We start from the raw sequence: 144179 nt of genomic DNA on the forward strand, positions 1-144179 counted from the left end.
ACCACAGGGCTATACTAATTTGGATTTCCCTAATTCACAATTTGAGGCTAGTTGATACAGATAACAAAGTTTACAATGACAGCAAGCAAACTGATAAAATGGACCATGCTTAAGGGAGTAAGTTTCTGGGCTTCTGCCTCTTACACTTCAAATCACACATTGCTGCAGTGTGGGCCACTTAGATTTGCTAGCTTAAAAGTACGGAGAAGAGTTAAGAGCAGGACACTCAGAAAGTGTCAGGACATTAAGTAAAATTGAGCAAAAGGTCCTCAGAATGGTGGGTGACTAGTCCTAATGACTTGAACGCAACACACACAGAAAAGGAGGAAGGGCCATTTTCGTAGCGTAACAGTGAGGGTACACATAGATAGGGCTAGGTGTCTGGGCAGGAGTGACAGCTTAATGAGCAAGGGGGCAAGAGTCCTCCCCCCAAAAGGCCCTACCAAGCTTAGAATGCATGGAAAAAAATCTTTTAGGAACACGTGTATCTATACACCCACAGCAACATTCTCACACGGTTTTCAGTGCTTTTATACTAAGTCTGCTCATGGAGTTCAAATGTGCTAATATATAAGGAACTGTAGGCAGTGTTAACATTGCTTCATTTTTCCCCCCAGTTTGCCACTTCATGAAGATATTTTAACTACTTGTCATTGATCATGATTACACACAAGTGAGTACTCCTCATTAAAAACCTGGCACTAATACACAAATAATTATTGACACAATTAAGCTTTGACACCGTGCCCGCCAAATTCCTTTTGTCCTCACTATGCATCAGTCCCACACTTTTCTTTTTTAAAAAGAAGAAAATTATCTGTTTTAATCAGAGCTAAACTCTCTCAAGTTTGTTCACAGTATAAATATAAGGAAATGCTGAATTACTAAAAATAGCCAGTGCTCTATCCAGTATATTATTAGCATTCATAAAGGGGAAATGAAAAAGCAATGTTCAGACAATGAAGGACAGACATCTAACACAATAAAAAAGAATAATTCAGTATGAGAGTCCCCAAATAAGAGAAGTCTGTCATTGCCAATGACTGCAAAGGCAGTGTGGTGACGGTTATTTAAACAGGCTATACGACTGTATGAACGTATAACCGAATATATTATCCACAACCTGTTTAATTTAATTTCCCAACTTCTTAAAGTTGACAGAGTTACATGTTTGCTAATATAGTCAGTGCATAATTACTCTGGTCAGAATGAATATTTAACAAGTGTTGCAAAAGAATGATAACCATTTTTCTTTCTAAAATAAAAAAAATGGTGAAAAAATTGTAAAGCCCTACACAATCATTCCCATCAGGAAACATAATACCATCTCCTCTCTTCCAAATATTGTTTAGGCCACATCTGCTTCGAGAGAGCTTGAAATATTATCATAGAAATGTTTGGATAATTAGCAATTAATTTCCGTTGACTGATATACAATAAAAATAGAGCTGTGTATGCATGAAGCAAATCGCAGCGTGTGGTTTCCCTTCCCTCCTGATCACATTTCCACATGGGAAGAATCTGGTAGATACAAATTCTAAAGCCAGTCTGAGTCAACCGAATGGAAAAAATCTACCAACTACATTACACTGAAACTGAAGGAGGCAGAAAACAAAATAGATGTCCTGATATAAATATGGAAGAGGGTACTGCTGCCAAGCTCTACACCCCAGTCCTGCCCTGATGCACTCTGCAATCCACCTGGTTTTAATGGCAGGCAGAGAATAAAGCTTTAACGCTGATTTAAGTGTTTGTCTTTATTCTGCATTAAGCCATTGATAACAAGCATTTTAAAAGAATCCCTATTGCCCATATGTATACTGATCCCATCTGGTGTCACTCTGCCCTTCAGTCACCTGATACCTAAAGAATCAGAGGGCGCCTGGCTGACAAATCAGAAGGCAGAGCCGGAGACACTCAATGTGATTTACAAGCGCCCAACAGCAGTTCTGTCAGCACGCATATCACATACCCCACGCTATGTAAGATTCCATAAAAAGGGATTTTTTTTATTACAAAGCTCCTTAATATTCTCCAATTAATACTATCTGGCATTTATGTCTCAGGCAAAATCTGAGTATTTATTAATATGAAATATTTAGTGCCAGCTTCTAAGAACATAAAACTACCTGAGGTAACCATGGTGGTGAGGGGCAGGTATTAGCTATGGAGTGAAGACAGCAAATAAAGAATGAATTAAGAGTAATCAGATATTGTGTAAAGTAGTGTGTGTCAAATGTCAAAGCAGCATTGGAATTAGCATTGTATTCAATTTAGAATTTTGCCACTTTTTAGCTGAGAAACTTGGGGCAAGCCATTCAACCTTTATAAAAATAAGTCTCATCACCTGCGAAAAAGAGTGAAATCCTTTTTATGATGTTAGTGTGGTAATGAAATGTAAAAATATATGTTAAAGTGACAAGCATCTTTCTTTCTAACCAATAATAAAGCTGTGCAGAACCAAGTGTCATGAAAGCAATTAATGGCATTTCTGAGATCATTACCATCTCTGGTTTTGACTTTTCAGTCTTATTTACATTTCTCTCATCCAGAACCTTTTTTTTTTCATATCTGTATCTTCTGTTGCGTACGTTCAATATGTCAGTTTCATGAAATCTTTTATAGTTTATGTAAAGGACAGACAAATTGTACATAAAGAATTACATTGGGCATTGTAATAAAGTTTTCTGTATGACAAAATAATTTACTAACATTAGCTGGTGATTGACTTCACTCAGGGAAAAGTGTTTCTCATATAAAACTATATATGTCAGAAAGCCTCCTAAAATTTATTTTACCAAGATCATTACAGATAAATAAAGAAGAGCTTACGTCCAGAAGTTTATGAATTTGTTTGAAGTTCAGTGCTTTATGCCCTAAACTCTTTTTGACATTTGGTTATACACCCAAGATGCAAATCTATATAGCATACAATTTGAAGGTTTACAGATCACAGAAAAATAGATGTTCCTTCTTTCAAAACAACTACCATATAGGAAAACTATTTTAATTCTTATTGTCTTCCTCTTTGTATCGGCTGTGGAAATGTTGACACTTAAAGGCAGATCACATAAAGCAGAAGTGATAAAAGGAAAATAGATGTGCACAATAGATCACAGCAACTTGGCCATACAAGTACAGTCATAGATGAAAAAACTGAGGCTCAGCCAGGTTCAATGCCTTGCCCAAAATCAGAGTTTCCAAGTGGCAGATGCAATTTATAAGACATTGGTCTACTACTACCTCAAGGTTCTTGCAACCAACCAAGTTGTCCCCTACATAAACATCAAATCATTTATGGGAAGTCGCTGAACTCCCTGTCCCTCATGCCAGCCCTGGGTCACAGCGGAGCTTCATTAAGAAATGTGTTCTGAGTCAATTAAAAAAAAAAAAAAAGATTTTTTTTTCATTATCTTTCAAGTACTATATCTTGCTCTTAGAAACACAAGATATGCCATTTTACCTACAGCCAGATGCCTCTTTGATTCTTTTTTAGGTAAACATTTCTTTGATTCTTTTCTAAATCTTTGGAAGCAAACATTAGAGATTCGAGCAGACAGTAATGAGGCTGATTCTGCTGCTGCTTCCCTATGTCTAACTTTCAAGCAACATTGGCTAAATCACTTTATAATATTACTCTTGAAGTAGTTATTTCAGAATTGATAATATAAATATTTTAAGCTATTAATATGAATAGACTTTTATTTTCTTGATTCTTAGTCTTAGAAAATGGATTAGATGAATTTTCTGGTCAGTTTGCTACCCCATCAAGAATGCAATGGCATCAAATTTTGAAATGTGAAAATGGCTGATTGGTCTTTAATGAAAGACTCTAATTTATACCAGTTTCTTTGAAAACACATGACTAGTTTCTGTTAATAGCCTAAATGATCACAGTTCCACCAATTAAACTTAACAAGCCAGTAGTCATTACAGCTCATATCAAGAAACAAATATATATTACTCACAACTATAAATATGGACTCAGAAAGGAAAAGTGATGGAATTAATATGAATCACAATTCTTCATCTCCCTTACTCTAGATAAGTTCTAAACTAGATTAGGGTCTCTTGTATAGTCATACAGAAATCTCATGGCTTGAGTCAACTATCAAGCTGTAACAGTAACCAAACATCTGGGACACCTGGGGCAATTCCTAAATTTAGAACCTGCACATGTTTTATTTATTCACTAGTGTTCTTCAAGTACAGGATGTAATAGGGTTCATATCTTTTTTTTTCTGCATAGTTTTATACTTATGAATTCACTTTTTACTTATGACAAATGATACTGATCTACTTATGGTACTAGCATAAAGTTTCCTTTTAAAAAGATTTTAAATAAAAAGAAATGAGCCCAATTTTAGTAAAAACATTAAGTAACGTTGAAAAGGAGGGAAGGAGATGGGGTACTTGGGTGGCTCGGTTGGTTAAGCATCCGACTTCGGCTCGGGTCATGATTTTGTGGTTCGTGAGTTCGAGGCCCAGATCGGGCTCTCTGCTGACAGCTCAGAGCCTGGAGTCTGCTTCGGATTCTGTATCTCCCTCTCTATCTGCCTCTCTTCCACGGTGTGCTCTCCCTCTCTCTCTCTCTCTCTCTCTCTCTCAAAAATAAACAAAAAAATAAAAAGAAATAAAAAAAAAGAAAAGGGTGAAGGAGAGATCAAAGAAAATAGAGGAGGTCTGTTGGTGCTATAGACTGAATTGTGTTCCCCTCCCCAAATTCATATGTTAAAGTCCCAATCTCCAATGCGATGGTATTTGGGGGCAAACCTTTAACAGGTAATTAGGGTTAGATGAGATCATGAGGGTAGCACCCTCATGATGGAATGGGTGCCTTTATAAGTAGAGGAAGAGAAAGATCCTTTTTGTCTACTATATTTGGGCACAAGTGAGAAGGTGGGAAGGCAGAAAGAGGACCCTCACCAAGAGCCAAATAACCTAGCACCTTGATCTTGCAGTTTCCAGCCTCCAAAACTGTCAGAAGTATTTGCTGCTTAACCTACTCCATCTGTAGTATTTTGTCATAGCAGCCTGACAAGACTAATACAGTCAGAGAATTTAGAGAAATATATGGAATAGAAACACGACCAACACTCTGGGATGAAGGACACAATATGAGGAAGAGAATTGCCCACCATGAGGCTGGGATGAGCCACAAATTCAAATGAAATCAAATAGAAGGACTCCCCGAGGCTGCACTGAGCATGTACCACTTTTGGCCATCTTAGTAACAGGACCTATCCCCTTTACAGTGTGAAAAAAATAACATAGGAAGGAAGAAAAATAGAAGTGGCACAACACGCTATCTTAATTAGCTCCATCCCAAAGGTAGGTCTGGAGAAATCTGGACAGGTATAAGCAAAAACAAAAGCAAAACAATGAGCTTAACATGGCTACATTCCCAAGAGTTTCTGAACCATCGTGTTCCCCTGTTATTTCATCCACTGGTTTATTCACAACCAGTACTAAGAAACCAACCTAGTGACACTTCTATTGCTTTTCATCCATTCTATTAGTGTCAATACCTAGGAGGGAATTGGGGCTCGCTCTCCTGAGGACCAAGGCTGCGGACTGGAGCAATGACAGCAGTGTGTTGATTAGTTCAACCAGAAAGAGTCAGACCACAGTGAGGAGGAATGAGATAAACCACACGTCAAATAATAAAAGCTCAGTTGGACTGATACGCAGATATGGGAAATATTTAAAGCAATACCTTAAGGGACTAAATTTAGAAAATATTGGTTTAATGGCAACCTTTTAAAACATAAAATATAATAAATACATTTAAAAGTTAATCACCTTCTTTCATCAAATATAGAGGTCAGAAGTTGTCCATATTTGTGTAATATGTTAATAAGTGGGGTGGGACATGAAGTTGGAAGCTACTTTGTAACCTGTCTCATTAAAAATTGAAAATCCGTGGGGCACCTAGCTAACTCAATTGGTAGAGCATGCTACTCTTGATCTCAGGGTTGTAAGTTTGAGCCCCACATTAGGTGTAGAGATTACTTAAAAATATTTTTTTTTAAAAAAGGAAAATCATTATGTACTAACATAATACTAGAAATAAAATTAATTTTTCCTTTTTTTTACTTTATGCTTTATACTACTCTCAATGAACCAGGATAAATAACCAAGTTCATTATATACTTCTGTAAGAACTGTGAAAATACATGCCATTTGTTTATCTTTTAAGAACCAAGGATATAAGGATTTACCTAACGGAAGGAAGGAAGGAAGGAAGGAAGGAAGGAAGGCAGGCAGGCAGGCAGGCAGGCAGAAAACTTTGATACATAAGACAGAATGAAATTTTCTATTTATTGGCAAACATTTGCTCTCAGTGGACCTATAACTCTAAGCCAAATTTAAGGAAGTCTGTTAATAGCTTAAAAGTGTATGAGGGTTCTACTACTCACTTAAAGGTGAAGTGTAGTACTTAAATTATTTGATGAAATAAATTCATATATTGTTCCTGTTTTGAAAGTGTTACAAAACCAGGATCAGTTGTGACAGTCATAGAATGAGATTAATAAATAACAACAATAATAAAAACCAAGCTCTAAACCCCAGAAAACCAATTTTGAAACAATTACAGACAACTATTATGGGGTGCCTCTAAACAGTTTTTGCTAAATTCCCTCAGCACAGCTCTGATGACAATAATGTGCACTGTGTATGCAATTCACTGCACACACTTGAAAATGTACTCTGCTGTATTTTGTATTAATGAATAAAGCTACCAACTTAATATACCATCGTTAACAATAGAATCGTTCACGAGTGTGAGGGTACAATAATGTTTTTCCTTTGTGACTTCACATCCAGGAGAGAGGTAATTTTTTGTGTGGGTGTTTTAAAGTCATTACTGAGGCCTCTGTGGCTACTGGAGTTACACCATTATGCTTAAATTCAAGCTACCAAAAGCCTAGAATCGGGAGGGGAAATATGTACTTAGAAGATAGTACTTTCTATATCCAAGATGGTAATGGTCCTTGGCAATGAAATCTGTGTTTGGCTACTAAAACAGTAAGAAAGGGGTCAGAGACAGGTGAATAATGGTAGGTCTCTAACGTTTAAGTCAAAGAAATACTCAGCCTCAGTCAGGTCAGGCTCAGAATCTAATTCTGCTTTGACAGGCATTTTGTAAACTCTCCACTTGCTGAATGAAATCAACATTCGCGACAGAGTCCTCAGAAAAATAAAACAAGAAGTAGAATGTAACAAGTATAAGTTGTAAAATATCTACTGCTAATAATGAATGCTAGGAACAGTCACCTAGTTAGAGAAGGCATTCACCTTCACTAATTTTTATCATTTCTCCTTTCAATGTTTCATTGGATTTTGTACACATATGCCAAAAAAATCAAAATTCATTAGACAAAGTGATGTCACCAAGATAATAGTTAGTGAAAAAGCTGTCCAATATCTGTCTATTAATGAGTCTTTGACCACATCAACTGACAGTTTCTTTTTAAGTTTCATATTAAAATGTTTCTGCTGTTAAAGCAATTATTTTTTTCCAAATCAATAACCATTTCTTCTCTTGACTTTCAAGAATCCCAGCTTTGCTGTTATTGTTTATTTTCAAACATGTTATTTAAAATAGCAAAGTTGTCACTATATTTTGTTAAATAGCACTATTATATTTGATAACTATTCGATGGATAAATATTCTGCAAACCACATTTCTGTAGAGGATCATGGCTTTCTATCTCTATGGTCTTGTAGTAAACATCCCTCAGAGGTTTGGAAGCTCTCAAGTGGATATCACGATTTAAAACTTCTGAAATTAAAAAAGCAAAAAAAAAAAAAAAGATCTTTGGTTTTAATTTAGTCTTAACTTTTACTGGTTTTGTGGCCTTGGGAAAATTACTTAATTTCTGGGCCTTCATTTCTTTTTCTGGAAAATGTGAATAATAGCATGGCTTCCACTGATTATTAGGGAAATTAAATGAAACAACCTATATGTTGAGACTACAGGTGGGGGGGGAGGTCTTTTGGAGGTGACAGGGAAGATAAAACTGAAGTCCTACAAACCAAATACAACAGAAAAGCTGAAGTGGCTAGCCAGCCAGGTTTATTTTTTGTTTTTATCTCCTTTGTTTTTCCATTTGAGTGCCTTTAAACAATGCACCCACCTTCAAGTTTACACAATCCCTTGCATTTGCAATAAATAATAACTGGCAGGCTTACCATAATTCTGTCTGCCTTGCCTCCACAGGCATTTGAGTTTTAACTTTGGGCAGCAAGTCCTGCTTGAAAGGATCAGGATTCTCATCCCTTCTCTTCTATGGAGTGGTCAGATATGATCACCAGGTATACATAGGCTAAGCTGCCAGGTAACAAGAGTGAGCACCACCTTTCTGCAAACAAAATCCCATGCAGCATACCTCAGTCAGAAGGCACCCCTGGCAGAGCTGGGCAGGGCTGTGTGGCATGGCTCCCTGGATCACAACAGCAGGAGACAGACAAGGATGCATGTGTCTGCCTCAGCTCTGACCTTCAAGTCCTTCTCCCTCCCTTGTTACCTTAGCCATTCACTGTCTTCAGACTTTATGTTCTCTCTCTCATCCTTCCTTTTCCTTCCCTCTTTCCTGGCCAGTGTTCAGCTTACCCACTTGGGGCTGTGCTGTGTATCTGCCTCCTGAACCACATGATTCTCTGATGACTATCTCTCCCTAATGCTGAATCCCTCTCTTCCCTGCATTTCAATCTGCTAGCATTACCAAGTTCATGCCAGTGCTTTGCTAAAGGTTTCACACTCAGTGTCCTAGGAGAGCTTCCAGACTGTTTCCACTGAAGTTACCCTAGGCAAAGGAATGAACATATACCCCTGGGGGACCTGAGGGCTTAGCCCAAAGCAGCCCAAAGCAAGCCTAAAAGAGCTTTAAAGTATTATGTTTTGTTTTAAAAATTCATGTGAATTTTATATTCTGTTCCATAAATATCTCCATATTTGTGTTACTATTAAAATAATACATCTCCCCAATTTGTTGAGTAAAACTGACGCTCCTGGAAGATGTGTCATGTTAATCCTACGATATTTTGTACATATTGTTATAGCATCATCTACCCTCTAGAGATTTACATATCCAAGTAGGGGTGGACTTCTTCAGTCTTGGTATTTCTTTCCACATGAAGGGTGATCTATTAACATTATTTCCCTGGCAACTCTGAGTATACCTCCCTCCCCCAGTATCTTCCAACGGGAGGCCAGAAGACTTAGTCTGCTTGGTAAATTTGAAAGGAAGAACTACTCAGCCATCACCCAGTCCCTTTCTCTCTCTTCTATTCGCTGTCTCTGTCTCTCTCCTTCCCTCCCTCCTTCTCCTCCTCTCTCTTTCCTCCTCCATAGGAAGCTTCTCACAAGATACACAATGATACTTTCTCTAGACTTTTTTTTTTTTTTTTAGCGTTACTTATTTTTCGAGAGACAGAGCGCAAGTGAGAGAGGGGCAGAGAGAGAAGGAGTCACAGAATCTGAAGTAGGCTCCAGGATGTGAGTTGTCAGCACAGATCCCAACGTGGAGCTCGAACTCATGAACTATGATATCATGACCTGAGCCGAAGTTGGACACTTAACCAACTGAGCCACCCAGGCACTCCTAGATCATGTTTGAAAGGACCTGTCCAAACTCTCCGTATGATGATAGAGGTCAGAACAGGGTTTACCTTCAGGAGGGAACCTTCTGGGATGCAGGGCAGTTGCTGTATCTAGGTGGTGGCTACACATGTATGTACACAACCAAAATATTATCAAGCTGTAGAAGACTTTTTACTTTTTGTAAGTTGTATAACGCTGCAAAATTTAAAATTGCAGTAACAACAACAAAAACCTAAAATTTTTTAAAAAAAGGGGTTTGATGGGGCGCCAGGGTGGCCCAGTCAGTTAAGCATCCGATTCTGGCTCAGGTCATGATCTCACGGTTCATGAGCTGGAGCCCCACATCAGATTCTGTGCTGACAGCTCAGAGCCTGGAGTCCATTTCAGATTCTGTCTCCCTCTTTCTCTGCCCCTCCTATCTCTCTCTATCTCTCTCTATCTCTCTCTCTCTCTCTCTCTCAAAAATAAATAAACATTTAAATTTTTTTTTAAAAAGGGGGGGTTTGGTACTTCTTCCCCCTGAGGCATTTTTATGAAATTCCAAATTCTGTCTATGTCTAGCAGAGCATGTTTTTCCATTTCTGTTTTCTAATATCAGGTTTATCAGTAAAGAGGGTATTATTTTGATCTAATATTCTCTATTTATTTGTTGATTCAGAACTCTGAAATACTGTTAATCAGTGCTACTCTAAAGGGTCTCAGTAACTAGGATGGAGATCCCTTAAGGAAAGAGCTGTCTGGCCCGTACCCTTCCCTATAGTGCAGGGTATGTGAGTTTGTGGCCTAGGACTCACAGTGGTATCTGAGACAAAGCCCAAGTCAGAGCTATATGCTCTGTCATAGGTGCTAGGACACAGGCTCTCAATAAGGACTGTCACCACCAGATAGGTAGGAATTTGATTACCCCACTCTAAAGTCAGGAAAACAATTAGCCCAAACACAGCTTAGCATGTAGTAGGTATTTCAAGAAGTGTCATTCTCTTCACCTTCTATTCCTTGATTTGAGCTTTTGTATCCCTACGGAAAATAAGTAACCAATGTATTATATAAAAACTACATTTTCAAGAAAAAATAAAAATATCTGCAACATGGTAAGAGAATTTCTAGATATCTAACCCTTCATCAATGTTTTAACCTAACCACACTGAGATATTGCTAAGCCAGGAAGCATTTTGTTCTATGCCATTTTCACAGAGAATATCAACAGAAATTTGGTGACAGCCTACAAAACTACATGCAGACATGGTCAGAGTTCAAGTTATGCTTAATTACGGGCTGTCAGTTACCAAGTGGGAAGTTCAAAATGCAACAGTTAACCAACATACGTGCTAACCTATTCCACAAGAAGAAAAACATTTTTTAAACAGCATTTAACATTTGCTACAAAGCCCTGGAAAGAAGCCAGAAGAAAATAAACAATTAAAAGATCGTTTCAAGTGACAAATCTACTTGTCTGAGCAAATAAGAGGATGGGACTAGCATTTGGAATGTGTGGGTATCCCAAGGAAAGTGGTGATAAACACTCACCACAGACTTTGCTGAATCACTGTCACTATGTGGTGGGAGACAAACAGGGCTGGGTGGTCCCACCCAGCTAACCCAGGCTGTGCTGACAGGATGCAGGCAGAACTTTTCAGATTGGAAACAGAGATTGAAACTGCCAATGACATTTGGCTGAGAGCATAACCTTGGAAGCCATATTGCCCTGGGGTCACACGGGACCTTGTGAATGATCCAACCGCTCTGTGCCTCAGTTACCTCATCCACAAATTAAGAATCATCCCAGGGGCGCCTGGGTGGCGTAGTCGGTTAAGCGTCCGACTTCAGCCAGGTCACGATCTCGCGGTCCGGGAGTTCGAGCCCCGCGTCAGGCTCTGGGCTGATGGCTCGGAGCCTGGAGCCTGTTTCCGATTCTGTGTCTCCCTCTCTCTCTGCCCCTCCCCCGTTCATGCTCTGTCTCTCTCTGTCCCAAAAATAAATAAACGTTGAAAAAAAAAAAAAAAAAAAAAAAAAAAAAAAAAAAAAAAAAAAGAATCATCCCAGTACCTACCTCATGCTGTTGTGAGCATTACATGGCTTAATAAATGTAAATGCACTTAGAACTAGGCCTGACACATAGTCATCACCATCTGTGTTAGCTACTATTATTTTTGTCTGCCCAAACTAAGATGTTTAGGAAATCTCTTCATTAGTAGCACCATCTGCAGATTATAAACACACACACATATACACATAATGATCTATATTTCTATGTCTATATAAACCCATTAAAATTCCTGTGTCTTTCTTTGCATGGCCTGACTTGTTGTACACTGGGTTCAAATAACTCAATTATTAACTGTGCCCTAGCCATCTAATTGAATCTACACTCTTTAACCTTAAAAGATAAATGCCTATACCAATATGCTATAATACACGATGAACCTTACATATAAGAACATTCTACTAAGCTCCCAGATCCTTCCTTTTGTTTCCCATATTTCAACTAATCATTAAATTTCAGCTCCCCAACTACCGCACAGCTATCTATGGATTATAAATGTTGTCCAAGTTGTCCAACACTGGCCATTATGTTTTATGAACTCCAACCACATTAAAATCTGCACTGGATTATTTCATTGGTAATAAATACTAGACAACCTAGAATGAAAGGGAGTGTGGGATTCTGGGAGTGTGGTCAGCTTTTCCTACCCAACTATTCTCTAAACTCTTTGTGGATAAAGAACAACATCACGTACCTTTTGTGTACAGGACATGGCCTGAGCCCAGTATGCACTGTCAGTTTATCACAAGTACCTCACAGACTTCTATATCTTGCAGACTTTCCATATTCCAAGCACCATGCTAAGTTACAGGTGTCATTTCATTTAATACTTATACTAGTATACTATTCCAATTTTACAGATAAGGAAAACAAGACTCAGGAAGTTAAAGTACAAGATCTGTAGAAAATCAAACACAAGTCACCTTCATCCCAGAGCCTGAGACTCAATATTCCTAACTGGTGAATTTAGAGATTCTCTTTCCCATGATTCCTCTCCCAATCAACCTCTCTGCCTTGCTCTTGCACTATCACTTAATTGGGGGTTTCATCCTATCTTGCCTGAGCTATGGTAGTAGCTCTCTAACTGTACTCTCTATATGGCTCGAACAGTTGGTGGAAAGTGGGAACCTGGAAGATATTTGGAAAGGGTTCCAGGAAAGGAGTGGAGAGCTGGGGCTACCAGTGAAGGGTTCGGTCAGCTTCCCAGACTAGGCTGTCCTGGCCTGGAGCGTCCTCTCTCAATATTCCATCATTCCACACACATTTCCCTAAAGTCTCCTGTGTTCCAGCCACTTCACCAGGTTCTGGGGGCAGTGAGATCAACAAGGCACAGTTGCAGCCCTAGCAAAACTAATCAAAATGAGGGAGAAAAGAATAAAACTTCTGAGAAATGAGTACCTAGGGGAAAGAGTGCCTATTCTAGCAAGTTAGGGAAAGTTGTGTGACTTTAAAAATAGGTACTAGCCCAGGGTCTAAAATGACAGATCAGGACCATCAGGCTTAATAAATAACAGTATTTCTGAAGAACAAAACTAGTCTTACAAAGGCAAGAGAATATAAGCCGAGGGCACAAGGTGTAGGTTTCATTTAGGCAATGTTTAGTTAGTAGCTACCATGTAGCAGGTAGCACATATGACCCTAAAAATACAAAGATGAATTTGACATGGTCTCTGCCCTTGGCAAGAGTGCATCATCCAGGTGGCTAGATAAACATGCAACACACAGACTGAATAATTACAATGCAAGGTGATTAGTGCCATAAAAGTGAATGGAAAAAACAGGTACAAAAGTACAAAGCACAGAGCAGCCAATCTCGGCTGGAGGAATTAACAAAGACACAGATGTGATGTCTGTGAATAGGATCTTGGTGGCAACTTTCCAAGTGATAGAATGAGGAGTGGCATTTCCTAGAAATGGTAGACGAGTGGTTCTCAAAATATGGTCCACAAGCCAGAAATATCAATGTCACCTGTGAACTTGTTAGAAGTATACACTTTTGAGCCCCATCATCACATCTCCTGACTCAGATAGTCTGATTTTGGGGTCCAGCAGTCTGTATTTAATAAGCACTCCAGGAAATCTGTGATGCACACTCAAGTCTAAGACTCTTCTGGGCCAAAACATAAAGAAGCAAGAGATGAAAAGGAAACGGCAAGAAATAACCGTCTATAGTAAACTGGGGCCAGTTCACAGTGAACCTTATAAGTTGTTCTGGGAAATATCATTCTTAACCTAATCAGAGTCCCCCTTTTCTTATTAAAGATGTCACATGTCAAGGTTTTGCCTAGGTTCTTTCATTCACACTTCAAAGTAACTCCTTATACTAGTGCTACGTTTTTGCTCATTTAACATATACGACCTTGGAGGCCTACAGGAAGGCCATGGAATTTGTCCCAGATTGTGAAAGTAATGTTTGTACTTAGCATCATACACTGCAGACTTCAGTATTTGCTGCTTTGCTAAAATGCCTTCTCTGGAGAAAGGGCCTGTGCATTGGGTCTCAGGTGAGGGAACTAAGATGCTGGAGTGTTTGAAGTAGATCCATGGTCCTATTAGTGTTTTAGGAAGCTCCTCCAGAAGGATCCTGGATAGCATAAGTATTTTGATGACAAGGTCAATTGCCAAAGGGGCTCCTCATGGAGGAGTTTAGGATACATCATTGCTTTGTTGTATAAAAAACCAGCAAAAATGAATATTTTAATGTTCCACACCATCCAATATTTTATAGCATTAATGCAAGTGAATGCGAGTGGCTCGGAGACCAGAAGCTCATTACAGTAATTATTCATTAGTGGCTTTTTCTTTTTCCTTTTTTCTTTCTTTTTTCTTAAACTTGGACTCTAAAGGCAGGCCTTTCCTTTTCAAGATCATTCCTTTTCAACCCATTTAATGCTTCCTTGTAGGGTCACAATGTTAATTTTAAGGTTATGTTTTAATGGCTTTCTAAATGACACTTTCATTGTAGTAAAATGAATGCATCAAGTCATTTTTGCCGGTAGAGATGTACTATCAACACATAGAAGGGTATGAACATTTCTAAACTATTAATTTGAAAATGTGTTAATAACCTGCATATTTAAAGAAACAGAATAAAAACAGTGCTGTTTTCACTAGAGCTATTTAGTATAAGGAAAGCTGCATACAAATTGCTTTTTGAATCCCCTATAGACGATTGCTTTTGCTCATTTTGAAAACCCCTAATTCTCATTGAGAGCTTAGTTTTTAAAAGGGACCTTTCATTCATACAGAAGGTATAAATTTGGGAAATATTTCCGCTTCTGCTAAACTAACCAAGTTCTTATTCTCAGCCTGAATCAAAATTATGAACCTTATTTGGACAAAAATGCCTTCCTGGTAGCTCCATGTCACCCTGCTTGGGAAGCTTCAGGCCATAGGGCAGTTTTCAATTAAACGTTAAGGCAGGTAAAGAAAATGCACCTGTGAATTCATTGCTCTATCTAGTGAATTTATGGTTCCACTGTAAATGCACTGATTTAGAGATTATAAAAATAACTACGCATGAAAATGTAAATTCAAATATTAATACACCATTCTGGGGCCATACCCATTCACAGAAGTTGATCTTACACAATTACCTTAGTACGTTAGAAACTCCATGGAGACTTAGCTGCCTAAAACTTTCCTTCACCACACAACTGAAATTTAAAGTAACAATCTTTAGGGTTTTCCTTAATGCCCTGGTTAAGGTTAAATAATATAGATATGTTTTAGCTTAGAAATTAAACCAAAAATATTATAATTTGCAAAGCATTCAAAGCAATTCCATAAGGTAACATCACTACCATTTAATTTGGTTTTATTATTAATTATTAGGCCATCAGCATTCTCACTCTTAGAAATAAACGAGTTTCCTTTTTGTTATTTTCTAGTTTATAACTCTTCTATCTTCAGTTGATAAAGAGGAATTAGCACTTGGGACAATATATACACTGTGTGTTTTTCTAATTTTATTTTTTTAAAGATTGTATTTTTAAGTAATCTCTACACTCAGTGTGGGGCTTGAACTCCCAACCTTGAGATCAAGAGTCACATGCTCTATGCACTGAGCTAGCCAGGCACCCCTCTATTTATATAACTTAACATAAAGATAAAATTAATATCAATTAATAACAAAGAGAGGGAGGAAATAATAGGGCACGTTGAGGGAAATATGTGAAAATAGAGAGGACACCTTAACCATTTGCCAAGAAATGGAGAAACATTTGGAAGTTGGAGACGGAAGATGTAGGATCCATTTTTGCCAGCTGGTAGAGACACCTCCTTCTTCCCCAATGGCTGTGGCCCTGAAATATGCCCGATCATCTATTTATATTGTTCCTCTCCCCAAACCCACGCTCATATCCTCATATCTATGTCCTGGTTTGCCATTTTTCAGAAATGGCTCAAGTTCTATATCTGTAGAAGTTAAAATTCCCAGCTTCTCTGAATGTGCATATGATGTTTTTTGAGGCTTTATGAGGTTGCTTCAGGGGCGCCCGGGTGGCTCAGTCGGTTGAGCGTCTGACTTCGACTCAGGTCATGATCTCACAGCTCCTGAGTTTGAGCCCTGCATCGGCCTCTATGCTGACAGCTCAGAGCCTGGAGCCTGCTTCAGATTCTGTGTCTCCCTCTCTCTCTGCCCCTAACCCACTCGCATTCTGTCTCTCTCTCAAAAATAAATAAACATTAAAAAAAATTATTGAGGTTGCTTCAAATCCAATGAACGATTAGCACCTTATATCTTTTCTTCCATGATAAGTCTGAGACAGGAAAGTTACAGGTCAGGAGAAAATATAAATTCATGAGACATGGCTTCCCTGTGTGCATACTTCTAATTAGAAACATATTCCATCCCATGCATTCTTCACGTAGTGGTTGAAAGAGAGAAATCTAGAACAAGACCACCTGATGGAACCCTGCTATATTACTTACTAGCTATGTGACCTGAGACAGCTGATTTAATCTCACCAAGCCATTTAACTTACCATAAATTGAGTCAACAAGTCCTACTTGAAGAAATGTTGCGAAGGTTAATTTAAAAGTTGTGTGTAGGGGCACCCGGGTGGCTCAGTCAGCTAAACATCTGACTCCTGATTTTGGCTTAGGTCATGATCTCGCAGTTCGTGGGTTCAACCCCCACATCAGGCTCCACACTGACAGCTCACAGCCTGAGGCCTGCTTGGGATTCTGTCTCCCTCTCTCTATCCTGCACCCCGCCCCGCTAGCTCTGTCTCTCTCTCTGTCTAAAACACATAAACATTAAAAAAAAAATTTAAACACAGCTGTGTGTAAAGGGGCACCTCGGTGGTTCCATTGGTTAAGTTTGTAACTCTTGATTTCAGCTCAGGTCCCGATCTCACAGTTCATGGAACAGAGCCACACGTTGGGCTCTGTGCTGACAGTGCAGAACCTGTTTGGGACTCTCTATCTCTGTTCCTCCCCTGATTCTGATTGTGTTCCCTCTCTCCCTCTCCCTCTCAAATTAAATAAATAAACATAAGAAAAATAGAAGTTGTGTGTAAAGGACCTAGGGCAGGGCTTAGTACACAGTTGGTTGGTACCTAAGACATATTGTCTGCAAATAGTACAAAGCCAAGTTATGTACTGGATATCATAGCCATCAGTGAATATTTCCATATATATGTGTATCTATACATACCTGTGTAAATAATTACTGGATCCGTTTATGAAAAACCATTCAGAATATGGCCGCTAACTCCAAGAAAAACACAAAATACAGGGAAAAGAACTATACAAAACCATTTTGTTAAACAGACCCCATAACTAATTCTAAGCCACCTCATAGGATCAAAGGCACAAACTCTGCTCAAACCCATTCCTTAGTGGAATGAGTAAAAGTTATACTCCTCAATTCTTCCTGGTCCAGGCCAGATTACACGGGCTCTTTGAATTCGCAGCATGCATCCGAATTTGTGATTGCATACTTATCTTAGTGATTACTTGCTTTCTCACTAGGCTGTAAACTCAGTGAGAGCAGGGGTTATGAAATTCCTCTCCTTTTAACCCATTTTTCATTTGGCATCTCACTTTCAGATGTTCCTCCTCAAGTAAATCTACCAAGTCTCTACAGACATTCTGGAAAGATGGCTTTCGTACTTTAGAGCACATCGGAATCACCCGCAGGACTTCTTTGAACACTGACTGCTGAACTCCACTCCCACAGTTTCTGATTCTACTCGGTAAGAAGTTGCATTTCTATTAAGTTTCTAGGTGATGGTGTTAATTACTGTTCTAGAAACCACACTGTACATACACTTGAAGTGGTACAGCTATTTCCTTCCACTGTGAGGAAGTGCCATATAGTTTTCAAAGCACCACCAACAAGTTTTAACCAAATCCAGACACCTATGATGAGGACAAATCAGCACTATCTAATCACTCTAGCATATTCATGTTGTTTTTCACATTTGATTATCTTAGGTTCTATAGAGAATCCTAGGTACTAGAAATTGTACTTGCAGCCAATGAAGATACCAGCTGTCATTTATGAAACACTGGCTATTACCAGGCATTGCGAAGGGCCCTGACACTAATGACTCCCTCATTTGCAGGTTTTCATGTACCACCACTGGATTATGAACTCCCTGGGGTAGGAGATGGGATCTTTATAACCTTCCCAACATCTAGCATGGTGCTCTGTTCATAGCAGATGTTCAGGAAAGTTTTACCAAAGGAAGTAGTGAATGCCATATCATAAAAATAAAGCAATGATGCCCGTTTCTATAAGCCACACAAGAACATTATGTGGGAGGTAACCTTCCAGGAGAGATGTGAGTATTGAATGCCTATCAGGGGCAAAGTTTTATATAAAGTCATATTTTATATCAATTTTCACTTGAAGTCTAGGAGGGGAAGGCAAACATATAAATAATTATATCCTAAGATGGTTATAAAATAAAACAATATAGACAAATTGCTATGGGAGTCACAACCTAATATTAGGAAGATGGACCCAGGATGGTACATCACCAAATCTCTTTCTGTCCTTATGGAAACATTTATGTTTTTTGCTTTTATTTCTTGGAATCCTAGAATTTTATTGATGAGAGGCACCCTCAAAATAAACTTTGTATTTAAAAAAATGTTTAATGTTTATTTTTGAGAGAGAGAGAGAGCGCGAGAGCGAGCACATGAGTGGTGGAGGGGCAGTGAAAGACACTGAATCTGAAGCAGGCTCCAGGTTCTGAGCTGTCAGCACAGAGCCCGATGCAGGTGTCGAACTCATGAACTGTGAGATCACGACCTGAGCCGAAGTCGGACACTCAATCGACTGAACCACCCAGGAGGACTCAAATAAACTTTTACCAAACCATTTGGTTTATGGATGAGCAATTTGAGGTCCTGTGAAAAGTAAAAAGTCAAAGATCACAAGGCGAATATTCTTAAACAAATCACGTTGCTTGAATCCTAGACCAGTGTTATTCCTAACCAGATGAAAGCGGTGGCATACGAAACTATTCTCCATACATACACTACTGGTCTAAATTATAGCAGTCCAAGAGATACAATATTTACATCATTTAAAATTAAAATAAAATCCCTTTACTAACTCAGGGCTCAAACCAGATTTATTCAGAATAATATGATCTAACAAATCTACTTTTCTCAATAGAATTAGAAAATGCACTGCTGATATCAAAATCTCTGGAATATGGCCTAACTTGTTCTGGATATAAATATAATTTTTCTTTTTCTGTACTTTTGGCAGAATCATTTCCTTTCTGCATATACCTGCATATACCTTTATATAGAAAGCAGATTTAAACTTCATTTATCTTCCTTTAAAGAAGAAAACATTGCACAGGGAGATTATGAAATTCAATATTTTGAGAGCTTAGTTAAATAGATATACTTTTAAAATAGAATGTGAGGTATCCCATTAGGATGAGTTTTCTTATACACATACAATCCTGGATGTGTATATACCAGGGAATATAATGAGAAAAATCTAAAGGTCCATTTATTCTGGACTCATCCCTTATGTTATATCCCTGGTTTACTGCAACTTGAAATAGTCTTTAAGATCCTGGGTCAATGAGATGAAAGAATGACCAGAATCCGGTCTGTTCATAGAAAGAATATGGTAGGACACAAAAGACGCATTAACAGCACAGTTAGCTTCTAAGAAGTGGAGGAGTAAAGGATTCTGCAGAAGATAATTATATTCTTCCTAAAGTTCACTTCTTCTCTAGATATTACTTTGCACATCAATATAAAGTTCTGATAATTTGTTGAGAAACATTCTAGGTACAGCTCACACCTTTCTATATCCACATCAGAAAAACCATTTGAGGTCCATGAAATTCTGTATAATGACACCCACCTTTTAGGAGGAGAGCTGGCTCTGGGAATAGGCCTATCTTGATTATCTGAGGGGGCACACAGAGTCCTTGACTTCCCCCAAATGTATTACTTTCAATTAGCTACAACGCTGACCTCCAAATCTACTTGGCTTCCTAATTCTGCCATTAGTCATCCCTTTGAGTTAGGTATTAACCATCAAAGGTCACCATTAAAGTGTATACATGCTATGCTGAAGGGGAGTGTGGGCCATTAACATCCATTTACACATTTGCCTGGATTTATTAAGCTCATAAGCTGTCACTTGAGAGCACAGCCTATAAGGAACAGAATGCACAGAACAGGTAAATCAGCCTGGGGAGGGGAAGAGTAGGGGAGAGAGGGAGGGAAGGAAAAGGACAATGCAATTAATGAAATATATGCAAATATCAAGCCTGAAACTTTGACCACTATAAACCCTAGCAGAAAATATTTGGGAACAAGTTGCCCAATAAAATAAATTCAGCAGGCTCCGCACATTGCTCAAGAACACGAATCTTAAAAGATTCACTTCATTGTATTTGTTACTCTTATTTAGTAAGGTGAATTTATAAGTCAGGACCTTAGGACTACAAAATCAAAGAGTCTAATGTTTTACCACATTTGGATTTCAACCACAAATTTATTTATAAATTAAGGTGTGTAGAATGTACCCGTTAGGTTGAATGCAAGACTATGGAAAGAAATCTGAAATCAAATAATTTAATCTTTCTGCCTCATTTTATCCATCTGGAAAAAAAAATAGCTATAGCTATTTCCTACCAATTCTCACAGGGTTGGTACAAGATTTAAATGAGCTTCGCAATCTTTTTTGAGATTCTGTAGAAGCTGCTTGCAATATATCAAAGTATTTAAACTGTGTTCCCCATTGTATAAATTCAAAGTACTTGTCAGCACCCCATGAATGTTTTACTAAGGTCACCTGAAGGAAACACATTTATTCCAGGTTTCTATTTTCCACTCTAATCTATATAGAGCAAAGTTTTTGATCTTATCAGCTGTTTGATCTTGGCAGTTATAATCAAGGAGTTTCCTATAAAAAGAAAGAAAGGGCTACGCACTCATAGAGACTTTCAAAAACACTGCACTAAGAAACTGGAGACCTACAGTCTAGCCCCTCACTTTTCAACTGCTGGGGCCACTGAGCAGGACCCTAAGACTCCCGTCCCCAAAAGATGGTGGTACGTAATCTGGCCCCTGCGTAACTCTCCCGTCTTCGCAGGTACTACTGTCCCACTCACTCACTGTGCCCTGGCCCTGCAGGCCTTCTTTCTGTTCCTCAAACACTCAAGCTACTTTCAGCTTTAGTGTCTTTGCACCTGCTATCTATACCACCTGGTGTATCCCTCTGTCAGATCTTGGCCTCACTGGCTCTTTCTTCTCATTCATGTCTCAGCTAAAAAGTCCTCTTTTCTAAAGCAATTTTCCTGACTGGCTACCCACTGCCATGTTTTATTTGTTTCATATCACCACACCCAGGCTTTTATTGTTTCCATAATCTTCAACAGCCATCTGATATTATCTTCCTTATTATTTATTATCCACCTCCCACTGGAAGATGGGACCATGAAAGCAGGGACCTGGTCTGCATTGCTAAAGGCTGAAAATCAAGCACTAAAAACAAAAACACAAGAAAAAGTGATCTGGGCCCAGCCATCCTTGGCAAATATTTACTGAAGAAATGAAAGAAGTATCTTGGCACTGGGAGCCACGTGACCCGGTTTTCCCTGCAGCTATCCTCCTAACTAAATCTGTGACCTTTGTCAAATCCATTAACGCTAAGAGCCCGGATTCTTTATCCAAGAAATGGATACATGAAGCATATGTGCTCCTGCTCCGCCCTGCTGCACCCATGATGGGCATCTTTAGTTGATCTTGTCACTTTTCCACCAAACCATATGGGCCTCACATTCTTTGTCAACACAGCACTCCAAGCAGCCACTATTAAGACTTTGCTGATGGCATGTGAGATAAAAAGTTTTCACCAGATGATCTCCAATGATTCTTTCAGGCTCTGTACAGATATCTACGATTTAAGAAAAGGGCCAAAGAAAATCATATATTAAAGTCCCTTCCCCTTCTGTGTCTAAGTCCAAAGTCATATGTAAAAATTCTCTCAAGTCAAATCAAAAGTGCCAAAAAATTAGGGCCACACACCAGGACTTAGAAAGAGGACGGTAGCAAGAGCTACCAATAAGAAACCTAAGTTCACAGTATCATACGATGGCATGAATGTCTCAGAAAGACAACTCCCGATAACAACTAATTATGTATTTTCCTTCTCTTCTAAAGGTCTGAAAAGGCCCCATAAGAGTTTTCAATATTATGAGAAATAGTAATTTCACTTTGATGCTTTTTTCTCAATTCAAATCCCATTCTGGGATAACAGTCAGGATGACTTTGGAGTTTTACTAGGAACTGTTTACCTATCGGTCTCTACTTTCTCACCTCTCTTAAAGCAATGAGGTTCAAGCCTCATCTCTCACCAGAGCTTTACTGATTTGGGCCTTTTCTGGTCTGGCCTTCCCCCAGCCTCTCTTCCACATAGCACAAGACTGCAATTTATCAAATAAAACCCTTGCCTCTCTGACCCCATCACTTCCCAACTGAAAATGTTTTGATGTCTTCCTTTCTCTTCCATGGTGGTGCCTATACCCTTTACCACCCCCCCCACCCAAGCCCTTCCCTGTGTAGGCATGCCTCAGCACTAAACTCCTCCCCCACTTGCCTCCTTACCATGCTCCAAAGCTCACTTCTCTCTGCGTGTTCAGAGAGAACCTAACCAGTCTGACTCAGCCAAGAGGACCAGACTCACAGGCTGCTTCCTCTTCAGGTCTTCTCCATCCTCCACCCCATCCCCAGGAAGAGATAGCAGTCTTGCTGTGAAATCATATTAAACTGTGTCTATGCTTATCACTTATCCCATTAACTTACAATTATATTTCATTTTCCCTCCTCCACCAGACAGAGTTCTTAGAGAACAGAAATGTTGACCATTACCTCTGTCTCCTCTGTGGCGAGCACAGTGGCCTTCCTGAAGCACATTTTTTAATTTTAGTGAATTTCTAAAATGTGACCAATTCCCTGCTTTTGAGGTTTGCCTTTCTTTGAAGTTTTTTTTTCTTTTTTGTTGTATTCGCCCAGTATTATACACTGTTATGAATTTTAAACATATTATTTTCATGTAATAAACACAAAATTATCTACCAGACAAATTTCTACATACTTTTAGGACATTCACTAATTTGATCTGCATTTGGGCGAGGTACAACTAATATCCTCATTTTACAGATGAGAAAACTGAGACAAAGAGACACCAAGTAATTGGCCCAGGTGATATAGTGAAAAGGCAGTGAAGCAGGATGCGACCCAGGTGGCTCTTGGAATGGACGCATGCATTATATATAGGAATAAAGCAAAGTGGAGTCCTCAGATTACTGTACCAGGCACAACCGATGATCAGAACTAGGCAAGTCCTTGTCAGTTCTTTCTACCTCTACATTCAAAAAGCCTTTCTTAAAATACTCTATCTTCAAGACCTTCTCCAGAATAAAGAGTGAAGGATGAGAGCTCTTTGAGAAAGGCTGGAAGAAGAAAAAGCAAAATACACAGAACTCTGTACTCCCTTGCTAGGCAACATCTGCTCCCTCCCTTCCCTTTCACTTGTGATATATTGGCACATAAGCAGCATTGATACTCATGAGAAAAATTACAGTCATCAAGGTTATCTCCCCAAGAAGCAACTCTCTTTCTTTATTAATATGCTTCAGATTGTTGCAACACTACAAAGCCAAAAATAAGTTTTCTTTGATCAATAAATTGTAGGCTGAGAAAGAAAATACTAATTTTCCATTTCTTTGAGACCCAGCACTAACATATAACAGAGCTTTCCAAAAGGGTTCTCAGAAATCTGATATAGAATTATCTGAAATTACACTCGACCATTCCTACAAGATCATTCTGTTCTCTGCCACTTTAGAGAGGTGTCTTCTGGACTTGGCGGGCATTTTTTTTAAATAAATCTTTGTGTAAAGATACATTTTTTTTTTTATTCCAGTGTAAGCTTGGCAAAGAAAGCATAATACATTTCCAAGTCAATCCCTGAGAGAACGATTGTTGAACTCTCTCTCCCCTGTCAATTCTGGACTTCAAAACATGCCCCTTTCACCTCCAGAAGGAACTTCATTTTTAATCCAGTACAGAAGGAAATATCAAGCCTTGCCTTTCATGCAATAAAAATGTGTATAACAGCAAACAGCCTACAAAGTGGACGGATGCTATGAATAAATATGAATAGTCATGATGAAATAACAGCAACTATGTTGGAGGCACATTTAATCATATATTGAATCAGAGAAGTGGTGTCCGAGAGTAGAAAAAGAAGTGGATGGACACTTAGTCCTAGGATTAGAGTTATAGTACTAGTTTGGCCAATCTTTGAAAACAGCCGAGCTCAACTAGGGAAGATTTTTGTCCCCCAGGGGACATTTAGCAATGCTGGATACGTTTCTAGTGTCACAACTGGAGAACAGGGGGAGGGATGCTACTGGCATCTCAGGGGCAGAGGCCAGGGATGCTGCTAAACATCCTACAAGCCATGGGTGGCTCTCCACAATGAAGAATTATCTGGACCACTTTGGGAAAACCTGCTCTAAAATCAAATAGGATTAAATGAGTTCCAAAGATTCTATCACCTTTGTGATTCTAAGAGGTAGGGTCCAAATACCAGACCCATCCCTTTCTCATTTCCACCAACATCACAAATCTGGGTTTTCATCATGTTTCCTTCTTTGCTTTTATGTTTAGGGTCCTTAATCTCTGTGGAGGAAAAGTCACAGAGATAAACCTAAAAAAAGCAAGACGTTAACTGATTCAGTGAATCACTCAACAGATCTTTATTGAGAACTTGCTGTGTTCGGATCATTTGGTGAGGCCCCATGATACAGTTGTGAACAGCTGATGCATCACTTAACAGTATTCCTGAGTCCCAATCTACAATACCTTTAAAACAAGTTTCTGGATCCAGTGGGTTAAATTTTTCAGGTTCTATAAGCTGTATATTGAATAGTGAAGGCCAATTCACTATCACACATACTTAAAATAGTTATCAAATAAGACACTGTGGTGGTAAACCTTAAATTCTTAATAATTTCAAAGATAAGAGAGTCTAGTTGTTTCCACAGACACATGTTTTCATTTGGAATTAATTATAATAAAGTCTTACAAAGTCAGGCTAATCGAAAGGCCAGACTTGAGAAAGAAATTTTTGAATTATAAGATATCTAAAGGAATATTTTACATTCCCAAAGCATATTTTGTTAAAAAAAAAAAAAAGCTTCTACATGTACTATCTCACATCTTTAAATCCGTCCTGAAATAAGTGTATAATACTTTTTATTTTACCTATTCCATAGGTGATAAAACTGAGGTCCAGAGACAGAGTACCCTGAACCAATGCTGCCAGACAACTGGAGTGACGGGATGCCTTAATCAATCAGTACTAATGATTTATAGCTATGGTACGAAAGTATCGGCTCAAGCCTATCTCTGTGGCAATCACAGAAATTAAACACTCACATCTCCTCCTGCAGGTCCCTACATCACCGGCTATCTCTCTGGATCCACTACCACATTCACAAAGAGCCCTTGCTTCTTTCAGAATGTTCCCTGCCAATGACTGCACAGGCTCACTCCTGTGGGATGAGACTCCTCCAGCAGATGACTTCGCCTCAAGTACTCTGTATCAACCTGTCCCAAGCTTTCTTGGAACTGTGCAGTAGTCTGAGACTTTTTCTACTCAAGCTGCCTTCCTTCTTCCCCTTCTTTCATAGGTGTCAGACCTACATTATGGTCTGAAACCTTCCCCTGCTACTCCTGCTTCCTCCCCTTTATCCTTCACAGATGTTCCCCTCAATAAATCTCCTGCATGAATAATCTCCATCTCAGCATCTGTCTCTCCAAGGATCTTAGCTAACACAGGCCTTTTCTGCTACATACATGAACAAGCATTGTCAGAAGGCTTTCTGTGTGCCATGCCATTTGTTAACTGGTTTATAAGTATATCACTTAATTTTCAAAACAATAATAATGTATAAGTATGTCACTTAATTTTCAAAACAATAATAATGTATTATTATTCCAAGTTTACAAATGAATAACTTTCCTGAGTTCTCCCAGTGATTTACTGGCAAGGTTAGGCTTCAATCTAGGCAGTATGACACAGTAGACCCAAGTTCTCTTCACCACTGTTCCATCCCATTTTCCCACACTTCCCCATCCCATTTTATTTATTATAGGTAAACATTACTATTAAAGCATGTTTAATTCATTCCCTAATTAAAATTCTTTTTTCAACATTGCCTGTGCTATTTTTTCTTGCACTATAATTTGTTTTCTATTTTTAAACTTATTTTTAGATTTCCAAATACATGAATGTGTTCTTATTCTAGCAGAATCAAACAATACAGAGACAGAAATACTGTTTATAACCAATTAACTACTGACCATGGCTTTCGAAAAGGTAAATTTCAACAAGAAGTTCCCTATCTGAATTATTCTTCATTCCAAGAAAGTCAGGTGCAGTGATACCTGAACTTACAGTTTGAATACTGTGTTCAGCTTAAATAAATGGTGGGCCATGGGTGCCCTAAATTTTAAGAGAATCAAGGGGGAAATGCAGCCCTTATTAATAAAAATAAATACATATAACTGCAGTGAGGAGTCCATCGTATAAAGGAGATAAATGTCTATGTAGGTGTTCTCAGATTTTTTTTTTAAAGCCGAAGTGTAAGTTGCTCACCTCTCAGAAATCATTTTTATAGACTCTGAGACTAGCCCAGCCTCCTGAGTTAGACTCCCAGAACCAGTCCAGGTAGCCTGACTCCTTCAGTCTCCTTTCTGTGATCTCTCCTTTATTGTGCAAATTCAACTTTGGTCACCCACACACTCTTCTTTAACAAAAGTTACTTATTTTTAAGCCTGTGATCTTGGATCTCAGCTTCAAGGTCTTCCTGGAGTTTAGCTGTATGACTTTGTTATTTGCAAATGCAGGTTGACTCTTGTACTCTCACTTGATGCTAATGCCCTTTACTTCTCATTCAAAGTTTCAGACTATCTTCTCTCAGCAAACAGAGAAGCCACGGATAAGGCAGCATTCCCTTCTCCAGTGCCACATTTCAACTTGATCTTTTCACTCTTTCTGTCAAATTCAAATGTCACTCACTATTCATGTGCATGGGGAGGATTCTAATATACACCTCTTTGGCTTCTTTCAAAATTGCTTCAATTTCTTCAAGTCAAAGGCCTTTTCAACCTTTGGAAATTATCTATGGAATCCATTAACATGACATAGTGTAAAATACAGATGCTGTTGAGGGTTCGAGAGAAAAGAGAGAAGGTAAAGTTAAAAAAAAAAAGTAAATAAAGATTTAATTTAAAAAAGCAAAAATAAAATTAGAAACATTTAGATGTGGAATTTTTTCCATGAAGAATTTTAACTTATTTGAGTGACACCTCTGAATATTGGTTCGTTCCTTTTAGAGGTAAACTGTCACAGTAAAGGTCAATTTTTTTTAATGTTTATGTATTTTTGAGAGATAGAGCAAACGAGAGAGGTACAGAGAAAGAATGGGGGTAGAGAATTTGAAGTGCGTTCTGTTCCATGCTCACAGCAGAGAGCCCGATATAGGGCTCGAACTCACAAACTGTGATATCATGACTGAGCTAAAGTCAGACGCTCAACCAACTGACTCATCCAGGCGCCCAGTCATGGTCAATTTTAACACGTGTCTTTGCTAGCAAACATTAGTGATCATTTTCCTAATAATACAAATGGAAAGTTCAGTAAATTTAGCCCTCACAACTTGGCAACTGAGTTCTAGATATAAGAATTTTCTAAATTAACTCCTGATTTTTTCCAAGTAAATAAAAATGGAACTGGGTCTACCCATTCCTTTGGAATGGAATGGGTCTACCATTGCCTTTGCAAAATTAACCTAATAATTTAAAATCATGTTTTTGAAGAGTCTTCCCATATTGATATGGGAAAAACTCAAAGTATTAAATGAATGAAAAGGGCAGAATCCTTTACTGTGTATATACTGTCAGCTCAAACTTGTCAATATGGATGGATGGAAAATAGAATTAAAAAGTTTGACAGAAATATGAAATAAATAAAATGGTCTTTCTGTGAACTGATGTGGCTCTTTCAGTGGTGGTTTAGGGAGGGGGAGAGTCATGAGGTTTAAAGATCGGGGATCATTTTCGGGGGCTAACAAAAGATACAGATCGTCATGCCCCTGGTCACATCCCTCTGAGGAGTAGAATGGGGATACAAGCTTTGCTCAGATGAATCCTTTGTCTACACTGATTTTCAGAACTCTATTTATGTCTCATAAAGCTTGTAAATAAAACTGGATAGTTGTCTATGAGTTTTATTCCCACCATCTTTCTGCTCATTCCCAGTTTTCCAGGACCAGGTATAAGACAGTTAACCATGGTTATCTTTGGATGGGAAGGGAAAAAAAAAAAAAAAAAAAAAATATATATATATATATATATACACACACCAAATATATATATATATATATATATATATATACCAAATATTCCATTATAAGTTTTATAAATTTTCAACAATGAGTATGTATTATTATTAAAATTAAAATGTCATAAAGTAAGATAAAAGATGACACGAATTTTACATTAGATTCAAGGAAGCTGACACTTCCTATATATTTAACTTCTTAAATGGGTCAATACTCTAAACCTTCATGGCAATCCTAGAGACCGACATGAAATAATGGACCCTGACACTGCCACTGCCTATGTATGTGAGCACCTTTGTGACTCACCCTCTTCTTCTCCCAAATAATTGGATTATATACCATCAAGTTCCCATCTTTGTTAATTCTCCATCCCAATTAAGCCTGAAGGTCCCTGATCAATATTTATCTTCCAGGCAATGGCATGTTTGCCTCGTTGTTTCCCACTCTCTTTGACTCTCATGCACCCTTACCTGAAACTGCGTATTTTGACAATTTATCTAATGCTGCTTCCAAACCCCTCGATGCACATCACTTTCAGAACATGATTTGGAGACCATGGAATTAAAATTCTTAAATTTATACTGTTTTCCAAACAGCAACATCTCTCTTTCTTCTACTCCTATTACCATGTGCTAATTTGACTATGTGCATTTGGAAAGAGGCCATTGTCATGATGTTATATCAATTTGGCCCATATCTCTTGAAGCCACACCTCTGCTCTAATTGCTCCATTCATACTGTGAATTTCCCAATCTTCCCTTAGGAAAGCTCCCTGGAATTTCAGAAGAGCAGCATGATGCCAGATTGTATAGATTGGAACATTTTCAATTTGTGAGATTCAACTGGCAATATTAAAGAATTAATTATAATGAAAATGCACAGAAACAGAGTCTTCAGTGAATTCCATCTGGGAACAGTCTTTTCTTAGGCCTCATATAATGTTTTGAACCGACTTAGCCTCCGATTTTCTCTTTGCTTCATGTAATGTGAACTATCGAATCTATGAGATATTGGACTTAAAATTTTGATAGAGGCTATCATCAGATTCCAACTTCTTCTTCTCAAAACAACTTACCCCCCCCAAGATGTATCTACATTTCTAGCCTAAATTCTGAATGTACATGAACATTTTTTCCCCCAAGGACCTGACTTCTATCTTAACTACTCTGAGATGTTATTACAGACACATAAAAGGACGGAATATGACTCAATAGGAAATTGCCAATGATTTACACATCTTTTATTGAGTTAAAACAGCTATTAATCTAAGTGGGAACAATCTATTTCCATTTACCACAGTGAAGTGAGAAGGAGAAAGACTATGGTATTCATGCCCTGCCAAACAAAATTCTTTGCTGTTTACCTGAATGATTTTTTAGGTACATTGGCTCATCTCTCATGTTTAGAAACAATGATGAAGTTGTTGCCAGGAAAACAGCTTCTGTGTGTCATATATGGATTAGCCTCCTCCTTGCCCTGCAAGTTCACTGTCAATCATTTTAATGTCCCGGCCTAACATACATTTTGCAGTGTGTATTTTGGTGTCAACTCACAATATGGCAGAATAAAGAAAAAAGTGACAAGGGAATTGATATCCAGTTCATGTCAAGGCATCCAAACATATGGCCAAGTGAACAAATCAATAAATCTAATGCAGAAATAAGGGAACACATTACTTACATTAATAATTTGGATAAGGCATAATAAAGGGAACGAAAACAGTAACAAAGGACATGATACAGATAAGTTAACTCAATAATTATATTGTACTAGTGAATAAAACATTCTCATAAAATTATCACACCTCATCCATTTAAATACATTATATTTGAGCATTAAGGTTTACTCAAAATGCCTATGTCTTGTGATTTCTTGACATGAGAAAGAAACTAAAGTATCCAAATCTACATTTGTTGTTTGGAGTGCAGACTGGATATCCATGTTAATACAAACAATAATAAACATGGATACAAAACATAGGCTAGATGACAATCCTGAGCTCAGAGAAAGGACTTAGGGAATCTTTTGTCCACACAAAACAGCTATGAACTCCTACTGGTTTTCTTAGTTCAGTAAGCCCTCACTCTCCACAACACTGATTTTTAAATGAGCTGATGACATGATGTCACTTTGGTTTCTTTTTGCTCTTTGCAACTTAATGAATATGCCAGATTTTTATGTTAATAATAATACCTAGAAAGTAAAGAGTTATACCTTGATACAGATTTTAACACAACTACTCACTCATTAGTTAAAACTGGCATCTCTGATACCTTGCTCAAGGTCCAGTGTGTTGTATTTTTCTCTTCTGAGTTATCAAAGAACTACAGGACACAAATTAGTGATACTGTTTATAAATGAGAACAGTGCATATAATTGTACCTAAATAAATCAAAATATAGGGGGGATGTTTGCAGAAACATTTCTGCAAAGTTATTTACAATAATATAATGCATTTTTAAAATTAAATTTAATTTGTTTATTTGAAAGAGAGAGAGAGAGAGCAAGAAAGGGTCAGAGGGAGAGAGAATCTTAAGCTTAGCATGGAGCCCAATGTGGGGTTCTATCCCATGACCCTGCGATCATGACAGGAGCAAAATTAAGAATCGGGCACTCAACTAACCGAGCCATCCAGGTGCCACATAAAATAATATAATTCATTAAAACATTCTTTGAAAACATAAGTTCAGAATTTTTGTCAGCCAAATGCTTTGTTTGCTTCCATCTCCCCAAAGAAGGCTATTCAAGATGTTACTCCTTTTGAGAGACAGAGAGAGTAAGAATATGAAAGAGAGAACTGAGAAAAATCTATGCTAGGACAAAACAACCAATCAAAGGAAAGAATGCATTTGCCTGTCACATTTCTGTCTTTCCTGCGATATTTCTTTTTCTTACAATGAATCCAAGTACACATTCTCAAATACAGGAAAACAGGTGCATGAGAAATGCTTGTACACACATTTTCCTTTGAGTAGAGATATGTTACCTTTTTCTGAGCCTCTAAAAGCTTTAGTTAAAATCAAATAAGATAGTATAGTTTCAGCTCATAAAAACCTAGATTTAGAAAGTGAAGATCCCAAGCAAGAGAAACATATTAAAGAATGTCCGAGGTAATGAAGCTGGTAAGTAGAACAGGTGGAGCCAAGATCTTCTTCCAATTTATTCTGGAAACTTCATAGATTTGATGTACTGAACTGACCAGTCAATTAACCGGATAATCTAGAAATAGATATGTTGAAGGCCCACAGTATGTATGTTAGGTCATACTATAATTAAACTGAATGAATTCTAGAACTGATAAAGAATGAGCAGTAAACTCAAAGGGAAGGGGTACTTTTCAAATTGATTCTTTCATTTTCTACTATGGAGCCTCTCAAAATGGGACGGCTTTGATTGGTTAGTAACATGTACCTTGTTTTTTTGTTTGTTTTGTTGTTTTGTTTGTTTTCTTTATAGCCAAAAATGGATTTAGACTCTTGGTGCAAGGAATGTGCCTCAGGTCCTTTCACACTGCCACCTCCCCCCTTCCCCCTGCCTCGCCCCTAGTAAACATGATTAAAGATGAAAAAAGCAAGGAAACACTGTTTTAGCTTTTCTGATATATCAACTCTAAAATTTGGGATGTTTCAGATTTGTTGCCAGATTCAGTGGTGGGCAATAGGACATATAAAAATACTAGCCAGGGGTGGCTGGGTGGTTCAGTCAGTTAAGCATCTGACTCTTGACTTTGGCTAAAGGTCATGGGATAGAACTCTGTGTCAAGCTCTATAATGAGAGTAGAGGCTTTTTGAGATTCTCTCTCTCTCTCTCTCTCTCTCTTTCATTCTCCCTCTGCCCCTCTCCCTCCCCCATGCATCCTCTCTCCCTCAAATAAAAAAAATAATTAATTAATTAAAATAAATTACAAAAACTTCTAGCCACAGGGTAACTAGGCTGGATAACAAACTATCTCTCCTTCAGGGGACTTCAGCTTCCTCACCTCTACCCCTTGGTCCTGCCATACAGTGGTTAGTTATCCAGGTAAAATAAAAGAAGTTGGTGGGAGACAAGTTAGAAAGTTCTTCTAATTCCAGAGTTTATAAAAATTCTTTATTCAAACTGCTCTGAAAGACAAGAAATAAGATTTTTTCCCAACACTGTGAATGAAGGTATACTATATAGCCAATAAAACTGTCTAATAATCTGCCAGCCAAAAGACTTTTGTCTTCATTTCCTTTGCTCTAAGGCCCTAAGGAACTTACATGTGGTAGGGTTGGGAACGTAATAGTTACTAACATTTCCAGGGCAAAGTTTGGGAATGCTGGTACCAAAATTAAATATTGAAAAACCAAAGAATGGACGTGCCACTCACTTTAACCATTCGGGTTAAAGTGAGATATTAATTGTACCTAAAGAGTTTAGAAGACTTAGATTGGGCAAACCAACATTCTTAAGTAATACCTATTTTCTGTTGCTCAATGCTCAGGATTGTTCTTTATAGTTTTATTACAAAATGTCCACTTTTTTGGTTAATGTACACTAATATGGGGGAACAAATAATAGTTTCAAGAATCTTTTAAGCTGAGTCAAAATTACTGTTTGTTGGTGAACATTTCATTACTCTGCATCCATTTTATCAAATGGGAGCTGTTTAGTTATAATTAGTTCTTGGGGTTTCTGTCCTCTTTACTTAAAAAAAAAAAAAAATTAAAAGCCTTTAAAAGTGTTCTATTTGCCCATAAGGTTTAGCTGTATTAAATAGATAGTGCCTTACCATTTTCTAATATACAGTAAAAATACCATAAAGTTTTGCTATTAGTTAAAAAGTCAAAAACTCAGCAAGAAGTCCAGTTTTTCCTCTGAACTATCCATTAATGAAGGTTTTGACGTTAATTGCCTTTTCATTAAAAATTCTTTAAAGCCCTTTCTTAACATTCCATACAAAATCAAATTAGCTACTAAGCTTTGGGACAATCTCTCTAATTCTGTTGTGGACTCCTCTGTTCATTATTTGGATTGGTAAGATTAAGAAACAAACGTGTGCCTTTCAGATACTCTAGAAGACTGATTTTAATTTTTTTTTTTTTTTGCATTATTACCAAGCTTCCTTATTCAAGCTTTCCCTGAAATGAGTCATATTAGGCAGAATCCTATTACCATGGACACTGATTAAAAAAAAAAAAAAAAAAGAAAAAGGAAAAAAAAAACCCTGCCATATAATGGAACTATACTCATGCCCCCAAAATATTGCCTATGAAAACTGCTTTAGTTATTTGTTCTCACAAAGATGAGAGCCTACTATGTGGAAGGCACTAGTCACCAAGCACTCTTCTTGCTTCGACAGATGTTCATATCCTCATGTATGACTCAATTCTGTGAGTCCTTGGGCATGTTTCTGATTGAGCTACATATTTCTCTTCTAAAAATGGAGATACTTACAGTATAACTTCATTGGATTACAAATGAGGCAACAGAAGTAGAGCACTTAGCACAGCGTAAGGCCCCGTGCTAACTATTGTGGGCAAGGCAAAGATAATGCTTGCATCCAAAATGCCTATAGGCAAGTAGGAATGAAATTATGTGTAGCAATGTCTACAATGAAGGTAGAGAAAATGATGGGTTTTAAGATATCCAGAAGGGGCACTAAAAGGCTTAAAAGAGAGAAGAGGATAAGGGTGAAAAGAGAACAGAAATAAATATTGATTGGATGCCTTCTGTAGGTCAAGTCTTCTGCTGGGTAGTTGTGAATAAATTCTCCATCAAAGAAGAGATTAGAGTTACTATTATTATTATCACCATATATTATTTATAGCATTTTATTACTGAAGTATATATTTTCTTTTTTTATCTTTTTAAAAATGTTTATTTTGTGAGACAGAAAGAGAGTGAGCGAGTAGATGAGGGGCAGAGAGAGGAAGAAAGAGAGAGAGAGAGAGAGAGAGAGAGAGAGAGAGAATATGCCAAGCAAGCTCCACACTGTCAGTGCAGGGCCCTATGCAGAGCTCAATCTCACAAACCTTGAGATCATGACCTGAGCCTAAATCAAGTCAGATGCTTAACCAACTGAGCCACCCAGGCACCCTTGAAGTATACATTTCCATCCAAACAATTATAATGATTTTGTCAGATTCATATAAAAGCAATTTTTAAGTGTATAGCAAATTATTATATTAAAATAAATTTACGTTATCCATGAAAGCCTGACAAGCATCACCAATGAGAACGGGGTAACTTAAAGATGAATCACACTTGAACACTTCCTAATGGGTGTAGTTTATGGACTGTGGAGATAAATAAGGATTAGATTCTTGTTCTACAGGGGGAAATTAATTTCACCTCTCCAGCTTCAGGTTCTTCACTGGTAAAGAGGAATGTTAATACTATGTCTCCAGTTTTCTCCAAGTTTTTTTTTAATTAACTGAGATAACTCATGAACATCTTAAGCCTGAGCCTGGCACATTCTCAGGAACTGTTACCTAGTAAAACTGAGAGGAACATCAGGGAGTTGGGCCTTCAAATTTAACTTTCATTCGATACATTATTTTGAATATTAATTGACATTCTCAAAGGCATTTAATTCATATGTCATAGCAATTATAAAAACAAATACAACAACATTCCAAATTTTCAATCCTCCTTCCAGCCTCTCTCAGACACAGGATCCATATTTACAACACATCTGTCTGTTGATCCTCCAGACATACCCCATGTATTCAAAACCAAATCTACCTGTTTCACCCACATCAATTTATCGTTTTGCTTTTGTTTTGTTTGCATTCTCTATATCAGTGGCTTCTTTTCCCATGCAGCTTTGCAGTTATTCCCAAATTCTCCCATACCCTGTCTACCACACATGTCCTCTCCTTGAAGAGACCTGAAAAATGTCTCTTAAATCTCTCTCCCACTTTCTTCATCTCTTTTGCCACAGCCCCAGTCGGGCTTTCACTGTCTCTCACCAGGAGTATAGCAGTGATAGACCAACACGCTCTCTGCCCACTGGATTCTTCCCTGCCCTAATCCCTTTCACATGATCAAAGCTAATTTTCTAAAATAGAAGTTGAGTCATGTCAGCCACCTGATTCAAACATTTTCAGTAGCTTCTTTGTAACCCTACAATTAAGTCAAAATTCCTTAGCATCTAAGGTACTTTATGACTCCAAATTACTGTTCTAGCCCCATTTTCCAGTAAATTAAGCCCTCTCCCTAGCAATACAGGTTATTGTCAATATACCCAACATGTCACCTACATTTATCATTTCCATGCGATTTCTATCTTCTTATTTCCTTATTTTTCAGGATATAGTTCAGGACAGTCCCTCTCACCCAGCAGTAGAGACTGGTCCCTCTTTTGAGTCCATCACTATACAACCCTCTGAAATTTAGCTTACTTGTCCACAAAATGGAAATAAATGAGTCCCACCCAGAAAAAAAGAACAGTTTGAACAATGTTTATTTAATACTGAGAAACTATAAATCAATATAGAAATAGTGCCAGGCATAGAACCAAGAACTTTATAGACATTATCTCATCCAATCCTTAAAGATTAAGCAGATACCACAAGTAAGGAAGGATATGCTCATTAAAACACACACACACACACACACACACACACACACACACACGAGAAAAATTTACATCATCACTCATCTATATTATAATGCTTCCCTCTCCTCAAAGCTGCTTCCACACCTATTACTTCTTTGATCAATTCTCCAAAAATTATATTTTTTCCCTACGTTAACACTTAATTACTTGACTTTAACTTGTCCACTGTATAGCACCACAAGCTGTTAACCAGAGATCTAGAATTACGTTAAACTAGGTGAGGTGTTACAGTCATGTTTGAAGGGTTAAACTGCATTAATTAATTATGTAAGTTAAGATTTCTCAGGAGCCTTGGGGCAAAGCACCAATTCACAGAGCAGGAGGAGAATGAAACAAAAGAACCTAATTAGGCATGTAATTAACTCTTTCAGTGATATGGTGATAACATGATACAATAAAAGTGTTATGAATATGCTTAAGGACCAGCAGGGTATGCCTGTTTTCAAGAATATAACCAACACTGGGATGAGAACTTAGCCCCTTCAGCCAAAACTTACAGATACATTTAAAGTACATCAATATATTACCAACATTTACTGACTCTCCAAAACTGAACCTCCTTTTTTCTGTAATTAAATATATTTTATCTATATACCTGGAAACACAGTGTCTGACAAAACACATTTTCCCCATAGTTTCTGATAGGCAGCAAATCTAAAAGAATTCAAAGGCAAAATGTGCTTTGTGCAAGTAGCTTATTTCATTTTGAAGACTAAATGCATTTGCAGAAAGGATTACATTTTGTTTGGCAATTTATTTTATTGACAAAACATATTTCATCACATATTCCATCACATTCAGTAGACAAATGCATGTTGTCAAATACCCTATTTCCTGCCTTTGATGAAAAACACATATTTTTTTAGAATCCATATTTTTTTAAATGGTGGAGTTCTACAGATAAGCTCCATTTGCTCTAAATTGGCCAAAGGGTGTCTAGATTTGGATTCTATCCTAAGTATATGGCTTCTTCTTTCAATATAATGCAAATTAACCTCAGAGGGAATATTAATGTCCATCTTCACCACAGAAACATCAAAATTCAGTTTACATTGTAACCATTATGATAGGTTCCTATTGTCTAAACATAAAACTCAAATGGTTCCCATACACTCACCAGATGCTAAAATGCAATTACCCTTTACAAGGTAATGCACATACAAAGTAAATATTTAACCTAACCTATTTGTATATCTGTTTAATGCTGATAATTCAATTATTGTCTTCCTTTTCATATTTGCCCTCATATCTGATATACACATTAAATTATAAATAAGTTCTTGGAGGTCAAGAAGAAGATCTGTATAATTTGTTCTGAGAAGCACTCAGCACAGTGCTTTATGAAAATAGGTGTTTAATCAATCCATGGCTCTGACACAATGGTAATGACCTTCCTGGCCAAAAAATCATTTATTACCAAAACACTTTGCTTTTTTTCATGTCAACAATCATTTAGTGAACACCTACAATGTGCCATGCACTATATAAAACTTTCAAGGCTGGGCGGGGGGGGGGGGGGCCGTGCCCCTGGGTGGCTAAGTCAGTTAAGAGTCCAACTATTGATTTTCTCTCAGGTCATGATCTTACGGTTCCTAGGACTGAGTCCGCGTGGAGCTCTGCACTGACAGCATGAAGCCTGCTTGGGATTCTCTCTCTCTTCCCCTCCCCTGACTGTGCAAGAGAGCAAGCACACATGCTCTTTCTCTCCCTCACACAGAAAATAAGTAAACATTTTTAAAAATTGCAAGGGATGCAGAGATTGATAATCATGGTCCTTACTTTCAAGCGTTTACAATCTAGGAAGCAGGGTAGGCATGAATATCAATACAGTACAGGCTGACACAAGCCAAGTGGAGTGTGTGCTGGGTCCAAGCATAGTATAACAGCAGGAAGCTAGTAAATGGTTAAATTGGAGAAAAGCAGGGTGTGTTTGACAAGCCGACATGAGTAGATTTTAACACTGAACAGAAGTTTTCCAGTGGATAACTCCAGCAGAATGAAGAAAGGCATTCCAAGAAGGGACACCCATGTGCTACAGTACAGGGAAAAGAAGTGTGTGTGTGTGTGTGTGTGTGTGTGTGTGTGTGCGCGCGTGCACATTTAAACCCATCATTCTATCAATATTACTGTAGTGTAAAGTATGAGGGGGACCTGCCAGAGAAGACAATGAAGTGGTTGACAGGGTCTTGAGGGGACTTCTATGCCAAAGAGCTTGGAAAATCTTATATAAATCTTGGGAAAACCACTGACAATTCAACTGAAGTCAGATTCGCACAGAGAATGGATGGCACAGGTGTGCAGAGCTAATACAGCACAAGTTCAAAGCCTTCTGAGTTACTCCAAGAAACATGAAGAGAGTATAAGCAGAAGTATTAATAATAAGAATGAGAATGCAAAGATTCTAGATATAATTAGGAAGTGAAATGAACTGGGTTCACATAAAGGGTTAAGAAGTAAAGTGTCACCTGGGCTTTTGCTCTGAGTAACCAAAATTTCAAAAATAGATACAGCTTTTTAAAGTCTTGGAACTTCATCTGTAGATGGAATGAGTTCACAAAACCTCCTCACACCTTACTCACTTTTTCATTTACCCACTCATCCAAGTCCACTTATATAATGAGGAATTGTATAAGGCTGATCCTCTAAGTCAGAAACAACATACTGTGAAAGTACAGAATACTGAGAAATATTCATGCTCCAGAGCATCTCCACATAAAAACAATACCTACCCAAGTCCAAAATCTTTCCAAAAAGGCAGTTTTTGTTTTAAATGGAAAATAACAGTGGACTATACGCCAGAGCACCTGGTCCCAAGACAAGGTCCCATCTATCATGGGGTGTTGAAGCAGGAATTGAACCTCTGTGATACTTAGTTGCATCCTCTGCACACGGGATCACCACCTGTCCTACATCTCATAGTCTTGCAGTGAGTATCAAATATGACAGTTGCATATCACATATAGAAAAGTGAAGAGTCTTCTAGATAGAAGATGATATAATCATAAAGTATTATGATATTATTTTGTAAGATTTTTCAACTTTGCAAGTACTGCTCGAGTTTCAAAATTCTAACACTGATGCCTTTACCGGTCTTCAGTAGCATTAATTACTTCTGGCAATATTTGAATGTAAGAGATTTTTTTGTGACACCTCTGGCCTCACTGGCTAGAAATTATTGTTGCCACATTCTATTCTTTCAACCCTTATATTCAATCTGTTATTAAGCTGTACCATTGATTTTTTTTGAAATTTCTCTAAATTTGCCCTTCATCTTCAATACCACCGCCATCTACCTATTACTGTCTTGGACTAATTAAATAGCATCTGAGCTGTTCTTTTGTATTTTGGTTGCCCACCCCCTTCAGGTTTGCCTAGTCTCTAAACTGTTACTAGACCAACTTTGTAATGAAGTATTAATCTAGACATGCTCCTCCCAGGTCAAATGCCCCAGATGCTTGCATCTCTAAAGGAGCTATCCAACATCCTATACTATACTTCTTCCCAGCTTCTCTTATTACCTGTTACTCTCCACCTATGCACTCTTGAATTCCTTTCTCACTTCTAACTGTGTTCCCATGGTTACTTCCACATTAAATGCCTGTCTCTCCTCTCCTACTCAGCTTATCTAAACCTTACACACCTGACCAAGCGCTGTATAAATTTTATCTCTTCACAAAACCTCACAAAGTTTAAAACCAGCCCATCTCAGAGTGATAGAATCTTTGAACTCATGCACCAGTGCCAGACTGTACCATATTTAGCCCTTAGATATACCATCTATCCAAGCCGTTAAGCACAAAGGCTTCACATCCTCTTCCTTCACTTACTATGTGAATGTGTTATTTCACCTCCCTGTGCCTTAGTTCCACCATCCAGAAAACGGGAAGTGCAAGAACACCAAATCCAGGATCCATGTGAAGATTATATAAGCATCAGGTCACAAGATCTGGGACACAACAATAATGAATAGGAACTTCCAGTAGCTGATTATTATTACCAGGCATATCAGTAGCATCTCTTTTATCTCCATTTTGCTCAATACTCTATCATTAGAAATTGGCATAAGTCAGTCAACCTTAGTGGTATAAAAACAACATCAGATTCTGTGAGTCAAGATTTTAGGCAAGGCACAAGTGATTGGATCACCTCTGTTCCACAATGTCTGGGAAGACTGAAAAATCTGGGGTCTGAAACTATCTTCATATACGTCTAATTTGTGGGTAGAGGTGACCCAATGGCTGTAGTCAGAATACCTTCATAGGGCCCTTTCATGTGGCCTTATGTCTTACAGTATGGTAGCCAGGGTCCAGGATGCATTCCCTGAGAGGGAGTGTCTGGCAGGCAAGTGTTCCAAAATTTCCAGGTAAAAGTTGCCTGACCTTTTCTGACATAGCCTCAGAAGTCCATTGGTTGTAAGTGCATCCCTAAGACCAGCCCAAATCAAGGTGGTCGAAATATACCCCACCTCTTGAACAGGAAGTGGGCAGGCCATATCACCAAAGAGCACAGGGGAAGGGAGATATTACTAGTGCCTTTATCTTTGGAAAAGACAGTCTCTCACAAGTGATAGTTGTATAAAACTCATTACTTCCTCTACATTCATTTTGTTCATGAATAGTAGTAGTGCCCTGCCTAGAATGTACTTGGTATTCCCTGAGTAATTACCGCATAAGCAAACAATTTCACCTTAGTTTCATATTAGTCCTCTCCTCAGAACTAGAGTCTTCTTGAAGGCAGGAATTATACCATAGAGTCTCTAAACAAAGTCAATAGAAGTTATTAGAATTCAGGTAGATCAATTAGAACACTGTTGATTATTATGGGGACGGAAGAGAAATCATGAATTCATCAACCATAGAACAAGGACATTCAAAACTTCAAGCAAGGAGAGAGAAACTCTGATTTTGGTTACAGGGTCCATAAATTTTAGTTATTTTTATATTCCTGGGACTATATATTTGAGAAATGATGCAAGTGATACCTAAACATATATCCCTAGAACCACAGCATTACTTCTCTCAATATAAACTAATTAAAGATGAATAACTGCAATTACTGCCTTTTTAATCCTTTCCCACTCGTGTTGAATTTGTGTCACCTTGTAGTATTTAGATCGCGTTCTATTTGCTCTGATTCAGATTCTGAGTCATCAAAATGTTGGAAATAGGTCTGAAAATAGCCTGAATTAATTCTCTGGATTGCTGTTTATAACAGATATACAAGGGAAGCATTTTATAAATGTAAAGGAAAACTTATTTTGTTGCCAAAAAAAGCTGAGAAGTTTCTTCTCAGGCCCTAGGTATGTTAAAATAACATGGCAGAAGCGAAAGAAATGGCAAGACAGAAAGTTGATTTGCATGGGAAAGGGGGAAAATAGTCAACTATTAAAGCAAAAGGATCAGAGCCTTCAATGCATTTATCAAGAGCCATTTGGAGGGCCCTCTCAGTCTTCCAAAGCATGGCCTCAAGAAAAATGAATGTGGTCTAGCAGCAAAGAGAATAGAGAAAAATGGTGTCCTTGGAGGCAGTCACAACCAAATTGCAGTAAGCACAGACACAGTGGCCAGTGTGCTCCAAGTAGTCACAGCAGGTCTCCTGGGACCAGAAGAGAAACAGCATCACCAACTCACATCACCCAGGTGCCACTGGCATTGGAACAGCAGGAATCATTCACACACCATCTCCATCTGTGCCTTCCCCCTTTCAAGTGTTTGCTACATGACCAGAGGAAAAACACTGTCATTTGCTCAGACTGTCTAATAGCTGTAATTAAAGCCCTCTAATCGCCAAAAACCCAGTGTGTGGGAACTTGGCTGAAAATGTACACAGTGAAAGCACAAGGCCATCTTTACAGGGGGAAAGGTGAAGGGCACATTTTACCTTGCCAGAACCAGACAGCCTTCAGTCTGCAGGTGTGAGGGGGTGGAAGGCTGCTCACAGGTTCTGGCCATGGCCATTCTCAAAGGTGAAGTCAATGGAAGATGCAGGGCAGGAAATCTGCCACATCATTCCACCAATGAACAATACAGCAGGGCTTACTCCATGCTGGTCATCTAGCTCTTGAGGCAGCCTTTTACAGGCTATATCCTAGAAGATCTTTCCTGAAAGCCACTGAAAGGAAATGCCTACTGCACAAAACTCATTTGCTTTTATTGTGATTTTTTAAAGTTACTTTTGAGAGAGAGCTACAAAGCTTGGAATATCTTTTTTTTTTTCATTTCTTTTAATGCTTATTTATTTTTCAGAGCGAGAGAGAGACAGGGTACGAGTCAGGGAGGGGCAGAGAGACAGGGAGACACAGAATCTGAAGCAGCTCCAGGCTCTGAGCTGTCAACACAGAGCCCGACATGGGGCTCAGACTCACTAACTGCAAGATCATGACCTGAGCCGAAGTTGGACACTTAACCGACTGAACCACCCAGGTGCCCCAGAAATATCTCTTTTTTAAAGTTTATTTATTTCCAGAAAGAGAGTGAGAGAGTGTGTGCGTGCCAGTGGGACAGGAAGAGAGAGAATCCTAACCAGACTCCACACTGTCAATGTAAAGCCCTGCGTGGGGCTTGATCCCACAACATGTGAAATCGTGACCTGAGCTGATTTTAAGTCAGATGCTCAAATGACTGAGCCACCCAAGTGCCCCCAAAGGTTGAGATTTCTATGTTTCCAAAATATATGAAGCTTTTGGTATTGTTTTACAAGTCTGTCACAAATAAGCTTCCATGTAATGTTTTTACTATTATTGATAAAATGTTAACACCTATACCAGTACAATAATTATAATTAACATTTAACAGCACATTTGATATTTGCCAAGCACTGTGAAAACTGCTTCACAGGTATTGTCTCAAAGTCCCAAAACAACTGGAAGTGATGATACGATTACATCTCCCATTTACAGATGAGAAAATGAGGGGTCAGGTAACCGGACCAAGGTCACATACTCAGTGAGCTGGCGGTACAAAGCCAGCTGGTCAGGCTCCACATCCCACACTCTTACAGTTTTACATTAATAAAGTCAAAAGATACCTATTTCTGGCAAAGAAATTTCTCATGCAGAAATTTTAGAAAAGTTGGTGTGAGCCTGGAAGTCTGTAATGTAACAAGCACCCCCCGGCGATGTTAATGCAGAGGGACTACACAGACATGGCTAGAGAATTAGTTAGAGTTTGCTTAGTTGACACAAAATGAAAAAAGTCATGCTTACCAACCCAGTGTTGTTTTCAATTAATTTGCATCACTTTGGTTCATATCTATTGATACAAAAACCTCCCCAAGCATGAAAACTGGGTCTTAGAAACAATTTATTTTAGACAAAATGCTTCTGAAAACTGACCATGCCCTCCTTAAGGGGCTCCCCTTTTCTCAGTGTGTTTTCAAGTTTTCTGTTTTCATCTCAAATAAAGTCTCAGTTGGGTCCTAATATGCATTTAACAGCTGTTAATCTCTTCTTTAATAAGAAAGCAGGCAGAAACAACAGGGATGGCAAGCCCTGAGAAGATGAGAGCAAGGCTGGAGTAATCAATGGAGGCAGGAACCCCAGCTGATGGGCTGCCGGGGGTGTGGTTCACTCTGCAGCCTCAAATCTCAAATTTAAATGCTTTCTTATAAATATTAAGTTTAAAGGCGTGCCTGAGGGACTCACTCGGTTAAGTGTCCGACTTTGGCTCAGGTCACGATCTCCCAGTTCACCAGTTTGAGCCCTGCATCGGGTTCTGTGCTGACAGCTCAGAGCCTGGAGCCTGCTTAAGATTCTGTGTCTTCCTCTCTCTCTGCTCCCCTCCAAACCCCGCCCCCCAACCTCCTCCAATTCACTCTCTCTCTCTCTCCCAGAAATGAATAAACATTAAAAAAACTAAGTGAATAAATGTTAAGTTTAAAGAGGCTTAGCTAAGACTTACTGACCATTCAAAACCAGCTCTCCTTTATTATCAGCACATACGTGGAACGCAAGAAGCAAAGGAATGAGGATTGTATGGTCAGAACCATTCTCTTCCGTTAACGTGTCGTTTGTGTGGTTTGCACTTAAATGCCGTAGGGTTCATCAGATCAAATACTCCTACTTCCTTATGTTACTTCTCATGATTCTTGTTAAGTGTTTTAAAAATAATGCATTGGAACAGAAATAATAGCATAAGCTACCTCTCTATTCATTTCCCAGACGATAACCATATAAAAGTACTATGTTTCAGCATAATTCATTGGCATGTAATATAATTCTAAGACTGAGGGCATTTTTGAAAGGGGGAAAATAGAGGAAAACTTTTGGCATGATATTTTTATAAGTAACATCAGTCAAATAACAACAATGAAAATTACAAAGGATTTGCACAAAGGCTCTCAGAAAAAAAAAGGAATCATCTAGAAAAGCAAGAAAATAGGAATAGTCATGGGCTGCATTTATTGAGCACTTGTTATGTACAGACTCTTTTCTAAGTTTGTTACGTGAGAAACATAAAAAAACACACCATGAAAAATAACTTTAAGAGTCTTTCCCCACTACCCCCCACCTCCGCCCAGAGATGCAAAAGATAGGAGTTGCATTAGAAATAAATTCAACTCCACTTTAAAGTCAATGTATAAATCTTCAACATTGTTGTGTTGCTGCCAAAAAGCACCATCTAATTCACTGATGTTGGATCTTAAACACATGGAAATGCAAACAACAGACTGTGACTAATGCATCAAAATACACAAAATGGATCATAATAACCACCATTTCTTGTGTATGCTACTTGTAGGTGAATGCCAAAAGATGGTACACTGCTTCCATATCTGACTATCCCTACACTGGTAATTACATTCCAAGAGCAGAGTGAGGCAGCAAGGATTGTACACCTTCATTATCCATTAACAGCATGCTACATTAACCTTTGAATATTTACCTTGATGCCAATTAAATATTTGTGATGGCAGCATCAATAAGGAAGAAAATCTTGGCCAAGGCCCCATTTTCCCTTGGTTTCTCTGCAATTCTTTGTAAATAGCATCCTGAAGTTTTAACCCATCAACCCACACAGACATACTAGATCAAATCATTTTTAAAATAAGTAAATCCTGACGATCCATTACCTCAGTAGGCCAAGGGAACAGTGCAGGCAAATACCCACCATTGACAAGCCAATGCCTTGAGCGTTTGACTTTCTAGAAAAAAGGTATTAGTTAGCATTTAGATGGATGACAAGGCAGCAGAGAGTGAAGTCTGAATCCAGCAGAAAGGCATCCAGCGTTCTCTGGAGTGTATAAGCCTTCATGACTCGCTGACTAGATTGCGGACAAAAACGACCACAGTGCAAGATAAAGAAAAAAACCAAACCATTTCAGCAGTTTTACAAAACCAAGGCTGCAGTGTGTCTGGACCAAGTCTACACATGTTGCATAAGACTTTCCCTTTAACAATTACAAAGCTGCACTGAGACAGAATTTACCTGCCTTTCCCCTCTATATTATCATCATTATTATTTTCTCTAAATTATTTACTATATTTATTCCCATTGCAGCCATCTCTTTTTCTATACCCTTTTACCAGATAGTATAAATAAAAACTCAATATGGAGTAGCTGAGGAACTTCCTCCGTGTTCAGAGAACACAAACCAGTCTGGAATGGATTAATTATAGGCTTCAGGCTTTATGAAAAGTTAGGATTTGAGCTGAGGCTTATGCCTTACTCGAGTTTGGTCAGGTAGAGACCAAAATCTCACTAGGAAGTGACCTTGAAAATAAAGTACCTAAGAATGCTTGAAAGAGAGTGATCAGAAGGCCTATGGCCCATAGGAGCCAGAAACAAAACAAACAAACAAAAATGGCGACCCTTAAAAAGCATTACAATTATGGAGAGGAAAATATAGTCAGGTAACAATACAGAGGTGAACCTTCTACCAGAGTTCTCAGTGTTAATCTTTTGAAAAAACAAATCAGGGGTCACCTGGGTGTTTAGTCAGTTAAGTGTCCAACTTGGCTCAGGTCATGATCTCACAGTTCATAGGTTGGAGCTCGGGATCAGGCTTTGCACTGATAGCTCAGAGCCTGGAGCCTGCTTCGGATTCTGTGTTTCCCTCTCTCTCTCTGCCCCTCCCCAGTTTGTGCTCTGTCTCTCTCTCTCTCAAAAATAAATAAACATTAAAAAATAAAAATAAGGGGCGCCTGGGTGGCGCAGTCGGTTAAGCGTCCGACTTCAGCCAGGTCACGATCTCGCGGTCCGTGAGTTCGAGCCCCGCGTCAGGCTCTGGGCTGATGGCTCGGAGCCTGGACCCTGTTTCCGATTCTGTGTCTCCCTCTCTCTCTGCCCCTCCCCCGTTCATGCTCTGTCTCTCTCTGTCCCAAAAATAAATAAACGTTGAAAAAAAAAAAATTTAAAAAAATAAAAAAAAATAAAAAAAATAAATAAAAATAAAAGCATACCTGAAAAGGCAACAAGGGAACTTCTCCAAAATTGAATTAAATGTCTTGTATCTCAGTAGGGACGGTGGTTATCAGGTAAGTTGAGTATAACTATCAAAACTCAGTCTGAACACGTAAGATCTGCTCATTTTATTGTATGAATAGGGTTTATTTTTATTATGTTACCTTGAACTCACTTATAAAATAAAAATTTAAAGACAGGGGGAAAAACAGGTATTCTCTCCTTTAAATTCCTCGAAGGGCTCCCTGGTTCACCTAATAAAAATTGAAAAACCCAGATCTTGCCCATCGCTGCTAAAGCCCTACAGGATCTCCCCTGCCTATGTCTTCACCTTGACTTCAAGTCACTCTTCACTGATTCACCCCTTCCAGACAAATCCTCCTTCTTCGTGTCCAGCTAATTGGGAAGGCCCTGCCCCACAGCAGTCTTTGTGCTTGCAATTCTCCGTGCCTCCCCAAACGTTCTTGCCCCAACTCTCCTGCTCCTCAGCAAAACTGTTCATGATTTCTTTCTATAAAATGGCCTTCCTAAATTACTACCCCGTCACCCTGCTTTTTTTCCATTATAAAATTTCTATAATCTAAAGTAATCCTGTTCACTTATGAGCTTACTTATCAGTTATCTCTTCCACTGGAAATCAAGTTCTGAGATTGAAGGAAGGGGGCCATTTCCATAGGGTCTAACTCAAGACCTGGCATATAATAGATACTCAATAAGTAGTTGTTTGTAAATTAACATATACACCTTCTGTAACCATGTACCCTTATTACACTAGAAGTCTCTCCAGATCTGGGACCATCTATTTGTCATCTCTGTATCTCTGCTACCAAGTTCAGTATGTGGCACATATCAGAAGCCCATGAAATATTTGCTAATTTATAAGTGTTTAAATTTAGATTTAACATACCTTGCCCAACAAATTCCAAGAATATCTCATTTTGTAAGGAAATTCATTTGTTCCTAAAAATGACTTAGCTAATTTTATTTTTTATTTATTTAATGTTTACTTATATTTGAGAGAGAGACAGTGCATGAGCCAGGGAGGGGCAGAGAGAGACAGAGACAGAATCTGAAGTGGGCTCCAGACTCTGAGATGTCAGCACAGAGCCTGACGCAGGACTCGAACTCACAAGCTATAAGATCATGACCTGAGCTGAAGTCGGACGCTTAACTGACTTAAGCCACTCAGACGCCCCTGGCTTAGCTAATTTTAAATCACAGCAGCTGAGGTTTACAGAGACTTTCCCCACCTGTGGATTAGATTTGGTTTCCTGACTTAAAAGGATAAAAAAATCAACCTGCAGTGAATTCACTCAGGTTCCTTCCAGGTGACCTATGCAAGGAGTATAATGCTTACTCAAACCATTTCAAATGATCAGTTTTGGAGGAGTTTTTTCATTCATTCTCAGTGGACTGTATAAATATATTGAAAAAATTAGTGTTAGATTTTAGATAGTGACAAGTGATGTAGCTACCTATTCCATTTCTTCTGTGAGCATTATGAAGAGCAATGAAAAAGTATGAACTATTGATTCACACAACATTGTAGGCCAAACTCCTCACACAAGAATCCAAATCACACATCCCCCAAAATAGTATATAATGATGGATGATTCCATTCATATAAAATTCTAGAAAATCCATATATATATATATACATATATATGGTATATATTGTGTATATGTTTGTATATATACAGTGATAGAAAGCACAACAGTGGTCTCCTGTGAATGGAGGTAGAGGTGGGATGCACAAAGAAAGTTTGAAGCTAATGTAATTGCTTATGGTGAAGGTTTCATGGGAATATGCATATGTCAAAACTCATCAAATTGTACACTTTAAATTGGTGTAATTTATTATCCCTCAGTAAAGCTGTATTATATATAAAATTAAAACCGGAAGTCTCCACTTGGAAGGATTTTTAAAACTTTAAATATGCTATCAAATTAGCAGCATTTTAATTTTTGTAATTACTGGCTTTTTGCCAAAATCCTGCTGCAATGCATTATTACCTCCTTTTTGTGTCCTGAATATTTATATTTACCATCTGAAACTCAGCTGAGGCATCACCATTCTCTACTCTTACAAGATGTCATAGGGCATTTCTCATCATCCATGGGGTCAGTAAGCAATCCCTTGACTGCGCTTTTCAAGAAACACTGCCCAGAGATAACACAGCAGTTTGAGGACTATGGATCAATCTCTCCTGTGAGCAAGGACTAGGAAAATCATCTTTTATTCCAGGCTTTCACCAAATATACTGATAAATTCACTTCCATTTTGTCTACATGATATCCAAACCCTTTTCCTCCCACTATGGAAATGGAAGGAGTCCACCTGGCCCTTCCTTCTTACACCTGGCTAGTAACATAAGGCACTTAGTCTATAACTTGGGCAATTCACTATTCCCATCCATGACTGTGAATTTCTACAAAAGACACAAAGGTGAAGGGAGAGGTCAAGAGTTGATCAAGGTGGCCACATTCAATAGCATTAATACTAGTGACACTGTCCCAGTTAGCCCAATTCTTTGGTAAGGTCAACCTTATGCCTCTTGTTGCCAAATCTGCTGTTCTTACCTCCTTTATCAACCTTGTTCTCCTGGCTTCCTGATCATTCTAGAAACTACCTGACATTCTTCCAATATATTCCTTGTCTACTTAGATTTCTTAAAATTAGAATCCTAGCTCATACAAAGTCTGGCACAAAAGACAGAACCAGAAAAAGGGGATAAGTAAAGAAGTGGCCTACAGCCTTTAGAACCTCCCCCATGAGTGCTTGCTTCCGTGGAATCCTGGGTTGTAAGAATGAATCTGGCTTAAGTGACTTTCCCAGTACCACAGAATCATGTCCCAGGTGACCAGTTAAGAGGACCGCTCTTTCTCCTTGTCATAACAACGTTTTGATTTTCCCCGTGAATTCTCTTTCGTAGAAAAGTCCACTAGAGTAACACGGTTCTCCCAATCTTGTGGTAGCCACACAATTATGCTCCAGCCAGCAGAAATGCCAGAATGGTGGCCTGAAGGTTGTGTTTCAGAAACTCTGGAGACCCTGCCAAATCATTAACCGTAATTTGTGGGGAAAGGAAATCCAAATCTCAGGTTGCAAGTCCGAAAACCACATAGAGCTTCAATCATTTCACTCACCTCCCTCCCTAAATTAACAGCTATCTAAGAAAGAATTTGTATTTCTTTGTTAAGGAAATGTCTGCTCATTTCCTTTGTTGTTGTCCCCCCCCCCCCCAAGAAGTGCTTCTTTTTTTGGCATTCATCTGTAAGGGATCCTAATTTTAGAGATGACTATAGTGCTTTTGTTAAAATATGACTTTTGCCCTCAGACAAACCTAGTTCCAAATCCTAGCTCCCTCACATCTTGTTTGTGTGGCTATGTGCAAGCCTTTCCTTTAGGTTTGTTTTCTCGTCTATTAAATGGGAATGATTGCAGTATCCACCTGGCAGAGCCGGTGTATGAATTCAGGGGGAAGAGCCACACAAAATATTTAGCACACTCCCTGGGGAAACCAGGTTCTTATAAAATGTTAACTGCATTTATTAGCCGTTAGAACATGTTTTATTAGTCACATTTTGTTGGATTCACTCTGATGCTATAACCTAAATCTAGAGCAGATATCAGCAAACATTTTCTTGAAAGGGCCACAAAGTCACTATTTTAGGTTCTGTACCCCCAAGCATTTCTGCCACAACTACTCTGTGGCTGGAGCAAAAGAGAAGCCACATCCTATATGTATACAAGTGGGTGTGCTTTGTCCCAATAAAACCCCACAGAATATTAATTCTGTATAATTTTCACATTTTACAAACTATTTTTCTTCTTTTGACTTTTCCCCCAATGATTGAAAAATATGTAAAAAATTATTTCTCAGTTCACAGACTGTTTAAAACCAGACAGTGGGTCAAATGTGGTCCATAGGCCACAGCTTCCTAATCTCTCATCTGGAGAAAGAGATAAGTGCTGTACATGGCCATTGTGTGAGGCAAATATTCATTTCAAGGCCTCCACCTGCTGTTAAGTGACATGCTGATAGACAATATGCTACAACTTGATCAACAAAGCCAGTACTGTAACTTTGAGATCCTCCAGAGTATGTTATAAATGCTACATCAAGTGCCAAGATTTTCTTTACACTGAATTTTTTAAACTTTTGATAAAAAGTCACCAACAGCTAGTCAAGCCTATTTCTACTTGGTTGTTGGGAAAATTCTTTCTACTTTCATTATATTAAAGGCATCTTGAAAGGAAATTAACAGTTTGTCACCTTAACAGTGCGAAATTATGCAGATGAATACTGTAATTTATACAAGATAATGTCTTTTATTCATTTATATTCACAAGCATTTACTAGAAATATCTGTATTTAGAGGATTTTTAAAGAAAATACTTCACAAATGATAAAAATATCCCAAATCTAAAAAGATTTGCTTAACTATGTCTACATTTTTATTCCAAGATCTTACCCTATTTCCAACCAGCAATGCCTTAATTACTTGTATGATGTACCAAACTATATATACCTACAGTTTGACATGAAATAAATGTCATTGTGAGGTTAAAACCATATTTTAGTTTATGTTTCTTATCTGTACTATAAGTACACCACACATCCGCCAATAGAAGCAAAATTTGTATTCATGTTTCTACTAAAATTGATATACATTTAATATCCATTATATTTTCCTTGATAGTTATCCATGCATATGTAAATTTTATAAACATCCAAATTTTGAAACAAGATTCAGCATTTTTTATACTCTCATTTGTAATCCTCCCTCCCCAACCTCCTTTAAGAAACTAAAATAGGCTTATGGGGCCAATAACACGATGAGCTATTCCACATCTGGTTATCGGAGGCATATTTCCTGATTAAAAAAAAAAATCACAAAAAGCTGTTTTTATACGCTTGGTTTCTCCTTCTGTTATTACCCATTTAACAGTAGTTTCACATACAGCCAGGCATGTGCCAAACACAGGGCCAATAATGAAAAATACTGACTTAATATAATTTGCTTCCTTGGCTGCTGGGAAAGCAGAAAGCGTTGACAAACTGTTTTGTGTTTATTAGCGAAGCTATTGTAGAGGGTGATTGGGGTTTCATTATAAGGGGCCTGCAAACAGTTTTAGCACAAATGCCAATATACATTTTAGAATCGAGTGCAATTTTAAGTATTTTCACTCAAATGGTTTTGCAGAATCTACAACCCAAATAAAAAGTATATTGTGTTTTAACACCACCACCAACTACTATACTATTTGTCGCATTGATCTCCATTGTGAATGCTTCAAACCTTTCTACTTTCATGAAATGTAATGGGCAAATACATTCTCTAGAATCACGAGTTATGATTAGTTACTAAGCAATCAGAAAAATCACAGCAAGGCATACTTCTGAAAGAAATCAGAAAGAGTAAAGATCACTTCTCTATGTGCGTTACATAGTGAATCACACAATACCTCATCGATGGTACTGTATATATTAGCTAACCACCATGGGCTAGCTGGAAGCTCATACATCAATGAAAAGATCTTTGTCAATTGCTGTATGCCTCATTATCTCACTAAGATTTCTTGGCAACAATTAACAGTTACCCAATTCATAGAAATTGCCTTTATTATTTTTGAAGCAGCTACTTTCTTTGGCTTTAATGACTAAGAGAATAGAGACAGATGTCTCTGTTGCTAGGGAGACTGAATTAAAAAAAAAAAAAAAACCTTTGAAATGAAGTAAATAAGCAACTACCATCTTTTTTTAAAAAGGAGAATTCTGTTGGTTTTGAATTAACTATTTGTTTTAAAAACAAACCAGCAGTAGCTCCACTTTTTAAAGGAAATACATTAGAATGGTTTATTACCGTTCTTCTCTGACAGTAATAAATCATTAAAAAAAAAGAAAAATAGGCCCACCTGTGCACTCAATATCAATTGAGGCTGATTATCAGGAACTGGTACTTTCTTTGTACTGGTACCTGAATTCAACAGGAATTGCCTTTTTATATAATCTGTCAATCCTCTATGACTAAAGAGAAAGCAGCCCCTCCCCTGAGTTAGAAACACAGGGGCCTTGCAGACAAGCTCCTGTGTGGAGTTGAGACAGCTCATGCCTTCTCTTCACCTAGCTCCAATCTCACCTGCAGACCCTTGGCCAGCTGTCCAGACACTGGAAAACAACTGATCCAAACCAAGGTAGTTGGCCACTGGACCTAACCCAAACACATTTTTTTCTTTTAAAATCCTTTCCATGTTCATCCCTCCTCCTCTATCTTCAATGTCTGATGCTCCACAATACACCAAATGTACTTCCATTTCCATATGCCCTGGACACGCACCTCCTGTTCAAACCCTCCCATAATCTCACTTGTTCTATCACAATGCTTGAAGAGGAATGATACCTTCACACAAAAAGAAAAAAAATAATCCAGTTTGAAATGAAATCACATGTAATAAAAATAATTGCAATCCACCTAAATTCTTTGAAAGAATCCCTAATCTCCTTTGGCATCCATCTAAAATCACCCAAACATCTTTTTTTACTGGCTCTAATTAAATCATTAACCAGGCATCAGCATTCAATTTAAGTATTAGCTAAAAATTGAGCACTTTTTGAGCCTTTCTTGGTAGTAATATTTTGCTTAAATATTAGCATAACATTAAAACATAGGCAAATTCTTAATGTACTTTTTAAATGTTACATGCTATTGCCATAATTAAAAACCACCCTTGGGGCGCCTGGGTGGCTCAGTCTGTTGGGCATCCAACTTCGGCTCAGGTCATGATATCATGAGTCACAGGTTCGAGTCCCCTGTCAGGCTCTGTGCTGGCAGCTCAGAGTCTGGAGTCTGCTTTGTGGATTCTGTCTCCCTCTCTCCCTGTCCCTGCCCAGCTCATACTCTCTCTCTCTCTCTCTCTCTCTCTCAAAAATAAACAGAAAACATTAAAAAAATTTTAATCACCCTTAATATATAAAACAATGTGCAAGATAAAAGTACTTTATTTTTCTTAAGAAAATATTCCAAGTTTTACAAAGTTTGGACTCAGTGACCTGGTGATGTCTCCTAACACTCTTCCTTTGTGAAAACATATTTTCAGCTGCAAACGCTGGACTTCAAAAAATAAAAAGTTTATAAGAATTTGTAATCTGAAAGCTTTCTGTACTTTCTATTGAAATTCTAACTTAGTAAAATGCAATTAGTATTGAAGACAGACCATCATCAAGGTCACAAATTGAGCAGTGCAGCATTTTAGGTGACTGTAACAGCTTTGGGGTCCATGATTCTGGGTTCAAATTACATTTCAACCACTTAAATGGGATGAGACTTCTGTGAATTGCTTGGCTTTCCTAAGTCTCAGTTTTGTTGGTGGTAAATTGTGGATATAAATCACCTCCTAAGTTTGTTGTGAGAGTTAAAATTGTATCACAAATATAAATATGTAGTCCAATGCCCAGCACTGAGATGCACTCAATAAATACTAGAAGTTTATTATCATCATTAACTGCTTCTCACCTTTCTCAGCATATTAATTAAAAATCAAGATACAGGGGCGCCTGGGTGGCGCAGTCGGTTAAGCGTCCGACTTCAGCCAGGTCACGATCTCGCGGTCCGTGAGTTCGAGCCCCGCGTCGGGCTCTGGGCTGATGGCTCGGAGCCTGGAGCCTGTTTCCGATTCTGTGTCTCCCTCTCTCTCTGCCCCTCCCCCGTTCATGCTCTGTCTCTCTCTGTCCCAAAAATAAATAAATGTTGAAAAAAAAAAATTAAAAAAAAAAAATCAAGATACAGCTTTCAAAGTTTTCATGAGAACTAGGGACACTGCAGGCTCTCCACCAGTTATGATAATATCATTTAGAAATATTTGCATTAGATATCAATTGTGATCTATTTCCAAATATTGTGTTCAGTTTGGATGATTATATCAGATCATGAGATCAAGCTAATTTTAATCATCACTTGTTCATCCTCGCCAAGGTAACAAGCTTGCTGTATTCTGAGATGACTTGCTTCAGCATCTAAGAGAGATTATTCCCCCTTACAAAGAGTAGCCTTCCAACATCTTGTCAGGACCACTCTCTTTATTTGAAATCCACTCAGAACCTTACCTCAGCCATTAACATTTCCTTATGAACTTCAACTACCTTACAGCACTGCCTTATAGCAGAGATTCTCAGCTTCATGTACCACACACAGACCATTCATTTAACAAATGTTTACTGGGTGCAAGGTACTATTCTAGGTACCATAAATACAATACTGAACTGAAGGCAGAGAAAGTCCCTGCTCTCTTGGTCCCTACTTTTCAATGATTCAAGATTGATTAAATTAATTAATTAAATAAACAAGTTGGTTTCCTTTAGTAACTTGGAAAAAAAAAAACAGTTGATTTGAGAGAAATTGGAGAAAATATTGATAGGAAAGGTGGTGCCCCTGTTTATGGCCACCGTCATTCAGCAATGCACAGTTCCAGAAAGTCTGCTCATATAGATTCCAAAACGATGACATGGAAGCTGAGAGCTAAATGGCACAAATGAAGTGGCCATGCAAAGATCTAGGTAATGAGCATTTCTGTAGAAGGGAAAGGATACAACTAAGGTTATCAAGAAGGAATGAGCTTTGTATGCTCAGACAGAAAGCAGAACAGTTGACTGCAACAAAGGAGTATGGAGGCAGATACCCAGAGATGACCTGGGAAAGGCAGGCCTTGAGATGGTTCTAGGGCCAGTTACATAATATTGCCTGCATAGCTTCTGCCAAATATCAGTATGTAGACCACACCCCCAACCAATTAAATCACAACCACTAGTGGTAGATACCAGGCTGAGTGTGTGCGTTTCAAAGTTTCCTAGATGATTTGAAAGTATAGCCGGTATTAAAAGCCAATGATAAAGAGTGTTGCAATCCCTAATATGGAGTTAATGTTTTTGGTTACTTTTTAGTACCTCATCTCCCCATTTAAAGTTTGTGTTCCAGGCATTTCTGATCATTATATCTTTGCAAAATGCCAAATAGAGAACTATGCATGCAGGAAATGCACAATACCAGGCTGTGATTGTCTTCTGTGTGCCTAAATCTGCTTAGAGTGCACTACAGAAACAGACTCATGGTTCTAGGCATATTCCCAATTACATTTTAAAAAATAAACAAACAGGTGCATGCAAACACCAGCACTTAGCAGCTGGCTCCCATGCATTTCCTTCAGGGAAATGAAGATACTGGCTAGAAATCCCTTAAGTATCTGAAAAGGAAACAAAAGAAGTTGTTTTTCTTTGTTTGTTTTGTTTGTGGTTAAAAAGTGAACAATACCAGTACCTGAGGGGCCATAAGGCAGAGGGTCAATGTTCCCAAATGTTAACCAACAATACCTAATAGTAATTTTGCCAGAGTCTCAGCGATTTCTCTAAAAGGAAATAATTCTTCCCCACAATTATTAGAAATTAGAAATTAGAGTAACTGAGGAAAGAACTAGATGATGAAGGTCACATGGAAAGCAAGGGGAAAAGCATAAGCAAAAAATTGTTGTGTTTGAAAATGACTGTTGGCACACAGAGAATTCCAGAGAGTCATTCCAGGATTGTTTGAGGGAGGTCTAGCTGTGACATCTGTCACCACAATGGCAGCCAGGGTTGGTTTTGATAAATGTCTGCTTCATATGTTCAGTTTAAGAGGAAGGCCCTGCCTAACTAGAAGAGAATCATCCTCCACTTGTGGCTGATAGAAATTGCCAGAAGTCCAGAAAGACTTCTGGGTAATATGTAATAGGAAAAAAAGCTACCCTCTTGGTAGTTGATTCATGAAATTATCAAAATGGGGCACACAGCTAATGACAGCTGTGAGTACTCCAGACTCATGCCAGTAGTCTTTCTACCTATATCATCCAAACATTGACCTGTAGGTTTGGCCAGTCATAAACAGAGCTTCTAACATCATAATATTGACATAATGCTTTGTTACGCAGAGTCTAGTTATTTATGGTGGGGTTTGTGAGTTTGAACCTTGGTTTGACTCTTAGATCAGCTACTTGCTACTTATTAGCTGTGTGACCTAGGCAAACCACTAGACAGCAAGCTCCATGAGGATGTTCTTATTTATCTGTTTGTTTTTGAGAGAGAGGGAATATGCACAAGTGGGGAAAAAGAGCAGAGAGGGAAAGAGAGAGAGAGAGAGAGAGAGAGAGAGAATATGAATCTCCAGCAGGCTCCATACTCAGCCCCAAGCCTGACACAGGGCTCAATCCCACAATCCTGGAATCATGAACTGAGCTGAAATCAAGAGTCAGTGCTCAAGTGACTATTTACCTCATTTTTTCTAAGGAAACCTCACTGAAAAGAAAAAAAAAAAAAAAAAAAAAGATTAAAATCAGATCCAAACCAAAAGTCAAAAGACAGTTTGTTTCACTTGCCTTAGTTTCCACATCTTTAAAATGGGAATGATTATAGTATCTACAGCATAGATTTTTTGTAGGTATTAAAAGAAATAATGGATGTAATGCACTTTGCACATTGCATAGGAATAATAAATATTCCAAATGTTTGTTAAAGAAAGGCCAGCGTGAGTATAATGCTTTTTAGCACTGTAGTGATATTAACAAGATAACTTTCTAATTACTTACAAATATTTTAACAATAGAATGGGGCTTTCTCGGGCTACTTAACAATAATTATCTTGAGTATCTGATCCCAAGCATGGGTTCAAAATTTCAAGCTAAGCACCATATTTCTAATAAGAGCTACATATTGTATCCAGGTTTTTGGTCCACCTATTTCAGCATCTTTCCTTTGAAAACTCCTCCCCTTTCATTCTGAGCTCAGTCTAGGAAAGAAAAAGATCACCACGGTGACAACTACTCCCTCTTTGGAGTGCATTCAAATTTATGTTGAGCTTTTCTTAAATGCTGTTGTGTCTTGTCTTCAAATTGTTTCCTGAAGTCACTCCAAGGTCAGGGAAGTGTCTTCATCACTTAAGGTCTCCTTCAATAATACAAAAGAGCAATTGGGAGTTCATGATCTAGAATTGATAAATTTTATAATAAATAAATGTATCATATTTGAGTCAGGCAAATTATCTACTAGGGCCTTTACGTTAAAGAAGTTGTAGGTGATGTGACTAACAGCCCATAAAATAAAAGTGTATGTGTAATACCTTTTTTCCTCTATAATGTCCTATCAAGACATTCATTGAGTATCACTTATTCATAAAGTTGCCATACACAATATGGAATATAAGCCTGGGTTCTGATACTGACACAAATTTGGGTCTTTCTGTTTTATACTAAATATAATGCTACCATGAATTATACTGTGAAATAAGTGCTATTTCAGTACTGGGTCCACCTTCATCAGGAGATGGAAACTGAGAAAAAATTTAGTTAAGTCTGATTGGTTAAGAAAAGTTTTAGGGAGTACAGAAGGTTTCAGTCTGGAATGTTCCATGCAGTGTTGTGTGAATCAAATGAGATATGTATATGTAATCCTTATCAGAGCTGGCCCATGATATTACGTGGTTGCCATATGTTAGCTATTATTAAGTTCCAGAATTTATTATTACTATTGTTGCTATTACTGAATTTTAACATCTGATTTACAATATATCTACATTTTGGGAACAGTCTCAATCTGTTATGTATACATAAAGACCTAAAATGGCTCTCTGAAGCAATCCCACAACAGGAGAGCGTATGGGTAGATACAGGCAAAATCCTAGATGTTACACAAATATACTTTCAAAATATTACTCAGTATAGGCAAAGGGATTTTGTTTGACCAAGTAGTCATGGCAGTTGAAACTTACCACTGTGCAAAGAATTTGGTTAAGTGTGATGTGGCATCTTTTATCACAAAGTATCTATAACCTTCCTCTCCCCCTACAAAAATTCACTACCATTTCTTATACCTGGATTAGGAAACACACCAAAAGCAGAATTACCCTACAAATGGCTAATTTTATATGTCCTTATCTAAATTGATGATGCTTAGTATGTGATTTATGTAAGAGGAAGCTCTAGAGGGATGGACTAGAGCACGGAGGTAGCTTTTCTGAAAGAATTTCCCTTGACAGCCTTGACTTGGAACACACATACACATAGTACAAAATTGTTTCTGAATCATCCTGCTTTGAGTTTTGTTAAAGTAGCACTGTCACCATGTGGGAGCATCATCTTTTTGCTCTTCATTACCCTACTGACATGTTTTTCCACCCCAGTACTGTTAATCCATGAAAGTTCTTGATGATTAAAACTGATGTGGCCCTTTAAGGAAATTCAGTGGTCAGTAACATTTCCTCTCCCAAAGCCCCTTATATGCCATGCCAGGAGTGACAACTATGTGTGCTTTAGGCCTCTTGAATCGATTTAATATTTCAATTTGTGCTACTAATGTTTCATCTGACAGTGGCGGGTCTCCACAACACTTCTACAGGGCCACTACTGACCTCATTGAAGGTCAAATAGCAATTAAATTTTGAATTAATTCACTTTTTCTCTCTACACCAATCCCAAAGTTCTTAGATATAGTCACACAAACAAAATGAACTTGGTAAAAGACCCTCAGTGGATAGAGTTTACTCAGTCACTCAGAAAATATTTCTTGGACACCTATAGCCTCCCAAGCAGTTCTTTAGACACTGAGGATTTAAGTAAAAGGAATTCAGACACAGCTGCTGCCCTCCAGGAGATTAGATTCATAATGTGGAAAGCCTGAATAAAATTGGCTATTCCAAAAAGATGTCTTCAATATAAGTCACAAAGAGAAGTGGTCACTTAGAGCCCTCACATGAATGCTGTGGTTTAGAAGAGAATCCCCCATGATAGCCTGCAGACCAGTGCTGCCTCATGGACAGCACTCCATAGTGAAATGTTTTTCACATAGTGAAATGAGAAAAATGAGAGCTTTACCAACCGTCTGCCCCACTAATTCCCTATGTAAACCCTCCATTCTGATTACAGTGGTTCCTCCCTGGACTCTGCTCACTCCATTTGTTTGCCAGCTTCCTATAGAGTAGAATTTTCCACCCTATTTCCATCATTACCTTCCCAATGGCCACGATCTCATACCATTGTCATTATTTCTTAGTATTTTTATTTATCTTAGTGAATTTTAGTTTCCTACACACATTATCTTAAAAGTCAATTATAAAAACCTTAAATACAACAACAACCCACATATGATTTGCTATGATTAGAGCGTAGCTGTCAAATAAATTTAATTTTTCAAATGCTCCTAATTTCAAACTAGATACTATTAGCTAATGAAAGCTCTGAGTATGAGTCGCCATGTTTTTCCTAGAATAGGGAAATTAGCAAATGTAAGAGAGTGGTTAAGGCCAGAGCAGACATAAACTGAGATGCTCTCCTTGAAGTAATGGATATGTCAGATAAAGTTGACATGGGAGTAACTTCTCAGTTTTGTTTCACTAGTTATTGAAACGTCCTCCTGTACCACTGGTGATACTCATTTTTGTTTTTTGCGGGGGGGGGGGGGTTGGTAACAAAGCTACAATAATAACATAAATAATGATGACACTGTTGCTGCTGTTAATAATAATCATCTAAAAAGTAGTCATCAAGTACTTACTGTATGCCTGGCCCTGTTTTAAGCACTTTTACACATAACAAGTAATTGAATCTTCCCAAGAGCCCATGAAGAAAGCACTTTTGCACATGGGATCCCGTAGCCCTAAAAAGTTTAGTAACATGCTCAAGCTCACAGAGCATGTTTAAGAGCAGTCACTGATCAAACCTCAGCTCTAAGCACCACCATTTACTTTGCAACCCTGGGAAAGCCACTTTAACACCATTTTTGCAGTAGAAACCAACACTTAGAGAGGTGACCATGGAATAACATTCTATGCCTGTCACAAGGACTCAATGAGGAGAAGGAAGAGAAGGGAGGGTAGAGGGAGGAGGGGCAGGAAGAGAATGGTAATTGAATCCTTCCGCCATCATTCTTCAGCTATTTAACCTTAGAAAGGTTGTTTAATATCTCTGAGTCTTACTTTCCTTCATCTGTAAAATGAGATGATATCAGCTCCTGGATAACACTGTGGTAAATGTTTTGAAGTGGCTACAGTGAAAGTCTAGCTCAGTAGTTGGTATGTAATAGGCCCTCAATAAGTAGTCTGTGTTATTATTCTGCAGTGAGCTTATCAAATCCCTAGCCATTATTCACGGCTCATTCTATGCCATCCATTCTCTGATGCTTTCCCTTATGCACTCTGCCCACAATGATAACTACAGTGATAAGTCTTTCCTCTGAATTTCATATCGCTTCACTTTTTTTTTAAAAGCCAGCTTGTTCTTCCAAAGTAATTGAGGCTTTTATAAAACAAGACTTACAAACTTCTTTTTAACACATACTATTTAATACATCATACTCCCCTAAAATGTAGACCAAAAAGATTTAGTAATTTTTAAAATTAATAATTATATGAAATGAGGAATGTTTCATCAACAGAATCTGAAAAGGTAATCTAAATAGTAGTGGAAAAAATAGTGTTTTTTGTTTCTCACGGTAGTTTTCCTCTTCATGTTGACTGTCCATAATTGATGTAAATAGCACCATCTTCCTCTGGAGGATATTAAATCCTCATAAACAATAAGATACTCACATTTTGGGGGGTGCCTGGGTGGCTCAGTTGGTTAAGCCTCTGACTCTTGATTTCAGCTCACGTTATGATCTCATAGTTCATGGGTTCAAACCCTGCCTTAGGTTCTGCACTGACATTGCTGAGGCTGCTTGCAATTCTCTGTCTCCCTAGTCCTCTGCCCCTCCCCCACTCATGGGTGCATGCACACACACACACTCTCTCCCTCCCTCTCTCTCAAAATAAATAAATAAACTCAAAAAAAAGGTATTCACATTTTTGGTAAGAAAAAGATGGCTTAACATCCAAGACAAGCATCTCAATCTGGCCAAAAAAGTATCACATTCTAATATCTGCTCAGTTGTTTTCTTCCTTATTTACTTTCTCATTGTAAAAGTAATATAAAAGGCACCTGGGTGGCTCAGTTGGTTAAGCACCCACTTCGGCTGAGGTCACGATCTCATGGTTCATGAGTTCGACTCCCGAGTCAGGCTCTGTGCTGACAGCTCAGAGCCTGAAGCCTGCTTCGGATTCTGTGTCTCCCTCTCTCTCTGCCCCTCCCCCACTCATGCTCTGTCTCTCTGTCTCAAAAATAAATAAATGTTAAAAATTTTTTTAAGTAATATAAAATTATAGTAGAAAGTTAGAAAACTATGGAAAAAAATAAGAAAATACAAATGTTTTGTTATCCGTTTCCCCAGAACTAGTCACTATTAACATATCCTTGTATGTCGCTCTCACCTTTTTCTTAATGTTCTGTGGTACATTAAAAAAAAAAAAAAAATCGGAGCACCTGGGTGGCTCACTTGGTTAGGTATCAGACTCTTGGTCTTGGCTCAGGTCATCATATCCTTGTTCATGAGTTTGAGCCCTACACTGGCCTCTGCACTGACAGCATGGAGCCTGCCTGAGATTCAGTCTCCTCCCCTCTCTGTCTCTCCCCCTGACTTGCTCTCTGTATCTTTGTCAAAATAAAAGAAATAAATAAGGCTATATGTACTTTTGAAAAATATTTCCATATTCTTATATGTTCTTTAAAAAGATACATTTTTAGGGCTATATAATACTTCAACATTTTGATGTTATTAAACTCTTAAAGGTAAATGACTATTTTCAAATTGCCCTTATTTTAAACGATTCCTTAGATAATATCCTTCGAAATATATCTGGCTGTCCAATGATAACCCTTAGCATAAAATGTTAAATGGGTAAGAAGAGGTTTCAAAGTTTCAAGTCTCTTCAGTTCCTCAGCACTATGCATTCCCGTAAGTCAGTGATTGGTGACCCCCTCCCCCACACCACACACTTACCAACACCAAGGAAATGAATTTTTTAAAACCTTTCATAATTTTCCTAGAAGACAAATGCTGGTATAATACACTTTATGGACTTTTAAAAATATCCCGCTTAATTCTGAACAGACAATACCAGTGCTCTAGACATTCTAGTTTCTGCTCAGCTTACAAAAATGACTTCCAAATCAAAAACACTGCACTTGTGGAATAAGGAGGTGTTAAATTCATTACATTAATTAAATAAGTGCTAAATTAATTAAGGAAGACATTTGACTGACATGGCTCTAATGCTATGGTGACTGACATAAGCAAACCAAAGTAAGCCTGTAAATAACTCAACACTACGAAATCAAAATGCTAAGGACAACCAATCACCAACAGCTGATTAGGCTTTCAGCTGTAGCCCATCAATCATTTCCTGACCTTGCTTGAGGCTTTTGACTGTGAAAGTCTGTCCCTGAACTCCAGCCTATAAAGTTCTCCTAACCACTTCCGCTTTGGCACTGCCGATTTAAGTTGATTTTTACTCAAACTCTTACGCCTCAGTTTATTTTTTTAAAGTTCTGATGTCAAAGACAGAATCGAAGGAGACCCCCAACAATCCCCAGGAGCAACAAGAAACGAAAGGTAAGCTACCTGTTCAGCCTCTTGAGTTTGCTGATTTCTCGCTGCTTCGGGCACCTACAGAGGTGATAAGAACATCCCTCTTAGATCCTCCATCTGCAGCTTCTATACGGAGCCTCAGGACTTCATTTGGGCATTTCTTCCCCTACGGTGACCCATTGCACTACTTCTGGAAATCAGACCTAATAGACCAGCCCCAACTTAGAAACGCCCAGCAATCCCAGGTCTGACTGGGTCTGACTTAAAAACCGGATTGGGTCCGGGCTTGGGCTGGGGGCGGGGCCAGTGGGAGGGCTCAGGTGAATAAAATTTTGTTTTAAAGCTGGACAAGTAGGTAACCTTACCAAAGATAATTTTCAATTACGGTGGCTTCAGTGGAGAATTTTTAACCACCTTAGATAGGATTATCCATTTACGAACTGCCCTAGAGAAAAGGTGGTTTCAGCCAAGCACTCAGTATAAAGAAGAGACAGAAAAAAATTGCTTTTTCCTCCTCTGTACTTTCTGGGGACCAGGAGGAGAACTCACTGGGGCACCCCACCTGGAACCTGCAGATGACGTTCTGGGAAAACCAGTAGTCTGCAAAGGATAAGAATAAATAACAAACTCAGCTCTCCCAGATTTCTACTTATGGTACCCAGTAGAGAGAAGGTAAAATTTCATGTCTCTTCCTTTCCAAATTCAGATTGGCAGGAAAATATTGATTATTGATCATTTCTTGCCCAGGAATAGCTACTGCCTCATTTGTCTAATTTTGTGTCCTAGGAGTTTGGCTTAACAACCAACCATCACGTTGGGGTGGGGGTCCCAAAAATACATCTAGATGGAGATGTGGGTTGCACTACATTTGTAGCTGGGGTCCTAACAAGTGTTGCCAGCTCTCAGGGGAATTGTCTAAGTATTTCTTTTGGTTATCTTTGGAAGTGGCTCTGCATCTTGGGAAGGTAGTACCTTCTGCACCTTCTCTGGGTCACCGTAGGGGTGACCTTTCTTAGGTCTTCATGGGGTTGTTCAATACAACTACGAATATTTACTGTTGCTCCTGGCTGGCACCTAACAAGATATTTGAAAGGATTTTTTTTTTTCTTTTTTCTTTTTTTTTTTTTTTAAGTAGCTCTACAATCAGAAGTGGGCCAAATTGGAAGCTGATATTAAGATCCTGATAGGAACTATTTTTTAGGACTTTTCCTCAAAGCTAAAATGAAAGAAAGTATGTACCCAGAGGAAAAGAAAAAACATTCTGAGTTCATTGTAGAAGGATTTACCAGACCATTCTGAAGAAACACAGCTCTAAATGTAGAATATAGGGATCTTTTGATTTCAATCTTAGTTGAAGATCTTCTTCTTGATATAAAGAAGCAAATTGAGGATAATGTAGTTTGATAGCTGGGCCAGCTTCTGGATATCATTCCGGTTGCAACCCAGTTCTTTGAGGACTTAAAAAATGTACTTGTCTTACAAATTGAGTCTTTTTAAGAACAGAAATGTGGCTCTAGAAACAATTCAAACACCACCTATCCCTTTTGCCAATCCCCAAACCTCCCTATTCATCTCAAAAGGTTTGCACATATTGTGAAAGATCTGGATTTAAGAAACAAAAGCCTTCCTTGGAGAAATGTGCATACTTTCCCTGTGCCTTTGAGATAAAAGTATTCTACCTGGTCTTCTCTAGGAACCCAGAGCATTCTCTTGATATGAAACTTCAAGGAGACAATTCTTAGTGTGTGTGATGGGGGGGGCGGGGATGGGGAATAAAAAGAGTAAAAGAAAGGAAATAAAGCTATATGGAAATTAGGGGAATAAAAAAATTTAAAAGCCTTTCCACAAACATTAGTAAAAGCTTAAGCCATCTGAGCAGGTAACTTTAACTCATTCTATTCGCCAGAAACACAATTTGGATTCAACTCTCCTTTTATAAACTAGTGAGTTTTCCATTATCATACTTTTCTCATTGCTAGTACTTTATTTTTTTTTTAATGTTTGTTTATTTTTGAGAGAGACAGAGAGGCAGAGCACGAGCAGGGGGAGGGGCAGAGAGAGAGGGAGAGACAGAATCCGAAGCAGGCTCCAGGCTCTGAGCTGTCCGCACAGAGCTGGACGTGGGGCTCAAACTCACGAACCCAAACCATGAGATTGTGACCTGAGCTGAAGTCAGATGCTTAACCTACTGAGCCATCCAGGTGCCTCTCTCATTGCTAGAATTTTAAAATGAAAGCTTTAAGATCTCTGCATGTGTCTATGTTACATGCATCTATGTATGTGTGTTATAGATTTGTGATATTTTTCTACCTCCAGATGGCATTGCCAAAATTGATTTGTAAAGACAAACAAGCATTTATATAAATCAAGTATACTCTCATAAATATAGAAACTAACCCAAATGATTTTCAAGTTCGTGTGATCTAGGATAACGTTTGGTAAATAAACGCTGATTTAAGTTTGTTGGCTTAAGTAAAACAGGCATGTCTTTAGAGTTATCAGCATTGGATATAATAATACTCTTATTCTACCTAGATTTATTGAAAGTCAGTCTTATGCTGTCTCAGTTACAGAATTTGTCAACAAGAAAAATAACAGATAACAAGATGAAGGTTAGACATTCAATATCATAAAATTTTCATAAATAATCTAAACATAATTGTTAACAAGTAAGGTATGTAAGTAATGAAAAAGTTTATAAACCTACTTTTCAATAATATTTATGCTTATGGTATGTCTACTTAAAAAGTAGTTTCCAAAATCTTTTTGGTAACTGAAAACTTTAAAAGTATACTGAGTTAGGTTAAATATTGGATATTCATTGAATATCTAGTTTCCAAATAAGATAAAATACTGAAACATTAATTACTGAACATAGGTTTATCTACTTTTGGCTTCCTTTATTGGTGACTCCTGGTACTTTTACAGTCACACACAAAGCAGTGAAAATTTTGAGTTGCCCAGTACACATATTCCGGGCTGAGATGTAACAAGGCAATGCCATGCCTTCTTTTTTCAGTGCTCATATTATAAACAAGTCCTTTTCATGGTCTATTTGGTGCCACACTATTTTACATTTTTGTGTTTTTTTCTTGCTGATTTTGCTGTTTTAAATGACCCCCCAAGCACATAGTTAAGTGCTACCTGGTAATCCCAAGTCTAAGAAGGCTGTTATGTGTCTTATGGAGAGAATACATGTGCTAGGTAAGCTTTGGTCAGGCAGGAGTTACAGTGCTGTCGGCCATGAGTTAAAAGTTAATGAATCAACAACATATATTAAATAAGATGTCCTTAAACAGAAACACACATAAAACAAGGTTACATATTGATCTGTTGATTGGCTGATGAAAATGTTGGGACTTGAGGCTTGCACTTATCTAATCCTGTATTTCCCCTAGAGGCAATGGTTCTGTACTTGCTAATTCAGTGTTCCCAGCAACTTCACAGAACATGACTGCCACAAATAAGGAGAATCAACTGTTATATTTATTTCCCTATGTTCTTGATATTTTATTCTTTGTATGATTATGGCCCTATATTCTTACATTCTTTATTAGGATGCCTACTTTTTTTTTTTAAGTTTTTTAAATCTTTATTTTTGAGAGACAGAGAGACAGAGTGCGAGCAGGGGAAGAACAGGGAGAGAGAGAGACACAGAATCCGAAGCAGGATCCAGGCTCTGAGCTGTCAGCACAGAGCCCGAAGCGGGGCTTGATACCACAAACCATGAGATCATGACCTGAACCAAAGTCAGACACTTAACTGACTGAGCCATCCAGGTGCCCCTAGGATGCCTACATTTATAACCCATTTTCTATGGAGTTGAATATGGTATGTAGGTACACAACACACACACACACACACAAGCAAATATCCATTAAAATACCTCACCTATAATATTTTGACTTATTTATAATTTATATTATGTATGATGATATTTTATTTATATTAAATTGACCTTTTCACAATGTATTTTTAATCTGTTGGTTTTTCAGTCAAATGGGACTCATCATATTATTACTTCCCTTATACAGGGATACCTCATTTTATTGTGCTTCATTTTACTGCACTTCACAGACAATGCATTTTTACGAATTCAAGGTTCATGGCAACCCTGCATTTAGCAAGTCTACTGATGCCATTTTTTCCAATAGCATTTGTTCATTTCATGTCTCTGTCAAATTGTGGTAATTCTTGAAATATTTCAAACTTTTTCATTATTATTATATTTGAACTGTTTCAGTCTCATGATAAAACTTTAATGGATGACGAGTTGCTTCTTGTGGAGGAGCAAAGAGGCTGGTTTCTTGAGATGGAGTCTACTCCTTGTGAAAATGCTGTAAAGATTGTTGACATGACAAAAAAAGCATTGAGATTATTGTATCATTAACTTAGTTGATAAAGTAGAGGTAGTGGTAAGGTTTGAGAGAATTGACTCCAAGTTTGAAAAAAGTTCTACTGGGGGTAAAATGCTGTCAGAGTCACAAGCCACAGAGAAATTGCTCAGGAAAGAAAGAGCGCAGCAAACAGCATTGTCTTATTTTAAGAAATTGCCACAGCTACCCAACCTTCAGCAACCACCACCTTGATCAGTCAGCAGATATTAACATCGAGGCAAGACCTTCCACCAGCAAAAAGATTATGACCCACTGAAAGCTCAGATGATGATTAGCATATTTTTTTAGCAATAAAGTATTTTTAAATTAAGGTACATCCTTTTTTTAGACATAAGGCTATTGTACCTTTAATAGACTAATGTATAGTGTAAACATAACATTCATACGTACTGGGAGCCCAGTAAATTCATTTGACGTGCTTTATTGTCGTATTTACTTTATTGGGGTGGTCTGGAACTAACCCTACAATATCTCCATATTTTCTTAACACCTCATTAAAGCGCTTGTTCTATTTGTTAATCCTGGCTTACATAGTTCTAATGATACAAAAAACCTCTGCAGACCACATTTATTATTTTTTTGTAACTGTTTTGTAATAGTAAACTAAGCTATTCAAAGATATTCCACTCAATTTTCCAAATGAGCTACTCAAAAATTTAAATAGCATTTTATAATTACTTTTCTTATTCTATGTTACAAATATCTCATTGATTTATGTACTCCAGGACTCGAAAACCAAAATCTACATCCAATGATAGTTGGCAAACATCGGTAAGCATGCTGTTCACACTTCAGTATAAGTGACAACAGGATTTAACAAAAGTTTCATAATTTAAAATTGATGTAATTAATTTACTAGATCATAGCTTATCATATCATATTCTTCATAATAAAACTTAGACTTTCTCTAGAATAATCCCATACTTTTACTTGTTCAAAATATTTCAATTAGTGGATCAGTATCTGGAATAACAGACTGGACTAAAAATTAAGGCTTTTCTCCTTTTTAGCTATGCAAAGATGAGCAACCTCTTGGGACCTCAGATTTCAGGATTAAGAGGACTTTAGTTTTATGTTAAATAAAATAATTTACATTGAGAAAAAATTTTAAATGTAGTACATGACATGTATTTAATAACTGTTCCTATCTACATTTTTAACCCTTCATAACTGTTTTATTAAAACACCACACACACATTATATATTTGTTCTGGTTACATAAGCTCTATTTTAGTCTTTAAATTTCCAAGGAAATATTTTGTGAAATATATAATGTTGCATGACTATATATTGGAGAATTTGGAATATTTAAAGAAAACCTGTGGTAAATCTCACGACGTTAACAGGCATCTCAGGTATATAGTGTCGAAAACAAATATCTCAAAATGCTCTCATCTTAAAGGTTAGATGTTAAGTATTAAAATCTGTTTCTATGCTGGCAAAAAAGGAAAAGGAGGGGCGCCTGGGTGGCGCAGTCGGTTAAGCGCCCGACTTCAGCCAGGTCACGATCTCGCGGTCCGGGAGTTCGAGCCCTGCGTCGGGCTCTGGGCTGATGGCTCAGAGCCTGGAGCCTGTTTCCGATTCTGTGTCTCCCTCTCTCTCTGCCCCTCCCCTGTTCATGCTCTGTCTCTCTCTGTCCCAAAAATAAATAAAAAAAAAAACGTTGAAAAAAAAAAATTTAAAAAAAAAAAAGGAAAAGGAAAAAAAAAGCTCTGTGTATTACTTTCATCATGGTGCTAATAGTTTCAGTGCTTACACAGAAGTGCATTTTAAACTAGAGGGGAAAAAAGTTAATCTTATTTTTAAAGACACTAGGTCACTTATATATTCAGTACATACTGATTATTACAAAACCTTTAAATGGGAAGCAAAGTGAAAAATGTCAACTTGTATTCCACTGATAGGGAATTAAATCCACACGTCACCCACTGCAGGATATGTTGCTGAAAACACAGCCTTCGTGTAGATCTGTTAATTATCCCAAAATTTCTACCTAAAGTAGGGTTTCAATTTATTACTATCAAAAACTGAATAACATTGGTTCTACCTAGCCCTTACCAATGGCATTCTTTCAAAAGATCAGGGTTTTTCTCATGATTTTTAAGTTCTTTTATCTTCATTTTGTAAATAGTGAAAAATAGTCAAAAACCCCATATTTTTAGTGACGACAGAATCACATCTTGTATCTCATCCTAGCCTGGTTGAAAGCATATATGAGTGTCTATGAGAACTATGAGAATCTACATTTAAATCTAATGTTTTCTATGAATTCAACAGGGGGTAAAACCATTTTATACACTAATTCCAGTTGAGCAAAAGAAGTTGCATAGAAATTTTTAAGGCACTGATCTACTAACTGAAATATTTTGAGCAAGCAAAAATATGGCATTATTCTTAAGAAAGCCTATGCTTTAGTATGAAGAATATGATCTCATAAGCTATGATCTAGTAGTTAATTACATTATAATAAATATAGGTATTGCCTCTTATGAGGAAGGAGAGTAGTATTTAAAATTTCAGTAATAAGCCTGAGTGAAAAGAAAAAAAAAATTAAAAAGCCAGAGAAAGTATGGATGGGAACTAAAAACTTGGACAAACACTGGTTTATGCTTACAAAGCTCATTGCCTAGTTAGGCAACTCTCATTTATTCTATCAGGGCTGGACATGACACTTTAAATTGAACAGCAGATGGCAGAAGTCTTATGAAGTTCTTTGCTAAGTAGGTAGGTATTTCTTGAAAACAGGTTCAATAGAATGTAAACTACAGTGCCAGACAGTTAGCATGAAGGACTTGAGAAAGGTGACAGCAGTTTTCTTTTTTTTTTTTTTAATTTTTTTTTTTCAACGTTTATTTATTTTTGGGACAGAGAGAGACAGAGCATGAATGAGGGAGGGGCAGAGAGAGAGGGAGACACAGAATCGGAAACAGGCTCCAGGCTCTGAGCCATCAGCCCAGAGCCTGACGCGGGGCTCGAACTCACGCACCGCGAGATCGTGACCTGGCTGAAGTCGGACGCTTAACCGACTGCGCCACCCAGGCGCCCCGACAGCAGTTTTCTGCAAGCCAAGCCCTGTCTCATAGACTGGATTATTTAGCCAGAATTCAAAACATTTGTGGTTGCAAGAGTCAATTATCTTTTTTTTTTTTTTTTTAGTTTTTATTAATGTTTTATTTATTTTTGAGAGAGAGAGAGAGAAACAGAGCGGGAGCGGGGGAAGGGCAGAGAGAAAGAGGGAGACCCAGAATCTGAAGCAGGCTCCAGGCTCCAAGCTGACAGCACAGAGCCCAATGCGGGGCTCAAACTCACGAACTGTGAGATCATGACCAGAGCCGAAGTCGATGCTTAATCGACTGAACCACCCAGGCGCCCCAGCAAGAGTCAATTATCTTAACTAAATGATGGCCAGACCTAATGAGAGCACTGAGAAAACTCAATGAGTTTCCAGTCCAGCATGCTAGGCAAATCACTTACATCCTAAGATTTGCTTTTATTATCAACGTGGTTCCTAAAATCATGTAGCCTTTTCTCTCTTCCTACATTGATACAATAGTCCTCATTTTCCATTTCCCTGACAATCATGTCCCAAAGATCCATCATTTCCAGGAAACTGAGTCAGAGAATTATATTAGATGATAAGATTAGGAGGATGAGCAAGAAAGAGAAAAAGAGGGAATGATCATTGAATCTAACAAGGTCAAGAAAACCCTCTAGGAACCTGAAATATGGGCCTTACTCTTCATGGTAGGCTCTATTCTTCCAGGTCTGGCTCTATCTAACCTACCTGCAGTGTTCCAATCTATGACTTGCTCTGGAAGAGGATAAATGGGTTACATAGGATATATCAGAGTCTTAGGTCTGTTTCACCATACCCCTTCCCATTTCTGCCAAAATTGACAACTCTACATATAGAATGGATTTCCTAAGTACTCAGTGATGTCTCCTTAAGAACCAAAACAATGATGGACCCACGTTTCCAAGAAAAAAAGTGGTACTAGGGGATATTTCTAGAAATAGATAGCACCTAATCTATGTGCTAGGGTCCTTAAAGTCAGAGATGTACTCTAATAAATTCAAGCCTTCCTTACACAACCCAGTTTGGATCTGACCTCCAAGACACTAGGAACAATTATGCTTCAGAGATAGTTAAAGTGTGCTGAGCATTATCCCACTGAGTGCCTTTCTCACAATCTAAAAATAGTGTAATCCAAAAAGAAGTCACCATTACCCTAATAGAAGATTCCCTCAGCTCAGACCACATAACCAAGAAAACATATGGGGACAGCAAGAAAAAAATGTGGAAAACTAGTCGTGGTAGAAAGGTAGGTTTCAGACAAATTGCTTGGACTTCAGTTTCTTTACCATCAAAATAGAGCCAAAACTGCAGATAACATTCATTTATCTCTATGTGTCTAAGTACCATGCTAAGTACCTAACTGCATCATCTACTTTACTTCTCACTACAGCCTCATGAGATTCCCATCCAGGCATAATATTATATGCTCTGTAAGTACTTTCCAAAGTCACTGTTCCAGCCAGGCTGTCTGATTATTGCATTATGCACATCCTCTTCATCAAAGTATCCACATCATCAACCTTGCCCGTAAACCCATTCTCACTTACTTCACCACCTAAGAACTTCCCTTTACTTTCTGCCTCATTTTCACAGGAAAAAGAAAACTAAAAACAAAACAAAACAAAACAAAAAACACAAATAAAATCTGCTAGAAATAAAAAAAAGGATAGAAAGGGAAGAAAGAAGAAGAAGAAAAAATTTAATCCAGATACCTTTTCCTTTTATCCATCTAGTCACTCATAAGTCTCTATCTTAACTGTTCCCCTATCTTATCCTTGGCTATAATATCTGCATGAATACTCAAATTACTAAAATTATTCTATAACTGAGGTTTTAGCTAAGTCAGATGATCCATCTCCAAATTAGAGTTGCAAAATGTATTTTTAATTGTCCCCATAGAACCCTTTAATTTTCTCACCCCCAAAGTGCACTGTCTTGCTGAGGTGTGACCTGTAAAAATATAAAAAGCAAGATCTGAAAAGCAAAAGACTGGAGAAAAATGCATGCAGAAGGCCTAAGAAAAAGCCTTAGGAAGCCCTTTGATATATGGTGCTAGATGCTGTAGAAATATATTGAGAATACCAGTTCAGGAGCAATAAAAACACAGAGGATTTTACTAGGAACATCAGAAAGGCTTGCTGGTTTCCTTTTTGCTTGTTGTCTTATGGCATGTATAGATTAACAACATTAAACAGATCAAGGGGGCCAAGTTTTTCTTTCAATGCAATGCTATGTGGCCCAACTGACCACAAACATCACCTTTTATTTCCATGTGTACATAGCAAATATGAAAAGTCTGATGACCAAATTATTTGTAGAAGCCAGGGGATAAGGAGGGGGTACCGGAGGGGACACATCCAGGTAGAGAAGAGGCAGATACATGACTGAAGAATTGTAGTCATTCAATTGGGTTGGAAAAGAGAGACAGACAATAGCAGATTTCAGAGAAAGAAAATGACAGGACAAATTACTTTTGTCCCTAAGGAAAAAAAAGGAAAAAAAAAAAAAAAAAAGAAGCCAGTTTTTCTACACGGAGCTGGAAAAGCCCTATTTTGTGCTCTGTATCAAAGCACTTTGGTCAACAATACAAACAACATGAGGCAGAGCAAAACACAAAATTGTAGCTATGATTCCACTCACCAAAAGGGTAGATCTTCAGTGTGCAATTCAGCTGGCTTTACAGGACTGCTCCACAGCAAAGCCAAGCAACGAAGCAAGCCCCAGTCTTCTTAGGCAATAAAAAGCTGGATGTAACTGTTAAAAAAAAAAAAAAGAGAGAGAGAGAGAAAGAAAATAGATAAGATTCAAATGAGCACATAAAAAAAAAAGAATAAAAATGCAAATAAATACTATATCTCCTCAAAATGTAGGAAAGTTGGAATTAGGAGCTAAATAAGCTAAATTGTACACTTTACCCTTGAGAATATCTTTCATCAGAGAAATGTAAAATATGGCTATAAAACCTATTAATTAAATCAGTCGTTTTGACTATGGCACACCATTATCGTTAAGATAAAATTAACACAATGCTATACCCATTCGTTATCCTTTAAATCTGATGCTGTTTATAATATAAACACTGAAATATATAGTATTACAATGGGAGGATAAGCACATCTTTCTAGCAATATACAGATTTGAAGCTTGTTCTTTACATTTACAAATGAATTATTTCATCTTTAAATATAGTTTACTCATCCATACAATCTAAGCATTATTTTGCCAACCTTTAAATTCAAATACTTGCTAATTAGTACCATGGTCAATAGAACGCAGGAGTAATATTATATCACAGGAAAGTCCCCTGACTCCAATATAACTTGCTTTGGGCAAATAACCTAAGCTTTCATCATCTAAAATGGGGATATAATAGCACCTATTTCATACAAATGTTGTGATGATTAAACATAAAAATCCATCAAAAGCACTTAGTACAGTGCTTGGCACATAGTACCATTTTAATACACATCACCTGTCACTATTGTCATTGTTGTTACCAACACTCCAATGTTATACCTGGAATGTCATCAACAGAGATTTTGAGCTCGCCTTCTAATGATGAACTCTTTTGAAAAATACAAACATGTCCTCTTCCCCCAAAAAAGTCCACATAATTAAATGAATGCACACTAAGATGTTTGCTTTTCATTATGTTCTCTTCTCCCCTGGCCAGTAGAACTGGGGCCATGAGGGAGGCAAAGAGTGATTTCCTAAGTTCACAAAGGGATTGGTGTTAGTGCAAAACAGAAAGAGAGGTCAACAAAGAAGGAATGACAACAATGGAAAACAAATAGCTTTAATCACTTAGTTTTGCTCAAGTCATTCTGATCTTGGACACTAAATGTGTATCTCTAACTGTAAAACAAAGGAGTCCTTCCTAAACCAGCATTTCTAAGGCAGGGTATTAGATCCTCTGGTGAGCTGGAGCTTCAGTCTGGCTGAGCCTATCTCCAGCTCCCATATAAGGCCACAGCCGGGTAACACACTCCTGGATACCCTCCTCACAAGAGCAAACAATATTTTCAGGCTGATGACTCTATCCTTCCTGACCACTCTGAAAATCCTCCCTGTCCTTCTCAAAGACTCTTGGAAATGAAGAATCAACATTAGGTGCTACCATACTGATCTTGCAGACAGTTAAGAGGGCTTGTCACAGTATAGTGGAGAGTATGGAATTTAAATCACAGCAGACCTGAGTTTGAACTGTGACTCTGTCACTAATCAATCTCATACCAGGTTCTTCAGACCCCCTGAGCCTCAGTCTTCTTAACTGTAAGATGGGAGCAGAGGAAGAACACCTATTAAATTGAGTAATAAGGAAAGAAAATATTTCTGGCACACAGTAGGCATACAACAAATGTTAATCACAATTTCTGCTTTCCTTGTTGTGCTATCTTCCTTATTTTGGTAGCTTTATAACCTGATTATAAGGGAATGATACAGAATATGTCTAATCAAGACTATGTCTTTAAAAGACAAACTGACAAGACCAGACAGAATCGTAAGACCTTATGTAAACTTGTTTTGTTTTTCTTTTCTTTTCTTTTTTCAAGTTTCAATTTGGCAATCAGAGCCCAGCAAAGCAATATGGTTCTTTGATTTCTTTCTTAGAAACTCTACAGCCTTTATTGTCTTTGTATCATACAACTTTAGCACTTAATTATATCCTACCTTGTAATAATTAGGTGTCCTTATAATCAAGTCTGTTTACTCACTTGTGCAGTTCTGATCCTTTAATCTCTCCAGAATATTAGTTTTTAATGGTATAAAAAGCCACAATTTAACAATTTTATTACTAAATAAAATTGTAAGAATATTTTGAAGAAGATTCACCAATGGGTTGAATCTAAAAATTACTTTCATAATTAGGAATGGCACAAAATCATACAAGTAAGCCTCAAAAGTACAAAGGAAGCTTCCATGCCTTTCCACTGACTAGCTGTGCAGCCTTGGGCAAGTCACTGAGCTTCATCTTTGGACCTGTAGATGAACCTACACTTGAGTCAGATACTTGTCTTAGCTAGCTTAGAAATTTACTGAAGAATTCTCTATAATAACAAGACTATAATAACAGCTATATATTTTAGGCAAGAGATCTGGTAGTTGCTTTGTTATTTTATATCATATTAATTATAAATTCAAAAGTCTGCTGCTGGAACGTAAAATTAAAACAGGTATAGTCAGTATACATAGTATATTCAGTACAGAGTAATGATAAACTTTCTAGGCTCAACAGTTAAACTGCTTGTGTTTAACTTGTGACGAAAACAATGAATGGCCATGCGGCCCAAGACAAGTTTTAATCTTCTGCATTCCTTAGAGTCTTAGGGATAATAATAATATCTAACTCATAGAGTTATTATAAAGATTACATACATAATTCACTTAATGAATATTCCATACTAAATGTTAGCTATTATTTTTATTTATTTTTATTTGTAAAATAGAATTATATCAAAATCCACTAATTCCTAACATATGAAACTCACCCCCTATTTTGTTGTATGCATTATGGATATTTGTCAAATGGATAAATGGAAATTATTTTTTGATCAGTGTATGTCATTCATCAAATATTCAGTAACAAATGATGCATGCTTTAAGGCATACATTTATTGCCAATGTTACTATTTATTAGGCTTTCATCTGTATTACAATAGATCTGATAAGACATGTATTGATTGAACTTAAATATGTTATTAAATTATAATAAAACTAACAAACCTAAACTTAATTTTTTTTTCTGAAATGTATATTTCTGTTTGACTTTAAACATGGGATTTTACATAACTACAATGAATCCTATATTTTCAAATATTTTTTGTTGTATCATTGTAAAAAAAATTGTATAGTTAAATTAAAACAAACAGAAAAATCATTTGAAAGTACACTAGCCAGTGATAACTGCTGCTTACATATTGGTGGCCATCATTCTAGATATCTCTCTATAAATAAATTCACCTGGAATAGACAAAACTATGCATAAATAGGACAATGCCAGCCATCTTTTTTTATGCCAAGCCCTTTCCTACACGAGAAATGCACCTTCTAGATTACTGAGGCAGTTAATCTGTGTCTCCTTTTGATTCAATCAAATCATTTTAACTTTTCATTTAATGTTTATCAAAAATTTGAGAATTTAAAGTGAGATATTTAAATTAACTAAATGTTCCTGACATCTGAGAAATAATTTAGGAACCTCTTACTTTGCATCTTTTAGATGGACTTTTCTATCATTAAACATACAAGTCAGAAAAATTAAGCAAATATCAGTCTCCCTATTCCATACAATAGGAAGTGCCACAAAATGAAATGATATAGACAAACCTATAAAAACCAGACAATAGGAATAAAAATTGCAAGATGTTGTTATTTTCATTCAAAGTACCAGTTCTCTTAATGGAAATTAAGTTTATAGGCTTAAAAGAAATGTTAACAATCTTCCCCTTAGATATAAAGAGAGTGATGGTACTGTGTGAGAAATGGGAGATTAGTAAATGCGAATGAACTGACTTCTTTCTAATGAATAAAAATAAAGATTTCAGAGACATAAAAATATGAGCATGTGAGTTCCATTCCACAAAACAGGAAATGAAATGATGAGTTAGACCGAATGACTTACAGCATGCTCAAGCCACTCTGATTTTTCTACTGTTCTTGTAACTGCTTAGGAACTGAAGCCTTATTCAAAAAAAGGAATATTCTAAGTCCAAATAAAAGATCTCTCTATTCCTTAATTAGGAAATGTGATAATGGGACATTTAGACCAACAATAAGATAATTTTATAACACTGAAAATTATGGATTGATCTGGATATACTAAAACCAGTCAGCTAGTATCATTTACTTATTTATTTGACCAATACTTAATTGAGTGGTTCCCAAATATCAGAAACTACATCAACCCCTGGGTTTATACTGTCCAATAGGGTAGCCACCAGCTATGTGGCCATTGGCTATTGAGCACTTAAAATGTGGATAGTCTGCCACTAACAATGTGTAAATGTAAAATATGTATGTGATTTCACAGATCTAATATAAAAAAGTAAACTATCCCAGTAATATTTATATATTGGGGTACACACTGAAAAATACTATTTGATATATTGAGTTTAATTAAATATATTAAGAAAATTGAGTTCACCAGCTTCTTTTGACTACTTTTAATGTGCCTACTAGCAAATTTCAAAGAACACATGTGGTTTGCATTATATTTCTGTTGGCCCTTCTCTAACTGATAACAATGGTTAATAAGGAAAACAAGTCTTTGTATTCAGTTTGTATGCTTATAGTAGGGTAATAATTCTGTTCAAGGACCCATGTCACATGCTGAGGAAGGTGCATTAAAGTATAAGGTGCATGCCAACCCCTGAAATTTTGCCATCTAATAACATGTATCAGAAAGACATGAAAAGTTACATAATCGCAAAGCTATTAAATCCACTAACCTAAAATATAACACTGCTTTATGCAGAGAAATCTTTCTAATAAAGTTATGGTTGTTCAGTACATCTCATTCCTTTTATCATGAGGGGAGCATTAGGCCGATCTGCTGTTCCAAACCTACTGCTGGGGTTGTGGATGTGTTCCTCGGGCTTCAGGAGAGCAACGAGGAGCTCATATTTTATTTGCTTTTAATGGCAAATTTGTATAGTGGATCAAGAGAGCGGCCTCATCACAAATGCTATTTGAAATTCACTGATATCCCCAAGCTAGCTAAGTTGGATCTTAGGAGGGAGCCAGGAGAAAACATTTCAAAACATCCGGAGGTCCCCAAAGCCTCCCTAAGGATCTGAAGGCCCACTGTGGTTGTGACAAATAGATTACAGAACTGTCAAATATATGTTAGGGATTAATTAGCAGAGTATTATCTTTGGTGGCTCTGACCAACATCACAAAGAAATTATCAGCAGCCATATAGTAACAACAAGGTGTGCTTAGAATAAATTTAAAATAACTTCTCTCTCTTTTTACGGTATGTTTTATACCCACCAAAGCCATTCCAGGCCAAAGAAGTCTTCTTTTGTCACTATACGGAATCTTTGAGTATTGACTCTTTAGGATAACATTTGAATTAATTTAAAACATTGTATCTCTCACATAGAGATTCCCACAATATGATAATGCCTGTCAAATCCAGGCATAATTTTGCTCAAAATAAATGGTTTCTATCATAGAGATGCACTACACCAATCAAAACACAATCATATTTTCAACATTCAAATGCAGGGTCTGTGGTCCAAAGCTTATGTTTGAAGGTTTCAATAAAAGGAAAAAAATATATAGAAATTTAAAAAGATACTCCATGTAATACCAATTCATTAAGCAATTTTGAAAGGGTCAAATCTTATTTTTCTTAAGGGTTATCTGATACAGAAATTACTGGGGTTTTATAAAATATGCACTCTGTCCCTGCTCATTTTCTGAATGAATAAATATGAGGCCAATTTTGTACAGAATCACTTCAACTTGAACTAATAATTGTGTATTACAGCCTAGCATGTTTCAGAGGGAGACATATAAAAAGGAAGGCAAAAGAAAATATTAAATCAGTCACTAATTATAATTAATTCATAGTCAGTTGAGGTTTATTTGCTTTGCCTAAAGTAAATAATAGAACTCATATGGAAGCCCAGAGTACAAGCGAAAGAGTACCATATCATATAACGGCTGTTTTTATTTGTTGAATAGCTTTTAGGATACAATAGACTGTTTTTCAGGATAAATTGGTGTAAGCAGAAACTTGTAGATCTCACCAGAAACTGAATCTCTTGCTGATTATTTCCTTTACTTTGAGGAATGTACACGGGTCCTTTTGAGAAAAATTTTAACTCATTAAGGAAAAATAAAAACTTGCTGAAAGACATTGCTTGAGATTTGATTTATACTGAAACATTCTGGGACATTGGATTTGCATGGAAACATATAAGGAGATTTGTGAAATTATCGTCATCTCTTTTTAGTTATGGAGAGATGGAGAACTAACCCATGGAATAAGAATGCTTTTGAAATCGTAAAGAAGAGTCTGACCTTGGTATATGGTAGCCATCTCTTAACTGATGCTCCAACCTACTCAGTCAGTTTTGTGATATGGTAATTATCATATCTGATCTCTGTTCATGAGTAAACTGTTTAATTGTTCATATCAACTATCACCCACAATACCCTCCAATGGTTACTTGGTTATTCATCCTACTCACTCCCTGCTATGGGGACAGTGGAACCTCTTCCTGCTCACTCATGGTCCTACATCCTCACCACTCAGGGAGGATTACTCAAGGTAACACATAAACAAGTGATCAAGTGAGCCAAGCACCTAAAACTTTGTATCAACAGCCATCACCGGTGAGAGCATGGTCTGGAATGCTGAATAACCATAGAATACAAATAGCCATAGCATTCCACCAAAAGCTATAAAACTACAAAAGGAACCAAAGGAAAAATCTTGGGGTGTTCGGTTTATAAGGAATTTGGTTGCCAAATACATGGACAATGACCAGTGCTGTTCTATGATAAATTTTCACAGTAAAGACAAGTAGGAATTTGTTTTGCAAGAATCAATACAGCAATCCATCCCACTGGCATACAAACACTTTTGAAGCACTTTATCAGCACTCAGTTTGAAATGATCAGTTTACTAAAACTTATAACTGATTTATATATTTCTATTAAGAATAACTGCCAGTGGACTTCTATTTGTCATCACATTATCAGCCATCACTATCTTTTACTTGGGGTTGGCTGAAAATAAGGAAATTGCATTTCTTTAAAAAATAGTTCATATTTATCCCCTCCACTAACAGTACTTATACAGAGGTGTGTACATATGCACACTTGTGCACACATACGTACGTACACATCAACTCAGTACAGGTCATTAGAATTGGAAGAGATTTATTCCATATTCAGCACTTCAGAATCAGAGAATGCAAAAGGAGGGAGAGAAACAAGGAAATAACATGTGTTTGCAATATTTTGAAAATTAAAGATCCCATATACCAAAGGTCATACAGAAACAATTGTACTTTTGGATTTCCTAAAAGTACAATCATTAAATAGATGAAGCTGTTAGAATATTAAAATAAAAGGTTATGTGCTAAATTTTTAATACAAGTAATTTTAAATACAAGTAATGCTTGTTTTAATCATAGTGCTGTCAGATCTAATGGCATCAATAAAATCTGAGGATGCATATTCACAATCAAGTTTAGAGGTGAAATACTCATTGTATAAGGTGGTAGTAGAATCAATGCCTCTCTTGAAAAAGAAGAAACAAACAAAAAAAACAAAACAAAACAAAAACCAGGTTATTTACCGTGTTAGTATCACCAGCCTGAACTCTGCCCGTGAAAATACATTTTTCCATTAAGTGTAAATAGAAACACCCTCCAAACAAGAAATCAGCATGATTACTACATTAAAAAACATAGATTTCCCCCAAATAGTTATATTAAGTAGCAAACAAATGTTTTATCCCTTGGCGTTAGCCTCCCCCAATTAATTAAAGATTGGCACAGTCTAAGAACTAAATTTATTTTCAATTAAAATAAGAATTCCGTATGTCATGATAATTTTTTGTTACTATTTCTAATGTGCAAAACAAAGGTTTGCTGTTAGCATTGAACATAGTAATCAAAACAAATCCTTTAATTTTCAATAACTGTAAGGATACTTGAAGAGTCGTTCTCCTCGCAAGGTACTACCTCAATGGTTAATCCTATTAAGAACTGAGCCATGCACCGCGACTAAATCCTCTGGGGAATTTGAGGCATCAAAGGCTTACTGCACACTTAGAAGGCAAGGACTTTTGTAAAGGGCTCTATTATATGAGGAACAAAAGAATACCACTTGTGTACTTAAATATCATCTGCTTTTCCTTCCAAAATACTCCATTTTTAAGTAAAGATATGTGATTTAAATGTATTTAGAGTTTAGCTTTTGGCACTACTCTCGTTTCTGAGTAGAAGTGCCATCTGTGGGCCCCATGGCTCACGCATAATGATATGCTTACAAGCTGCTTCCCTTTTCTGCACAATGTACCCTTTTCACTTTAACATACATTTTCCATAAATTTTTGAATAACAAATTGGGCTGAAGAAGTTTGTTGAAACGGGACAAGGGAAATGCCTGTAGGCTAGAAAGCGGTGATTTTACTCAAGAAATTGGTGCTATGGAAAATATCTACTCCACCTGCACCCACCCCGAAACATCTATCTTGAGCTGTGATCCTCTAAAATTGCAAATTAAAAACTTCTCCCCTCGAAATATTAGGTCTGTACATTAACTTGGGCAAAGAGCCCACATGCCTGCCATCCATTACACCTGCTGGGTGACAAACAGATGAGAGTCATCACGCAGACTCCCAACGTTTGATCTCCTGATATCGCCAGATGTCCCCCATTTACATTCAAACATAACCACAGTCAGTAATGCAAGTAGCCCGGCTGGCATTTAATAGGGGGGAAAAGTGGAATTCTAATCTGAAATCCTAACTATCCAAATCTTTCAGTGTGTGAACATATACACTATTAAATATACTTCAATGTGTCTAACTTACTGGCTATTAAGAGAACTGATCTCATTGTAGGCAGGCGAGCTGGTATGGATGGGCAGATTTTGTACCATGTTTCAAGAGAAGACCCACATCTTTCCCCATTTGGCTCCCGAATTTTTAATTTAAACAACAAAATTTACCTTCACATTATCTGCTAAATTCTTAAGTACAGTAAGAAAAATCTTGCTTGTTTGGCTACATTTAGATACACCACTCACTAAAAGGCAAATTAGTAAATTAGGGCAAACAGACAACAAAAGTCAAGGAAGCCATGGAAAGAGTAAATCTTCATTTCTTCCTTGCCTCCTTCCCTAGTCTAATAGTACTAGTGAAACAACTTACTGCTAAAATTCAACTGGAGAAAGTAAAACAAAAATATCATAGGCACAGATATCATGACATCTTCCAAATGAGTCTCCAAGGTTGAGACCCAGAAACTTTAATTTTTTTTTAATGTTCACTTTATTTTTGATAGAGAAAGAGAGAGAGCAGGAGTGAGGAAGGGGCAGGGAGAGAGGGAGACACAGAATCCGAAGCAGGCTCCAGGCTCTAAGCTGTCAGCACAGAGCCCAAAGCGGGGCTCGAACTCACAAACTGCGAGATCATGACCTGAGCCGAAGTCGAACACTTAACCAACTGAGCCACCCAGGTGCCCCAAGATTCAGGAATTTTAAAACACACTTGCTAATTTTCTTGAAATCCGTTCTAGACCTTCATCATGGTAAATCCTGCCAGTATATTCAGGAACTATTCATGAAAACATGACTTAACAGCTTGACTTTTTGAGACTTTCTTTCCATTCTTTGTTTCACACAGAAAATATTTATAGTGTGTCTACCCTGTGCCTGGCACTGGACATTTGGTGTACAAAGAATCTGTAAGGGACAAGGTTTTGTCTCAGCAGTGTTGATACGTGGCTCTAGTACAGACAGCAGGCTCTCTAATATGAGGGCAGATAGATTCTTACATAGGAACCAAAAGGAATGAAAGAACCCAGGGACACTTTACAGAAAGGTACAACGTGTCCACCGATTGTACACTTCAGGCAGATCTGGGGAGGAAGAAACCACTAGACCTCCTACAAAAGATGTCAGCATCTATGCCCAGGAGGGGTTCTGACTCTTTTTAGGGGAAGGAGTTTGAATTTAAGCATTAAGGAGAAAGCTAGGAAGATTGTAACTTCTTTTTGCATCTTCTCCCTTCTTCTAGCTTCCTCTTCCCCCGTGATGAAAATATTCTGTTCAGCAAGGATGTCATTGAGCAGTTGCCCTGGACCCCCGGCACTCTCCCCGTCTCTCTGTTCCATCTTCCCCATCTCCCTTATCGCTATGTGAAATTATTGTGTCCATTTGTTTATCCATCTCTTATCTGTCTCCCTACATCCATGCAGAGGCCTTGCTTATCATTCACCTGTCCCCAGGACCTAGAGCAACACCCAGCATGAAGTGGGTATCCAAATATGTGTCAAATGAAAGAATTAATGAATAAGATATAGTTATACTTTAAATTTCTTGATCCCTCTGTCACCAGACATGAATTGTTTTTCGATGTATGTTCTTGGATTTATAGTATTAGTGATTTTTTTCATTTGACATCCAACTTGATTCTCTTCTAAGATTATTTTGACCTATCTGCTATCCAGCTTTATTCACTGAGGATGTTTACACTTGGACTCAGTTCAGCAGGAACCCATTTTTATACAAACTTAATACATCTTCAGCCCATCTCTCCTATAATTTATAAAATATCCTATTGCCCCTTAGCAGGGACAGAATTCCAACCCTTATTCAAATCTTACACTACATACTAAAGAAGCACAACCAAAAAAAAAAAAAAAATCCCCTCAAAGGAAAAGTACCTGAGGAATTTCTGTCTCAAGGTCAAGGCAATAGAGGATAAACACAGGCCATCAATTCAGAATAAGAGGAATTAAACATTGAAATCATTGATTTAAGGCTTTTGATAACAATGGCAAAATATTAAATCGGGCTTAAAATTACTAAGTACTATCGGGTCGCTTTTACTTTAGTTTTTTCTTGAGCTGCTCAGCACATGTCTGCAATTTCACGGCATCTACTAATAGAAAGTGAGCTCAGAGTCTATTGACAGTTTCATGACAAGTCATACTTCACCTTCCATTGTCCAGTCTTCTTAGCTGTTCATTATCTTGACTGCTGTGCCTACGAGATAATGATACACTCTGCTTCTACCCCTGACTGGAACACATTTTTGCTCCAGGGTTCCTTTTAATTGAAACACACTGTCGGTATTACTGTTTTTGGTGCAAAAGTAAACACATTTAACACAAGAATTCAGTTTGTATTTGCTTCACCAATAGAAACTGTGTAAAAAGTCACCTGCCTCTAGAAAAGTGACTGAGTGATTCTTTGGAGACATTAATATTTTTACTCACTTCTTTTACTTTCATTACCATTTGTCACTCCTGGGGATGTGATAATCAATTATCCCTGCGAGAAAAAATATTATGACCATCCTTACCATTTCTCTGAGTGTCCCAAACCCATCTAGGAAGTATTGAGTAATGTTTCATCAACCCTTAAGCATAAAATTGACTGAAAATGCTTTAACTCTAAAAAAAGGGGTATAATAAATTGTGCCTGTTAAATTATCTGTGTCCATTGTAAATCCCATTAGGTAGCCGCCAACTGACTAGAACAGAATGGCCCAACTTCAGGAGTAGTAGCAGCTGAGCACGGCCAAGATGCTGCTCTTGCTAGCAGACATTCTGGGAATTTGAACTTTTTCGAGAAAACAAATGAATTCTTTCTACCAACCGATACATTTCCAACAATAACTACATGTATAAAGAGGATTAGGGTTTATTTTCTCACCATATGGCATCAAAAAAATAAAAAAAGGATGACACACTAACCATATAAGAACTATGCCACATTAAACACTGTGCACGTCTTCATTTTTTCCCATTCAACTGCTACAATCATATGTCTGGTGTTAGAACTCTCACCATTCCTACTTCACAGATGGGAACATCTAGGCACAGAATTACTAACCATACTGTCCAAGGACATACCATACAACTGGCCCTTGAATGTGGATCTCATACCAAACTTCAGGTTCTCAGATACCACCATTCTATAATGCCTATTCTCTCTGAGTTCTCTGTAGTTAAAATATGGAAGCACTCCCAATGAAGTCGTCTAATGACTGTTGTGTATTCTTATATTCAAAAGTATATGGATTTAAATTTTGAAAATATAAAATGGATTCACAAACTACTCAAAATTCAGGTTGACCTAAGATATGTTTGTTAGTATTCTTTCCATTTATACATTGTTACATGACTTGCCTTTTCTTATCACTGTGGTCAACACACTTTTTTTTTTTTTCTTTTTTGCCTCCACATATTTGGGAAGGGGGAGAAGAAAGAAAGAGTATTTACTCTCTCTCCCAGGAGATTAACACAAATGTGTGTGTGTGACAGGGGAGGGGTCTCGGCATGTAAGAGAACATGGAAAGGGATTGATAATTTACCACTCTTAGAAGTAAAATGGTTCTCGGGGCGCCTGGGTAGTTCAGTTGGTTAAGCTTCTGACTCTTGGTTTCAGATCAGGTTATGATCTCACCGTTTTTGAGTTTGAGCCCGCATTTGGCTCTGCGCTGGCAGCACGGAGCATGCTTGGGATTGTTTCTCTCTCCCTCTGTCTCTGCCCCTCCCCTGCTTGAGCTCTTTCTCTCTCTCAAAATAAATAAATAAATAAATAAATAAACAAACAAACAAACAAACAAACATTAAAAATTTTGCTTTAAAAAGAAGTAAAATATGTTAAAATGCAAATGAATCTGCTGGGAAAATTTAGAATTTTAGATCACGAGGCTCTCCCTAAGAGATTCTGATTCAATAACTGTGAGTTAGGTCTAGGGGTGTCTGGGTGACTCAGTTAAGTGTCTGACTTCACCTCAGGTCATGATCTCGCAGTTTGTGAGTTTGAGCACTGTGTTGGGCTCTGTGCTGACAGCTTGGAGCCCAGAGCCTGCTTCGGATCCTGTGTCTCCCTCTCTCTCTGCTCCTTCCCTGGTTGCAGTCTCTCTCAAAAATAAAATAAACATTAAAGAAAATTTTTTAAAAACCCAAAAAACTGTGAGGTAGGTCCAGAAACTGAATTATTAACAAGCAGCGACAAGTGATTCTATTAGATATTTCATACCTATGCTGTCCAATATGGTAGCCATTAAGCTTTCAAAATGCAGCTAGTCCAAAATGATGGGTACTGAATGTAAAAAAATACACACTGAATTTCAGACACTCAGTATGAAAACTAAGATATAAAATACTTTATGAATAATTTTTATGTTGATTACATGTTAAATTATAATGTTTTAGATATATTATTTTAATGCAATATATTACTTACAATATTTTACTTGCAATATATTACTTGCAATATTTTAATGCAATAATATTAATATATTAACATATAAGTTTAATGCAATATATTACTAAAATTGATCTCATGTATTTCTTTTTATCCTTTTTTAAAGTGTGGGTACTATACAATTTTAAATTATATATGTAGCCCATATTGATATTTCTATCAGACATTATATTTCTATGTGGACTTATTTTTATTTTGGGCAACATTGGTTGATACATTTATTCCCATGAAAAGGTCATAAAATAATTCTAAGTAAAAACAAGGACCAATGTGCATATGATAAAAATTTTAGTATGTAAGATTTCTTTGAATACTTTTAGAAATCTGATAAACATAATATGCATCAGTCATTCATGAATTTATATATCAAATTTATGTTGTGAAAAAAAATAAACAACAACAAAGACACAAAGCATTCACTACCTTCGACCAGCATTCAACGATTATCAAATCCCATGTGTAGCCAGTGTTTGCTTTCAGTTATAAACTTCCTCAGAGCATGATATATTTATGTTTGTGTATTTGTATGTATGGACACTGTTTATATAGCCCACCACAAAGCATGACCTTTCATTTTCTGCCTCATCTGGCAGTAAAATTGTTAAATATAATCCAGTATTATTGTAATTGGCAATAACTGTATAAAGAGACAAATATATTTGTATGGGTGGGTGGCAACATAATAGTCCTTGTTCAATATTATCTCTATTGACCAATGTATTACTAATTCTAAAGAGCTGACATAAAGTTTCTGAAGTCAGCATCTGATGAATTACTACCTATACTCCTAAATTATCCATTATTATTCTACTAAGGTGAGGTCTATATATTTATTCCCACAGCATTTTATATGTTTTAATTATGATAAGCAAATTCCAGTCTTGACTTTCCTGACTGATATGCCATATACTTGTATTCTGATGATAGATTATAGCAGAGGTCCCCAAACATTCTTAGTTCATGGTACCCTTAGTGTCTTGATAATAATTTTATGGTGCCTCTAGGACAAGAGAATTATGTAACAGTTTCAGTTATTCAGTAGTTAGGCCCAAACAGCTTAATAGTAGTAGTTTAAGCAGACATTACTGGCTTTCCTTTAAATATTTATAATATCTCATAGTTCCCAAATAAATTTGCTGAAGTTCACACAGTTACCTCAGCCCAGTTTGAAAAGTGTAGGACTACATAGTCTTAAATGGTCTAGAAGGTAAAAGGCAAAATTTTGTACCTTCTAAGGGAAAGAATACACATAATACTAATAGCTATTTAGAGCTGTGCTTCTTTTAACACATTTTTAATGTTTATTTATTTTGAGAGACAGCGTGCTAGAGAGAGAGCGAGCACCAGCAGGGGAGGGGCAGAAAGAGAGGAAGAGAGAGAATCCAAACAGGTTCTGTACTGTCAGTGCAGAGCCAGATGTGGAGTTTGATTTTACAACTGTGAAATCATGACCCAAGCTGAAATCAAAATTTGGACTGAGCCACCCAGGGCCCCATAACACATTTTAATTACTAGAGTTTATAGAAAAAAAAATATGTATTGTACCACTGGATAAGTGACATTTAACATAGGCATTTATCAGTCAATCAGTTGATCAGTCAATAAGTATTTATAGAATACCTATCACATATCCAACTCTTTACTCTCAAATAGCTTACATCCTGTAATTCATCTATAGCTGTATGTCAAGGTCATGGTTCTCCATATTTTTTAGAAACTGTCCATATGACTCAAATAAAAATCTCAAATGACTAGTATCAACTAAATTCTTCTATTTATTATATTTATTGTGATTATTATTCATTAACCTGTTATTAAAATTACTTGTGATAGCTAAGAAGTTCTATGAAATTCTGAAAATACAATACTTTCAACAAAATATTTCTCTCATTTTAACAGCACAGATAGAAGTCATATCTCAAACAATGATAGTCTCAACAAAAATTAAAAATTGATTTTCAACTTCCAGTTTCCTTTCTGGTATGTAAGTTCTTTAAAAGTAACCACTCTATTCTAACATCAAATAAAAATCTGAACAAACTGAAAGAAAGATCACATCTCTTCTTACATATATCAGAGAGTAAGGTCAAAGGTCAAACCACTGTCCTCAAAAATTAGAAAAACAGACAAGCAGATACAGAGAATCACAACTTACCAGACCAGAAACCCACAATAAGAAATTTCCATGGGAACCAGTGCCAGGATTAGAATATCTGACTGCAACCAACAAATTCCTGGAGGCTCAGTGTGGATAAGTCTCAGAGTTGAAAATTTCAGGGCACTCAATCATAAAGAGCCTCACACACCTTTGTGAGGTTTATCTCTAGGAGCTCTATCAGTTCTCACAGTGAATATAGGAGAAAAGTGTCTTTGGCTTCTACCAAGGGAAAATAAAAGGAACCATTTTGAAATATTGCAGGGCATTCTGTACTTCTTAACAAGGCCTGACCTCAAGAGAAAGTATTTTACCAAAGCTTAACCTGGTAGGGGTCTATCAGAGCCTAATTTATCTGTGGGAAGGGAAACAAACCAATTTTAGTCTCCTCTAGCCTCCCATGTAGGGAAAGAGAAATACCCAACTCCAGCCCTCACAGGCTTCCATGTGAACAGAAGGAAATACACACCTCCAGCCCTCTCTAGCCATCCTGTTCCACCTAAGATGGGAAATCTGAGAAGCACTGGTGAAATTCACAGCCTGAGTTTACAAAGACCTAATCACAGAACCATAGAACACACCCTCTCCCCTAAAACTCTACTGCTACACTAGTAAAGATCTATTTGCCACAGTCCCTTTTATCCAGTACATTATGTCTCCCTTTAAAAAAAAAAAAGACATACTAAAAGGTTAGAAGATATTCAAGAGATTAAATAGACATCAGAACCAGAGTTAGACATGGCAACAATGTTAGAATTATTAAACCACAACTTCTTAAAATTATGACTTACATGCTAAAATTTTTCATGGAAAACATAGACAATATGCAAAAATACATGAATCAGGTATGCAAAAAGGTGGGCATTCTAAGAGAATTAGAATGCAATGTTAGAAATCAAAAACACTAACATAAATGAAGAATGCTATTGACTAGCTCATTAGCACACTGGACCCAACTGAGGAAAGAATTTCTAAACTTGAGGATATGACAGTTGAAACTTGAAGATTAAAAAGCACAAAGATAAAAGACTAGGAAAAATGATCAATAAATAAAAGAATATCTAAGAACTGGGGGACAATTAAAAAGGCATAACATACGTGTAATGGGAATAACAGAAAAAAAGAGAAAAGAAGAAATACTTGAAGAAACAATAATTAAGAATTTCCCCAAATTAATGTCACATACCAAACCACAGATTCAAGAAACTCAGAAAATACCAAACAGAATAAATGTCCAAAAAACTGCACTTAGACATATAATGTTCAAACTTCAGAAAATCAAAGATAAAGAAAAAATCTTGAAAGAGGATAGAGGGAAGGAAAAAAAAAAACACTCTACTATACAGGAGCAATAAGGATTTCATCCAACATCCCCACAGAAACCATTAAAGGATGAATTAGAGTGAAATACTTGATGTTTGAGAAGAAACAAAAAACAATATAGAATTTCATAATCCGCAAAATTATCCTTCAAATATGAAGGAGAACTAAAAACTTTGTCAAACAAAAAGTGAGAGAATTTGCCACCAGTAGACCTGCCTTGTAAGAAATGTTAAAAGAGAGAAACAAATGTTTCAGAGAGAAACAAAAAGATATAAGTTAGACACATGGATCTACATAAGAAGAAAAGAATTAAAGAATGAATAAATGAAAATAAAGTAAAAATTTAATATCCTTATTCTAAATTGATCAATAACAGTTTTTTCAAAATAATAATAGCAAAAATGTACTTATGTATACTTTAATGTATATATGTATATATGTATGTAGTTTGTTCCTTATGTATATATACATATATATACATATGTATGTATTTTGTTCCTTATGTAAGCTTATGTATAAGTAAATGAATGACAACAGTGACATAAGGAACTGGATGAAGGAATTAGAAATCTATATTTTTAAGGTTCTCACAATACTCATAAAAGGACATGGAGTTAATTGAAAGTGGACTTGGATTTTGTAAATGTATACTGCAAACTCTAGGGCAACCACTAAAAAAATAATGTGAAAAGAAAGTCACAATTAATATGGTAAGAAAGGAAAGGAAAGGAAACTATACAAATGTTCAATTAAAACCACAAAATGCAGAAAAATGTTGAAGACAATAATAGAAATAAAGAACAACAGCAACAAATAGAAAATAACAAATAGAATATATATTAATCGACTATAGTAATCGTTACCTTAAAAGTAATTGGTCTAAATACACAAATTAAAAGACAGAAATGGTCAGAGTGAATCAAAAAATAAAAGCCAACTATATGGTTTTTACAATATGCATATTAAAAATAAATATGTGGAAAGATATACCATGTTAATATGCTAATCACAACGAATTCCCGATAGTAATATGAATTTCAGACAGAGGAAGAGAAGAAACCTCAGAGCAAGGAAGTTGCCAGGGATAAAGAAGGGTATTACATACTAATAAAAGGATCAACATGTGAAGTGTAGAGCAAGAGAGCATCAAAATACATGACAAAAACTGGTTAGAGCTGCAAGGAGATTAATCCACTATTATAGTTGGAGGTTTAACATCCTTCAGAAATGGACAGATCTAGCAGGCAAAAAATCAGCAGGGATATAGTTCAGCTCAACAGCACTATCAATCAACTATATATAATGGACATCTATAGAATACTTCACTTAACAGGAGCAGATTACACCTTGCTCTCAAGCTCACATGGAACATTCACAAAGACCACATACTGGGTCACCAGCTAACAAATTTAAAAGAAGAGAAAACATACAATGTCTTTCCCCATACCAAAATGGAATTAAACTTGAAATCAGAACAGAAAGATATCTGGAAAATCCCAAAATACATGGATATTAAATAAGACACTTCTAAATACCACCTGGGTCAAAGAAAAAATATTAAGAGAAATTGAAAAGTACGGTGATCCTTGGACACCACACAGTTAGGGGCACTGGCTCCTCACCCAGTTGAAAATCATTATATAAGTTTTGATACCTTGAAAACTTAACTACTAATAGCCAACTGTTAACTGGAAGCCTAACATAACATAACATAACATAACATAACATAACATCATAACATAACATCATAACATAATGTAATGTAACATAACATAAACAGTTGGTTAACACATACTTTCTGTATTATATCTATTATAATCTGTATTCTTACAATAAAGTAAGCTAGAGAAAATAAAGTGTTATCAAGAAAATCATAAGAAAAAACACATTTGCAATATTGTACTGTATCTGTCAAAAAAACAAAATATCCACATATAAGTGGACCTATGCAGTTCAAACCTGTGTTGTTCCAGGGTCAACTTGATTTTGAATTACATGAAAATGAAAATGCAACTTATCAAAATTTCCAAGGGCAACAAAAAATGTTTAAACTAAAATTTGTAACACTGAATGTATATATTAGAAAAGAAGAAAGATCTAAAACCAATAATCTAAGCTTCCTTAGGAAACTATAAAAAGAAGAACAAATAAAATTATAAGTAAACAGAAATACATAAATAAATAAAATTAGAGCTTAAATAAATACTGAAAATAGGAAATCAGTAGAGAAAATCGACTAAACCAAAAGCCTGTTTTTTTTTAAAAATCAGTAATGTCAGTAAGTCTCTAGCCATGCTAGCTAAGAAAATAAGAGAGAAGACCCAAACTACTAACATTAGAAATGAAAGGGGATATCATTACAGATCCTATGGGCATTGAAAAGATAAATAAAGCAATAATATGAATAACAATATGCTCCCAAATATGATAACCTATATGAAATGAACCAATCCCTTGACAGGCACAATCTACCAAAACTCAGACACACATGAAAAATATACAGTCTGAATAGATCTATGTTACAGAAACTGAGTCCATAATTAACAGCCTTCCAACAGAAAACTCCAGGCCCTAATAGATTCACTGTTGAATTCATTAAAACATTTATGAAAGACATTATACTAATTCTCCACAATCTTTTACAGAAAATGTAAGCAGAGTAAGTACTTCCTCACTTACTCTATGAGGCCAATATTACCCCAATACAAATATCAGACAAAGACGTTACAAAAAAGAAAAGTACAGTCCGATATTGCTCATGAGCATAGATGCAAAAATATTCAACAAAATATCGGCAAAATGAATCCACAATATATAAAAAGAATAGTATACCACATGAAATGGGATTCATCCAGGTATGCAAGGATGGTTCAATATTCAAAACCCCATTAGTTTAATCTCTCACACTGATGGATTAAAGAAAAAAAAATCACATGATCATATCAATAAATGCAGATAAAGCATTTGACAAAATCCAACATTCATTCATCATAAAATCAGCAAACTAGGAATAAAGGAGAATTTCTTCTACTTGACAAAGAATATCTACAAAAACCCTACAACTAATATCATAATAATGGTGAGAAACTTGAAGCATCCCCACTAAGATCAGGAACAAAGCAAGAACATCCCTTCTGACCATTCCTTTGGAATGTCATACTAGAAGTCTTAGATAATTCAGTAAGACAAGAAAAAAAAAGTTCTATAGTTTGGAAAGGAAGAAATAAAACTTTGTTCACTGATGACATGATCATCTATGCAGAAAATACAAATGAATCAACAAAAAAATCCCTAGGACCAATAAATGATTATAGCTAGGTTGCAGAATATAAGATTAATATACAGAAGTCCATCATTTTACTAAATACCAGCAAATAATAACTGAAATTTGCAATTAAAAACACAATACCATTTACGTTATCACCCCCCAAAAGTTAAATATTTAAGTATAAATCTAACAAAATATGTATAAGAGCTATATGAGAAAAATTACAAAGTTCTAATTAAAATATATCAGAGAAGACCTAAATGAATGAGGAGATATTCAATGTTCATGGGTAGGAAGACTCAATGCTGTCAAGATGTCATTTCTTCCCAACTTGTTCTAGAGAATCAATGGAATTCCAACCAAAATATTATCTCCAAGTTAAAGTAATCAGAGCACTGTGGCATTGGTGAAAGAACCGACAAACAGATCAGTGGAACAGAATAGAAAACCCAGAAATAGACTCATATAAAATAGCTAATTAATTTTTAACAATGGAGCAAAGACAATCTTTTCAACAAATGGTACTAGAAAAACTGTACCTCACATGCAGTAAAAGAACCTAGACATGGATCTTACTCCCTTCAAAGTTAAATCAAAACGATCATAGAGCTAATGGGAAAACATAAAACTATAAAACTCCTAGGCTTACATAGTATAAACCTAGAAGTACTTAGGTATGGATGTGACTTTTCACATACAACACCAAAGGTGTGATCCATGAAAGAAATAATTAATAAGCAGGACTTTATTAAAATTAAAGACATACTCTATGAAAGGTAATGTCAAGAGAATGATTAGACAAGTTATAGACTGGGAAGAAGTATGTGCAAATGACACACCTGATAAAAGACTATTATGCAAAGTATCCAAAGAACTCCTAAAACTCAAGAATAAGAAAATAAACCACTTTATTTTTAAAAAATGGGGAAGGACCTAAACAGACACCTCTCCAAAGAATATATACAGATGGCAAGTAAATATATGAAAAAATGTTCAACAGCATATGTCATTAGAGAACTGCAAATTAAAACATTGAGACACTACTACACACCTATTAGAATGGCCAAAATCTAAAACTGTGACACTACCAAATGCTGGTGAGAATATGGAACAATAGGAAATCTAATTCATGGCTGGTGTGAATGTAAAATGGTACAGCCACTTTGGAAGACGGTTTATCAGTTTCTTGCAAAACTGAACATGTACTCACCATACCATCACAACCTGACATTCACACTCCTTCATGTTTACCCCAATGAAACAAAAGCTATGTCCACACAAAAACCTGAAATGAATGTTTACATGAGCTTTAGGTATCATTGCCAAAACTTGGAAGCAACCAAGATGTTCTTCAGTCGGTAAGTGAATAAATGGTGGTTCATCCAGACAATGGAATCTTATTCAGTACTAAAAAGAAAGAAGCTATCAAGCCATGGAAAGACATATAAGAATGTTAAATGGCTAAGTGAAAGAATGCATTCCAGAAAGAATCTGGAAAAGCTTCGCACTACATTCTGGAAGAGGCCAAACTATGGAGACAGTAAAAAGATCAGTAATTGTCAGGGATTGGAGAGAGAAGGATGAATAGGCAGGGCACAGAGGATTTTCAGGGCAGTGAAACTATTTTGCATGATGATATTATGGTGGATAAATGTCATTACACATTTGTCAAGACCCGTAGAATGTCTAACACCAAGAGTGAACTCTAATGTGACTTACAGACTTTGTGTGGTAATAGGTCAATCCAGGTTCATGGAGTTTTAACACATGCACTCCTCTGCTGTGGGAAGTTGACAGCAAAGGAGACTATGTATATGTGGGGAGTTTATGGGCTCTCGCTCTGCTGTATACTCAATTTTGTGGTGAACCTGAAATTGCTCTTAAAAATAAAGTTAGTTAATTAACAACAACAACAAACAACAACAACACTGACTCTCAAAATAAAGTGCTATACTTGGGAATACCTGGGTTACTCATACAACCCTACTCAATGAGGAGGTGGTTAGCATAAAAGTTAAATGTCCTGTTGTTTAAAGTGGATGGAGAAATTGATACTTCCTACCAATTAGGAATTCCTAATGGTGGATGAGTTCATGGATAGACATGGGTGGTAGTTTACAGCTGATATTTTTGAGGTTATAACCAGTTTAAACTGAGACATTAAGTAAAATGTATTTGGAGGAAGAGGGGTGTGACCATTCAGTCACCCCTAACACATACAAACACCTCATCCAAAAGTGAATCTATTCATTCTACAAGCATTGACTTAAGTAGCTACTATGTACAAGATACTGTACAAGAGCATCAGGGGATGAGTGAGATGTAGAATCTTTGTGGAAGTTACTAGGGAGATGTCATGTGTATAAGGAAAAAAAAAACACATCTTGTAAGTCTAAATGTAAAGGAAAATAAAGTATATGGAAAAGGAAGCCAACGCTGGAAAAAAAAAAAAAAACTGTCTGGGAAAGAGGTAGCATATGGACCAAGTCTTGAAAGATGAAAAAATCACCAGGTGGAAATGGGAGGAGAGGGAGAATTCTACCAGAGGGAACAGCATGAAGCAAAGGGAGTGAGAAAGGGTCCTGTTCAAAGGACTGGAGTTTGGCTGGGATGTAAGGTATGCAAATGAAAGTAGGTAGAAGCCAGACTGCAGAATTGTAAATGACAGTTTAGACTAGATTCAGTCAACACTGGGAAAGGAGGTTTTGAACAATTTTAAACAGAGGAGGATAACATGATTCTCAATGAGCTTTAAAAAGATCTAATCAACAGGATTCTGATGAGATAAGAGAAGAGGGAAGGGGGTGATAAAAACTATCTCCAAGGGTGCCCTGGAGAATTAATAATGCTTACTTAGAAAAAAAGTCAAAAAACTCATGTCTGGACTTAAAATGTATACATTACATACACAGTAACATTAACGTAGCTGCGATTCTGAGAGGGATGAATATTTCAAAGCCTGATAATCTAGTAACCTAGTATTTTAAATCACCTTAAGTGAATTATGAGGATTTATTTTCTGTAACCGAAATGAGCTACAATTTAAGCAATTCATCATTTCCCAAAGTGTCTTTTAAATGCAGCGTATGTGGTATATCGTATAGTACAATGCTCTTTCAAAGGAACTTTTTCAAATAAAGCACCACTGACTCCTCTGTATATGGAGCATTGTTAAATTCCAGCCCTGCTTTGAGCATAATTAAGTACCCATAACACCATAAAACTTTTATTAAATTACAGTGTTGGGAATGAAATGTAAATTTGTCTTCCAATATGATGTTGGCATTTCAACCTTTTTTTTTTTTTTCAGCCTGAATATCATTAATAGTGAAAGTTCAGGGAGTAAGTAAAACTGAAGTATTGGGTGAAATTCAAGGTGTCACATGATCATAAATGTTACTGTAATTCTATTCTTGGGGTATTCTCCATCTCTCATACTCTACTGATTTTCTAAATAACCATCATTGATGCGGTTTATGATTATGAAAGAAACAGTAAGAGTGGGTTAAAATGCAAACATCACCTATAAATGAGTTTTCTCTTTTGTCATAATATATGGAGAACATAAATGGCTTTACCTGTCAATTGTTTATGTGCAAATTATAAGAAAAAATGCAAATATTATAAGCAGAAGATATCCATTCAAGCTCAAAACCACAAAGGAAATGCTCCAAAGAGAATAAGATTTCTATTAACACACAGAGAGAATAGAGTAATTTATTTATGCTTAAAATGAAGTGAAAAAAATAAAAAAAAAATATTTTTATCTACAATATGGAAGGGACATGGACAAAAATCAGGGAATTCCACTACATGTAGGGTACAGCTGACTACACTGAGTTAAAAAATAATTGATTTGAGAATGTCCTACCCGAAAGAGATATCTCTCCCTTTTAGAAAAGGGAAAACTGCTTTCATTTCATAAAATCCACATTGCCCCAGTATAAAAAGGTGCCAATGCAAATATGTTCAGGGACAATATCTGTCTAGAATATGTCATCAGTAAGCAGAAATTCTCTCACCTTCCCTAGGTCCCCTAGAGATTTGATCCAAAGAGAATGTGGATTGAGTTTTCCATTTTGTCTCACATCAGGGTCTCCTGAGAAGCAAAGGCCTGGAAAACTATAGCCACAATATCCAAAGCATGATTCAAGCTGATGTCTTAGTAAAGGAAATGTGTACTCCCAAGACTTTTTTTTTTTCAACCCACCATTCACTTCAAATGATAAAATCACAGCCTCAAGGAAAATCACACCTTAAAAAAAATTGTTTGTGTTGGCTGTTGTTTTAGAGAAGTTGAGTTTTCCTGGAAAGTTAGCATTCCTTGTCAGAGAGAAAATAAAAATAAATGTGGCACAGGCAAAGATGACATTTGAATCCAAACAAAAGTGTGCCTTTTGCTTTTTTATTTTTGTCCCCTTTTTCTCCCGATCATACACTGATGTTGCTAAAGAAAACAGTCCCAATATAGCTTCCCATAAGCCCTTCAGAGTGGTTCACATATACAGTCTCTCCAAGGGGGGTTCACTTGCAAACCTTTGTCAACAAAAGAACAAATATGCCATGTGAAAACTCTGGTTGGTTAGAGGAAATGGATCAACACTGAGGCCACAGGGGAAAAAGTGCCAGTGACTTATTTATTGAATGATTCAATGTTTTAGACAAGGAAAGATTGAAGTATGTCTCATGATCTGAAACCACCTTCAGGCTGACAAACTTCCACCTACAGAACTTATGAACATTCCTGTAGGATACATTACATTCAGGGTCCAATTATAAGCATCTTTGCTAAACCCTGGCCAATTAACAGTTCCAGACTGGTTATTCCAGGGCCACTGGTCTATATCCTTTCTTGCATTTACACTGCACCTAGACAAATGTAGAATATTCACTACAGGCAGTGACACAAAACACTTCAGAATAAAGAACTACATGGACAGAATATAAGAGAAGCCACCAATATCCTAAGTGCCAAATTCTGGGCAACATCACCTTTCCCCAGGATTCCTGCAGTGACCTTAATAATACGTCTTCCAAATGGATGTATTGTCTTATTCTCATGCATTGTCCACATTGTCCACTTCTCCTTCTAGAAGATTAGATTCTCTAATGATTTTTCAATGACCACAAGATGAAATCAAAACTGCCTACCAGAAAGTTGTTCAAGGCATGGTGTCTGTCTCTGGAGTCTTCTCTCCACAAGCTGACACCCTCAAAACCCAAGTCCCAGACACGGAGGCTTCAAATTTCCCATGCCATTTCACTTTTGTCTCTGGGTATTGGTACCTTGATAACCCCTCAGACTAAACATTCTCCTCCTCCATCACAACCTCACCTTTCCTCTCATGACTATATAACTTTAATTCACTCCCATTTCATCCTATGCTATTATTTTTACACCACAGAGTGAAGTAACTTGTCACTCTTCTCTCTCATTATAAAAACTAATAGTTGCTAACGACTACTGAGTACAGTATCTGGCTCACAGAGAGACTGAAAAAATACTGTGAATGAATAAATGACTGAAAAACAACTCATCTCACTTCTTGGTTAAAATCAAATAGTCACAAATTCAGTATGTTGAAATCTGAATTTGTGTGAACATGAAAAAATTTGGGGTAATTATCATGTCTGAGGGCTTAATAAACATTCAATAAGTGTTAGTAGCCAGCATCTATGGTTTAGAAAATTCTTCACAACTATTATTTCTTTTCCACAGCCATTCCATATAGATTATCGCTTAAAACTTATTAAAATAAATGTTGTTTGATATATGTACATGTCTTGTCAAAGCAACTTTATTTAAATGAAGGAAACTTGTAAGGACAAGAGGACTCCCAGTTAACAAACCATATGGTTACATACTATTGTAACAACGACAAAAAAATAATTATCATTAAAAGCAGCTCACCTATACCTCTATTTCTGTAGCGAATAGGGAATTTTAGGACAAAAAGCAGCAATGAAATCCCCCAAATGTTCCACAAATAACCTAATGTTAGAAATATACATGTATGTGGTTTATATGTCATTTTAATAAAAGTACCTAGAGGGCACTGATTTGCCACATTTTTCTGGATCTGTATAGCAAGCACTGTACATGTGTGGGTATTACTTGTGGGTAAGCACTATTTACTCTACAAATAAATTACTATGTAGCTTACATTGTTAGGGTCGCATGATAGCCCTATAGCTTAAAAGACTGAAATAACCATGCATTTATCTTGTCACTACAGGTACTTACAGTGTAATTACAAGGTCAACAGTTACTATGTAATTACGTAGTTTCAACATTGTGGTTCTTAAAAAAAAAAAGTACACTGTTCTCCCAGTACCTGCTGAGAACCCCTATCTCTGCTCCACCATCTTCACTTGCAAATTTTAAATAGCCACAAATAACATTTTAAAAGGAAAACAAATCCAAGCATCTTTACTGGAATAACAGGTGTCTTAGAATTATTATACAATGATAGCACTAAGACCTCAGACATCTTCTGGTCCAATGCACTCATTTTCTTGGAAGGATTGTTTTTTTAATTGCTTATAGTTCCTTGTCCTAATTTAGAAAGTAATTCAAGATAAAAAGTACCACAAATGGTAATTTTTGTTCAGCAGCACCATGTTATAATGGTTGCTTGCATATATATAGTAATGACATGTGGCACACTTTCAAAAGGGTCGATTTCCTGGTTTAAACTTAATCAAAAGAAAATAGCACTGAATCTTAACTTACAATAGAACCCTCCTAAAATTTCATGCTTCTGCAGTTTGGATCCTAAGTTCATTTCTGTGGTCTGATTAATACTAGTATCACATTTGTATATAATTTTGTGGTTGGTCCTTTATATGTGCACTGTGCATAAGCCTCTTAGATGTTTCTTTTCCAATGTATGGTAACTCTAAAGTCATGGGTTTCATTAAAGCTTTAAAAAACCCTTCAAATTCACTCCCCCCTTTATTCATAGAAGCAGAAGAACACTGCTTTGATAGTCAATATTTGAACAACTCATTCCAAATTTATTATAGGTTACTATCATACAGAGAATAATAAAGAATTTTTTTAATTACTTTAGCTCATAAGAATGGGCTGATAGATATTCCATCAATGTTATGATTCCCTTGGATGGAGAAAAGCTAAATGCTAACCCAAACAGATTTTAAAACCATAATTACTTGGTAAACAAGGGAATTATAGTCAAATAATTATTCATGATTACAGATTAAATTCATCTAGATTTTTAAAAATTTTTTTTCTTATTGAATTCTTCTATCTGTGGCAAAGCCACAGAGCATAGCACCATCCAAGTGATATTGCTTCTTCAATAGGTTTTACACAAAAGGAGCAAACTGTATACAGGTTTTGCTATAGTGTCTTTCTTCTTTCTCTCTCCAGGGATGAAGCACACATGAGTTATCCAACATTAGTGTGTGTGCATCATATTAAAAGGATGCTTGTTGGGGCGCCTGGGTGGCGCAGTCGGTTAAGCGTCCGACTTCAGCCAGGTCACGATCTCACGGTCCGTAAGTTCGAGCCCCGCGTCAGGCTCTGGGCTGATGGCTCGGAGCCTGGAGCCTGTTTCCGATTCTGTGTCTCCCTCTCTCTCTGCCCCTCCCCCGTTCATGCTCTGTCTCTGTCTGTCCCAAAAATAAATAAAAACGTTGAAGAAAAAAAATAAAATAAAATAAAAGGATGCTTGTTGCCTGATACAGTGGCTCATTGGAAAGTAAACTCCAGGCAATCAGGTAAGGAACATCACCCCACAATTAGTTCTTACAACTAAAGTTCTTACAACTAGTTCTTACTATGATGAGAAATCACAAGGAAAGAAATCACACTCTATACAGACAAATAGGGAAAAGTCCTATTCAACAGAGAATCTCAGGATAGGTGATGGTCAGGATCTCAAGAGAAAATAGAAACTAACCTTTCTCTTACCATCTAATAAAACCAAGAAGTTCATTTAAATAGTTGCAGGACTTACCTTCCTAATACCGACTAATAATTGATTTGCCTATGAAAAGTTTCTTCTTTTCAATAGTTCCCAAACTAATTTGGACACTTCTTTGTAAGTTTCACCTTATAAATTAAGAATGCAAAATACACCATCTCTAGGATACATCAGAGGTTAAAAAATGCAAAGTATGAATGGTTACCTGCAGGAGGATGTTTTTATGCTAAGAACCAAAATGATTACATATATACCAAACTAAGTAGAGAAGCTGACAGAAGACTCAGATGGGGGATGAAGGTCAAAAACGACTTTAGTCTCATCTATGATGTTCCAATATTACTTACAAAAAGAACAGGCTGATATTAAACATATAAATTAAGAATACAAAAGAGAGTAAAGCAAATCAGAATATAGCATTCATAAAGAAAAACAGAGTATTTCTCCATTAGTCCAGAACACAGTTTTCTGCTTTGGTGGCAAGAGGTCTACCAACACAGTTTGTTAGAAATCAAAGGGCACACAGAGGGGGTATTTTTCAGACTGCTTGGTATAGAGATGCATGGGGAAAACTATAAACAAGGACACTTGGACTGACCTTGTAGTCGCTAGAAGTGAGAAAAATGTATATTATTAGTAGCATACTGACCCATAGGATCTGACCAAGAAATGATTCACACTGTATTTATTCCACACTATAAGTAAGTATGCATTGCAAAGACTGCTCTCATTCCATTTTTGGTAGTTATTTTCAGTAAGTAAGAAGCACTGTACCTTTAAGTTTTAAATATAAAAAATGACACTGATTAACCTTTAAAATGGTGCCATTTAATCAAAGCAAGTAGATCTTTAATGGGTTTTAAATGGACTAATAAATCACAAGATTTTTTTTTACCACGGAAATAAACGAAATATTTGAGAAAAAAAATCTCATTATGCTTCTTGGAGTGTTTGTGTGTGAGAGAACGGGCAAGAGGAGAGGTGACAGGAGTCCACACATGGGTATTTTCCAAGTGATGATGATTTGGAAGGTGACTGCCTTGCCTTATTTCTAGTGAGTTCTGTATTTGTTCCCATTTTGCTCTGTGTGCTCATGCACAAGACTTTGAAAGGCTATACTGATATGTTCCAAGGAACTTTGTTAAATTTTGAGACTGAGACTAAGAAAGGTAGGTGAGCATCATGTTGAAGACACTTGATCTTTCACTTTAGAAGAAGCTAATTGAAGAAGATGAGTATGTTTTACTTCTTCCACTCATTCCCTGCTCTCATGCCCATCACTAATTCTCCTCAGGCACAAGTGAAAAACCAAGCAACCATCAGTCTCAGAAAGTACAGACTGGCCTCCTTATGTCCCATTGGTTTTCCTGCTGATGCGGCATTCTGTATGTTCCCCATGGATGCGCAGGTCTGTCTTAGCACTGCAATATATCTTCACCTGGCTTAGAGTGGTTTAATGTAAATGAGTTGAATGAATGAAGTGGATAAGAAGTGACAGCTTGATAATGATAGACTAGCTGTGCTTTCCCTTTGAACCAGGTACAAACTTAGGTATAGAAGAGCAAGATGCCATTCATAATAAATTGATGTTCAACTCTAAACAGCCACCAAAGGATCAGCTAAAGCAAGTGCCAGCATCGGGCCACAAGTTGGAGGATGGAACAAGGGAATGGAGAGAAGTTGCACCTGCAGGAGGATTTTAAAAATCAGACAGAGTGTAGGAATAAAAGCCAGCCTTAATGATAGCCACCACTTTTAAGCACTTATAATGTGTTAGGTACTGAGCTGAAAATTTATAGGCATTATCTCATTTAATTCATATAACTCAATAAGGTCTAGATAATTAATGCCGCAATTTTACAGATGAGAAAACTGAAGATCAGAGAGATAATAAAACTTGCCCAAGGACACACCTGACAAGGCAAGTCAGGATTTATATTCAGAATAATGCAGTTTTGGAGGCTTCCCCCATGTCACTTCTTTCCCATCCAGCAAGTCTGTATCCACACTCTGTCTCTGGGGTCTGAAAGTGTGTCTCTGCTTTTCCTTATCCAAGGCAGCTTTCCACCTGTGCCACTGAACACATGGCATCCAAGAATATTCTCCTGTAACTTGTCCCATCACCTATAAGTTGAGTCTCCCCCATCCTTTTATCTTCTTCCCCATCAGTCTCTAAAACTACTCAAATCTGTCTCTTGACCACAACCTCATTCCTTGACCCCTGCATTTTCTCTGAACATCGCCACTTTGTGATGGAATAATTGTCTGAGCTTGTTCTGCCCTTCTCCTCCCTTCCTCTGGTATAGATCTCTGCTGCACCATGCCAGGAACTGCTTCTGCTGAAGGCACTGATACTCTACCCATAGACAAGACAAATGGATACCTCACCATGACCTGAGGCTTCTGAGTCTAATGACTGCTCCTTGAAACATTAATGACCTTCTCTTCTGAACTATCAGCCTGCTGGCTCTCCATTCCTGAGAAGGCTTTTCCACCAGTGGTTCTTCCTTTAAATTTCTTAGAAATGGTGGTGGCATTCCAAGTTCCTTCTTTTCTGCTACTTTCCTAGCAGTGTCTGGATGCTCACAAGCTCTCACAGACTTACACAACATTCCTTCACCCGACTTCTTCACCTATCCCACCAACTGGTATTTCTCACCTGAAAACCAGAGCTGTGAATCCCACTGGGTGTTAGCCACAATGACTTCCCAAATGCATGCAGTAGCCTTAAAGTCAACATACTCAAAACTGAGCTCACTAGGTCCTTACCACACTTCCTCACCCTACAGTTACACTTTTCATCTTTATTCCATTCAAAGAAGCCAAAATCATGGAAAACGTATTTGACACTTTAATTTTCATGACACCTTTTTTCCCCCTTCAAAATAGTTCCTCGGTCTACCAAATTCTCTCTCATAAACCATCTCACTTTGTTGTTATTCAGGCCTTGGTCACTCTTGCCTGAGCCAAAGAGATGGCCTGCCTCCTTGAACTCCAGTCCCACTCCTGCCTTGCCCCGTTTAGCCAGTCCTCCTCACTGTCCTTAGAACAGTATTCTAAAACACAAATCAGATAATGCTTTGTATCTGCATAGGATTTGCACCTGTGTAGCATATGGCTGCTGGCTCCCTCTTCAGCCTCATCTCCTATCACAAGCACCACTCCTCCCATATCTTTTGCACAACTGAGTGTTTTGAGTATGCTGTAATTTTTCACATCCCTGGATATTTGCACACTCAGTTTTTTCTTTGTCCACCTTGAATGACCTTATTTTTGCCAGAAAAACACGTATTTTTTCTTCACTATTTCAAATAGACAAGAATTACCTTCTTGAAACAGTCTGTGATCTTTCCTAGAGGTAAGCACCCATTCCCTTGAATGCAGGCACAAATGGCAAAAAGCATCTATCACTGACACTTTATGTTGCTAATTTTATTTTTACCAGAGTCTGTCTACTTCACTGAACTTTAAGATCTGAAGCTACCTTTTCAATCATTTTGGTATTTCCAGTGCCTAGCACAAGGCCTACCACACACTAGATGCTTAGTAAGTGACTATGGAACTCGACTTGACATGTGATGGCCTAAGACCTTCAGTCTCAAACTGAAACAAATAAACAGGCAACCCCAATTGTTTTAAAAAGAATCAATATGCCTTAGAAGCAATTTGGCCATTGAACAAATGAGATTTACTTTGGAAATCAGTAAATTGGAAGTCCAAAACATATAGCTCCAGAGCCTATGGTGTGAGTGGATAAGTAAGTGTAAGTCCTTGGACAACACAACAAACAAAGCTTAAACTGCTTTGTTTAAGCATTCCACCTGTAAAGTGAGGTGAACAGGATACTTTCTAAAATTTCTATAGCTCTCAAGTATCTATTTTGTTATATGAGGTCATAACCAACCACATAGGGCCAACATTCAAAGAAAAGGACTGAACTGTTACTAGAAAAAAAAAAAAAAAACCTGCTTGTTGTAAATAACCAAAGATATGTGTTGACTAAAAAGACCTAACAAATTACTTCCAATCATCTTCTCAAAAGTACGCGTATAACTGAATCTTTTCATACTTAGCTCCAAAAAATCCCCATAAAAATGTCCTGGAAAACAGTCATTTGGCCAGGAAATGTAGGTCTTAATAGATGCATCAAAGGCTTCTTTCTCTCTTTTTCCTCATATTTTCAAATCAAATACACAATCCTATTATCATTTGCAGCTCTAAGTTTCCCCCCAAAATATCAAAATTGTCTTTGATTCCACAGATCCTGAATATTTATATGCCTTTCAAGTCAGTACAGTTTACTGAGGAAAGAACATAGCTCCGTCACATCTATTAAATATTAAGTATTTTGCTGCAAAAGCAGATACAGGTACACAGATGTGTGATCACAGCCTCTAGAGATACAAACATGATGCTTTCCCCCCCATTTGGTTGCAAATGAGGGAAAAAAAACTGTGCTGAAAGAAAACTTGCTAAGTAACATGGTGAGCAATAATGTGGTATTAAACTAAAATGTGTTTGAAGTTGCATATTACATCCAAAGGAACACCACCATAATTCATAGTGATTAATGTTAATGTCAAAAATATTAAAGAAAGTAATAATGATTTGTATCTTCATGTAATGGGCTATCCTTTCTTTGATCTTTTATTCCCTTTGATCAATGAAATTAACGGACAATAAATTTCAAACCAATAAAAAGAAATTCATCTTCGCCCAGCACATCGGTCAGCCTGTGGGAATAACTGCCACATGAGGTCAGAGAGACAAATGCGAAGGCTGGTGTTAAAAAAAGATCAGATAATTTTATGACCATTAATAACATTTGTCGTGCTGCAAGCTCACATGAAGATAAGAGTAATCCAGTCCTCCTTTTGGGCTCAGACTAATTACCTCTGGGTCACAAAGACACTGCTGGACCAGCACACAGCATGGGTCATTTGTGCACTTTCAGAGGGGACTTTCCTTCCATTTCAGTGAAGAACACGGTCACATGAAGACCTCTGAAAGGCCCTCAAACCTGAAAAGATTATGGTACTTCCTCCTCAATTTGTAATTAAAAACAAAAACAAAAACAAAAAAAACAAACCTAAGCCAGAAAACCCTTAATTTCATGCATGTGCTGAAATTAAAGTGTTTTTGGTATTTTTCCCCCAGGTTCCTTTGGTTGAAAAGTTCAAGTTAAGTGTTTTTTGGTTTGTTTGTTTTGTTTTTTCCAAGCTGAGTTGTTTAGAGTATTTTGGTGTCCCTCACATCCTAGGACCCTGAGCATTTGCCTGTTAGGTAATTGAACACTTGGTGGGCAAAGCAAAGATGAATTATGCTCACAACCAAAAATATCAAAATATATGTGGCTCTCTTTTTCAAAAGCAAAGTATCAGAATCTATTTCAGGAATTCTGCTCCTCTATGCATTTGTGGTGGTTGTGGATTATTAAGACCTTTAGTTAGGGCTGCTTATACAAATTATGGCCTGTTGGAGGTATCTTGCCAACCAAGGTATTCCTTCCTTCAGACATCCCGTATGTATTATTTCCACACCTCTAATGAGATCCCTATCTGCACTTACATTAGTGCTCAGTGCCAGATAAATGTTGAATACACCCAGGGAATGCATGCAGTCAAGGCTGTCTTATCACAACTTCAATGTCAATTGCTAAGGAAATGCAAAATGGTTACATGGCTCACTATCTACTTGCATGTAGTTATTTGTTTCTTGTGCTCTGCTCCCATTTCACTAGATCCCTGGTGTGTCATGGAAAAGAAAAGGTGTCTTATTGGTATCTAATAACCTAAGGGTTACTGAAAACTGACCACCATGTTGCTAAATCATTCCACCCACAGCTCTCAACAGCAGGAAATCATGATTCTCCTAATAGACTTATAATATACAGACACAATTTACTTTCATAAAACTGCAGGGGAATAGCTCTAGTTGGCTTTCATGTGAGAAAATTCATGATCATCAATAATTTATTTCAAAGATTCATTAAAACTCAATGTATTTATAGCCCTCTAACTACAGTAAAGCAGGATTAGAAACTGTCAGTGGGGGAAATATTATTCATATCATTTAACATGTATTAAATACATTGTATAGAAATCTATTTTTTTTCCTTCAGAGTGTAGGTCATTTAGTCCTCTCCAAGGGAAAAAAAATTGATAGAGAAGAAGAAATTTTCAGAACTGAACACAGACATGAAGATTATAAGTTATGGATAAATAAGGTCTTAAATATTCCCCTTAGTTACCCGCTAGTGTTTCTTCTCACAGAACTCAGTTATCTCACTTTGATTCTGACAACTCTTTTATTGGCTTCTGTGTTCCTGACCCTAATTTCATAAATTGACTCCTGTTTACTCTTTTAGTTTAGTGTTTAGGCTTATGAAACCATGTATCTGACCTGGGGACTTCAACTCCAGCCTTGAACCAGCCCACTTCTAGATTGCCTAAATTATTAATCTCAACATTAAGGTTCATGTCAAGGCCTACCACCCAGGAACCATTACTGATCCTGACTTTGGCAAGAGAGAGATCTGAGATGGTAATATAAATTAGCTCTGATTAGCATTTAAAACTATAAGAAAATTTGAGATCACTCCAGTAGTGAGTTCAAGAAAGAATAGTAGGAGAAGATGGTATAACATGATTATAGACTGTTCTTAGAAAGTTCTTCCATAAAGCAGACAAATGAAGGGTGGGTAGCAAGATAGGAATGTGAGACACAGAGTGTTTTGGTTTTTTTAAATATATTAAAATAACAGTATGTTTGCATGTTTGAAAGTACTTATGGATGAATGAATGAATCCTGTAAGTCCTATTTATGCTTCCAGAGAGAAGGCACAGCCTTCAGAAGATTATTAGAGTCTCAATTTGAGGACTAATTCCCTAAAGAGACATGAAAAATTCAACTATGACTTCAAACATGACTGCCCTCAGGATGTATGTTGGTGGAGCATTAACTGAGGAGGTAAGCATTTGTGATTTATTTTTGTCTTTTATGGTAATGAAATATTAATTTCTTTATGTAGAAAATTCATTCAGAACCTTTAGTTATTCTGATTTCAGATATGCTTACAACTTTGTGGGGGGGGGAGTCTTTAAAGTGAAACCTATCATGACATTGACCTAAAAATTTACACATTATACATACACAGATAATTTTGGTAGCACCAATCAAAATTTGATGTTGCTTCCACCTTCTATTTTTGTAATTGACATTATATTCAATTTATGTTTTGTTTCCACTTGCTACCACAACCAGAAAAAAAAAAAATCTGGCTGTACAACTGTGATTAGGGCAGTAGCCATATTGGTCTTGAGTGAACACATGTTGCTGCCAGTACTATTTCTGTAAGCACAGATTCCTAACCTGCAAATTATAGGGTTAACTGCAGAGCAATGATAGTTTGAGGTTCCCAGCCAGTGCCTCTTCCATTCACCTTATCAACACCTAAAATCTCAGCATTAGTAAGGAAGCCCCTGGTATGAAATTCAAGATTCTTCCCGATGCAGGGGTCCTCTCCACCACCCTTTGGATATAGCTAGTTAGTATCTGCTTGCAAATATCTAAAGATAGTAGCTCATTCTTATAGGAACGTCTAGTTTCAGTATTTAAAAACAGTTCTGAATATTTCAAAATTGTAATTTACATTAGCATATAATCTCTCCCCCTAAAATGCCCCTAGTTTGATTCTGTGAAGACATACAGAATTAGAGTCCTTCAGCCATGACATATGAAGACACATACCAAATTCCCTTTACATCTTTCATTTTTTACAGGCTAAATACATGCCTTGCCCGCTATATCTGTTTTTCCGATGGCAAGGATCTCAGATCCTTTATCATCCTGTTACTTTCTCTTGATATTTACATTTCCTACTGAACTTCTCCACAACCAGATTTGGGTTTCATTTCCACAGCAAAAGAGACAAAAAGTAGACACCAAATAAAGCCTGGGAATGCCAACTCCAAGGAGATTCCAAGCTGTTTTGCCGAGAGCAAGTCTTATCACTTATAGTGTCCGTGATCTCCAAAAGCAAAAAAGTAAATGTTAGGGTGAAAGACTAGAACTACACCAGGTAAAGGTGGAAGAATACTATTCTTGACCTCCATCTCTATTCCCAACCATTCTTATGTGGATGGCATTTCTCTCCCCTTAAGGATTACCTACCCAGACCCCACAACTTTTCTCAGACAATGAAAGTCCTTAAGTGACTCTTAGTTAACAAAAATGCTCTTCTTCCATAACTAAAATGGCCAGTCTAAGACACTAGTTAAAACTAACTCATTTAAAGTTCATTTAATCGTTACCTTTGTCCTCCCTGTCAGCCCTGCTTTGAGCCCAAACTCCATGTTTGTGGGGAAGAGCTATGGTGCCCTACATTTCTGTTTACTGCTTTGTATTTCTCCTCACTCCTAGCACCTCTGCCTTGATTTCTGACCTTTCCAAATTTGTAGCAGAAAAGCCAAGAAGGGGTAAAAGGTATAGGGTACAAAAGAGCTTATTGGACTAGCACTGATATAATCTGGCCTTGGAGTCCTTTGGTCATGAAAGATGTTTGATGCCTGACTGCTCAAGGATTTCCTCCCACACCTGCTGCCATTCTGAGGACAACCAGACCCCTCGGGGAGGTAAATGTCTCCATTGGCTGCTACTAGGCATGCCCCTTAGTCTTCATCTCCCAGTGCATCTTCAGTCTCTTTTTCCTGTGTCTGTCTTGTCTTCCAAGAGTCTTCCTTTGGGAAAGTTTCTCCCACAAAGCCTATGGGGAACACTTACACATCTTTTCCTTCAGTAGAATCTGGGAGCATAGGCCATTCTCAAAGCAGTCCCTCTCCTTGTTCCCAAATCTTAGCCTTCCATGTTCTCTCATTTCCTCCTCCCCAGGAATAGTCGCACCAGCATACACTGTGCTTAGGAGATAGGAGGGGATGTGGGTCAATAATTCTCTGAAGACTATCTCTGTTGACTTGAGGGGAGAGACCTACTCCTCACCCTTTCACAAGACCTTGCAAACCCCTCCATAAACTCTCACCCTCTATGCCCAGCTCCTCCTTCAGGTTCTGCAGTCACTTTGATAGAAAGGATGGTGGTCATGTCTGGGTGGCATGTCTGAGTTCCTAGACACCTCTTTTGCAAGTTTGTTTGTTTGAGCTAGTATCATATGTTGCAGTGGAAGTAACTGGGGCCCGAGATGGAACAGGGACAGCCAGAGTCCTGATGTACTTCCCTGCTACACGTACAAACTGCAAATAATCAGCAGTGAAGCCGCAAAACATTGTTCTTATTTTAAATATATTAAACAAGTGTCCAAATGAAGACCTTAAACACAAAAAAGCTTCAAATCATAACATTTAGTATAAAACAATGGTAATAAATACAAGTGATTTATAGAATCTGAGATCAGTCAACAAAATTTTTCTCCTAAAATGATCACTTAAGTGTCTCAAGAAATCAAATTATCAAAACATCACTCAAAAGCTTGAAAGCAATAGTATTGATGGGTTGCTTTTCTAAAGAGAGGAAAATGGCAAAATCTGCAAAATGGTTAGCTAAAATGTTCCTCAAAATGCAATGCAAAAATCTCCTTGCAAGAACTGAAGAAAACAATAAGTCTTTAAATGTATTCCTTTCACTGATTTTTTTTTTTTTTTTTTTTTTTTTTTGAAAATAGAAACTAAGGATTCATACAATCTGGTTTCCAAACCAGATTCAGATCAGGGGAGAGATATTTTGTTGAAATGCAATTGAGGATCCCAAAGCAAAATAGAATTTAAATGGCAAAGTATATTCAGTGTGGGAGGGCCTGCCGGGTCTCACTTAACATCTTCATTAATGGTCCAGACCAGAGAAATAAACAGCAAGTTAATTAAACCTACAGGTAGTCTTAAATCAGTATGAGGGGCAAATACTGGTGAGAGATAATAAGGAGGCTTTAGAGGTTACAAACAGAGCAGCAAATAAAAAAAAGAATTTGAGAAAGCGCATATATTTAACAGAATAAGGCCCCTGGAAAACAGGACGGCTTAAACCATATTCAACTGATTATGCAAACAATTAAATAAATCCTAGATTCACTGCCTCAGGAAAATAATCACCAACCTTATTTGGCATTCCCACTTAGAGATATAAAAGAATAGATAGGGGGAGAAAAACTTTATAGAAAGATACCTCAATTCTGGAAAAAAAAAACCTGTTTATGTCTAAATGTAATATAAGAATTCAAAACACAGATGCTTCATTGATATAATTTGAGAACTCATGATACAACTTAAATAGAGAAGAAATTAATATTACCATTTGAATGTAATAATTATTTTATTGGTCTACAGAGTAGAAAAATTAAGATTTTGAAGGGTATAATTTGTTTATAAATAAACTATCTTGTTATTGCTTAACAATTATTCAAAACAAAGCAAATGAGTCACAATAAACATGAAATAAAGCCGGGTGTAGTCCAAACTCCATGTACTTGTTGAGCTTTCTCTCTTTCCAGCCTTATTTGTGTGATCCTTACAACAACCTCCAGGCTTGGCTCTGCCTGTGGCCTTGTGCTTGCTCTTCCCTCTCCCTACGACACTCCACCTCTCAGACCTTCCCCTAGCTGGTGTCAGGTGAGATGTTCCCTCCTCAGAGAGCCTTTTCTGACCATCACACTTAAAGCTGATCTTCTACCAAGTCAGTATCGCATTTTCACCTTGCTTAAGTTTCTTGGCAGGACATACCACTTTTTAAAACTATCCTATAAGCAGTTCATTATTTGCTTGCTTACTTTCTATCTCCCCTTTTCCTCCCCTTGAATATAAACCCTGTGATGACAATCTCTTCGTCTCCTTCACTACTGTGCCCTCAAAAATAGCTCCTTCCATATATGATCACTGAATAAATGAACATATATAACCAGGCTGATAGGTCATAGATTGCAAAAATATTACCAAGAGTAGAAGAAGTGGATGCAACATAGAAAATGGTGGTAGATGATATGATTATCCATGTGTCCCAGCAAGGAGTCTGAATTTAGATTAAAGTTTTAAAGAGGCAGATGCATTAAAACAAATTCTTCAGCATGGTTAAATTGCCAACTCTATAATTATGCATTTGGTGATATTAGGCCTCAAATAATGAAATTTTGAGGATCACTCATCTGATAGCATCAAACCAGTGTGTATATTTACTCATGAAAATTCATATGAAGTTAACTACCATGTAGTGACTTCCAGTTTTCTTTTTTTTTCCAATAGAGTGGAATTAATGTGTGCAACCTAATGAAATATGCTGCAATTAAAGAACTACTATGCATAGTAATATCTCTGCATGTATATGTTTCAAATAAAGTAGAGTCTGTGGTGACATTTCAGGAAAGGAAAGAATGAAAAACAAAATTAAATTGCTATTAGACTTCAAATTACAGCTAGGCACTTGAACGCAAAGTCAATCTATGAAAAGCTGATTGTTTAACATGCCCCACCCATCCTAAAACATTATAATATGGATGTAGGTTTGTTGTATATTCATTAGGAAATATAACTTGGTCCATAAACCAAGAAATGTAAAAGCACTTTCATTTATAACAGAAAATCACCCACACAAAGGTTTTTAACTTACTCTAGAAGAGTATTTTCCCTTTTGAGGAGGAATTTTGGAGCCTTAGAAGAGAGTACTAATTCCTGCTGCAGCAAGGGTCCCTGTGACCCTACGATGTGACTAGAGTAGTCAACCTCAAATCAAATGAAGTAGATTAAATAACCAACCCCTGGCTTTCAGCCTCAAAGGGATTTGGAAATTAATCAACACAGTTAAAGAGCATTTTGGAACAAATACTGGAGGAAAATAATAATAATTCAAATGCATTTTTCTTGACCACTGGTGTAAAACAATTTAACTCTGAAAATAATATCACACCTGCCTCTCTCTTCACTGTTTTTCTTCCTTACTGTCAGAATAAGTTCCATATTAGGGTATCCATCCAGGATGATCAATTGTCCCATCATCTAATTATTTTTTTTTAAGTTTATTTATTTTGAGAGAGAGAGAGAGAGACAGAGAGATAAAGAGTGGGGGAGAGGCAGAGAGAAGGAAAGAGAGAATTGCAAGCAGGCTCTGCACTAACAGCTTGACTTGGGTCTTGAATCCACAAACCGTGAGATCATGACCTGAGTCGATATCAAGAATCAGACACTTAACCGACAGCCACCCAGGCACATCCCCTCCCCATCACCTAATTCTAACATACCTAAGTGAAATGAACCTCTGAAAGAATGAACTAGTTTTTGCTGCTGAACCCTCAAGATTGAGTGAAGCAGCAAGAGTCATTGATTTGGGGGCATGAGGGTTGGTCTGGGGAATAGGAAACCATATAGAAATAGCCAACATTATTTTCCCATTTCCTGGTATGGTCAAAAACTTCTCTAGTCTTCCCCATGGAGTTCAGAGAAGGTTTCCCTCATTTCCCTGTACTTTCTCCCAAGATGCATAAAGCTTCTACCTATGGTACCCAACTCCAGTATTGTATTTTATCAAGGGGCTACTTTGAGACAATGGCAAGTATCTATTTTCATGATAATTGTGAGGATTTAGGAAAGTTAAGGTACATGTATATTCAGAAAGACATGCATATGAACTTAATGAATACACATGAAAAACTGATTCATCCAAGAGATCTTCCTCTTGTTTCTTTCAATCTTTGTTTTATTTAAAGTGGAAAAATTCATCAAAGAAAACTATAAGTTCTACAACATGATATAAAAACTTTATGTTGTAGCATATTTATTATGTCTAAAAAAAAACCCAAACCTCATAGCCAACCCCCAAAAATGTATGGAGTTACAAATGTTGAATGACAGGTGTTTGCTAAAAACAAAAATGTTTCTTGTAATGAGTATCAATGTTACCCAGAATAATATGGTTAAGTTACTTATGTTCCTATGCTTACCTTCTTTCGAATGATGCAATTTTAAAAGTTTCACTGTCATCTCTTTTTAGTATTAGGAAGGAAAAGTCTGTAATATATTTTCATATAAAATACAGGAATAAAAACTATAAAAATCACCATGAAATAAACTAAAACTGACTAGCTGGCTTTCACTTTTTAAACTGTACCTTCAACAAAAACAAATATCAAGTAAAATTGCAAGCATCTTTCAAAGGTTAGTCATCAGTGTTGAAGACAACAATCAGCTTGTCATAATTAACTTTATAACTAGGAAAGGTGAACACTAGAGACAACACAATGTCCGCATCTACAGCTTAAAAGATAAAACTCAAGTGGATGAAAATTGAACATGGGCCAACCTGCATTATTCTATTCACCTTGTATAAATCAAGTACGCAGAATGCCTGTACATCAGCAGTGTTGTGTATTAGTTCTGTTTTATTGGACTGAATGCATTATTTCATGAAGTGAACTTTCTCAAAAAATAGCAAGTATAAAGAGATGTGAATTATATATGTGCTTCAGCACAATATACTATTGACTTTAAGTTTAATGCTGTTCCTGCAAATATTACTAACCTGCATCCCAGCCCTTTGATCTAATACTTGTCAGTCAGGAATGTGACGCTGAGAAAATTATTCCAGCAAGCAAGCCTAGATGCTTTCTACTTTTAACTTCTGTCTCTCACTGAAGTTTTCCCATTGCCTTGCCTACACAGCCCTACTTGCTATGGCTTCCAATAATTACACCTCAATTTTTTGAGCTCAAAAATAAAGGAATTCAGGTGAGAACTTTCTCTGTAAAAGCCTTGTATTCACCATGGAGAAACTTTAAAAAAAATAGACATAAGATGGCACGATATAAAGGTGACAAAATCTTTCAGCTGAGTTCAAAATAAAGTATGTAAATAGCTCTGTAACACCCCACAATTTCTACAAATATGAAATACAAAAGGGAAAACAAGAATAAAATAACCACAGGTTCAATGAAGATAGACCATGCAGCCCTGGAGTGAGGGGGGAGGAGGTGGATGGGGAGAGGAATCCGATTCAACTTTTTTCCCCCCACAATTCAGGAATAGTTCTCTTGGCCACGCATTTATTAAAACTCCTTACCCAGTCTGCTTATAAACAATTTGAGAACTCATACACTACAATATTCATAGCCATGTTCAAGAAGTGACCTTCTGAGCTGACTTTATTATGAGCTATAAAAAGTGCTAGCTAATAAAACACAAGGGCATTTAGTTGATTTCCAAGACTTTACTTTCTAGGCTTCTCACCCCCTTCACAAAAGCTCTCCCACTAATGATCAGAGCTGTTTTGTGAACCACCCTTGACAATACAGAAACCCAAAAGCAAAGGCAGCAAAAATACATCCCACTGAATCCTAAAGACATTATTCAACCTGAATTATAATGCGAGACTTACAAATTGTGCCACTAAGCATCTCTATTGTGACTTACTTGTTGTTCAATTACGTTCATGCAGGTTTTTTTTTTTTTTTTGGTGGTTTTACCCTTGGGTTTGTATTCTACAAAAGCTCATAAAATTCTTGAAATTAGCTATACCTGTAATCTTATAATATTCCCCAGACTGTGAATGAAATTGTACTTATTCACTTAAAATTAATATCCTTTTCTTGATTCTCCGTGGAATTCTGACAAAACATGGAATTTAATGCTCACGTACCTAGCTGTTTTAATGCAACAGTCATGGCTATCTATCGCCTAACTGTGGCAAAGCAAGATTAGAAAACGTCCTACTGCTCACAGCGTGAACCTGTACTCAGGTCATTTTAGCAGGAAGAGAAACTGAACAATTCACAAGCTTTTCAAGAATTCAAAACAGGAATAAAAAGAAAAAGGGGGAGGAAGAAACCTTTCCAATCCTATGAAAATAAAATCCATTCATTTTATTCTTAAGTTTGATTATACATATCTTTGAGGTTGTCCTATTTTGGAACCAACTACTGACTCAAGTACTCAGATGACTGCATGTTTACTAACTGAAGTCATGTCATGTGGGAACCAGTGCTGCCATTTCTCGAGGAAAGCCAAAATAGCTAGAATTTTTTCTTTAATATGAAACTTCTAACATTAAAATTCTCTTTACATTTGGCTTAAATGAAAGCTAGCCTCAAATGCATTATTAAACTGGAAAACAAATCGTCTCTGGTACTTGTGATGAATGTTTATAGAGAGAAGAGATCTTGCATCCTGGCCATAAGCACGATTGAGTAGAATTTTGCCCTTTGATTGGGTCTCAGTCTTCCTACCTTCAAAGTGAAGCTTCTATTAGACTCTGGACCAGCCACTCGAAAGATCTGGAAACCACATATTCTCAGGTCCCATTCCAGTTCTACAGAATCAAAATTGCCAGAAGCAATACTTTAAGGAAGTTCCTTAAGCAAGGCCGGGAAGTGGTTACGCAGACTTCGAGATGAACGTGGATTTAAGCCCTTCAGCTCTAAGGAACAATAACATTGTAAGGAACATCTGCAGAAAGTTACTTCCTGGCCAACAGGAATGAGGGTAGGGGAGGAGTGGTCAATAAAGTGTGTCTGGCAGGCATCAACACTGTTTAAACATAGGATAAGTTTGCCACCAATTTGTGCAGAGAATCTCCCTTCCCTTCTCAGGAGTCTCCTACCCCCTGCTGGTACTACCCAGAATTTTTCACTTCCCTGCTATGTTCCTGTTACTATAGAGACAGAAGCCAGTAAAAGCAGCAGTGGTGCAAACACCAGAGCTGGCTCCTGAGAGTGAGGAAAGAAGGAGAAAGGTCAGAACAAAGAGGCCAGCAAATGGGAGTTAAGAGGAAAACAACAAATCCTCATAGGGCAGAGTCCATAAACACATATGTCTACAGGGGCTAAGCAAGTAATAAAAATGAAGCTGGGTAAATGGAAAAAAAGGTGTGGGACAGGAGCATGTGACCCATCTAAGAGGGTTACCAGTCAATTGCATTTGTGTGGGAATAACAGCCCGGGGCTGCCATATCTACCCATTTTATCAAGAAAAGCCAGAAATCTCAATTTTATCTGAAATTCTTAACATTTAAGTTTTTATAACTAATTAAGATAATTTTTAAAATCCACCAGCCAAACTCACCCTTGGCCTGCATCACTACCCAAGGAGATGTGTGAACTGTGAGAAGGCAACCAGTGGCGAGGGAAAGAGCCCAGGAAGGAAAAACATGATGTACAACAGCTGAAAAGGAATTACCCAACAAAGGACCAGGGGATTTTAATTGTTTGATCGACTCCTGACAATTGGAGGTTTGACATGTTTGTTTTTAAGAAGTCACTAACTCTTTTTGCCCGAATCAGAGGAACATTCATGTGGCTGTTAGTCATTCTGAACTTGGTAAGGACCTGAAGCACAGGCTGAAGGGTAGGTCCCAGGTATCAGTGACTGAGGTATTTAGCAAGGTCCAGCAGGACTCTAACAGCATCCACTGCACCTTCCTTATAAGTGGGAACTATTATGTGACCGAATTATATGTTTCATTTTTTTTCACCTGTGGAAGATGGTTGTGAAGATAATAAAGTAACATTCACTGAGTACCAAGTGTTGAGTCTGCAAGGGTTGTGAGCAGTGGATAAATGTCAGCCATTATGAACATCTCAATCATCCCTGACAAGTCCAGGAGGAAGGAATTAATGTAATCTTGATTTTAGAGATGAGGAAAGAGATTTAGAGAGATTACTAAATGACTTGCCCATGTACCTAGGAAGCAGTGAATCAGGTTTGGAGGCTTCTAATCACTAGTCTACACTACGAGCACCAAGTGTAGAATGCAGTAGAGAAAGGGCTAGCGTCCAACACACTGGAGTAGGTAAGCTACTCTCTTCTACTCTTCCAAAATATTTCAGATAAACCAAAACATTGATTATAGTGTATCTACTGACTCACTGGAGCACAAAAGAGACTGTTTAAAAATTCTAGTAGCTCTTTATTATATTTTATGAAGAAAATGATATCCTTGCTGTATTTATGACTGTTAGAATTCGCAAGGCCAAGGGTCTGTACTATTAGATGGGAAATCAGGGAAGAACAAAGTATTTCAGTTCAGCATCCTACACTTGGAAGTGACAATGCAACAAAGAGATGTATTCATTGGGGAGCTCATCCTATGATTGCAAATATAAGCCATACAATTAAAATGACCTGGCTGGCTTGGGTACAAAGACTAAAATGAAACACAACTCTGCTTAACTGATGAAATTAGACTGCTGAGTTACAATTTTTCATGTCCTGCTATTTAAAAAATCAAGTAATATTTTTCAAAGCTTCGATGGTAACATGGAAAAACCCAATACAATGCAAACAGAGATTCAAAGAATTTTAGACCTGAAAGGGTCCTTATAAATAATTTCATATAATTCTTTCATCTAGTAAGTTAGGAAATTTAGATCTAGAAAGTATGACAATATAAGCCTCAAATCACATTGCCTCATTGGTTGTACAACTTAGACAGCTTGGGAGAGATGCTATTGACTAACTCATAGATAAGATCAACTTAGAGTCTTCTGTTACTTTAATAAGGGGGCCCGCTAAATTTGATTTCATTTGCTAAGGAAAAAAAATACATGAAAGAAAAAGTTAATAAATATGATGACTTCCTACATGTATTTGCTATTTATACATTTATATTATTTGACAGATATAATATATTGAGTTCTCAGACATAAGAAAAATGAAACATCTGCCTACAGAAGTTGGCAAAAGAAATTTAGAAAAGAAACAATAGCAAAACACATGAAACCAAAGGGATACATTTTTTCACTTAGATTGGCAAAGAGTAAAAACATGATAAAAACATTTTTGGTGAAGACACAGGTCAATTGACACAAAACAGACTGTTGATAATTCTGTGGAAAGAATTTTCACAATGTGTTTCAAAATATATAATGTGTATGCATACCCTCAGATTGATTAGGTCTAATACTATGGATTTATTTTTAAGAAAACAATTTGAGAGTTGATCAAAAGTATGTGAACAAGGATTTTCATTTTAATGTGTCTCATAAAAAATTAGAAACAACTGAAATGTCATATTAGTAAAATAAGTTATAGTATATTAAGCTTATGACATTATTATACCAGCATATTGCTCTGTATTCATGGGCATGATGGTTAAGTTCTTATAACTGAGAGGGCAAAAAAAAAAGTTTAAAATATAAATACATGATGCCTTTTATGTAAAATTTTACAGGTATGAATAACAAGATGTCTGGGACAATATGTACCAATTAATATTGATAATTTTTGGATATAAAATTTTGAATGATTTGTATATTCTTCTCTATATCTTACTGAATTATTTAAGTCAAATTTAAATGATGACACATTATAGTCAGGAAAGAAAAAAACAATAAATATAGTTTGATTTTGATTTTTTCTAAAGTAACAGTACTTAAAACACACACACACACACACACACACACAAACACACGCATACACACACGCAAAACAAAAAGGGGCACAAGATGATCTATACCATTACCATAGACTTTTCAAGTAACTTCTAACATTTACCATTTTTGAAAAAGCAAGCAGAATTATCTGTGATCCTAACATAATTCTGCATCTAAAGTAAATGCTAATAGAGACCTAAGTACCTCCAGGACTTTACAGAGAGGATATTTGAATTCAAATAGAGATTTTATTACTATCTAGCTAGGTAAACCAGACTCAGCCAGTGAACATTCCCTAGACCTCATTTTCTAAAACATTAAATAAAAAATGTGAACCTGATGACCCCTGAAGGTATTTATACCAATAATAATGATAATAATCCCCAAAACTTGAAAATACAAAATAATTTCTTAGTAGTAATTCATATCCCCTGAAAACGTCCCCCAACCCCTGTCTGAATGCAACTCTCGATTATAGAAGATAAAGTCATATTTCAAAGTTCTTAAGTGGAGCTATGGACATTATTTGAAATTCTTCCAGAAGTCCTTGAAGAGACCCTTAAGAACGAAGCAACATATAAACTCCTACTTGGGTGGTCTCATGCCAATGATAAAGATTAAAAAGTGATATCTGTTCTTCTGCTTCCTGAGGGCTTTACTAGGATCCTAGATATAATCACACTGTCACAAAAATGTTGACTAATCTAAAAAAACCAGCAATGGGCTCTGCTTCAAGTAGCTCATTCACTATGTTACTGCCATTCTCCAAAAAAATCTCGTTTAGAACTGATGAGAACAGAGCTTGCACTTTAAGCTTGAAGATCACTTGGTGTAGGGTTTTCCTGAAAGTAGAAGCTTTTCGCCTACACACATTTGTAGGGCAAAAGACACACATTTCAGGATACCCACATATCTTGCTTCAAACACAGCACTCAGGTCCTACCTCCAAAAGTCTATATAGTAAGCATTGGGAATTGGAAGAAAATGACCTAACATCTGTGTATAATAATGACCCTAGCTGCTTTTGGAGGGCCAGGAAGTGTGTGGCATTGAAGAGAGCAGATTTAACATTGAAAGAGATCAGAAGTCATAAATTCATTAGCATACTTTTGGCCACAGAGATCATGGTAACAGTTATAATAAAATTGCAAGTACAAGAGTGATGATAAACAGTAACTGACATTCAGCTTCAGAGTCAGAAACACAAGAGAGCACAGCAGAAACTGGATACCTGAGGAATACACGTTGGCTAAAGGGGAAAGCTTCAACTTGACACTGAAGATTATCTATCATCAGGTGGAAATGCCAGCCTTGTGTTGTCCACAGGTTTTTTTTTCTTTTGTTTTGTTTTGTTTTCTTTTTTTTCATGAGAAGCTGCAAATGTAATTGTTCTGAACAAGTCTAATTGATTCTTACATGCCAACAACCAATTTTTAAATACTATACAGACCAACACTGCATTGGAAAAAAATAAAACAGTGTTGTGGGTGAGATTTGGCCTGTGGGCTACTACCAGAGAATAACCACTCAGATAAAGAATACACAATCTGGTGGGAAATTATATTCAAAACAGCAACAAAAGTAAAATATCTTCAAATATATATATATATATATATATATATATATATATATCTCAACTTGTTTGGTTGGCTTCATGGGCAAGATGACAGTGGAGAAAAAGAAGGAAAAATAGGATAAGGATGAAACTAATTTAGAGGAAAAGGTAAACATAACCAAAGGTTATGAAAGCCTTTGCCTTTTTTATTACTATTTTAATATAAAGATTCAACTGAGCTGAAGGATTATCTTACAGCAGGTACTGTTCTCGGTATTTTATCTATGTTTTCATATTTAATTCTAATGATAATGTGGTAACAATACTATTCTTCCTTTATAGATGTGGAAATGAGGATAGCAGACATTAATCAATCTATAATCCCACAGCACATAGCTGCAATTGAAGCCCATTAATGTCTGACTACAAAACCAAATTTTCTACCAGGACTATGTCAGGCTAGAAAGTAAGCTGGACTTATAGACTAGAGCTTCCCTGTCCAAGAAGGTAGTCACTAGCCACATATGTCTGCGGAGCACATAAAATACAGCTAATGTGACTAAGGAACTTAGCTGCCAATTTCATTCAAGTTTAATTAGTTTATAACTAATGTTTTTAAAAATGAAACTGAATTCAGTTATTAAAAAAAAAAACTTTTAAGTATGTGATGAACAAAGTGGGTTTGGCAATCTACCTTTTTAACCATAAACTTTATAAACAGCAAATATAAGTCAAGTATTTCTGATGAACATTTGCCATCAGAATCAAGATATACTCTAAGTGGAAAATAGAACTGGACATAGGATGTAAAAAGGAATTTGACATATTTTTTAATTTTTGTATTGACTACATATTGCAATGGGGATAACTTGGACATACAGGGTTAAACAAATATATTGTTAAAATTAACTTTATCTGGTTTGTTTTGTTTTGTTTTAGCTTGTTTATAATGTGGCCACTAGAATATATGTGGCTTATATTATAATTCTGTTGGACTGCACAGACCAAATCAATGTTTCTCAACTGTGGCTGTATATTAGAATCCACTATAAGCTGGATATGAATATCAATGTCCAGTCTGATTGGATTAGTTTAGAGTGGGACCTGAGCACTCACATTTTTAAACATGCCCAGTGCTTCTAATGTGCCTCCAGGATTGAGGTGCCATACTGAAGTGATCAAACTTCACTGTGTAGATCGGGGTGGTGGTGGGGGCCGGGGGAGGAGAGGCTGAAAGCTTTTCAAAGAGGAAGTAGTGGAATGATTTCAGCTATTATAGAAAGGTGAATCTGGGAGTCCTGGATGGAAGAGTGTATGCATGGATGTTCCTGCATGGTATAGTCCCTTACCTGTCAGCCTCATCTTCACCATTGTCCCTCTGGCTCACTAGCATCCAGTCACAATGATTTCTTACAGCCCCTTGAAATAGCCACACTAGTACCACCTTACAATTTTTATATTTGCTGTTGCCTCTGCCTACAAAGCTCATAGCACAGATCCTTATATGGATAGCTCTGGTCTGTTGCCCATGTTTTCCTGCCGAAACCTGACTCTATAATATCCAGTAGTCTGGCCAGCCCTGACGCTTACTCTCACTCCCATCTCTGTTTTATTTTCTTCATGACTCCTGACACCTTCTGACAACCTCTTGTTTATTATTTACCTTAGGTATCTCCCACTAGAATGGGAGCTCCAGAAGAGACTTGTGTCTTTGAGCCACTCTCCCATCTAGCAAATAGGGGGACCTCAGTAACTATTCAATGAATAAAAGAATGCACATATAGTATTTAACAACAAATTATAACCATGGAGGTTTAATTTTCAAGTAGTCTACCAAGTTTTTAAGATACCTTTTTTTCAAAATCTTACAGCTAATGACTAAAACTGAGGGGAAATAATTAGAATACTGATTAATATTCAATTCTGGTAAATCTCTGTTCTTAAGGCTAATTTGATTGCTGGTTCATTTATTTGAATAACCTATTACCTCAGTTAGAAATGTGGATATATTAAAGTTTAAATTAAATGTGCTTTCCTTGAGTGAAATGCAGGACTTGTGAATTTTTTTTTAAATTCCAATACATAAATATGTATTTGTTCGCTAACGGTATTTCCCATTAGCAAGCCTTCATGAGTAATTTGCTTTTAGAATTGTTGACCAGAGGATAATTCACTAAGGGAATTATGTTTTCCATCCCAAAAGAAGAACAGAAAAATGCAGCTAACGCTACACTTGTAGACATATGCTAATATGTGGCTCATTTGCTTCCTGATAATAATTTGAAGACCTCTGTGTTGCAATTTCTATTTTGGATGTATAAGGTGCATTCTCACTCTCTTGGGGTGCATAACAGTGAAAAGATAACAGTGGGTGGCTTTCAAAAGAGACTTTTTTAATTCACTAACTCTGATTCTATTGTCATTCTGGTCAACAGTGTAAGAGTAAATAGCCATCCTATAGGGATATAGGGGGAAAATAACATTTTTATTGGATGCATGTTACCTTTAAAAATCATCTACACTTTTACACTCACACAGTCAGTTCATAGTACTAATATCACATCTAATTTCTCTGAATCTCAAGAGATATTCAAAGAACGCTGTGATGGTTTGTGTCCACAAAAACCAAAAAAAGAATTACATTCATCCAGGTATGTGCCTTTCTCATCTGTGACAGGTATATGTGAGTAATACTCTTCACATATATAACCAAGCATAATTCAAAATATTACTAATGTAAGTTAATACCCTCCATTTCATTTTAACTACTTCAGAATGCCATGCATTAAAACACAGTAAGCTGAAAATTGCTAATAAAGTTTAGTTGCAAGGTGGTGTAAGAATTCCTGTCATTGTCCTTGGATTGAACCCAGTAGTGAAGAATGTTAGAATTATTATTACTCATCTATCAGTGGCCAGAGTCTCAGAGGCTAAAATTCTCTGAAGGGAGATGGAACATTAAAGAGGGCCAGTATGTAGAAAGTCTTAGAGGATGTGATAAGTATATCATAATTCCAAGGAAAATGCTTTCCTGTGGCTACATGATGTCTTGGAATAGTATCAACAAATATTAGAGTAAACAGATTTGTACTTTTGTCTTTACTAATTTAATGCACTTTTGAACCTTCATTAAAAACCTTCATACTGAAATGAACAAAATATATTAATACTCCAAATGCCTATGTAGCCACTAGAGTGAGGATTCCAAAGCCAAAGCCCTCCAGGAGAGTCATGTAAATTAGGGAAGAGGGGACAGAAGAGAACAATGAGTAATGGAAGGATTGAGGCTACTGGATGGTACATGTCTCAGGTGACGGGAGAAGGTAAGTATTCAGCCTGTTATTGCCACCAAGGTCCAGTTTTACCAAATCTCCTAATTTTTCAGAAGACTTTGAGAATTTACATTTTTATCTTTCAAATTTTAGAAGCGACTAATACCCACTTTCATAAAGACACAATGTGAATTGAATAGCCAGATTTCTCAAATAAGTCTACAAGACATTCAGTCTTTTTGAATTCCAGATAAACAATGAATCTTTTGGCATAAGAATGTCCTGAGGATCACGAGGCATACTTATACCAAAAATGATTGGTTGTTTACTCTAATATTCAAATTTACTGTGCATCCTCTATTGTGTCTGGCAATCACATGTGTGAAGCAAATTTGCAAGACAGATTCATCACTTGGGCCGCACCAAAGTTGCAGAATAAATCCTGCCTTGTTGAAAGGCAATGGCCACTTCATTTGGGTATTCAATTCAAACCACCTCGTTGGAGTCTGTTATTCAATTGCTGTGTTTCTGTTTCTTTGGGGTCTTATTTTAACAAATGGGTATCAAGCTTCCTCAAATGCAAGGAACTCCCCTTCATTCTGAAAATAGATCCACAGAGTTAAGTACACTAAGTACGTGCTATGTATCAGGTCTTGTTCTAAGTGCTTTATACACATTAAGTTACTTCACTCTCTCGTTTCTATGAATTGTTGGTACTCTGATTATTCTCGTTTTCCAGATGAACTACTGAGGCACAGAGAAGTTAAGTATCTTGCACAGGGTCATGAAGCTAGTAGATGGCAGAATCAGAATTCTAATCCAGATGTTCTGGCCCTAGAGCCTGAGTATCTACTCCATAATCTTTCAAGAAAAAAAAATCAATGGACAGGGACCTCTCAAAGATAGGCAACTCTAGGAAAAATAGCCATCAGCTTAATAGAAAGCTGAGCCAGAGAAATTTGATTCAGGTGTATATTCATGAACAAAGATTTCCCAGACCCCAAAGAGCAACATATGGTATAATCTGTGCTGCCATTTGTATGTGAAGACAAAAAAAATGTTCTTTCTTTCAAAAAAAAATTACTTTTTTTAAAAAAAGTAGAACAACATGAAGGTGAGACTATAGCCTCACAGTCAGAGGAGTAAAGTATGGCACTGGCTTTATGAGTCGTTCTGTGAATTTTATGTTCTGTGCATTCCACAAAGTAACGGGAAATTAAATTAACACAGTTCTTTATAGCATTTTAAATTTTTACCACAATTAATTTCCTGTACTACTGTATTTTCATTCTGCAGCAATCATCTGAGTAAATTTAACTGAGAGATATAATCCCTTCCCCCAAATCAAAGAAAAAGTCATTCTTTCCTGACTCCCACATGAAAACTCACCTGCCTACCTTATTTCATGTGAAAGGTTATGGGGCATAGGCCACTTTTGCACTTTAAAGTAGAAGAAAGTTTAGGTATTCTTTTAAGGGTGCTCTCTATCCCTTTAATACCTCTTTCAAAAAAGACCTCTTTATGCAGCGAATAAGATATATATAAACTTTCATCTTTTTCTTGGGTGCTTCCCTAGAAGTCAGCCATTAGCAAACTTTGGTAAACAGGGAAGCAATTCACCTTGCCTCAAACTTAAACCAACAAACACCCACATCTCCAAAATGAAGACTCAGTCACTTCCTAAAGAGGGCTCTTACAACCCATCTGGTCTACACTCCTTATTTTTCAGGTAATAAATTGAGGTCCAAAGGAATGAAATAACTGATATAACTTGTTTCTCCCATTTTGGAAAGGTTCCTTAAGATTTCCTTTCTTCTACCTAGTGGGCACCCTTTGCTCATAGTCCTACAACAGGGACAGCTTGGGCAGACCAAGCACAGATATACACAGGTCCTGCACATTTGCAAATCTCTTTCCTCGGCTACAGAATGAGAGAAGAGGAAAAAGTATTGACAAGTTTCATTCTAGCTTTCTTACTACTCTGTAACTTCCAAAATGATTTCCAGTCACTTGAGGCATCAGGCATATAGAATGTTGACTTCTAAAAGGTGCCTTGGGGCACGGAGCACAGTTTTTCCTACACCCAATGTTGACTACCTACTCACAGATACATTATGTTCCAGAAGTGTTTGTGAGTAAAATCTTACTTGGAATAATTTTCCCATAGAGGATGTATTATATGTGGTTACATGACAGAATGGGCCAGAAGATAAAGAACTTTAATACTAGGTGACTATTCCTCATTCAGAGTACAGGGCCAAATCTAGGTAAAGTTTAGAAATAGGGAAAATCTTTTTATACTCTCCCATATTTGATTTTTCTTCCTCCATTTCTCATCATTCACTCCCCAGCCCCTCCCCTGACCTATGCCATCTCCCATCTTCAAAGCTCTAGAATTCGGTAAATTACCTACTAGCTCTTGGCCTTACACACAATTCTTTTTTCGTTTTCTTTTTCTTTTTTCCTTAAGAAGAAGCCTTGTTAAATTAGTTTACTCTGGATTTGAGGACTTGAGAACTCCAAAATCATCATGCAAGTAGTCTAAATTTGTCGAACCTGTGCTCTTTGTTTCTTCCACAAAAAAGCCCAAATAGCTCGGCAGGATCTTTCACAATCTCTCCACAACCAAACATACCTGCCCATTTTGATACACACTCAGTGATCTAACCAAAGCAAATAGCTAGCCAGTCATGTTCTTCTTTGACCTCACCTACATTGATTTCTCCACAAGGCCCTTTCCCATCAGAAAAACATCCATCAGGACTGTTGAATCACCACTACTTTTTGGAGACTCACTCCAACCCCACTAAGTGGCAGAAAATGAATGCTGAGTGGATGGGTGGATGGATGGATGAATGGATGAATACATAAGAGAGAATACCCCTTAATCTAACCCTGTGATTCATGGAACTTAGGCAAGGTAAATCAAAGGGAAGAGAAAAACAGGAAGAAAATAGTACGGCAGAGCTTGCAGTTAATGTACTGACTAGGCTTCAGAAGGATCTACTTTGGACAAGCTTTTTAAACCCTTCGTTTCCATACAACCACATTAGATTACAAAACATTTTCACTTGTATTATCTCATTTGATTTTAACAAGCCTCTGAGGCAGCCAGGAAAGGTATTATTTGTCTTATTTTACACACGCGAGGATTGAAGCTACAAGAATGCATTAATTTTTTTCTCAAGAGCAACTAAGTTGTGCATAATCTCCCAGACTTCTATCTCATGGTTGCCCTCTTTAAAACTTCACATCATCCGTAAAGTTTCTTTCACTTTTCTTTGCCTTAGACACTCTATTTTCCCCAAAGTATTTCCACAGCAATGAGTGTGAATAGAGACACAGAGATTAGATTGATGCAGAAATCTCATGTCCTCACATGTTATTTGCAATATTATACATGTAGACACACAAATGAGTGTTTACTGGCATGCTTCCCTACGATGAAAGTCTTTATTTCACATGAATTACTGTTCTTGGTAGAGGCAAAGAGATACATCAAATACATTATGATGATAATGAACTTTGATTAATTTCTTCATGCAGTGACTCAAAAACGATGTCTGGTTTGTGTTATATATTATTTTAAATGTATTTTTCTTACTCTTATATTAAATATATATATTTAAGTGGGATTTAAAAAAATACAGGTGAGATGGCTTTTCAGGTATCAAGTTCTCTGATAATTAGCTTTATTGTCTGTAGTGCTAGGCTGAGCATCTCCTCTTTGTTTTGGGTAGAACGCTGACCCACTTAAATGAAACACTAAAATGAATTTATCTTACTCTTGGAGTAACAAGAATTGTAATATATTATTTCAGTGGAAATTGACTGAACAAGCCTTCTAATATGCAGTGTAGCTCATTTAATGTTAATGAAGGTGATTGAGTGGTTTTTATACCTTTAATCTACTCACACTTTTTAAAATTAAGAATGTGTTATGAAGAAGATTAAGAAACTTAAAAGACTATTCGATGTTATTTTCTATGAACAATTTTGCTTTTTGTAAAAGATAAACACCGGATAATTATATGTTGATTAACTGTTAAAGGTCTCTCCCACATTTTCGATTTTCCTCGGCCCTTTATCCTACTTTTATTGACATTGACTTGTTGCCATGTTCAACAGGTTAGCATGCCAGTTAAGACAGGAATGTTACTTTCACAAGTTCAACAGATTCCAGGGGAAAAGGCTTCTAGACTGCTGTAGTAACCCAAAATACCACAAATTTTCTGCATGTACTCATATGATTGAAAATAAATTTTAAAATTTTACACTAGGAAATTCACAATGTAAAGTTTTAGCAATTATGAAGTTTAATCTCTCTTAGATCTTTGCTCAATCAAATACAGAAATTCAGCTAATATAAACGTTTCTGATTAAAAATATATACTAAAATTGCTGCTAATATATAAAATCAGAAGCTTGCAACTTTAGAGTTGGGCCTCTAATTCAGGGGTTGGCAAAACAGAATCCACAGGCTATCACCTGTTATTGTAAGGGAAGTTTTCTGGAACATTCCCATCCATTTATATGTCATCTGTGGCTGCTTTCATACTATCTTGGCAGAGTTGAGTAGTTAACTGTGATAAAGACCTCATGGTCCATAAAGCCTAAAATATTTGTTTACTCTTTTTGTGTGTATAGGGAAACTGAGGCCAGGAGAGAATGACTTCCCTGAGGTTGCACAGACTATTTTTGAAGTTTTATTAGAAATATATTCTCAAAAAAAATAAGCCCTGATATTCATCACAAAAGACAGTATAGAAGCCTGGGCTTCTGAAATGAAACAGAACTGATTTTAAGTTTAGGGACCACTAGTAAGTAGCTATAAGGCCTTAAGTATTACCTAATCCCTCTGTAGTAAACAGTCATTTTTACCCAGAATCCAGTCACACTTTCCTTCTTCTTCTTGGAACCCAGTTGTGTTCACTTATCACCTTCCCATTGTAATCAAAGAAAGGGGAAAGGAGAGCTGACTCCACCTCCAAGTTCAGGCATGAACTCTGATTTGTATAAACTTATCATAGTAACCCCTTCCCTTTTACCAGTGATTGGTACAGGAATGGGCATGAGACTTGGAATGGCCAATGTGATTTGAATGAAGGCTTGCTATAGAGGTTTCATGGAGAATTCTTCCCTTCTCCAGGGACCAAAAAGGAGCTAGTTGCTCTTTCTACCCTGGACATAAACAAGAAAGTTATTTTGCTTCAGTCAGTCTTGGCAGCTCTTTTCTAAGCATTAGGGAAAATAGTCCAAGGTTAATGCTGATGCAGAGATTAGGACACATTGAGAATGACAAAAAGAGTAAGATAGAACTCTAACCAGAGCCTGCCTGAGTCTGCTATATCTGGTCAATTACCAGTTACATAAGACAAAATGTCCTTAATGCTTTTACCAATTTCAATCATACCATTCCTTACAGCCATAAGCATCGCTCCTCTACATTTCAGGATAAGAATATATCTATCTCACAGTGCTGCCCTGAGGATTACATGAAATAATATATCAAGTATCTGGCATACAGTAAGTATTCAATCAATGTTAGTTACTATTATTGATATCCATGAATATTGATTTCCATGGGACAAAATGTCTAGAAAATGAACATAGTTACTAATATTTTATGAAATATGGGCTATGAATCCAATGTTTATAAATACAGTATACATAATATACATATAGTACATATAGTAATACAGTAAACAGTATATAACTTCCCTAATGCAATATAAATAATTATATTGCAGGGTTTCCAGATAAGTAACTCATATTTCCCTTGGTGTTCTTCAGCTTTATGGCCAAAGGAGCACAAGAATACTGGATTAGAAATTTGTCATAATTAACCTAGTTGGAATATATTTTTTTCATCTCAGTAGACAGGAAAAATCCCACAAGTATAATATTCAAGATGAAGAATTTTTGCTTGGAATAATACCAGAAGGGAAAGATACCTACCACTCAATCAAAATCTCTGAAGGAAATACTCATAACGTATATATTTGCTATCTCACAGGGTCAAGGTTGGGGGAGGAGAGAGTGACAAGAAGCTGGGGGACTTCAGTTTGGGGCATGAGTAGGTATCTGGATCTAAGGCATCACTGTCAGGCAGCTAACTGATATCCTGAATAAATATCCATGACAAATAATCTCTTGGAATTGTGGTATCACCAAATGCTATTTTCTCATTAGGTAGTAATTGGGTACGCTTTGGAGTCAATAAAAGTGTCTTGCTCTCATAGGGGTAATCTATTGTGACCTCATTAGGATAAGTGATGATATTACTAAGAATTGAAACCTCTTCCTTTTCCCATCTTCCCAGAACAGTTACAATAACCAGGAGAGAGTTTATAGCCATAGCAAGTGAATTCACTTGAGTTTCAGGGCATAAGTTTCATCAGACAAGAATTGGCTCAGGTTTATCAATATTTCATTCAACCCAACATTTAGAATAAAAACTATTCTTGCCAGTATAAACTCAATTTAGGTGATTTTTACTTTATCTAAATCATCAAAAATTGTTTTTTTTTAAAATGTTGGTCCCATCTCCTTTATAACACATTCAAAAACAGAAATAAAACAGACTATCATGAGACATGGCATTGGTCAATGGACTAACAGAGTGTACTAATGATTCTACACAGAAAGAAAGTAGGCAGGAGGTTTCCATCTCTTCCCTTACTGGAGCTCTCCTCGCTTTGTATGCCTCTGAGGATTATTCAGGGCAGAAAACAGAAAAGCAAATTGGTACAAGAGACAGGAAAAGAAATGCCTTTAGTATGTTTGGAGTTAATACCATGATGACTCTACATTACAGACTAGTAAATTAACGATAGTCTATTTAAATCCAAGGTGGGGGGGGGGACTTACATCTTGACCTTCTAGCATAATGACTTGATTTAGCCACTTGGACCATTCTTACCATGAACAGTCCTTGTGAAATGAAAAGATGCCGAACAAATGAACAGACAACAATTTGTAAATACTTTATAGAAGTCATGTATTGTCTTATGAACTAGCAAATGTACAAGAGATGGGTAACAATTTTTTCTATTTCATTTTATAAATAATTCAGGACCGTCCAGTATTCCTGGGAAGTATATGAATATATAGTAAAACGTACCACAAAATATATTCTTATGCTCTGATAATGAAGTTCCATATGCTCTTTGCACAAATGCCTATGTTTAAAAAGTGATTTCCAGGCTGGAACCTCAGCCAAACACCTGCATGCTAAAATATCACTGTGCAAATAATTTTTACTACACCTACTTAAATCTAAAAATGATCGTAAATGTTCCCCTCTGCGAAGATAGAACTAGAAAGAGTTACTGCATTCCCCATACTTCCATCACATTTTAGAAGAGCATAGTATTTTGAGGGAAAAAAAATCATTTTTATTTCAGCCACTGAAATAACCAAAAATATTTAGATTTTTCAAAATATTAACAGGAAACCAGTAAGATAAATGAATCCATTCATTCTTACATTCACTAATTAAAGATATTTATTGAGAGCCTAGTATGTGCTAGAAAAACATTTAAACCACCTACACGCTTTATATATAAACAGTAAACTATACCCAGGAAAGCCTTGCATTAAAGCTAGAGAAGAGGTTTGTATAACGATGGTTTATATAAAATTTTAAACCCTTACAGTAGACAGCTAAATCATAAAGCAAAGCTACAACAGTTTTTATGTACCCTTTCTAAAAGGGATTAATTTAGGTAGACCCAGCAGAAACTACCCACATTTACAAATGCATTTATTTAGGGGAAAAGGTGAAATGTCACATCTGGGATTGATAATGTTTGGTTTCACCCTGGTCTTCAATGATAACTCTTAGACTCCAAGCAGCACTGTATCTGGAAAGAAGAGTGGGTGTAAGGATACTCAGCGTAATGAAACGGGCCAGGTTTAATTCCCTTAATCGCTTGGTCAGGGCAACTGAATTAACCAGCCACATCTGTTCACTTTGGAGTACCCAGTCTGGGTTCTTTCTCTTTATGTAACAGAGTTCTGTAGGGTTATTAGACTCTTTAGTGTATTTGGACTATTTGTACCTTACCTCTCCTCACCAAGCAGGGTGTGAGAGGAGATGGGGATACATTAAAATTCAGGACACAGGCCTGCCCATATTATCACTTTCCCTGAGATAATGTGAATAGGGAACTGATCCTTAAATAGACTCTTACTGGGCCAGATCTTTTACAATATATTAAGGAAAGGGGAAAGGCGGAGTGAAAGAGTTAAAACCCACTGACTTGAGCTGTTTTTATTCCATTTTCTTCCTCCAAAGCTAAGAGCAGATCACTAAACTCTTCTTCTCTCTTGTTAAACCTAAAGTACTTCATGCCTTATTTTATCTGTCTCCAAAAAACAGCATTAAACACAAATTCTGTGACACTCTGAAACATTAAGTTCCAAAATATCTATGAGAGTCTTCCTCTTATAAAGCTCATAATCATTGTAGGGGAAACGATTGGTCATCTTAGATGGCATCAAATGCCAGTAAATAATCCCCAGGTCCTATAGTGTAATACTTGATTTTCACAAAATAAACCTATATAATGCACTTCAATCCTAATTCTTTTAGGTAATTACAATGTACTTGCTCTTGAGATTTCACTAAAGATTTCATGGCATCAGTGTTTCACAATCCCAGGTTCATCATTTTGCCAACCTGCTATGTTTTCATGAGAAACTTGTCAACATTCCCTTATGAGTGTAATCATATTGGAAAACTTTATCATATACAAGTTATAATTATACCTTATATTAATAATCTTATAATCCAATTCTACCCAGAGTTGGCAATAAAGCACTGAGATTATAGTCAAATCCACCTTTTCCCCACAGACTTGTTTGTACTTTTTAATGTGGATTGGCTTTCCTGAAAACAAATGGCATTCATGCATTTCCTTCATTTCCATCAATTTGGAATATCACTGTCAAACAAATGAGCTGTGTACACAGGCTATAGATGGGAAAGATGGAAAATGCATGCTTTCTGAATATAGAATTCTTATGTTTTTATTTTTTGTCATGAGCCACTGCAAGATTCTAGTCTTGGCCTATTTTGATTATCAGAAGAGGAGACAAGGCCATTGGATAGAATATTGCTCAAGTAAGTTTTCTGTCCTGGTAAGGTTCTCTCTTCCACTTTACATGTCACAGTAATCTTTTTAAAACATAGTTACTATGTTATGGGATATGTTATCATATCCTGGAATAAGTCCTTCCAATAGCCTCTGTGTACTTAGAATACCATCCAAACCCCTTACAAAACTGCATGTTCTGGTTCCTACCTGCCTCTCTAACTTCACCTTCCACCACTCTATTCTCATTACTTCCTACACTCTACTCCACCTTACCTTCTAACAGGCCAACCTTATACACCTAATTAACTCAAGTCCACACTAGCCTATGAAACCATCTACACTAAAAACAAACAAACAAAAAAACAAACAACGCACAAAACTCCTGGTGGAAATAATCTCCTTAGGTACTTAGCTTAGCAAAAAGAACAGCTTTTGTGGTTTAAACAAACAAACAAAAATCCCACTAATCTCTGGGAAGATTCAGCCCCATACCTGATAGTATGTTATGTAAGAGAAGCATAAGATTTCAGGCCCTCCTTCTCCCCTTGGCTAGGTGCCTTTGTGCAGTGCACACACTACATAACTTTCCATGGCAGCAGCTTGGAAGCTCTTCCTCCAAATTTCTCACACCTGGTTCCTTCTCATCACTCAAATCTCATGTCAAATATCACCTCCTCTGAGTCTCCCCTGACTACAAAAACCTTTTAGCCAGCCCGACAATCTCTATGCACACTATGCTTTATTACCTCTGTAGCCTTACTACTATCTGAAGTTACCTTGCTTCCTGGTTGTTTATATGTTGTTATCTGTCTTCCCCTCACTAGAATATGAGCTCCAAGTGTAAGGGGATATGGTTCGTCTAAGTCACTGTGTCTCCAGAACCCATGGCATGCTTAACATGCTGAAAGCATTTGATAAATACATGCTGAAATGATGGTTGGATGCAGGGACTAGAGTTTAATGTGGAAGGAAAATGAGATCAATGGACAGGCAAATTCACAAGTTTAGAGATTATCTTTGTGAATGCTTTTCATTCTGGGTGTGTTTGATCTGGGACAATACAAGACTTCTATAAATTAAGGAATGGTAAACAGCCAATAAAACCTGTTAAGAAACTGTAAGCCAAATTGTTTTTGTCTTCTTTATTCTGGTTTTTATGGTTACTGAGAGGCCACAACTCCATGAGGAGAAGGATCCTGAGAGCAACAGAGCTATCAGTCAGAAGACGAGACTAAGCTGAAAGATTTCATGGCCATCAACCGCCATGAAAATAAACCTTGGGTAATTCACAGCCAATAGAACATTGCACTTTTACAAGTCCATAACCTTGATCTCCACAACAAAGACATAAGTAATCTAACAAATCACATCCTGTGACATAAGTCTATACGACTAACATTACTTTCCTGAATAGGAAGTGAAATCATAATCTATGTCACCTGCCAAGTAAGTTCACCAAAATAATCAACTCACTGTCTGGCCTCAAATTCTCCCACTAGCAAGGAGAAGAGCGACTCCCAAACCTTGGCTGCCAAGGCAAGTATATACAACAAACAAGAATGACCCCTCTCACCTGTGCCCTAGCTCCCACTTAGGCTCCTCAAGGGCAAGTTTCTCACCCTCTCTCATTAAGTGACAAAAGAACCCAGAGACTTACTAGTATTTATATGTAAGACTTCATTTTTAAATTCACAGTTTATACCTCTCCATAAATGCTGAAATTGCACTTTTCCATGCTCAGAATAAAACCCAAACATTTAATCATTCACACTGGGAATTGTAGATATTATGACCCATAGCTAGGCTTAAGTTCACCTTTCTGTGATGAAGACAGGGTTTATTAAAAAGAAATAATAGTACAAATTACTACAGACTGTATAATTCCTTACTTAGAAGTTAATGGATTTCACCATTTATTTTTAGTTACAATGGCTCCTGCTCAGGATGAATGCTGTTAACTATTTCCTTGTGCAAGAAAAGTGGAGAAAGTAGTGATGAGCAGTTAGAGCTACTGCAGGAACCAAAAAGCATTAACTTTCCTTTCCCAAGAATTTATATTTCAGAAGGTCCTAAACTTCTGAACAGGTAATTTAACCTGTTTTTTTTTCCTTAATATCTATAAAATGGATAATTATACTATCTGGTGCACATGGGTGCTTTAAGGAACAAACATTATGATGTTTTATAAAGGAATGGGCAAAATATCAGGCACATATTCATACCTCACATTTGTTTATCATTTGCTATTGTATCATTTTACTATCATTCATCCAAAAAGCTGTGTCCCTCATTGTTGTCATATTAAAAAAATAACTCTAGGGGTGACTGGGTGGCTTAGTCAGTTGAGCATCCAACTTCAGCTCAGGTCACGATCTTGCATTTGTGGGTTTGAGCCCTGCGTCGGGCTCTGTGCTGACAGCTCACAGCCTGGAGCCTGCTTCAGATTCTGTGTCTCCCTCTCTCTCTCCCCCTCCCCTGCTCATGCTCTGTTTCTCAAAATAAATTATTAATTAAAAAATTTTAAAACAATAACTTTAGTTTCATAAAAGTTGTGCCACACAAAAACAAAAAAAAGTCCCATTGAAAACAAACAGAGTGTTTGGGGAGGGATATAAATTACCATGGTGAAATTTTTAAAGTAAAAACTATTAGCTATAATGAAATAGTAGTTTTGCCCAAATAGCCATAAAGTGGCAGAATAGCTAACTCTATCAGGTACCCACGCAGGAGATTTTTTTATTCACCTTATGAAAAAATGAATCGTTTGCCAAAATGTATTACTCCATATATTCTCACCTAGCACTGCCATCGTCATTCACATATCCACCAAGCTGTCCATTAAAATGCCAAATGGGCAGTATCTTCAGGCAAATGGTTTGACTTCTTAAAAGATCTAGTTTCTTTGTAAAATTTTATTGCTGTTCTGACGCCAACTTGCACCACATATTTTACTTCCTATGCTTCATATCCAAACTGAACTAAGAACTGTATCCTAAAACCAATAAAAAATTCAATTACATTTTGGGATAAATTCCAGTGATATCTTTAATACTAACTTACCATTTAAGAAGTATAGTAGAAGTCTCTATGAAAAATGCTCTTAATTCAGATACTTTTCTGGCTGACATTACCAGCAACCTAAAAACCAGTGTGATGGATGGAAAAAGTTAAAAATATTTCACTATGTGGTTCTAACATTTCAGAAGCACAAGTGCTGGGAACTAGATTTAAGCTTTAATTAGGAAACGTATATATCACAGGCTTGCTCCTTTCCTACGATGCGGGGAAAAAGCATTTTTATGTGCGTGAATTGAAATGTAGAGATCAATAAAAATCAAGTTTGACAACACCAAGACCAAAGAAGCTTTGAGGAATTTGGAGAGTTAAAAGATGACCTCCATAAATGTGGGACCACAGCACTTAATTATTCTATCATTGGGGCTACAAACTAGAAACAGAAATCCTTAACTTAAATATTATTAGACATTTTAACACTTTATTCTAAAGACAAAGGGTACTTCACAAAACATCTGTTAATTGTATAGCCATTTATTTGTTTTGAACAATATATATCTTTATACTTCTAATTATTGAAAGTAAGAAGAAAGGCACAGTCATGCAGAAAGATTAACGAATGGGTTGGAAAGGAAAGGAAAGGTGAACAGCGCAAGGGAGCAAGAAGTGTAGGAAAGAATGTTTCTATTTCTTTGCTCAGATTAGCCACAGGAGAGAATGGGATACAGTGGGATGGGTGGGTGGGCATGTGTGCATGTGTATGTGTGTGTGTGTGTGTGTGTGTGTGAGCACCTGATCATTTAATCAATATAAGCCATCACAACAGACAATTCAAGCCTAAAATTTAACTTTGGAGCTCACGTCTCTTTTGAAGGGTGTAAATGAGTTGATCTGAATGGCACAATGGAGTTGATCCTCTCACGTTTTCTGGTGGAAGCTCATTTTCTTACAAGTGCTTGATAACCACACACTTGAACAGCCAGGCCTCTGATCCATTTCCTGTCATGTCTCGATGTGAAGCACAAAGCTGGAAGTGGGACAGCCTGCAGGACCGATGCTAAAAGCTTTGTTGTGGGAATTCCTAAAGCGTATTCCTATAAATAGGACGGTCTGCATTTACTCGAGTTGTGCACAATGACCCAAATAGGGATGATGCATATGATTCATAAATGTGTACGTCAATACGCTGGGAATCGAAGGGGCAGGCACCGTTCCCAAACGTGGATGTTTCCTTAGAAACATCCTCCGTATTTTGATCTGTCTCTCCTTCTAAATGAATTTTGAGACAAAGTGTAAACAAATAGCTACAAGAAAATAGTTTTAACATATATGTATACAAAGAGTTCAGATATCCCAATACAAACATATCCTGAAAATTGTTAGGAAAAAGGTAGCACACCCAATATGAAATATACTGCCAATTCACAAAGATAATGCAAATGGAAAAACAGAGCACTACAAATAAAACCCACATACGAGAGCAAGCCCGACTTCTCTAGTAATCACGTAAGCGGAAATTATAACAAAAACCATTTCAGACTAATTAGATTTGGGGCAATTTTTAAAAACTGTTAATACTCAGTGTGATTAAGGGTATAGGAAAAGGGTACAGGCAGGCACACTCATCCGTTGCTGGAAGGAGTATGAATTACTGCCAACATTTTTATGTGTTTTCTTCTGGCTCTATTTTTTTTAAGCTTATTTATTTATTTTGAGAGAGACAGAAAGAGAACAAGCTGAGGAGGGGCAGAGGGAGAGGGGGACAAGAGGACCTGAAATGGGCTCTGTGCTGATGGCAGAGAGCCCGATGCAGGGCTCAAACCCACAAATGGTGAGATTATGAACTGAGCCAAAGTCAAATGCCTAAGCAACTGAGCTACCCAGGGACCCCTCTTCTGGATCTGTCTATTAAAATTTAAAAACGACAACAGCTCAATGTTAGGAAGCTTCTATCCTACAAAAACAACAACAACAGCAAAAACAGCTGCATGTCAGGATGTTTATAGAAGTTTGAAAATTGAAGGAAAGGTTGCAAGAGCCAAAACTATAAATTAGTTAAATGTCCATTAACATGGAAGAAATCATAATGCACACTAGATGTCTTAGATTGAATTCCCTAGAAACAGACCCTGAAACAGGATTCATGTAAACTGACTTATTTGGATGTGCTTTAGGAAAAGCAGGTAAGGAAGGGGGACACAGAAGGAAGGGAGGCCAGTGTGCAGTCTCAAGCAGTGACCCATAGTAGCTAACTGGCTGAGTCGTACAGAGAGATTATGGAGGCCACTGGGGTCATGGTAAGCCTAGACAGACCCCTGCACCTGTCAGTTCCAGGCTCCACCAATGGGATATAAATCAGATTCTGGCATCTGGAGCCAAGTCCCTCAGAGAGCAGATGTTGGCTGGTGGGAGTGAAAGTGCACCAGGAGCCAGTGGGCATAAAATAGAAAGATTGAACCTTACCTGCTACTCATGGGTATTATGTGCTATAAAAAAGAATGAATTAGAGACATACATTTAACTATAGAGTTGACCATGATATATGAGTAGAGTAGGGGAGAATGTATAATACGAAGAAGACACCAGATTTTCTTTTCTGCAAGTGGGAAGCCTTATTTAATTCTTTATTTATATAAGACCATTGTAGAGTATGAAATGATAAGCATCAAGATATTAAAATAAAAACTACTATGGGATGGTGGGGAAAGAGTAGACTGAAGGAATAGCAAACAAAACTAGCACTTGTCTATCTTTCTGTCTATCCGCTTTTATACTTTTGTTTTGCCTTTGCATGAATTGCGTCCATAAATTAACAGACAAATAAGGTAAAAGATCAAACATGCTGCATCAAAATTAACTTCTATAAGCTCTTTTCCTTTAATTGAAAAATTCTCAGATTAAAATTTTTTCTCAGAGTTAATAGGCTTGCCCTTTTAACTGCATGCTGAGAAATGCCTTTGGGATTTAAGTCTACATATGCGATCCTGAAATTAACAGACAAGTACACACAGTCATTCTGGGCAATGGGGGAATAAGGCAGAAAGAAATGGAAATATGTATGTTAAAGCATTGCAATAATATTCAAAATGCAAGCATCTACATTAATTATAAAGCTCTAAGGAATCAATAGCAGGAGAACGGGTAAATGAATGAAAATGCATTAAACAGAATCATGTGTTACGCAGGCATTAAATTATGTTTTTGAAGAATTTTTACTGGCTTAAAAAACATGATATAATGTGAGGTTTAAAAAAGGAATGTGTAGTACTGTATAAATAAATGATTCTTATTACGTACTTAAATGTATCAGGTACCTACATTTCTGTAGTATACATATACATACATGTAAATAAGAATGCATTTCTTTAGAAGAACACATACCATCTACATTTTAATAGTGGTTTTACCTACGTTATGGGAATATGGCTGATTTTAGAAGTTGTTCTTTCTTTAATTTTTGCATTTTCTTTCAATGTCATGCTTTATTAGCATTTTCAAATAAAACCAAATCAAGTGATAAAACAACTTGCTTCTTTAAAAAAAAAACTTGGAGTGATTTTTTTTAAGCTTTATTTTATGTATTTTGAGAGACAGACAGTGAGAGAGACAGAGAGTGCACATGAGTGGGGGGAGGGGCAGAGAGTGAGGAGAGAGAATCCCAAGCAGGCTCCACACTGTCAGCACAGAGCCTGATGAGGGGCTTGAACTCACCAACTGTGAGATCATGACCTGAGCCGAAATCAAGATTTGGACATTTAACAAACTGAGCCACCCAGGTGCTCCAAAAACAACTTGTTTCTTAAAAACTACTTACTGTAAAGAAATAAGTTCCCATATACTTAGCAATGTTAACAGATCAATAGTGGAAAAGGGGTGTATGCATATCCTCTTCTCTTATTGAACTGACCAAAAACCTCCCTAAAAAATATCTGGTGTCTGGCCATTCTTATATTTTACAAACCTCATGGTAAACATAGTAATATGGTTGGCTAGCCACAGAGTAGTGGGGATCTGAGTGCACAATTTCAGGACTCCTAGGTTGGCTTCAAATAAGTAGGAGGGAACCTCCAAACTGCAGGTCCTTAAGAATGAGGAATGCTAACCTAGACTCAAAGGGCTGTATTTGCCGCCTCTCTATTATGTCCTATTACAATTAAATTAGACTTCAGCAGTTAGAACAAAAATGAGCATTGACTATCCATAAGTACATCTACAGATATCAAAAGAAGTGAAGATTCCTTAAAAAATTAAACATATTGGAAACATGCCATGGAGTTAAAAGTTTGGTATAGTACATATTATTTATGGCAAGAGATCATCTTGTCTTCTGCACTCTTAGAAGTCAAGGGAGCCATTTTTAAAAGTCTAAAATGGTGGGAAAAGAGCAGCCTTCTATCATTATTATTAAATACCAATGGTGTTCTTAAAGAATGTTCTGCAGGTTTCAATCAGAAACTAACATTCTGTTGACTGACACACTAATGAAATGCATATACCTGATACACAGGGAGAGGTGACAAATCTTTACATCTTTTAAATGTTCCTACCCCCAACAGACTATTTGTAACATTCAAGAGATCTTCCTGGGGACACCTGGGTGGCTCAGTGGGTTAAGCTCAGTGGGTTAAGCATCGGCTCAGGTCATGATCTTAAGGTATGTGAGTTTGAGTCCTGCGTGGGCTCTGTGCTAACAGCTGAGAGCTTGGAGCCTACTTCGGATTCTGTGTCTCCCTCTCTCTCAGCCCCCACGCCGCTCGTTCTCTGTCTCTGTCTCTCAAAAATAAGCAAACATTGAAAAAAAAATAAAAATAAAAAGAGATCTTCCTGTAAATTTATATATACGACATGCAGAAAACATAAATGCCACTACAGAAGAAAGCCCTTGAATCCATCCCGACTGCATCGCCTTGGAAACAGTGAGGCAGCATATAGACTCACGGAATTCCAATAAAAAGAAAAACCAAACCAAAACAGATTCCTTCCTAGACTTTGTTTTTAAAAAAATTCCCTGATAAAATGGTTCTTAATAACTTGCATTGTAGAAGTTTTCTGGACCTTTTAAATTTTGTAAATGGATGACTGAATTAATTTATTTTTCCTAACTCAGCATTCCAATCATATTAGGAAAACAGCTGGAAAGAAAGGTCAGTTCCAAAGTGAGGTCTAGGTGAATAATATGATTTGACTAAGTTCTTTTTACTTAATTTTAAAGTACATCTGCCAGGCTTCCTTTCCACATTCCTATCACTCAAGCAGGCTGCATGGTAGAAGGAAAGTGCTTCTTGGACATTCAATAGTGAAGGCCTGCTAACCCAGGGGAGCACAGAGCCTAAAATGAACACATACCACCAGCTGGAAAACTATTGAAAATATTTTTACGATATCAAGTTTTATTTCCCTACTAATGTACCTACTCATAACAAAACAATAAGCCACATACTTATTCAAAGAGTAATAATATTTCCCATCTTTGATTTTAAACACGATGATGTCTTAAAAAGCAAATCCAAAGGATCTGGCAAAATACAGTATAGAATATTCTTGCTACTATCTTCTTTTCAGCTGTTCTTTTTCCTGCTTAAAATAAAAAAAAAGGACCAGATTACATAATACTGCCACAAATAAATAACTTTTATAAGTGATGGCTTTCTATATACTGTAAAATGATACTTTATTCAAGGGCAGCAAATAGCTATGCTTAAGGTAAACATGGTATAGTTTATATGAAACATGATTTTTGTTACAGATAAAAAAAAAGAAGCCGAACTTTTCTTTTGCCAAGATATAACAGGATTTCTCATTTTTCAAATGAGACACAAAACCAAGTATTTTCTTCATCAGTAAAAACTAGAATTAAATGTTTTCTTGAAATATCTTTCAGTGACTAAGTTTTAAATCATCCTTCAATACATCAAACTCAATGTATCCTAATGGAGAAATACAGCACTGTGAATTACCCGTTATGTTGGAGAATCCAGAAGTCGTTTTAATTGGTTTTGAATGAAAGCATTATTCTGCATTTCTAATCATGTTTCTATCCCTAAGGCTAATATTAAAAATGAATTACAATTCCTGAGCAAAGGAACTGACTCGGAATCATGGCTGGGATTAACATTTTGTTGCAGATAATCCACAAACTAGAGAGTCCAAAAGCCTATAACTGAAAGTTGAGTGTATTTTCTAAGTAAGAAGCTAACATGCTCATTAGACACACTCCTTGTTAATAATGAACAATCTGAAAATGTAAAGTGCTGTACATTCTATTGTACAATACGGGTCTCTCTTCCAAGATTACCAGTCTAAGTATTTATTCACTGAATTTTCTTTTTCTAAAAAGGAGATACTTACAGGGTTAACTGTCTTGCCCTGAAATGATGTAGATCTTCAAAATGCCTTTATGATTTCAAGATATAAAACAAGTTCTACCTTACCAACCACGCAACAAATGGTGATTGTCAATCACAAATACACATTATAGAGAGTTTAAAGTAAATTTGACCTTGTGGTCACAGTGAATTAAATTATGCTATAAGACAGAAGCTTATCATTTGTGCCATGAAGTGATTTCAACTAAAACTTCAGATATTTATGAGGAATGATACACTGACCTATTCACTGACAATTAAGCAACTCTGAGGTGAGCACTAGAACGTATTTGCGTAATGAAAATACCCTTCCCCCAATTATCCAAATTACAGTTTAAAAGGAAAAGAACACTCTAGAAGAGGTTTTTGTTTGTAGGAACATTTTAATGAGGTGATAGGTATCTTAATAAGTGTTCTTGGGTGAAGACACCTGGATTATTAAACGGCAGTTCTTCTGTATCCTATATTAATTCACAGAAAGATTCTATCATGTCTGTTTAATTTATTAGAGACTTGAAGTACTTAGTATGACTTGCATGGTTTAAAGTAAACCAATTTAAACAAAAGATGAAATAAATGGTAAGTTTGGATGATTTGGGTTTTTCTGCTCTTTTTTTCTTTTAGTTTAACAATGATTCACTACAACTACAAATCAGGATGATCTGCGTGAAATTAACTTCAAAGCAGCTTTGCAAATGAGTCCTAGAGGGTTTTATGAAAAAACGTCACCAGGCAAAAAGAATTTTAAATATATTAATTATATTTAATTATATTTTATGTGGAGGATCTTTAAATCAAAGGGAAAAATCCATATCATTGCAAAATGACCTCTTGAGTATCTATTGCTTTTTAAGAAGAAACCCTTACCTAATTAAATAAATAATTAGGAATAATTAAAAGACTATTATCATTATTATATTATCATTATTTACTGATTAACAAATTTTGAATGCTTATAAATTATTTTACTCTAGACTGCTTTAACTGATAGTTATAATTCTTTTCTCAAGATGAGATTTTAAATATAGTGTTAATCTTTTATTTTAAAGATAAAGAACTAGCATGCAATTTAATATCTTATGATTACTTTCATTTAGACAATACAACAAGTTTTACAGATGTTTTTACAAGTTGTTTCCTTGCTTTTTGGTCCAAATTTACCCTTTTAGGAGGTTAAACTAAATGTTCTCCTAAATGATTTACAGATCCAAAATGCCTCTGCTCTTCCAGTGATATTTTTCTGAAAAAGATCGTTCTTTCATAGTTCTTTTTCATACGAACTACAGAGTCTGTCCAAAAATATCCCTTGTCATTTTACTGTTACAAGAAGGGTAAAATATTATTGTGAATAAAAT

Source organism: Lynx canadensis, chromosome A1, assembly GCF_007474595.2.
Source record: "Lynx canadensis isolate LIC74 chromosome A1, mLynCan4.pri.v2, whole genome shotgun sequence".
Taxonomy (NCBI): domain Eukaryota; kingdom Metazoa; phylum Chordata; class Mammalia; order Carnivora; family Felidae; genus Lynx; species Lynx canadensis.